Source organism: Mauremys mutica, chromosome 20 (genome assembly GCF_020497125.1).
Source record: "Mauremys mutica isolate MM-2020 ecotype Southern chromosome 20, ASM2049712v1, whole genome shotgun sequence".
Classification (NCBI taxonomy): Eukaryota; Metazoa; Chordata; order Testudines; family Geoemydidae; genus Mauremys; species Mauremys mutica.
In genome coordinates, this window is record NC_059091.1 from 20,552,006 (window position 1) to 20,667,036 (window position 115,031).

Below are 115,031 nucleotides of genomic sequence, written 5' to 3' on the forward strand. Positions count from 1 at the left end.
AAAGAAATCATTCCCCCAGTAGAAACTGTGAAAAATCGTGTGCCACCGCTGCAACAGTCAGCTCAGCCTGCAAATCACCAGTTTCCATGTGTACCTTAGCTAAAGGTGCAAGGACTTTGTAACCTCCCACCAATTCTGCCATTTTTCCTGGTAACAAATCCTTCTCCTAGATCCCTCCTGACCACAGAAATCTCTGCACCAGTGTCCCTTAAACCTTGGAGCACTTTGCCAGTAAGCTTAACAGCATGCATATGCTCACTGCTTGGTTGTGCAGAAGCAACCTTTACAAATCCTGTGTGGTAAGAGGCAGTAGCTTCATGTGTTACCTGGTGCTTGTTGCCATTCAGCCAAGGACATTTATTCCGCAAGTGCTCAGTGGACTTACAATGATAGCACCTTCTGGGCTCCTCTGCTTGAACAGGAGACTTGGGACAAGTAAGAGGGGATTGGGGAGATGACCACCCAGCCTCTTTTTTTCCCAGGGGTAAAATGGTGATTCTGCTTTCCACCAACCCTGTACCCCTCTGCCGGTGGTTTATGTTTAATTGCAGCTTGTGACTGCTCGTAAGAGTCTGCAAACCCACCTAATTCACCCCCCTGAATCCACCCATTTGTCCCACAAATACTGTTTTACATCATCACTGCACATATTCAGGAATTGTTCCTGAGTAACCAAATCACACATTTCTTCCAAGCTTGTGATGCCTTTTCCCCTCACCCACTTGTCCAACAAACCCCCCCCCCTTTTATTTACATAGGCCACATTACTTAATCCAGATCCCTTCTTAAGACTCCTGAATTTCATCCTGTAGGTTTCAGGTGTAATCTGGAACTGCTTCAAAAGCAGTTCCTTACATTTACCATAGTTTGAAGCATCATCAATAGGCATTTCATTGAATATGTCCAGAGCAATCCCAGTCAATTTTGCAACCAAAGTGATCATCTTTTGATCTTCAGAAATCTCATGGAGAGTGCACAGACTCACAAAGGGGATGAAATATTTGGCAATATCACTGGATGTGTAACTTGTTTGTACTTGTGAGTTAAAATGGACCTCTGAGGGGTTGTCTTTGTCTGGCCTAGGGGGCAGTGATAAGTCCCGCCACTGACTGAGCCGGTCTATTGTCAGGGAGCACATATGTACTAGAAGAACTGTAGATATCTGATGCAGGGAGCTAGAAACTGTGTTTCATTTGGCAATAAACCTGGCCGGGTGCCCTCATACCTTTTCGGAGTCTGGGTCATTGGGGTTTCTCTCGGGGTCTGCTGTGCCAGCAATCTGTGCAGAGCCGGGGCAGCACACAGCAGGAACACACGCACGCAGCTGACTGTTATCAACATTGGACAGAGCAGAAAACCACACCGGTGACGTCTGATGACATTAATTAAATTTGTTCAGTGCCTAACGCAGCACCAGTCAGGCCAGTTAAAAAACCTGCTGGAACGTGGAGATTAACTCTTGGCTATCAGGGGTTAAACAGTACTGCCAAACGGGGAGCACCAGTAGTGGCTGCTTACCCAGAACTGTTGGAGGCAGTAACCCCTGACATGAAGTGGCTCTCAGTACTAGACGTGGCAAATGGCTTTTGGAGTTTACCTTTAAACCCAGAATCTCAATACAGATCATCCTTTGTATTCCAGGGTGTGCAATATTGCTGGAGTGTTTTGCCTATGGGGTACTGTGAGGCACCCACAACATTTCACACTGCAGTGAGAAATATGCTAGAGAAGGAGGGACTGTTACAAACGGGAGGGATAGTCCAGTATGTAGATGACATTTTAATAGTCAGTGAAACAGAACAGGAACATGAAGTGTTAATGCAGCAGTTACTCAGTTAACACAGACTCAGTGCCCTCCCCCGTCCCCGAGCCCCTGCCCTGAGGCGCCCCCCACCACGGTAGCCCCTGCCCGGAGGGGCCCCCCCGCGGAAGCTTCCCACCCTCCGCTCTGAGGCACACCCCCGCCCCCGCCCCAGCTCACTCCTGCTTTGCTTCCACCCTGAGCACACCGTCGCTGCTTCACTTCTCCCGCCTCCCAGGCTTGCGGCGCCAATCAGCTTAGGTGCCGCAAGCCTTGGAGACAGGAGAAGTGAAGCAGCCACAACATGCTCGGGGAGGAGGCAGGGCAGGGGTGAGCTGGGGCGGGGAGTTCCCCTGCGTGCCACCCCCCCCCTTACTTGCTGCAGCCGGCCCTCCCCGCGCCCCCCTACCCCAGCTCCCTCCGCCTGAATGCCGGCGGCAACCAGGGTGGCCGAAGATCCGGCCGCCGTGGTCGCTGCTGAAGAAAATGCCGCCCCCCCCCAAATCCTAGCGCCCTAGGCGACCCCCTAGGTCGCCTAAATGGTAGCACCGGACCTGAGTTAACCCCTCTAAATCCCAGATTAAATAGAAAGAAGTGCAATATCTTGGAATTTGACTCAGTACATGGGGAAGGTCTGTGGATAAGGAAAGGGTGAAGTGTATTGTTAACCTCCCTATGCCAGTTGATACCAAAACTTTGCAATCTTTTTTGGGGCTCACTAACTTCTGCAGGGAATTTATGGTTGGGTACGCAGAGAAGGCAGGTCCCCTGTATGAGGTACTTAAAAGACCACAGTGGACCTGGACAGAGGAGGCAAATAATACACGGGAAAGCTTGAAAGAAGGGTTAATGGAGGCACCTACCTTTGCTGCCCCTAACGACAAATTCCCCTTTGTATTGTACCCCAGTGTGAAGAATCTCTGTATTGTTAGTCTGCTTACACAGGATACTGGTGCTGGGGAGAGACCTGTTGCTTATTACAGCAGTGCATTAACAGGTGCAGAAAGCAAACTGGGAATTTGTGAGCAAACTGCACTACACTACAGAAAGCTCAGGCAATTATTCAATCATAGAATCATAGAATTCAAGATCAGAAGGGACCATTATGATCAACTAGTCTGACCTCCTGCAAGATGCAGGCCACCTAAGCCGATCCCCCCACTCCTTTAGCAAGCGACCCCTTCCCCATGCTTCGGAGGAAGGCGAAAAACCTCCAGGGCCACAGCCAATCTACCCTGGAGGAAAATTCCTTCCCAACCCCAAATATGGCGGTCAGCTGAACCCCGAGCATGCGGGCAAGACTCTCCAGCCATACCCTCTGGAAAAAGGTTAAGAATATCATATCATTGACCCATTGTACTATTTACCAGTGTGGCACTTAATTAACCTATTGACTAAGCCCGGTATCCTATCATACCATCTCCTCCATAAACTTATCTAGCTTAATCTTAAAGTCATGGAGGTCCTTCGCCCCCACTGTTTCCCTCGGTAGGCTGTTCCAGTATTGCACGCCCCTGATAGTTATAAACCTTCGTCTAATTTCAAGCCTAAATTTCCTGACTGACAATTTATATCCGTTTGTCCTCGTGTCCACATTAGCACTGAGCTGAAATAATTCCTCTCCTTCCCTGGTATTTATCCCTCTGATATATTTAAAGAGTGCAATCATATCTCCTCTTATCCTTCTTTTGGTTAGGGAAAACAAACCGAGCTCCTCAAGTCTCCTTTCATACGACAGGCCTTCCATTCCTCGGATCATTCTAGTGGCCCTTCTTTGTACCCGTTCCAGTTTGAATTCATCCTTCTTAAACATTGGAGACCAAAACTGCACACAATACTCCAGATGAGGTCTCACCAACGCCTTATATAACGGGACTAGCACCTCCTTATCCCTACTAGAAATACCTCGCCTAATGCATCCCAAGACCGCATTAGCTTTTTTAACGGCCACATCACATTGCCTGCTCATAGTCATCCTACGATCAACCAGGACTCCTAGGTCCTTCTCCTCCTCCGTTACTTGCAACTGGTGCGTTCCGAGCTTATAACTAAAATTCTTGTTAGTCATCCCTAAATGCATAACCTTACACTTCTCACTATTGAATTTCATCCTGTTACTAATACTCCAGTTTACAAGGTCAACTCCAGTTTACAAGGTCAACTCCAGTTTACAAGGTCAAGGTTATTAGAGCAAGCAATGTGATTGCAAATAGTCACCATCCACTGGGAAAATTACTCAGTCAGGAAAATCTGTCTAAGGATATGTGAGAGTAGGTAAAGCCATTCAGTGGGTCTTTGCTCTCATGTCCGAGAATGTTCAATTAGTCCCACTGAAAGAACTTGAAATCTCTGTATGGGGATGGACTATAAGCAGTCGAGAACATGTTTGTGAACCCCAACGGGAATCCAAAGCGCACCCTGTCTTTAAAGCAACCCCAATTGAACAGGTGATTGTAGAAACCATTTGTTTGCGGGTGGTAGTTCATTTTACACTGCCTTGAAGAGCTCTGTTTAACTGGAAACCTGCAAATAGTTAACTTCTTCCAGTACAAATTGATCAAAAGAGGAACACAGTCTGCAGAAGTGTCAGCGGTATTGGAAGTTTTACCTAGAATGAAGAACAAGCTGTGACGAAGTGGGAGGTTTTCTTGGTTTTCTTGTGTTTTCCAGTGGGTTGCATGCAGAGGGAGGGGGACTCAGTGTCCCCGGGTGTACTGGTTTAACAAGGTGAGGGGAGAGGGAGTTTGTTGTTACAGAGGACCAGAGAGGGAACTTGGGACCCTGGCCAATGGCCTGGAGGATGGAGACCCCAGCGATCGGTGACCTTGTGACCCAGAGACCCAGCTCAGGAGTCACAGCTTGTTCAGGGGGGAGGGATAGCTCAGTGGTTTGAGCATTGGCCTGCTAAACCCAGGGTTGTGAGTTCAATCCTTGAGGGGCCCATTTGGGGAACTGGGGTAAAAATCTGGGGATTGGTCCTGCTTTGAGCAGGGGGTTGGACTAGATGACCTCCTGAGGTCCTTTCCAACCCTAATATTCTATGATCCTATGAGGACAATGGGCTGTGAAGAGAGGACCCCAGTGACCTGACCGGCCAGAGGAGGGCTGAGAGGAGACCCAGGCCGTCCTGTTTACCGGGAAAGAAGACAACGGACAGAGGCAGGACTTGGGGCTGGGGATATCAGAGGCCCCGCTGGGAAGCAGGGGGGTTCTGGGCTGGAAAGGGGAGCAGGCAGAGCCCACCTGGATGCAGGGAGACGGGGATGTGCTGGGCTGAGGGAGGCGAGGCCCCGAGAGTTTCCTGTGCTGTGTTCAACTCTCAATAAATGCTCCTGTTTTACGCTGGCTGAGAGTCTCTCCAGTCTAGAGAACAGGGTTGCATCAACCTGTTTGGGGGTGAGGAGGCCCGGGGGGTCCAGAGTGCGTAGACTCCCTGAGGGGGCCCACGGCGAGAAACAGGTGTGCTAAGGCTCAGGGAGGTGCAGCTCCAGGAGGTGGAGGGGCCTGACCCCAAGAGAGAGTGGACCCCTGGGAAAAGGGCTGTCGCACTGAAAGGGGCACACCGCACGGGGCCACGAGTGGGCACGATCTGTGAGTCCATGACACAAGCAAACGGAGCTAATAATAGGAACTGATTCAGATTACGTTTAAAAGGGAACCACCGTCTACCTACCATGGTGGAATAGTGTAGATTTTACAGGAACTGACAGATCCGAAATTAAACACCAGACCTTATGGCAGCAAATTGAGAAATTGGCAAGGCAGTATCAGAGGCTCCAGATGGTTAAAATAAAAGCCAATAAGAGGACAGGTCCATTGTAAAAAGGAAATGAACAAGCAGATACGTTGACTAAGGAAGCAACACTCACTGGAACACGGTGGGAGCCCACGCCCGTGGCAGTAACCACCCAGGCACAAGCAAAACAAAAACAAGTGAAGAGACCAGCCAGAAAGAGCTACAGCTTTCACAGGACCTGCAGGTAAAAGATGATTTAATACAGCAGTGGATAGTAGAATGACCCTCACAGTGGCAGGGTGTCCCATTGAGAAAGAAGGGAGACCTAATACTGGTTAAACCAGAAAATGAACGGGTTCTGGTAATCCCTCGGCAGATGCAGGACCTCCTTTTAGGATAGATATAGGGTTCAATTTTGGGATGCCACCCAAAACAGGAAGAGGCATTAGAAAAACTTTAAAAACTGGGATGGTGGCCTGGAATGAAAGAGGATTTAAACCTGCATATTCATAGCTGTTTAATGTGTGCTAAGCGAGACCCTGCTAGAAGTAAAAGATATGGAGAGTTAATGCAGCAACTGTTAAAAGGCCCCCTCCAACGTTTACAGCTTGATTTTGTGGGACTCCTAGAGGAAACAGATTTTTGTTTGTAATTGTGGATAGTTTTAGCAAATGGGTAGAAGCATTCCCTACTAAAAAGGAAAATAGTGCTGCAGTTGCAAAAATGTTAATAACGGCGGGGCCTGCCACACAGCATGTATTCTGACAATGGTCCTGCTTTTATGAGACAGGACATGGACTGGTATTCCCCTTCCATTACACGTCCCCTACCACCTGCAATCTGGGGGACAGGTGGAAAGGATGAATAAATCTCTTAAAATTGAACTGTCTAAAGAGTGTAATGAGGTGGGAACAAATTTGGACATGGTACTGACATGGGTTCTGATAAGGATCAGGAGCCGTGCAAATCGCATGACAGGATTTAGTCCCTATGAAATACTCTTTGGGAGACCTGAGCCTGGCTGGGAAAACGTGCTGTAGCCCCCAGATCGTGAAACAATTACTACCACATTGAACAACAGCTTTAAATATCGGTTGGGCACAGTTCAAGGAGCAGCTGCAGCACAGCAAAAAATGAACCAGGCATTTGATGGAAGCAGTGATATCAAACAATGGCAAATTGGAAGCCATGTTATGGTTAAAATTGAACAAGCTCCAAAGAAAAATTTCCCAAAGGAGAGTGGTTAGGTCCTTGGCCAATTTTGGATAAATTAGGGTCCTCTCTGTACTTGGTTGAAATAGAGGAACAGCCTCGGTGGAAACATGCCATGCAATTAAAGGAATACAAGGGTTTGTCATAACTAGAAAGGGAAGGGTAATAACCCTCCTATATACAATACCCAAACCCTTTTACCTGTAGGGTTAAGAAGCTCAGGTAACCTGGCTGACACCTGACCCAAAGGACCAATAAGGGGACAAGATACTTTCAAGTCTGGGGGTGGGGAAGGCTTTCGTTTGTGCTCTTTGTTTTGGAGTTGTTCGCTCTTGGGACTAAGAGAGACCAGATATCAATCCAGGCTCTCCAAATCTTTCTGAACCAGTCTCCCATAATTCAAACTTGTAAGTAACAGCCAGGCAAGGAGTGTTAGTTTTATCTTTGTTTTCTCAACTTGTAAATGTACCTTTTGCTAGAGGGTTTACCTCTGTTTGCTGTAACTTTCAACCTAAGGCTAGAGGGGGTTCCTCTGGGCTCTTTGAATCTGATTACCCTGTAAAGTTATTTTCCATCCTGATTTTACAGAGATGATTTTTACCTTTTTCTTTTAATAAAATTCTTCGTTTAAGAGCCTAATTGATTTTTCATTGTTTTAAGATCCAAGGGTTTGGGTCTGTGTTCACCAGGACTAATTGGTGAGGGGATATTCTCAAGCCTTCCCAGGGAAAAGGGTGTAGGGGCTTGGGGAGAATTATTCTCAAGCCTACCTAGGAAAGGGGGGTTAGGGACTTGGGAGATATTTGGGGAAAGACAGAGTTCCAAGTGGCTCTCCATAAATATTTGGTTAAAATGCTTGGTGGTGGCAGCATATTTTAACCTAAGCTGGTAAAAAGAAGCTTAGGGGGTCTTTCATGCAGGTCCCCACATCTGTACCCTAAAGTTCAGAGTGTGGAGGGAACCTTAACAGGGTTAAACTGCATATTACATGTTCTGTGCTTTTTTACAGAAAATCATACAGGATAAGTGGTTATGGTAAGCACAATGGAATCCTTCCAAATGAATAATGGAAGCTTTATGAGCTTTAATCTCCGAGCTCCATCAGCGCCCCGATTGTTAATATATATTGCTTGGAATCAATTAAAACGATTTGAGGTGTCCAGACCTTACCCCATTAGACAATTGAGTGCAAAGGGACAAATTACTTGGGGTATTGGTAATGTGATCACCATGTGGTGGAATGATAAATACACTTCCGTGTGGAAGCAGGACCAAGTAGGGAAACAGCCTTTGTGGATGTTGGGATAAGGAATTTAATGGGTTAATACCACACCTATTGTTCCCTTGGGAACAAGATTCCTGTTCCTGAACCCCCTAAGTGACCAAATGATTCTGGTGTTATTGTACTGGGATTATATTCCCCTGGAGCAGGCCCGCAAAAACCATAAATGGCTGGAATGAAGTTAAACCATTTAGGTCCTATGATATTAACAGTTTGACATTACCGCTGCTACTAAGGGTACGTCTACAGTACAAAATTAATTTGAACTTATTCGATTCGAATTTTCGGAAGCTATTTTATACATTTGGTGTTGTGTCCCCCACTAAAGCACTTGAATTCGGCGGAGTGCATCCACAGTACCAAGGCTAGCATCAAATGTCAGAGCGGTGCACTACAGAAGACAACCATTTACTGCCTTTTATTGGCCATCTTGAACCAACCAGCTTTCGTGCCCTTTTTCCAGGATTACCCGTACAGGCGCCATAGCAAGCATGGAGCCCGCTCAGATCTCCTTTGCAGTTTTGACCATTGTAAATACTTCACGCATTATCCAGCAGTATGTGCAGTACCTGCAAAACTAGGTGAGGAATCGATGACTGTGTGATTACTATACTGAGGACATGGACACAGACGTTCCTAGAAGCACGGCATGTGGCGATTGGGAGATCATGATGGCATTGGGCCAGGTTCATGCCGCGGAATGCTGATTCTGGGCCCAAGAAACAAGCACAGTGTTGGGACCACATAGTGTTGTAGGTCTGGGATGATTCCCAGTGGCTCCAAAACTTTCGTATGCGTAGGGCCACTTTCACGGAACTTTGTGACTTGCTTTCCCCTGCCCTGAAGCGCAAAGACACCAGAATGAGAGCAGCCCTCGCAGTTGAGAAGCGAGTGGCCCTAGCTCTATGGAAACTTGCAACGCCTGACAGCTACTGGTCAGTCGGGACTCAGTTTGAGTGGGCAAATCTAATGTAGGGGTTGCTGTGCTGCAAGTAGCCAACACAATCATTGACCAGCTGCAATCAAGGGTAGTGACTTTGGGAAATGTGCAGACCACTGTGGATGGCTTTAATGTGCTGGGGTTCCCTAACTGCGGCGGGGTGACAGACGGAACGCATATTCCTATCTTGGACCCGGCACACTGGGGCGGCCAGTACGTAAACCGCAAGGGGTACTTTTCCATCGTGCTGCAAGCACTGGTGGATCACAAGGGACGTTTCACCGACATCAACGTGGGATGGCCGGGAAAGGTGCATGATGCTCGCATCTTCAGGAACTCTGGTCTGTTTGAACAGCTGCAGGAAGGCACTTACTTCCCAGACCAGAAAATTACTGGAGATTCCATACTCCAAAGAATCAAAAGAACGTTCTTCAATGGATAGGAGGACAACAGGACAGTGCGCTGCCAGAGCCAAGACACAAGGTATAACTGGACATGCTTCGGAAGTCGACAGACTTTTGTGTCCATTCGTGATTGTTCATATCACTGCATTGCCGGATATCTCAGAGATAGTAGATAATGTCTGGACACTTGCAAGCATGCTGAAGAGGAAGAATGTCCAAGCCATCTTCAAATAAACCTTTCCTGTTCCAAGAGTAGAGGAAGAGAGAATGCAGAAGTTTATGGAAATGAACTGCTGGCTAGGTAAGTGATGCAGGATTTTGGTTTTGTAGAACAATGGTCAACCTTCTGTGGGGAGCGAGGTCTGTATTGTTTGAATGGCCTCCACCTCAGTAGAAAGGGGACCAGTCTCCTTGGGGAGAGACTGGCTAGAGTTGGTTTTAGATGGGGTATATTTGGCCTGCTGGGGGCCTCATAGTCCTCCTGCAACCCAGTGCCCTCCAGCCCCAAGAAACAGCGGGCTGAGAAGAGAAGAACAGTGAAGGTGAGTCCTCCAAGCTTGCCTAGATAGGAGTCTCTGCATCAGCCATTTTGGAAAGAACAGAGACCTGGTCCTCCAAGTGCTAGAAGGGGAACAACAGCCAGTCAGGGACCAGCTGGTCCAGATAAATGAAGTTCCTGGCCTTCGCAATTCAGTTCCAGGCTGAGACCAAAGGAGTGCAAAAGGGGGCTCCTCTCTGGCCAAAAGAGCCTGACAATCAAACAGTGACAGAGGATGTGGAAAAAGCTACCGGTAATGTATTCAATGCTTTTTTTGCCTCTGTCTTCATGAACAAGGTCAGCTCCCAGACTGCTGCACTGGGCAGCACAGTATGGGAAGGAGGTGACCAGCCCTCTGTGGAGAAAGAAGTGGTCCAGGACTATTTAGAAAAACTGGACAAGCACAAGTCCATGGGGCCGGATGCGCTGCATCCGAAAGTGCTAAAGGAGTTGGCGGATGTGATTGCCGAGCCATTGGCCATTATCTTTGAAAACTCATGGCGATCGGGGGAGATTTCAGATGACTGGAAAAAGGCTAATGTAGTGCCATCTTTAAAAAAGGGAAGAAGGAGGATCCAGGGAACTACAGGCCAGTCAGCCTCACCTCAGTCCCTGGAAAAATCATGGAGCAGGTCCTCAAGGAATCAATTCTGAAGCACTTCGAGGACAGGAAAGTGATCAGGAACAATCAGCATGGATTCACCATGGGCAAGTCATGCCTGACTAACCTAATTGCCTTCTGTGAGGAGATAGCTGGCTCTGTGCATGAGGGCAAAGCAGTGGATGTGTTATTCCTTGACTTTAGCAAAGCTTTTGATATGTTCTCCCACAGTATTCTTGCCAGCAAGTTACAGAAGTATGGGCTGGATGAATGGACTATAAGGTGGATAGAAAGCTGGCTAGATCATCGGGCTCAATGGGTAGTGATCAATGGCTCCATGTCTAGTTGGCAGCCGCTTTCAAGCAGAGTGCCCCAAGGGTTGTTCCTGGGGCCGGTTTTGTTCAATATCTTCATTAATGATTTGGAGGATGGTGTGGACTGCACTCTCAGCAATTTTGCAGATGACACTAAACTGGGAGGAGTGGTAGATATCCTGGAGGGTAGGGATAGGATACAGAGGGACCTAGTCAAATGAGAGGATTGGGCCAAAAGAAACCTGATGAGGTTCAAAAAGGACAAGTGCAGGAAAGGACCTAGAGGTTACAGTGGACGAGAAGCTGGATATGAATCAACAATGTATCCTTGTTGCCAAGAAGGCTAACAGCATTTTGGGCTGTATAAGTAGGGGCATTGCCAGCAGATTGAGGGACATGATCATTCTCCTCTATTTGACATTGGTGAGGCCTCATCTGGAGCACTGTGTCCAGTTTTGGGTCCCACACTACAAGAAGGATGTGGAAAAATTGGAAAGAATCCAGCGGAGGGCAACAAAAATGATTAGGGGTCTGGAGCACATGATTTATGAGGAGAGGCTTAGGGAACTGGGATTGTTTAGTCTGCAGAAGAGAAAAATATGGGGGGATTTGATAGCTGCTTTCAACTACCTGAAAGGGGGTTCCAAAGAGGATGGATCTAGACTGTTCTCAGTGGTACCTGATGACAGAACAAGGAGCAATTGTCTCAAGTTGCAGTGGGGGAGATTTAGGTTGGATATCAGGAAAACCTTTTTCAGTAGGAGGGTGGTGAAGCACTGGAATGGTTACCTAGGGAGGTGGTGGAATCTCCTTCCTTAGAGGTTTTTAAGTTCAGGCTTGACAAAGCCCTGGCTAGGATGATTTAGTTGGGAATTGGTCCTGCTTTGAGCAGGGGGTTGGACTAGATGACCTCCTGAGGTCCCTTCCAAGCCTGATATTCTATGATTCTGTGATTCTTTGATCTTGAATGTTTGTGGATTAATGTCCTAACAGATATGCACAAGCTTGAGTATTAGTTGGTGTCTGTACAGATCATCAGATAACAGTAGGAATAGGGTGACCATCTTCTCATGTCCCTATCTGTAATGAGCAGGGGAAAATGCTGCGTGATCATGGGGGACTTCAGTTTGAGTGACACATACAGTAAGTCTCATGCTGCCGTTAGTAAAACATCATTTCTAAACATCATAGATAGAGCTCCCTGTCCATGACTTTCCACAACCTCCATGAATTCTGCAGTGGCCAGTGTGGCTGACCGCAGGGCCGTCCAAGCAGCTGGCTCCAGGGTCAGCTGTTCAGGTGGCCCCGGGAACAGCCAAACTGGCCGCTGCTGGGTGGCCCCGCAGCCAACATTTGGGCAGCCCCGCAGACAGCTGCACCAGCCACTTATAGAGTGGCCTTGAGGCCAGCTGAACTGGCCACTGATTGAGTGACCCCAGGCAGCTGGCCTCGGGGACCTGAGCAGCGGCCAGTGCGGCTAGCCTGGGGTGCGGCTGGCCCCTGGAACCAACTGAACAGTGGTCCTAGGGGCTGCCGGAGCCACCGCTGCTTGGTGGGCCTCAGCAGTGCACCTGGGATGGCCCCCCACAGTTGGTGCCTCTGGGCCTGTCCCCACCCAGCAGCTGTCCTGGGGGCGGCCAGCACTGCCACGTCGCAGCAGACCCCCAGCAGCTAGTGCTGCTGACAATGCCCCACACCCAAAGAGCAGTTTCCCCTGGGGTGCCACACCCACCACTGCCCCCCACCCCAAGATTTAGTCAGGGATATAAGACCAAGAACCAAACTCTGCCCTCAGAGATACACAAGCAACTCCACTGCCTTCAATGGGAGCTGAGTGTGTGCGTGTAATGGCAGAACAGCCCCCTAAAGATGGTGATAGGTGATTTGGGAGCCTCACCAGTGCCAAATAAAAGGGAACAATCACTTCTTTCGATCTACTGGAAATGCTCTTACTAATACAGCCCAATATGCCATTGGCCTTTTTGGCAACTAGGGCACACTGCTGACTCATATCCAGCTTCTCTTCCACTGAAATCCCCAGGTCCTTTTCTGCAGAACTGCTGCTTAGCCAGTTGGTCCCCAGCCTGTAGGAGTGCATGGGATTCTTTCATCCTAAGTGCAGGACTCTGCACTTATCCTTGTTGAACCTCATCAGATTTCTTTTGGCCCAATCCTCCAATTTGTCTAGGTCACTCTGGACCCTATCCCTACCCTCCAGCGTATCTACAACTCCCCCCAGCTTAGTGTCATCTGTGAACTTGCTGAGCAGGGCCGGCTCCAGGCACCAGCATTCCAAGCTGGTGCTTGGGCCGGCAATCTGTAAGGGGTGGCAGTCCCTGTTGTTTTGCCCCCAAGCAGCGCGCCGAATTGCCGCCGCGGACGGTGGGGGCAGTCCGTGTGCCGTTAGGGCAGCAGGTGCATTTCCGCAGTGGCGGCAATTCGGCAGCAGCTTCTATGTTTAGCTGTCCGCGGCGGCTTCAGCTAAACATAGAAGCTGCCGCCAAATTGCCGCTGCCGCGGAAACGCGCCTGCCGCCCTAAGGGCACACGGACTGCCCCTGCCGTCCGCGGCGGCAATTCGGCGCGCTGCTTGGAGCGGCGAAAACTGTAGAGCTGGCCCTGTTGCTGAGGGTGAAATCCATCCCATCATCCAGATCATTAATAAAGATGTTGAACAAAAACGGCCCCACGACCGACCCCTGGGGTAACCTGCTTGATACCGGCTGCCAACTAGACATTAAGCCGTTGATCAATACCCATTCAGCCCAACAATCTAGCCAGCTTTCTATCCACTTTATTGTCCATTCATCCAATCCATACTTTTTTAACTTGCTGGCAAGAATACTGTGGGAGACCGTTCAAAAGCTTTGCTAAAATCAAGATATATCACGTCCACTGCTTTCCCCATATCCACAGAGCCAGTTCTCTCATCACAGAAGGCAAACAGGTTAGTCAGGAATGACTTGCCCTTAGTGAATCCATGTTGACGGTTCCTGATTACCTTCCTCTCCTCCAAGTGCTTCACAATGGTTTCCTTGAGGACCTGCTCCATGATTTTTCCAGGGACTGAGGTGAGACTGACCGGTCTCTAGTTCCCTTGTATCTACTTCTTCCCTTTTTTAAAGATTGGCACTGTATACTCTCTGGTTTCTTTCAGCTGTACAAGCGGTGCTTAGACAGTGAACACTTCCCCTAAACTCTTAACCAGCTGGTGTGGATGAGCCCCTGGCAGGGAAACAGCTGGTCTAGTGAGCTTCAGTGCCCCTCAGTCGCTGGCACATGTTCCCAAATCCCTGAGAAGTCAAGAGAGTGTCCAGGTTGGTGTAGAATGTCCCCTTAGTTTTTCAAGAGTTCATTTGCCCTCGTGGGATCAAGATGCTGGTGCCACAAGCTTCCAGTTGGAAAAGTGAGTGTGACTCCAGTTATTGGTGAGAAACTGACCTTTTTCTGGCCATGAAGCCTTCTGCTAATCCCATCTGCCATCCTGTCTAGTGTGTCCAGGAATAGTACAGGACCCCATCAGGTAAGGTGCTGGCAGAGGCTGCTCTAGGTACATGCAATGTAGGCAGGTGAATAAGGTGGCAGACTTCTGGGCAGCTGCCTACAGTGGCAAATTTAGCCTGGCCGCCCCCCAGTTATGCAAGACCACAACACCACTCACTGGAATTTGGCAAGGCCGCCCTTTCCTTCATGATAGAGAAGTGACGGGGCCAAATCTGCCACCCTAGGCCTCTGAGGAGGGCGATGGTACACCGAAGTTTTGCCTAGGGCGGCAGATTGTCTTGAGCAGCCTCTGGGAGAGAAGTGCTGATTTCAACATGCTCTGATAAAAGTCAATGGGAGTTGAGCAATCTCAGAGCCAGGAAGTGGTAACGACCAGCAACTGGAACCACAGAGATTCTATGATTCTGCACTTATCTGGAGAGGAAATGGGTGGGCCATGGTCCCTGACCTGGAAATTCTGAGAATGGTAAGTGTGACCACAGGCGTCCGTTCCCTTGGAAAGGCACAAAGACAGCTCCTATCAATATAAACTGCACCAACGGCAAGAAGCAGAACATAGACATCCGCAGCCATGCACCCGGACAGCTCCTACCACAAATGGGACAACTCTGATCAGGTGGAACTGACAGTGCAGGGAGCGAGTACAGTACCTGGGAGAGGCGGTAAAGGTGAGCTGGTCTGAGGAAGGGTGGGCTTGTGATTAAGGAGCTGCCCTGGGAGTCAGGAGGCCTATGTCCGATTCCTGGCTTCACTAATTTAAGGTTAGCTAGTGGCCACACGCAAGAGGGTTTCTCATTCTCTCCTAATTAGTGTCTTGGTTAAGTCTGGATATTCCCATCATCCTCATAAACTCCTTTCTTATCATGGGACAAACTCATACCTGGCTCACTCCAGTGTCTTCAGTGTTGCTATTCCAGGGAGGAAACTGGTCCTGTGACCTGCCCATATCTTCCTGCTAGAGCCTGAGAGGATTCTCATGCTCCCTTGAAGGCAGGAGCTTCTCAATCTGGGCGTCACACTCCCCTGCCCTTCCCATACTGCCAAAAGGGAGAGGAATTCCCAACATGGAAAATGGAACATAGCGAAGGCTGAGAACTACCTCAAGGTCCTATGGTGAATCCCTCCCTTCCCCTTGTTCAGTCATCGTCTCTTGTAGGGAACCATGTTCAGTCCCGGGAGTTTCTCCCCAAAGGGAGTGTTAGGAGGGGTTGATCCTGCATTGAGAGATCTAACCAGTGTTGGTCCCCACAGCTCTTTGCCTCTCCAACTTTGCCCAAGGAAAGGCCAATGTGATCCTGTACGTCCTGCTGGCGATTTGCATTGCAGTGGCCACCGCTCTCATCGTGGTAAACCTTGGGAAATGTAAGTCTCCTGTTTGTTTCTACCTTGGCCTCAGATCTCATCTGCCAGGATCGAGGCTGCTCTGACTAGTTTTGGTGGATTTTAGCAGTAGGGCACAAAATTGGGCTGAGAATGGAGGCTCAGCTGTGATGTTAATTATGGAGCAGTTGCCAGAGCTACGTAACTTTCACTCACCTCTGAGTTAAGGTGACCGGATTTTCGAAGGGGTGGGATTTGTCCTTAGCATAACTATCACTAGCTTTCCATGGAACCTGTGCTTGTAAATCTCAGAAAAATCCCACCCAAAATCAATAATAGGACCATGTTTCTGGTGACATTTTTAAGGTTTTGAAATAGTCATATAAAAATGTTCTTTTTTCAACGGTGTGCTGGAGCCCGTGCAAAGGGGTGACTGCGGATCCTGCTAGCAGAGAGGGAATGTCTGGAAGTGAGACCAATTCAACCGGGCATGGCACAATGCGCTGCCACAATTGCCTCTTCCACATTAACACACGGAGAGCTAGGGCCCGACAAATGCATTCCTTTCCTTTCTAACTTTGCAACCAGCTAACCACACACAAATCGAGACAGGCTCCTTGTGGCAGCAGGAAGCTTTCTGCTCTGCACAGCACTCAGAGCCCTGCATTGCTCTGGGGAGGCTGAGCCTTTCCACTCTCAGCTTTGCTATGCCCCTTTGAGTTTTCCAGCCACATTCCTCACCTGTGTGTAGCAGTAGCAGCTGCACCGCACATCTTGGGGCCACTGACAGCTCAGTGTAACATAGAGCAGCCCCAACACAGCGCTACATTCTACCAAGGACCAAGCTGATGTCCAGAATAATGAATCCCTGTGTTGAGCACAGTGCGCCTGTAGCGAAGGATCACAGCTAGCATGAAGGACTGGACATCAGAAGTCTTGGGTAGTACCTGTGAGGAAACTGCATTTACAGCAGCACGGATGTCTCCAAAGATATGGGTTTCCCCTGCTGATAAATTTTGCTCCGCTATAAAAAGTCTCATGTCTACAGTGTCCAAGGGTCTTGCTGAAGCCCAGGCGGATAGAGATACTATAAGAAAAGATGCCAAGAGAAATCTGTCACATCACCAGGACTATCTAGGTGAGAGGATAAAGGAAATGTTTCTATTCCTTGTCAGACTTCAAGGATCTTTTTTGGTCCTTACATCTCAAGGGAGGGGAGAGTTGGGCCCACGGGGTCAGTTGCAGGGCTGGTGGAAGTTGATATAGCTCCTTGGACTTCAGTGGAGCTGAGCAGACATACATCAGCTGGGGATCTGATCAAAGCCAGACAGGGCTCCAGATTATTGTGGGGTGTGCGACAACCATGGGAGGTGGAAGCAGCTCTTAGAAGTTGTTGGATAACATTGTCCTACTCCTAGGATCACTGATTAGCCAATGAAATTTTGTTTTGATGAGGTCACTTTTCTACCAGTGTCTCATTGGCTGAGAGTGTTATCCTGCTGGGGAAGCCATAGGCATGAGTGGAATTGGTCTGTATCAGGAGTAGGCATAAGCCTGGGGCCCCCATAAAGACAATTACTGCTTGGGTGAGTGGGAACTGAGACCCGTCTCCTCCACGACACTCCCCTGCCCGTCTGAAAAAAGGAAGCAGGAATATGGCTCAGGGGAGGCCCCAGTCTGCCCAGAAGAGTGTGGTAATGTGTCCCTAAACACCCAGCAAATGGAACTTCATTTGTCTGTGCCTCAGTTTCACTATCTGTGAAATGGGTATCATTCCTTGTCTATTTGTATTGTAACCATCTCTCGCTCAGTGTCTATGCAGTGCCAGAGCAAGGGTATCCAATCTCAGTTCGGGTTTGTGCAGCACCTGGCACAAAGGGGTCCTAAGCTCAGGTGGGGCTTGTAGGTAGCACGGTAATTTAAATCAGTAATAGCTATAAGTGAAACCCATTTACATCCTTGCAAACGACTGCGCTTGCTCCATAAATTTCACACACTCCTGGAGGAACGGTTCTTATCCAGCGCTCCTCAGTGGTCGAGCTTGTGGGTGGGGCAGCATGAGGTTCTGTGTTGTTATTTAAATTGGAAACTTCCCATTCTCTCATTTTCCTTTTAGAGTTGAAGATGTCCAAAGAATTCAACGTGTTTAACAGTCGACTTCTTAATGGTAGGTTCTGCTGATGTTTCTCAAGAGGTTGGGCATAAACAGTTCCCTTGTCACAAGATGTGCAATAAAATCCTGGGGGTTGCACATGGGTGGGGTCTCTCCCTTCGATGCGCCCATGTACAGCAGTTCTTTTCTACCCTCTGTTGTTTGCAGTGTCCAAGGAGCTGGCTGGGGTTAGGCTGGGGATCGAGGAGATCCAAGCTGATCACGTGAAAGACCAATCACATCTCCAGGACGCCATAGGTGAGAAACATCCTTTTCCTTCCAATGCCTGATCACTGCTGCTTCCTTGTAGAGGGACTCCTGGGTCTGATCTTTCCCTGTGAAGGGCAAACTGAAATGGAAGGAGAGAAGGAGGATGACAAAGGGGAAGTGTGATGACGGAGCAGGGAGCCCTACCTGGATAATCCCATTTTAGTTTGGGATCAGCGGCATCCTGCTCCCATGGGCCTCCCCAGGTTTTATCCTGAGCCCAGTTCATGCTGCAGCAGAACTTTGGAACTCAGACCCTGATCCAGCAAAGGCACTTATGCATGTGTAACCCATTGGTGGGCATGTGTGACAGGCCCCCTTCTGTGCTGATCTAGGAGACGGTTCGGCAGCTTTATCTGAAGCTGAAGTAGTTCCTGCTTTTAGCCCTGGAGGACCCCAGTTCAGTCCCCAAGTTGTTACCCACAATAGCAGCTGTCAAACAACTCCACGCTTGTGATTACTGTGTGGTGTAACACATCTCAGAGCAGTGGTTCGCGACCTGTGGTGCGTAGACCCATGGGGGTCCGCAGACTATGACCAAGATTTTCAAAGGGATCCTCACCTCCATTCTAAAGTTCAGGGGTCCGAAAATGAAAACAGGTTGAAAATCGCTGGCTTTGTGTTTAAGGGCTTTGCTGCATTGTGGTCTCAGTACCCTGTAGATACGTGGGAGTGGTGGTGGCGCTGGAGGGGTGCTCTGGTTCGCTCAGTGCTGCTGAGAGCTCACGGCTCCCATGGCCTGCAGAAGGAATTTGGCAGTGCTCATCCCATGTGGTATCAGGCCCATCCAGTGCAAACATGAGCCGGGTTCTGATCTTAGTTATGCTGGTGTCAGGGCTGTGACTAGGGATTTAGACTTCCATAGAAGAGGCTCATGATGCAGAAGTGGAGCATCGGATACCTTATTGTGAGCCTACTGAGGTAAAAATTCCCTCACTGAATCCAACAGTTGGCTTGAAGGAAAATCAATCAGCCCAGGAGAGCAGAGGTGCTTAGATAATACAATGGTGGACTCCGGTATCAGAGCATAGTTAGGTCGAAGGCTGTGAAAGGGGACAGAGAGTGTGTTTGCAGATGGATGGACACATTTCCAGCTGCTGTAAAGGAAGGTCTGAGCCAGGCCAGAAATATCAACCTGTTGATTCCAGTGGCATTTTTCTACCCCCTGCCTGACCTGACAGAGATAAGGAACCTAACGCACAGTATGTCGAAGGAGCGGGCTGAAGTGAGAAGGGACCATGACAGACTTCAGGAGGTCTTGAGCAGGATGCAGGACGAGTTACGGAACATCACAGGTAAGGGGACACCAGACAGGGCTTGAAACCAGTGACAGAATTAACCACAAATGCCCAGAGTCAGTGAAAGCCAACAGAGAACAGGGCATTCAACTTTCAGGTTCCCAATAGGCCTGTGGCCTGGGCACCTCCCCCTGCACTGAAACTGACCACATCTTCCCAGCTAGGAGTCCCCAATGGCTGTAGAGCCAGCACAGATGTCTCCCATGCCACAATCCTGCCCGACCATGATTCTATCATCGGTCCCATGCCTTGAGCACCAGAGGTGGTGTAGAACCAGCCAGAGACTCAGGGAGCCATAAGCCATTCCCTTATACCTGCCCTACACGCAATGGAAATGGACACAGCAGATAATTTGGCTAAATACATAATGAAGCCTAACATGGGATGGATACAATACTGTATGGCAGAAGCCACCAGATGGTGCTGTTGTACATCAGCTTGCAAGTTCTCTTTCCAAGCATGTCAGCAGTATTCAGCCTTTGAAGACATGCTGTGTTGTGAAGACATGCTGTGTTGTTGGTTTCCGGCTGTGATATTTTTTGGGGGAAGCTGGTGCAACTAGCAAGGGAGTTTGCTCTATTCCTGACACTCTCTAACTAGGGTCAGATCTTGGGGTAGAATTGTACCCAGTAAACTGGGCATCAGTGTCTGGGCTGAGATCTGAGATTGGTCTGCATTTTGTTTATGGGCACCTCTTTTCCAGGTAGAGTGACCAGATGTCCTGATTTTATTGGTACAGTCTCGATATCTGGGGCTTTGTCTTATATAGGTGCCTATAACCCCACACCCCATGTCCCAATTTTTCACATTTCCTGTCTGGTCACCCTATTTCCAGGACAAGTGCACCCAGCAGAAATCAACAAGTTATATTAATGAGAAACCGATCAACCAGGCCCTGCCATCTGCTACCACATATCAGAGGGGTGACAATGCCTTATAACTTATAAAACATCCCCACAGAGGATGAACGAGCACCCAGTGGAAGGAAAAAAAATCCAATTTCAGAGAATACACAAATTCAGTGCAAATTATTTACTTGAAGCCAGTGAGAATGTCAGAAGTAAATAAGAAGTATGGGGACATGGCTAAGTTTCTACACTTCGTTTAGACTGCATTTTGACTCTCTGATGCAGGCTTGTCCCATAATTTTCCTTCTCACAGAAGTCATCTGCACAAAATGTCCACGTGGCTGGCAGCATTTTGAGAAAAAATGCTACTTCTTTTCAACATCGATTAAATCCTGGTCGGATGCTAAGCAGTTCTGTACCAATGAAAGCTCTCACCTGGTTATTGTTAACACCAAACAGGAACAGGTAAGCCATCCACTCAGATTCCTATTGTGGAACATGCAGAATGGAAGGAAATAAGCACAAGGGACTAGATTCTGTTCTGCTACACCAGGGTGAATCTGGAGTTACTCTAAATTTACCCAAGCGTAACTGAGATCACAGTCTAGCCCAAGTTTTCCAGGAATTTAGCAATATCTTTGGATGTAGCTTTCTGTTCAAGAAGAATTGAGGGAACCTAGTGTCATTTGAAAATTGTCGAGTTAGCTTTGTGAATAGAAATCTCCATGTCGGATGTGGATGATTCTATATGAATCAAAATTCATGTATGGGGGGTATGTTGTAATCTCCTGTGAATACAAATCATAGAGTCCCATAGGGACCTAAAAATACTATTTGATTGCTACCGACCTGGGCAGGAATTCAGCTGCTGACCCAGAGGTACAATGCTTTTCAGAGCAGCTCACTACTACACTAGGGAAGGCTTTTTGATATCTTAGGGAAGACCCCACTCCATATTCCTCATCAGGACTTTGCAGAAGGAATCCTGCCCTGATGGAGAATCCACCTTAAGTTTTAAATTGAGCCCGGTGCCTGCTGGGAAAAGAACTTTAGGAGACTAGTGGGTGCTGGGAGGATGCCCATGTAGTGCAGAGGTGGGCAAGGTACTGGTGTGAATCTGGAGTCACCAGAACCAAAATCTGTCTCATGATCAGTACAGACCATAGCATGTGTATTTTGCTATCCCGTCCTTGGGCCGGGATTTAAGGCACCCCCAGTAACAAGGTTGCAGAATGGGACTCAACAGGGACTACAAGATGGTTCCTTGGTCCCTCTTCACAGAGGAGACCTATGGCCATGGGATTGACAAGCCCCAAAAACCGGCCTTCAGCAGCTGTAGGAGGCTAGAAAATTATGTCCAGTCCTCAGGGAACAGCAGGGTAATATTCAGCCTTATTACTGTCACGTATCGGTATTGTGGTAGCACGCAGAAGTACCAATCAGAGCCCTGTTATCTAGGTGATGTGCACATCATCACAAAAAGACAATCCCGGCCCCAAACAGTGTTCATCTCCCAATCTGAAGGGGAGATTTGCAGGGCAAAGGGCAGAGATGAGGCATTTGAAGTACAGCTGGTCAGAAAATGAGCTTTTTTTTCTGTGGAAAATTTCATTTATTTGGGTTAAAAATTATATACTGCAAATTTTCAACTGAAATCTGAAACATTTCAATTTGGAAATGCTGCTGTAAAGCCTCCTGGGAGCTGTAGTTTGCAATCTTCAGGCCCCCATTCTTTAGAGGTCGGGCAACCCAGTCAGTCTACATCTCCCATGATGCACAACGGTCACTCCTCTTGAAGAGAGGAAGTGATGCATCATGGGAGTGCCTGGTGCATCGTGGGAAATGTAGGGTGGCAGCCCTAACGTAAAAGGTTGGAAAAAGTGGGGAAGGGATGAGAATCTACAGCCACAGACTCTGCTGGCCACAAACACAGTCCCTCTGAAGCCCCCTCACCTTCTGCTTGGGATCATGATTGTCTTCTTCACCTATTTTCCCACATAGATGTTTTTGTCAAACCAAATCATGGAGCCTGACGTGTACTGGCTGGGCCTCAGCGACTCAGTGAAGGAAGGGGAGTGGCGCTGGGTGGATGGCAGCCCCCTGTCTGTCAGGCAAGTCCCTCTTTGTTCAGCCTCTTTGGAGAGAGATCTGTCCATTAAAATCAGCTGTTTCTGCTTTATCTCCTGTCCCTTTAAAGAGCCAGATGGAGCATTAATACCAATGCAATTGATACTAGAGGGGTCTCTGGTCCCCTTTAGTAGCTAAACCCGGTAAAGAAGGTTATGAGTCTGCTACTGCCTCCATGCTGATGTCATCCAGGGTCAGCACAGAGCAGGACAGAACCTGGGATGTTCCCGGGGAGCAAAAAGCTGCTTTACCATGGGGCATTGTGAGTGTCATGCTAAGGAAAGGAGCTGGGGAGAACAGCAACATGGCCCAGTGGACAGGGCCATGGACAAGGAGGCAGCACTCCTGGGTTCTAGTCCCAGCCCCATGAGTGTGCTCTGCTGGCAGACTGTGAGGCACGTCTCTTCCTGCCCTATGCCTCAGTTTCCTCACCTGTAAAATGCACTGGAAACTGATGTCGTCCAAGTTGAGAACAGCTCTGGCTTGAGCAGTGGCTGGGCCAGCTTCCCCCTATTCAGTGGCTAGCACCAACCTGCCATGGCCCTGACCTCCAGGCACTACCTCACGGAGTGAGTAGGCAGATCAGTCCTAGGAGCTGGCTCATTTCACACCACCTGCATGGAGGAGGTTTTCGAACAAGAGACACTGTACGCATATGGACTCTGTTCTGTTGCTAAGACCCACAGCCACACTGGGAATTGGACGGGAGATGATTTTCAGCAGGGGCAGCTTGTGTAAGCCAGAAGCAAGTGGAGCATTTGCAGGGGTGCTGGGATACACAGCATCCACCAGCGGGAGTTGCTCTAGGAGCAGAGCCATCTAAATCATGTTTCTGCAGTGCAGGCACAGTCAAGCATTGGTCTCTTTGTGCCCTGACTGCCCTCTCTGCTGTGATGAGCAACCACCCATCCTCTGCCTTCTTCCATCCATCCATCTTCCTCTTACCCACCGACTGCACCACCTGGCCTGCCAACCCCTGCTGTTTGGATGGTGACATTTAAAGGCAGCTAGAGGTGTGTGAAGCAGCTGGCGTCCACCAGGGTCCTTTCATCCAAAGTTATTGGTTCCCCACCTCCCTTTTAGTACTTCCATACCCACTTCTAATTCCATGTGGCTTCGGTTTCCTTCTCAGGTTCTGGGCATCTGGGGAACCGAACAATGTTGGGCATCAAGGGGAGGACTGTGGTAGCCTGCGCTTCGACGGGAAGTGGAATGATGCCACCTGCTCTTTGACTGAGCACTGGATCTGCGAACGGCAATGCTAGCTGAGTCCCTGAATCCACAGCAGGGAGGGCAGGTGTCACACAGACTGCCCCACGTGGGACTTCTCCGGAGCTTTTATCTCTCTAAATCGATGATTCTCAGACTACTGCTCGTGAGCTGCAAGAGACTCTTTAATGTCTCTCCTGCAGCTATTTGCAGCACATGCTATTAAAACACTGAGATTTAATTATTAACCAATCTGGATGCTTTTACTATGTTATTAACCCATTAAGTTATCAGCCTGAACTAAGCTACTAACTTATTTGCCGTGAGAAAAATATGTGTAGATATAAAACTACATATTTCCTGTCACACCGTTTAAATATGAATAGTACTATAGTAAATGAAACAATGAATTCACCCTACTGTGGCTCTTTTGCATGATGGTGATGGCTAATTTGGCTCCTGAGCCGCTGAGGTCCGTGTATCACTGCCCTACATGTTGGGCGGCTATTGCAGCAAGTGGAGCTATGGGACAGGAGCATGGAAAGCAGAGGTGGAGAAGCTGACTGGCATTGGACCGTCTAATCCATTTCCCTCCCATACTGGGGCCCAGGGCAGGGTTGTTCCCCTCAGGGCTCTAGCATTAAATGTGGCTCCCGCCCTTCTCCCCAAGAAGAAGCAATTCCCGGCCTGGTAGATCTCATTGCCAGGCTGTTCTTCCTCACACTGGGCCAGAGTCTGATCTCAGGTGAACTGCTGTAAATGCAGAGGCTGTACTGGCTTCAGGGGAGTTACTCCGAACTGACATCGAGGTGAGCGAGATCAGCATCGGGGCCATTCACCCTCAAACATCCTTTTCTTAATTCCATCCCATTGCTCCTGGCTCTGCCCCCGTGTGTCTCCGCTGAGCGGAAGGATGATCTGATGTGTAAGGCACAGGACCGGGACCTGGGTCCAGTTCCAGCTCTGCCACTGACTCCTTCACCTGTCTGGGCCTCAGTTTCCTTCTCTTTAAAATGGTGATGATAACCCTTCCTGTGTCTCTCTTGTCTATTGATCCTGTGAGCTCTGTGGGGCAGGGACTGTCCCATTGTGTGTCAGCGCCGCACCCAGCACAATGGGGCTGTGATTTCTTCTGGGGCCGATAGCTGCTCCTATAAGTGCTCCCAAATCACCTATTTGCATCTTTAGGAGGCTGTTGTGCCAATAGACGCACACACTCAGCTCCCATTGAAGGCAGTGGAATTGCTTGTCTGTCTCCGAGGGCAGAGTTTGGTTTTTTGTCTTATGCCCCTGACTAAATCTTGGTGGGGGGGGTGGGCACTGGTGGGTGGGACATCCCAGGAGGCTTCTGCTCCTCGGGTTGGGGGCTGCTGAGGAGGAGCTGCTCCGGCCTCCCCGGGGACTGCTGCTGTGAGGGGGCGGGGCCAGCGGTACCAGCTGCAGGGGCAGCATGAGACTTCTCGCATGTGTCGCTCAAACTGAAGTCCCCCATGATCACACAGCGTTTTTTTTCTATTCATTACAGATAAGTGCATAAGGAAATGGTTATCCTGTTCCCTACTCTTATCTGATGGTCTTTAGCAGACACCAACTAATACCCCAGCTTGTGCTTTATCTGAACAGCTAAGGTCAGAAGCTCCTTTTCTCTGGGCCAGCAGGTCCCTGACTAGCTGTTGCTCACCATTCTAGACCATGGAGGACTTGGTCTTTGTGGTTTCCAAAATGGCTGCTCCAGAGACTCCTATCTAGACAAGCTTGGATGACTCACCTTCGCTGCTCCTCTCCTCTCAGCCCCCTATTTCTTGGGGCTGGGGGCAGTAGGTTGCAGAAGGACTACGGGGCCACCAGCAGGCCAAATATACTCTGCTTCAGACCAACTTTAGCCAGTCTGTGCCCAAGAAGAGTGGTCCCCCTTCCCCTGAGCTGGAGGCCATCCACACTCTACAGCCCCCTCTCCCCACAGAAGGTGGACCATTGTTCTACAAAACCAAAACCCTCCATCACTTACCTAGCCAGCAGTTCACTTCCATAATCTGCATTCTGTCTTCCTTTACTCGTAGGACAGGAAGGATTTTTTCCAAAGGTGGCTTGGACATTCTTTTTCTTCAGCACACTTCTAAGTGCCCAGAAGTCATCTGCTATCTGTGAGATACCCCAAGGGGTGGTGACAGTAATGCCAATATGAACCATCACCTTGAATGTGACTTCTGAAGCCTGTCCAATCTTGGAGTGATATCTTATGTCTTGGCTCTGGGAGGGCCGGGGACAGTTCTGTTGTCCTCCTATCCCTTGCAGAATGTTCTTTCGATTCTTTGGAGGATTGACTCTCCAGCAATGATAATCTGTCTTCCTTGGACAGTTGGAGAACTCTGTTCAGCCAGTCTTGATTTTCTTACAGGTTGGGCCAAGCTACGGTGGATACTCACACGTTCCTGGGATACCAGACATCACGACACTTCTCAGAATGGCATGTGCCCACCCATGCCTGCATTACATAGCCCTTGCCACTGTTACTTAGTCTGCATGGTGTCTCCAAGGCCACACTGCATGGGGGATGCCATTTTTGAGTGCGTCCTGCTCCCACTGGCCCGTCCTTGAATGTAGCAGGTGTACAAAGTCATACTGGCGGGGCAGAGAAGTGCATTCTCCAAAATGGGATCTCCCATTTGATAGGGGGAAAAAAAACACCCCCCCAGGTTTTACCAGTACCGGATGGGAGACAAACCAGGAAATAAGAGGACCATCTGGTGTGAAACCAGGCAAGAGGCCTCCATATGCCAAACTGCCATTCAAAAATGTTCTGTATATCTCCATTCTCTTGTGAGGTACCTTCCAAAGTTTCCACATTCACGACCTGGCACATCATGCATCCATCTTGTATTCACAAAACAGTGCGCATACTCATGTGGCCATATAAAGTCAATTTTTGCCCAGTGAACTCCCCTTTCTCTGGTGTTTCCTGGTGGCTGTTCTGTCTGGATTGTGGTGAGCAGTGGGGCATTGTTCATGAGGTGTCAAAGGAGGAAATAAGGCAAATGAACCACACATTCCCAGTGGCTACACACATTTCTTTGACTTTCAGTTTGCCAGGAGCCGGTGGAGTGATGCTGGCATTGTGTATGGGGGTGGCATTCATCAAAGGGGGCCAACAAAGTCTTTGTTCTCTTAACACTATATTGGATCCAGATCTTCCTTATTTGAGTGGCTGCTTGGAGAGAAGTGTAAACTCCCCAGTGCCTGCCTGAATAAGAGCCCTCAGAGCTATTCTGAGTAAATGTCATGACGGCCGAAGGGGGTTAGGTTCATGAACACAAGTTACCAGTGTTGTAATACAATTATTCCCTTCCCCATATGTTCTAATAGCCAGTGGTCCTCAGCTGCTATAAGTCCGTGGAGCTCCATGAAAATATATGGAGTTACACTGCTTTATACCAGCTAATTTTCTGGCCCTTCAGCCTCAAGATATATAAACATGTAAGTATCCCTCCCCTCCTCCGGCACTGACCTCAGCTGTGCAGAACACCTCCTGCAGGGCACAGCGGAACACTCCACCTAAACAAAGACATCTGTGGGGCGCGTGACCCAGGCTGGGAGTTGGTTGACGAAGTCACTGTAGATGAGCCCCTGACTAAGGGCTTCTCGATATGGGAAAGTGTTACCACTTATGCCAATAGAGTGATACAGGTCTTGTTATCCCCATCTAATCCAACATGTGAACAAATTTATTCTGTTTAGCCTAAATCTCTTCCAAAGTGACATGAAATAAACTGAATAAAGACCATTCTTATGCTGGACAAAGAATCCACATGAGGGGTTAACCTAGGATAAGAAAGTCAATTTAAATTCACAATTTAGTTCATACCAGCATACAATTTAGTTCATACTCAGCATAACGTAGAAAAAGTCTGAGATTGCCCAAAAGGGGGCCAGATCCCCAGCTGTGAAAATTGCCATCACTCCACTGGGGTCAATACCCCCATTTACACCAGCTAAGGATCTGGCCCTATGTAATAAGCTTCCACACACTGAAGAATGGAACTGTGCCCAGAACTAGCTCTGGGACTAGGAAGAGGGAAATTAATTAGATTGAGGAAGCTCATCAGAAATGACCCTAATGTTTAAATTGAGGAAACTCTGTGCAGAGGCTGCTGGAACCAAACCATGGAGCCCCACAGGAGGCAAAGCCCAAACACCCAGGCACAGTGAGGCTCCCTGCTTATCCCCGGCTGAGCTTCATATCCCCTGGTCGCCACAGCCCCCGCGGCGTCCATGCTCCTGGTTTTGTTTGCCCTTGTACAATCATCCATGCCCATCACCCTGCCCATGTCCCCAGCCTTGTCTGCCCTTCTCCAATAACGCCACCTTCCTTCTATGTCCCAGCCTAATCTCCTCCTCATACAGTTATCTGCAACCCCCACCCCACCCATGGCCTCGGTCTTATCTGCCCCTTGTACAATTTCCCCATAACTCCTGCTTGGCCCATGTCCCAGCTTTGTCTGTGGCTGGTACAGCCACTGCTGTGCCCCCATCCAGGCAGGCGCCTATGCATGGTACGACCTCCCACAGCCAATCCCACAGGCTCCAACCCTGTGCACACTTCAGTCCCTCTCTGCCGGGCTGTCTCTAGTGAATCTGCTGATCGGCATTTGGCTGTTCCCCTTCCCTGGCTCCTGCCTGTCTCTCTGTCCACCCTTAGCCTGTAAGTTCCTCAGGGCAAGGGCCGTCCCTTCTTGAGTCTCTGGAAAGTATCCAACACATTGCAGGGATTGCCACAAACATGTCTCCAAAATTTACACAGCAGAGAACTAGCCAGGGGAACCCACTGCCGCTGGATGTCAGTGAGGCCGAGGGTGAAGGGCTTGATTCTGATTTCCAAACAGGGCCCTTTGCACGGATATAAAGGGACCTTCGTGTAACTAAGAATCAGGCCCTATGCATTTTAAGCATAAAAAGAGCCAGTTACATGAGACAGGATAAAAAAATAAATATAAGGGCTCTACCCCTTTGCCCTTCTGCTTCATGGCACAAATCAATCACTAATTGGCTGGAGTCAGAAATGTCCCCATGCTTCAGAATTGTCCACCTTAATTCTATTTGATTTGAATTAATGGCTAATCCCAAAGGGACATGGCCCCTGCAAAGTGAGCGCCACCCAGGTCACTCTCTGGCAAGATACTTGGAGTGGTCTGACTGCAAACTCCTTTTATGTCCATCACTGGCAATCATAAGTTTTTTGGCTCCCACATGGTAGCTGGTGTTTAGCAGCATTTCTTTTTACACATGCATTAGAATTTGTTGGTCTTTAAATCTTATAATACTTCCCTACCAGGAAAGCTGCTGATCCCAAACCGGGGCTGATGGAGGTGATTGCTAAGTTCAGATTCTAATATCCTCATTTCTCATCTTGTCCTGCCGTTTTATATGAAACAGCTGACGGAGACAACGACAACATCAGGAGAAACGACAGCATCAGTCCGGTGTCCTTCAGCCTTCTGCACCACACACATTTCACTTCCAGATGACAGGGTCGGTATAACTGTGGTTCTATATGTCCACAGCTTCATAGAAAGCCTGATGTCATGATGGACCCACAGAGACTCCTGAAGGACCTGAAATGTGGCAGCTACTGCTGCTATATGAGCTATGGGCACCCAAACCTTTGAAGCATCTTCCAGGACTGTCTATGATGCTGCCCAAATATTTAACAGTCTGCACAGGTGAACATTGAGCTCTTTCTATTTGGAGCTGGAGGCTGTTAATGCTAATGGCCAGGGACTTCATTTTATCTGGGTTAATAGCCAGACCAATGCATGCGGCTTCTCACCTGACCAGCTCACCTTCAGCTGCATCGATTCACGGAACTGGGCCAACAGGACAATGTCATTGGCATATTCAGGATCTCAAAGCAGAAGGGTGTTCAGCTCAACGCCACTGATAGCCGCCTCCTCAAAGGTATCCAATAGCCAATCAGTGCTCGTGTAGATTTGTCCACCTAGGGGCTCCTTACACCTTCCACTGAAGCGGTGATAGTGGTGCAAGTCAGTGAGGTCTAATATACATAACGTACCCTGGTCTTCATCAGCAGATCTCAAAATGCTTCATATAGGAGGTCAATGTCATTATATCCATTGTATTGATGGGGACACAAATGCACAGAGGGTTACCCTGCAACAGAACTGGGACAGGAACCCAGATCTTCTGACTCCCAGCCCAACCCTGCTGCCACCAGACCCCACTGTCTTGCCTCCAACGTAACCTTCAAGGTGCTTTAAAAAAAATACAGTTAGCCTCAGAATTGTTACTTGCCAAAAAATCTCATCACTAGGGCCTTACCAAATTCAGGGTCTGTTTTGATCAATTTCACAGTCAAAGGATTTCAAAAAGTGTAAATTTCACTGTTTCCGTTATTTAAATCTGAAATTTCAAGGTGTTGAAATTGTGGGGTCCTGACCCAAAAGAGGGTGGTGGGGGATTGAAAGGCTATTGTACGGGGGTCGTGATATTGCTGCTATTACTTCTGCACTGCTGCTGGCGGCGGCCCTGCCTGCGGAGCTGGGTGGCCGGAGAGTGTCGGCTGCTGGTTGGGAGCCCAACTCTGAAGGCAGCGTTGCCACCAGGAGCAGTGCAGAAGCAAGGGTGACATGGTATGGGTGGGGTCATATCTTTTTGGGGGGGGCAGGGATGGCCTCATGGGTGGATGACCACCCGGGATACTGTGGTCTGGGGAGTGCCATGGTCAACCCCCCCCCCCCCCAACACACACACACACACAACCAGTTCAAGGCCTCTATAACCCCTTTAACCTAAGTGCTCTGCCTGGATCCAGGGAGGGCCAGGGCTTAGGCCAGCGCTGCTGAGGGCTCACGCCCCCCTACAAGAACCTCCCCTGACTGGAGGAAGTGCTGGTTGTGGCAGTGCAGAAGTAAGGGTGGCAATCCTGCCACCCCTCTGCAATAGCCAGATGTCATGGTCTGTGACATGTTTTCATGGCCGTGAATTTGGTAGGGCCGTACTCATGACCATCCTTGGGATCGTGTAATTACTGACCTAGTGGATTTTGTGCTGGCGTGAGCGAGAGCATGTAGAGTTATCAGCAAAATGCTGAGCTCCTGTCTCCATGGAGTCACTACAAGACAACACCTGCTCTTGGATTCTGCTGTTATTGCACATCCTTCCCCCAAGGGCTTCTCCTTTCAGAATTATAAGTGGAAGGGAGGGAGGGATTCTGGCTACTTCCCTCCACATGGCTAGCCTGCCTGCCAAACTGCCCCTCAGCAGAGTACATAAGCATTGGTTCAACCCGTGGGACAGTCTGGCTTCTTCCACCTGGACAAGTGGTGCTTAGAGAGTGAACACTGCCCCTAAACTCTTAACTAGCTGGTGTGGACGAGCCCCCGGCAGGGTTACAGATGGTTTAGCAAGCTGCAATGCCCGACAGTCGCTGGCACATGTTCCCACAAACCCTGAGAAATCTATGGGAGATTATTGGATCCAGCAGACCCTGGGGTGTCCAGGTTGGTGTAGAATGTCCCCTTAGTTCTTCAGCTGTTCATTTGCCGTTGTGGGCTCAAGATGCCCATGCCACAAGCTTCCAGTTGGAAGAGTTACTGTGACTCCAGATATTGGTGAGAAACTGACATTTTTCTGGCCATGAAGCCTTCTGCTAAACCAACTGGCCATCCTATCTAGTGTGTCTGGGAATAGTACAGGACCCCATCAGGTGAGATGCTCGCAGAGGCTGCTCTAGGTACATGCAATGTAGGCAGTTGTCTATGGTGGCAGACTTTTGAGCAGCTGCCTACAGTGGCAAATTTAGCCTGGCTGCCCCCCAGTCATGCAAGACCACACCACCACTCAGTGGAATCTGGCACTGCCGCTCTTTCCTTCACGATGTAGGAGTGACTGGGCCAAATCTGCCACCCTAGGCCTCTGAGAAGGGGCATGGAACACTGAAGTTTTCCTAGGGTGGTTCTACCCATGGGACAGTCTGGCTGTCTCGAGCAGCCTCTGGGAGAGAAGTGCTGATTTCAACATGCTCTGATAAAATTCAGTGGGAGCTGAGCAATCTCAGAGCCTGGAAGTCTAAGGACCAAAAACTGGAACCACAGAGACTCTATGATTTGGCAATGGTCTGGAGAGGAAATGATTGGGTCACGGTCCCTGACCTGGCAATTGTGAGAATGGGAAATGTGACCACGGGCGTCCGTTGCCCCGGAAAATCATGCTAACGGCTCATATCCATATAAACTGCACCGACGGCAAGAAGCAGAACAGAGATATCCACAGCCATGAACCCGGACAGCTCCTACCACAAATGGGACAACTCTGAGCAGGTGGAACTGACAGTCCAGGGAGCGAGCAGTGCACCTGGGAGAGGTGGTAAAGGTGAGCTGGCCTGAGGAAGGGTGGGCTTGTGATTAAGGAGCTGCCCTGGGAGTCAGGAGGCCTATGTCCGATTCCTGGCTTTGCTAATTTGAAGTTGGTCGGTACCAACAATCAGGACTGTTTCTCGCTCTCTCCCAAGTAGTGTCTTGGTTAACTCTGGATATTCCAATCATCCACATAAACTCCTTTCTTATCAACTATAAACTCATCCCTGGGTCACTCCAGTGTCTTCAGTGTTGCTATTCGAAGGATGAAACTGGTCCTGTGGGTAGGGTGACCAGACTGCAAGTGTGAAAAATCGGGATGGGGTTGGGGATAATAGGAGCCTATATAAGAGAGAGACACAAAAATTGGGTCTGTCCCTATAAAATCAGGACATCTGGTCACCCTACCTGTGAGCCTGCCCATATCTTCCCGTTAGAGCCTGAGAGGATTCTCATGCTCCCTTGAAGGCAGGGGCTTCTCAATCTGGGGGTCACACTCACCTTCTCTCCCCATACTGCCAAAAGGGAGAGGGATTCCCAACATGGAAAATGGAACACAGATAAGGCTGAGAACTACCTCAAGGTATTTACCCTACTGTGAATCCCTCCCCTCCCTTTGTCCAGTCATCATCTCTTGTAGGGAACCATGTTCAGTCCCGGGAGTTTCTCCCCAAAGGGAGTGTTAGGAGGGGTTGATCCTGCACTGAGAGATCTAACCAGTGTTGGTCCCCACAGCTCTTTGCCTCTCCAACTTTGCCCAAGGGAAGGCCAATGTGATCCTGTACGTCCTGCTGGCGATTTGCATTGCAGTGGCCACCGCTCTCATCGTGGTGAACCTTGGGAAATGTAAGTCTCCTGTTCGTTTCTACCTCGGCCTCAGATCTCACCGGCCAAGAATGAGGCTGCTTTGACTAGTTTTTGGTGGATTTTTGCAGTGGGGCACAAAATTGGGTTGAGAATGGAGGCTCAGCTGTGATGTTAATTATGGAGCAGTTGCCAGAGCTACGTAACTTTCACTCACCTCTGAGTTAAGGTGACCGGATTTTCAAAGGGGTGGGATTTGTCCTTAGCATAACTCCCACTAGCTTTCCATGGAACCTGTGCTCCTAAATCTCAGAAAAATCCCACCCAAAATCAATAACTGGGCCATGTTTCTGGTGACATTTTCAAGGTTGTTAAAATATTCATACAACATTTTTCTTTTTTCAACTGTCTGCTGGGACCAGTGCAAAGGACTGGCTGCGGCTCCTGCTAAGCGGAGAGGGAATGTAGGGAGTGAGAACAATGCAATGTGGGCATGGCACAGTGCACTGCCACAATTACCTCTTCCACATTAACACAAGGAGAGCTTGGGCCCGACAAATGCATTCCTTTCCTTTTTAACTTTGCAACCAGCTAACCACACACAAACCGAGACAGGCTCCTCGTGGAAGTAGGAAACTTTCTGCTCTGCACAGCAGTCAGAGCCCTGCACTGCTCTGCAAAGGCTGAGCCTTTCCACTCTCGGCTTTGCTAGGCCCCTATGAGCTGTCCAGCCACATTCCGCACCTGTGTGTAGCAGTGGCAGCTGAACTGCACATCTTGGGGCCACTGGCAGCTCAGTGTAACATAGAGCAGCCCCAATACGGCTCTACATTGTACTGAGGACCGAGCTGATATCCAGAATAATGAATCCCTGTGTTGAGCACCTGTAGCGGAGGACCACAGCTAGCATAAGGGAATGGACATCAGCAGTCTTGGGTGGTAACTGGGAGGAAAGTGCACTTTACAGCAGCACTAATGTCCCCACAGATATGGGTTTCCCCTGCTCACACATTTTAATCTGCTATCAAAAGTCTCATGTTTACAGTGTCCCAGGGTCTTGCCGAAGCCCAGCTGGATCGAGATACGATTAGAAGAGATGCCAAGAGAAATCTCTCAGATCATCAGGATTATCTAGGTGAGAGGATAAATCAAATGTTTCTATTCCTCGTTGGACTTGGTGAATCCTTTTTGTTCTCTACGTCTCAAGGGTGAGGAGAGTCTGACCCAAGGGGTCAGTTGCAAGGCTGGTGGAAGTTGATGTAGCTCGTTCAAATTCAGCGGAGCTGAGCAGACATACATGTGCTGGGGATCTGACCACAGCTCAGACAAGTCTGTAGATTATTGTTGGGAATGGGACAACCAGACGAGGTGGAAGCAGCTCTTAGAAGTTGTTGGATAACATTGTTCTCCTCCTAGGATCACTGATTGTCCAATGAGATTTTGTTCTGATGAAGTCACGTTTCTACCAGTGTCTCATTGGCTAAGATATTTATGCCTTGGCGTAGATGCAATTGGTCTGTCCCAGGAGTAGGCATGTGCCTGGGGCTCCCATAAACAACCAGTGATTGGATGAATGGAAACAGAGACCTGTGTCCTCCAGGACAGACCCCAGCTCAAATAAAGTATGGAAGCAGTAATCTGGATGGGGGAGAAGTGTGGTGGTGAGTCTCGACTCATCCGGCAGGTGGTCCATGCCAACCCACCTAACCTTGGGACCATTGTGCAGGGGCAGTGCCTGATGCCCCTGGATTGCCTCAATGCAGTCCTGGGTCTGACCTGTTCTTTCCACCACAATCCCCCTCAGGGGGTCACTGACTGGATCTCTCTGAATAAACATTGTTGTTAATTTCCCAATTTACCTCTGGGACCCTCAACACTGTAACGAGCCTGCACCCACCTGGACTGCATGGGTATCACTGTGCAGGACATCATGGGCACTGAGAACATCACAGTAACAGTGGGTTAGTACTCAGACCCTGCTGCTCCAAATGGGGTCTGAGCCCCAGCTGATAGGTGTTGGCTGGTGTTGTGGCTAAGGCATGGGCTAGACCTCAGGAGATCTGGCTTCAATTCCCAGTTTTGCTGCTGACTTGAAAGAGTCACTTCATTTGTCTGTGCCTCAGTTTCATTATCTGTGAAATGGGTAACATTTCTTGTCTATTTGTATTGTAAGATCTTCAGCACAGAGACAAGTGTGTGTCTCTCATTTTGTCACTGTGCAGTGCCCAGAGCAACAGGGTCTCGATATCAGTTGGGGTCTGTGCAGCACCTGGAACAAGAAGGTCTCAATCTCATCTGGGGCTTCTAGGCAATAATATTGAATAGTAATAAGTGAAACCTATTTACAACCTTACCACTTGCTGCCTGTAACGTGGGGACAATCACCTCTTGAGTGACTCCTGCTGCTGCATCTGGTACTGAAGGACTTCCTCCTGCTCCTGGCGCCCCCTGTAGGTTGTCACCTTCAGTGGCTCTGCCCTCTGGCCAAGTCACACAGTCAAAAATGGATGAACACCTTCTGAAGTAGGAAAGAGTTCAACAGCTGTCACCCCTCACTAGATGCTTCACTCCCATCTCTGGGCCCTTTGAATCCTGCTCTTCGGAACAAGCCTTGTCCCCTTCCTGGGGCTTAGTCCACTTTGCTAGTGCAGGTGGGAACAACAGGCCTGCCCACTGCTCTAGGTCCCAACCCATGAACCCTATAAACAGCAACTCCGTATGGCCTCCTTTAATTGTTTGTTGCTACATTCGCTGGGCCTTTTCCCACCTGGTCTCTCTGTCTCCGTCCGTTGACTTAGTTCTAGAGCTGTGAGCTCCTAGGTTTCGCAAATGCAGCGTGTTGAGCAACTTTGGCCAGAGGACAGTCCTGTTCCTCACCACTCTGGCTCCAGCCAGGGACTGACCTACAGTCTGCCCCTGCACATCTTTTTATCTGAGCCTGCTGGGCTCTGATTGGCTGCTTCTGTGCAGCCTTTCTAGCCAGGCCTGCAGGACCCACCTTCGCTGCTCCTTTTTGGGTTGTGATATAGTAGGACATCAGGGCCTCAAGCAGGAGGCCACAAAGTGCCAGGTACACCCTGTCAACCTGCCATTGCTGCATAATTTTCACACACCTCTGGATGAATGACCATGATCCAGGGCTCCCCATGGGCAGGCATATGGGAGAGGCAGCATGAGGGCCTGTGTTGTTGTTGTTTAAAATTGAAACTCCCCATTCTTTCATCTTCCTTTTAGAGTTGAAGATGTCAAAAGAATTCAGTACATTTACCAAACAACTGGTTAAAGGTATGTTCTGCTGGTGTTTCTCAAGAGATCGTGGCATAACCGAAGAGTATCGCCAACCCTGATGTTCAAAAATCATGAGTCAGGCCCATGAGATTGGCTTAAAAATCATGAGCTTTTTAAAAATATGAAAAATGTTGGGCACATGTTATTCATCTCCTGGTTTCTGAGATGTTAGGGTCTTGGTCAGATCTCATTTTAAAGCTTTTCTCCGCAACCATGAGGGCCAGAGACTTACCTTTTCTAAATGAAAGCTGAGATTCTTTCCTAGTGACCTGCATCTAGGAACTGCCGCTTGAAGAAACTGATCAAATATTGTGTGAACTGTCAAAAAATCATGGGAGTTGGCAACATTGCATGGCCCCGTGCATTGAGGTGGGCATAGGTGCCGCCTCCATGGGTGCTCTGGGGCTGGAGTCCCCGGTCTTACATTTTTCTTGTTGACCAGCCATGATCTAAACCACAGTCTTTGAATTCTATCATGAGGCCTTTTTTTTTGGACTAATTCCGTCTTTCTGTCTCCCTTTTGCACCTTTTCCCATCAATATTTGTTATTACTGTGATATTTGATGAACTGTCAATCACTTTTCACAGCTGAGCTCACAAGGAGGGTAAATTTGTAGACCCAGTTATCGCAATGGGTCTTGAGTGGTGTCTGGGAGGAAAATGCACATTACAGCAGCACTGATGTCCCCAAAGATATGGGTTTTCCCCTTCTCATAAATTTTACTCTGTTATCAAGAGGTCTCATGTCTACAGTATCCCAGGGTCTTGCTGAAGCCCAGCTGGGTCGAGATACGGCCGGAAGAGATTCCAAGAGAAATCTGTCAGCTCTCCAGGACTATCTGGGTGAGTCGATAAAGGAAACATTTCTCTCCCTTTGATCTGGCACATCTTTTGGGGTCAGACTCTTGGTGGGTGGAAATCACTTCAGTGGAGTGGAACCAACTTACATTAACTGGGGATGTGACCCACAGCTCATATAGGACCGTAGAGTGGGGGGTGGGAGTGGGACAACCACAGGAGGTATAAGCAGCTCTTAGAGCTGGTCTACACTGAAAGCTAACAATCTGCACAGCTACATCTCTAAGGGGTGTGATTTTTGACACCGCTGACAGATGTAGCTATGCTGACCTAACCCGTGCTGTAGACAGTTCTAGGTTGACGGAAGAATTCTTCCATCGACCTAGCTACTGGCTCTTGGGAGAGTGGATTAACTACAGTTACAGGAGAACCCCTCCTGTCGTAGCAAATGTCTACACAGCAGCACAGCTGCTGTCGCATTTTAGGTGTAGACATACCCTTGGAAGTTGTTGCATCACAACTGCTCTGATCTTAGGATCACTGAATGTCCAATGAGATTTTGTTCTAATGAGGTCATGCTTCCAACTTGCATCTCATTGGCTGAGAGTATTACACCTGGGGAAGCCATGAGCATGAGTGGAATTGGTCTGTACCAGGAGTAGGCACGTGCCTGGGGCCCCCATAAAGACAATTACTGCTTGGGTGAGTGGGAACTGAGACTCATCTCCTCCAGGACACTCCCCTGACCATCTGAAGAAAGGAAGCAGGAATATGGCTAGGGAGAGGCCCCAGCCCATCCAGAAAAGTGTGGTTGTGAGTCCCCAAACAGCCAACAAATGACTCCTGCCAACCCACCTACGCTTAGGATCATTGCACAGGGGCAGGGCTAATGGGAGCCATCATGCTGGGGTATGGATGATGCCCCTGGATTGTGTTAATGCAGTCCTGGGTCTGACCATTTTTTTACACTACAGTTCCCCTGTGTGGGTCATTAACTGGATCTCTCTTAATAGACACTGGTGTAATTTGCTAATTTGCCCTGGGACTCTAAATGCTGTAATGATCTTGCACCCACCTGGACTGCATGGGTGTCTCTGTGCAGCACGTCCTGGGCACTGAGAACATCACAATAACAGGGGGTTAGTACTGAGATCCTGCTGCACCAAAAGGGGCTCTGAGCCCCAGCTGAGTAGAGGTTGGCTGCTGTTGTGGCTAAGGCATGGGCTGGAACTCACAAGATCTGGCTTCAGTTCCCAGTTTTGCTGCTGACTCCCTGTGTGACCTTGAAAGAGTCACTTCATTTCTCTGTGCCTCAGTTTCACTATCTGTGAAATGGGTAATGTTCCTTGTCTATTTGTATTGTAACTGTCTCTCGCTCTGTGTCTAGACAGTGCCCAGAGCAGCGATACCCAATCTCAGTTCCCATTTGTGCAGCACCTGGCACAAAGGGGCCATAATCTCAGTTGGGGACTCTAGGAAGCACTGTAATAGAAATCAGTAATAGCTATAAGTTAAACCCATTTACATCCTTGCCAACGATTGCCCTTGCTCCATAAATTTCACACACTCCTGGATGAATGGTCCTTATCCAGCACTCCTCAGGGGTGGAACATGTGGGTGGGGCAGCATGAGGTCCTGTGTTGTTATTTAAAGTGGAAATTCCCCATTCTCTCATCTTTCTTTTAGAATTGAAGATGTCCAAAGAATTCAACGTGTTTAGCAGTAGACTTCTTAATGGTATGTTCTGCTGATGTTTCTCAAGAGGTTGGGCATAAACAGTTCCCTTGTGCTGCCAACCCCAGCATTCAAAAATCATGAGTCAAGCCCATGAGAGTGGCTTAAAACTCATAAGAACAGCCTTACTGGGTCAGACCAAAGGTCCATTCATCCCAGTATCCTGTCTATCGACAGTGGCCAATGCCAGGTGCCCCAGAGGGAGTGAACCTAATAGGTTATGATCAAGTGATCTCTTTCCTGCCATCCATCTCCACTCTCTGACAAACAGAGGCTAGGGACACCATTCCTTACCCATCCTGGCTAATAGCCATTAATGGACTTAACCTCCATGAATTTGTCTAGTTCTCTTTTAAACCCTGTTATCGTCCTAGCCTTCACAACCTCCTCAGGCAAGGAGTTCCACAGGTAAACTATGCACTGTGTGAAGAAGAACTTCCTTTTATTTGTTTAAAACCTGCTGCCCATTAATTTCATTTGGTGGCCTCTAGTTCTTATATTACTGGAACAAGTAAATAACTTTTCCTTATTTACTTTCTCCACACCACTCAAGAGTTTATAGACCTCTGTCATATCCCCCCTTACTCTCCTCTTTTCCAAGCTGACAAGTCCTAGCCTCTTTAATCTCTCCTTACATGGGACCTGTTCCAAACCCCTAATCATTTTAGTTGTCCTTTTCTGAACTTTTTCTAATGCCAGTATATCTTTTTTGAGATGAAGAGACCACATCTGTATGCAGTATTCAAGATGTGGGTGTACCAGGGATTTTTATAAGGGCAATAAGATATTCTCCATCTTATTCTTGATCCCTTTTTTAATGATTCCTAACATCCTGTTTGCTTTTTTGACTGCCACTGCACACTGTGTGGATGTCTTCAGAGAACTATTCAGGATGATTCCAAGATCTCTTTCCTGATTAGGTAATAATTGGAGATATACCAGTCTCCTAGAACTGGAAGGGACCTTGAAAGGTTTACAGAAACCATTAGTTGTAGCTAAATTAGCCCTCATCATATTGTATGTATAGTTGGTGTTATTTTTCCAATGTGTATTACTTTACATTTATCCACATTAAATTTCATTTGCCATTTTCTTGCCCAATCACTTAGTTTTGTGAGATCTTTTTGAAGTTCTTCACAGTCTGCTTTGGTCTTAACTATCTTGAGCAGTTTAGTATCATCTGCAAACTTTGCCACCTCACTGTTTACCCCTTTCTCCAGATCATTTATGAATAAATTGAATAGGATTGGTCCTAGGACTGACCCTTGGGGAACACCACTAGTTACCCCTCTCCATTCTGAAAATTTACCATTTATTCCTATCCTTTGTTCCCTGTCTTTTAACCAGTTCTCAGTCCATGAAAGGACCTTCCATTTTATCCCATGACAACTTAAGTTATGTAAGAGCTGTTGGTGAGGGATCGTGTCAAAGGCTTTCTGGAAATCTAAGTACACTATTTCCACTGGATCCCCCTTGTCCACATGTTTGTTGACCCCTTCAAAGAACTCTAATAGATTAGTAAGACACGATTTCCCTTTACAGAAACCATGTTGACTACTGCTCAACAGTTTATGTTTTTCTATGTGTCTGACAATTTTATTCTTTACTATTGTTTCAACGAATTTGCCCGGTACTGACATTAGACTTGCTGGTGTGTAATTGCCAGGATCACCTCTAGAGCCCTTTCTCAATATTAGTGTTAAATTAGCATCTTCCAGTCATTGGGTACAGAAGCTGATTTAAAGGATAGGTTACAAACCATAGTTAATAGTTCCGCAATTTCACATTTGAGTTCTTTCAGAACTCTTGGGTGAATGCCGTCTGGTCCCGTTGACTTGTTACTGTTACGTTTATCAATTAATTCCAAAACCTCCTCTAGTGACACTTCAATCTGTGACAATTCCTCAGATTTGTCACCTACAAGGGACAGCTCAGGTTTGGGAATCTCCCTAACATCCTCAGCCGTGAAGACTGAAGCAAAGAATTCATTTCATTTTTCCGCAATGGCTTTATCGTCTTTAAGCGCTCCGTTTGTATCTCGATCATCCAGGGGCCCCACTGGTTGTTTAGCAGGCTTCCTGCTTCTGATGTACTTAAAAAACATTTTGTTATTACCTTTTGAGTTTTTGGCTAGCCGTTCTTCAAACTCTTTTTTGGCTTTTCTTATTACATATTTACATGTAATTTGGCAGATTTTTAAAAATGTAATAAATGTTGGGCTTGATTTATTTGTGTTCTTATTTCTGAGCCTTTAGGGTCATGCTTGGGTCACATTATTAAACTGTTCTCTGCCACCATGAGGCGTAGACATTAATATTTTTAATGAAAGCTGAGACTCTCTCCTAACTGCATAAATCCAGGAGCTGAGGCTTGAAGAAACATATCAAATGTCACAAGATGTGCAATAAAATCGTGGGGGTTGCACATGGGTGGGGTCTCTCCCTTTGACGCGCCCATGTACAGCAGTTCTTTTCTGCCCTCTGTTGTTTGCAGTGTCCAAGGAGCTGGCTGGGGTTAGGCTGGGGATTGAAGAGATCCAAGCTGATCACGTAAAAGACCCGTCGTATCTCCAGGACGCCATAGGTGAGAAACATCCTTTTCCTTCCCATGCCTGATCACTGCTGCGTCCTTGTAGAGGGACTCCTGGGTCTGATCTTTCCCTGTGGAGGGCAAACTGAAATGGAAGGAGAGAAGGAGGATGAGAAAGGGGAAGTATGAGGATGGAGCAGGTAACCCTATATGGATAATCGCATTTTAGTTTGGGATCAGCTGCATCCTGCTCCCATGGGCCTCCCCAGGTTTTATCCTGAGCCCAGTTCATGCTGCAGGAGAACATTGGATCTCAGACCCGGATCCAGCAAAGGCACTTATGCATGTGTAACCCATTGGTGAGCACGTGTGACAGGTAACCCCTCTGTGCTGATCTAGGAATAGCTTTATCTCAAGTTGTAGTAGTTCTTGCTTTTAGCCCTGGAGGACTCCAGTTCAATCCCCACATTGTTACCCACGATAGCAGCTGTCAAACAACTCTACACTCCTGATTATTGTGTGGGATGACACACGTGCTCAGAGCAGTGGTTTTTGACCTGTGGTCCATAGACCCAGGGGTGTCTGCAGACGATATCTAAAATTTCCAAAGGGGTCTGCACCTCCATTCTAAAGTTCAGGAGTCCGCAAATGAATACAGCTTTGTATATAGGTGCATTGCTGAATTGTGGTCTCAGTAACCAGTAGATATACAGGAGTGGGGGCCGGGTGTAGGAGGTGGTTGGGTGGGGGCTCTGGTCCACTCAGCACTTCTGAGAGCTCATAGCTTCCATGGCCTGCAGAAGGAATTTGGGAATGCTCAGCCTTTCTGGTATCAGGCCCATCCAATGCAAACATAAGCTGGATTCTGATCTTGGTTCTGCTGGTGTCAGTGCCGTGACTGTGGAATTAGACCTCCATAGAAGAGCTCCATGATGCAGAAGTGGAGTGTGGGCTACGTGATTGTGAGCCTATTGAAGTAAAAATTCCCTCAGTTGGCTTGAAGGAAAATCAACGAGCCCAGGATAGCAGAGATGCTTAGATAATATAATAGTGGACTCCGGTATCAGAGCATAGATAGGTCGAAGGTTGTGAATGGGGACAGATAGTGTGTTTGCGGATAGATGGACACATAGAAATTTCCAGCTGCAGTTAAAGAAGGTCTGAGCCAGCCCAGAAATATCAACCTGTTGATTCCGGTGGCATTTTTCTACCCCCTGCCTGCCCTGACAGAGATAAGGAACCTAACGCACAGTATGTCGAAGGAGCTGGCTGAGGTGAGAATGGACCATGACAGACTCCAGGAGGTCTTGAGCAGGGTGCAGGACGAGTTTCAGAAGTTCAAAGGTAAAGAGGCGCTGGGCAGGGCTGTGAGGCCTGTGACAGCATTAACCTCAAATGCCCAGAGTCAGTGAAAGTCAACAGGGAACAGCACATTCGACTGCCATGATCCCAATAGGCCTATGGCCTGTGCAGCTTCCCCTGCACTGAAACTGACCACATCTCCTCAGCTGCAAGTCCCCAGTGTCTGTAGAGCCAGCACAGATGTCTCCGATGCCACCCTATAGCCCCTAATTCTCTCACTGGTTCTATGCCTTGGGAACCAGATTTGATGTAGACCAGCGAGAGACTCGGGTAGCCATAACTCACTCCATGATACCTGCCCTCCACTCAGTGGAAACAGACACAGCTGATAATCTTGGCCCTCCTTGGCTAAATACATAATGAAGCCTAACATGGGATGGATACAATACTGTATGGCAGAAGCCACCACATGGTGCTGCAGTACATGGACTTGCAAGTTCTCTTTCCAAGCATGTCAGCAGTATTGAAGACATGCTGTGTCGTTCTCTGCAGACTGTGAAATTTTTTGAGGGGGGAGCTGTTGCAACTAGCAAGGGAGTTTGCTCCCTGCCTGACACACTCCAACTAGAGTCAGTTCTTGGGGTAGAGTTGTACCCAGGAAACTGGGGCATCAGCGTCTGGGCTGAGATCACAGACTGGCCTGCTTTTTGTTTATGGGCACCTCTTTTCAAGGACTAGTGCACAGAGCGAAAATCAACAAGTTATACTAGGAAAATATTAAATCACTGATTTATTTTTTCAATGGGAAACCGACCTACCAAACCCTGCCATCTGCTACCACATGTCAGAGAGGTGACACTGCCATGTAACTTATACAACCACCTCACATAGGATGAATATCAAAGTATGAATATTTGCAACAAACTATTTGGCAAGCTTTTCAGCAGGGTGCGGGGAAATTTCTTTGTGAAATTCATTAATAAATCCAAACACTGAATAAATGCTAGAATTTCTTTAACTTGTCATGACTTAGACTGCATTTTCACTCTCTAATGCAGACCTGTCCCATAATTTGACTTCTGACAGAATTCACCTGCATGAAATGTCCATCTGGCTGGCAGAGTTTTAAGAAAAGTTGCTACTTCTTTTCAACATCGGCTAAATCCTGGCCAGATGCTAAGCAGTTCTGTACCGATCAAAGGTCTGGCCTGGTTATCGTTAACAACGCAGAGGAACAGGTAAGCCATCCACTCAGATTCCAATTGTGGATCATGCAGAATGGAAGGAAATAAGCACAAGGGTCCAGACTCTGTTCTGCTACACCAGGGTGAATCTGAAGTTACTCTAGATTTACCCCAGCGTACTAAGATCACAGTCTGGCCCAAGTTCTCTGGGAATTTAGCAATATTTTTGGATGTAGCTTGCTGCTCAAGGGATATCGAGGGGACTTGGATACTTACATTAATTTGAAAAATGTTGTGTGAGCGTTGTGAACAGAAATCCCAATGTCAGATACAGATGGTTCGATGGGAATCAAAATTAATGTGGGTGGGTGGGTGGGTGGGTGGGGGAGCAGTTCTAATCCCTTGTGAATCCAAATCACAGAGTCCCATGAGAATGTAAAAATAGCATTTGATTGCTAGTGACCTGGGCAGGATTTTAGTTGCTGACCCAGAGGTAAAATGCTTTTCACAGCAGCTCACTTCTACACTAGGGAAGGCCTTTTGATATCCTGTGGAAGACCCCACTCCAGATTCCTCACTGGGACTTTGTAGAAGGAATCCTGCCGTGAGGGAGGATCACTTTAAGTTTTAAATTGAGCCTGGTACCTGCTGGGAACAGGACTTTGGAAGACTAGTTGGTGCTTAGAGGATGACCATGTAGTGCAGAGGTGGGCAAGGTACAGCTGTGAATCCGGAGTCACCAGAACCAAAATCTGACTCCCAAGCAGTACAGCTCATAGCGTGTGTATTTCACTATCCCATCTTCAGGCCTGGATTTAAGACTCCCCCAATAACCATGCTGCAGAATGGGACTTAACAGGAATTGTAAGATGGTTCCTTGGTCCTCCCCGCATGGAGAAGACCTATGGCCATGGATTTCACAGGCCCCAGAGGCAGACCCTCAGCAGCTGTAGAAGGACTGAAAATTACCTGCACCAAACAGCATACAGGCCAGTGTTCACCTCCTATTCTGAAGGGGAGATTTGCAGGACAAAGGGCAGGGATGAGGCATTTGAAGTACAGCTGGTCAGAAAATGAACATTTTTTTTCCTGTAGAAAATTTCATTTTGGAGGGCAAAGATTTATATATATTTCTATTTTTTGGCTGAAAATCGAAACATTTCAACTTGGAAATGCTGCTGCACTGCTTCATGGGAGCTGTAGTTTGGATCCCTCGGGCCCCCATTCTTTAGAGGTCAGGCTACTTAGTCAGTCTACATCTCCCATGATGCACAATGGTCACTCCTCTTGAAGAGAAAAAGTGATGCATCATGGGAGTGCCTGGTGCATTGTGGGAAATGTAGGGTGGCCAGCCCTGATGTAAAGGTTTGGAAAACAGGGGGAGGGGTGAGAATCTACAGCTACAGACTCTGCTGGCCACAAACACAAGCCCCATGAAACCCCCTCACCTCCCGCCTCACCTTCTGCTTGGGATCATGATTCTCTTCTTAACCTGTTTTCCCACATAGACGTTTTTGTCAAACCACATCAGTGAGCCCAACGTGTACTGGCTGGGCCTCAGCGACTCAGCGAAGGAAGGGGAGTGGCGCTGGCTGGATGGCAGCCCCCTGTCTGTCAGGCAAGTCCCTCTTTGTTCAGCCTCTTTGGAGAGAGAAGTGTCCCTTACAATCAGCTGTTTCTGCTTTATCGCCTGTCCTGATAAAGAGCCAGATGGAGCACTGATACCAATGCAATTGATACTAGAGGGGTCTCTGGTCCCCTTTATTGGCTAAAGCATGTAAAGGTTATGAGTCTGCTACTGCCTCCATGCTAATGTCATCCAGGGTCAGCACAGAGCAGGGACTGGACCTGGGATGTTCCTGGGGAGCAGAAAGCTGCTTTACCATGGGGCATTCTGAGTGTCCTGCTAAGGAAAGGTGCTGGGGAGAACAGCAACATGGCCATGGGGACAGGGCCATGGAGAAGGAGGCAGCACTGCTGGGTTCTAATCCCAGCCCCATGAGTGTTCTCTGCTGGCAGACTGTGGGGCACGTCTCTTCCTGACCTATGCCTCAGTTTCCTCACCTGTAAAATGCACTGGAAACTGATGTCGTCCAAGCTGAGAACAGCTCTGGCTTGAGCAGTGACTGGGCCAGCTTCCCCCATTCAGTGGCTAGCACCAACCTGCCATGGCCCTGACCTCCAGGCACCACCTCAAGCATTGAGTAGGCAGATCAGTCCATGCCCACCTTGACTTTCTCTGCTAAAACTATCAGACCGGTCATGGCCCATTGGCCTTGGTGACGTGGAGGCCAGTCCCCTAGGAGCTGGCTCATTTCACTCGACCTGCATGGAGGAGGTTTTCGAACCAGAGACACTGTACGCATGTGGACTCTGTTCTGTTGCTATGACTCCCGCCACACTGGGGATTGGATGGGAGATGATTGTCACCAGGGCAGCCTGTGTAAGCCAGGAACAAGTGGAGCATTTGCAGGGGTGCTGGGATACACGGCATCCACCGGTGGGAGTTGCTTTAGGAGCAGAGCCATCTAAATCATGTTTCTGCAGTGCAGGCACAGTCAAGCATCGGTCTCTTTGTGCCCTGACTCCCCTCTGTGCTGTCATGAGCAGCCACCCATCCTCTGCCTTCTTCCATCCATCCATCTTCCTCTTACCCACGGACTGCACCACCTGGCCTGCCAACCCCTGCTGTTTGGATGGTGACATTTAAAGGCAGCTAGAGGTGTATGAAGCAGCTGGCGTCCACCAGGGTCCTTCCATCCAAAGTTATTGGTTCCCCAACCCCCTTGTAGAACTTCCATACCCACCTCTAATTCCATGGGGCTTCGGTTTGCATTTCAGGTTCTGGGGGCCCGGGGAACCCAACAATGTTGGGCAGCAAGGAGAGGACTGTGGCAGCCTCCGCTTTGACGGGAAGTGGAACGATGCCACCTGCTCCATGACTGAGCACTGGATCTGCGAACAGCAGTGCTAGCTGAGTCCCTGCATCAACAGTAGGGAGGGCAGGTGTCACACAGCCTGCCCCACGTGGGACAGCTTAGGAGCTATCATCTCTCTAAAGCAATGATTCTCAGACTGCCACTCGCAAGGTGCAAGAAGCTTTTCAATGTGTCTGTCATAACTATAAAGGGAAGGGAACAGCCCTCCTGTGTACAATACTATAAAATCCCTCCTGGCCAGAGACACCAAAATCCTTTTACCTGTAAAGGGTTAAGAAGCTCAGGCAACCTGGCTGACACCTGACCCAAAAGGACCAATAAGGGGACAAGATACTTTCAAATCTTGGTGGAGGGAAGGCTTTTGTTTGTGTGCTCTTTGTTTTGGGGTTGTTCGCTCTTGGGTCTAAGAGGGACCAGACATCAATCCATGTTCTCCAAATCTTTCTGAACCAGTTTCTCATATTTCGAACTTGTAAGTAACATAAAGGCAAGGCGGGTTAGTTTTATCTTTGTTTTCTCAACTTGTAAATGTTCCTTTTGGCTAAGAGGATTTACCTCTGTTTGCTGTAACTTTGAACCTAAGGCTAGAGGGGGTTCCTCTGGGCTCTTTCAATCTGATTACCCTGTAAAGTTATTTTCCATCCTAATTTTACAGAGATGATTTTTACCTTTCTCTTTCTTTAATTAAAAGCCTTCTTTTTAAGAACCTGATTGATTTTTCCTTGTTTTAAGATCCAAGGGGATTGAATCTGGACTCACCAGGAATTGTGGGGGAAAGGAGGGGGGATGTTCTCCTTGTGTTAAGATCCAAGGGGTTGGATCAGTGTTCACCAGGAACTTGGTGAAGAAGTCTCTCAAGACTACCCAGGGAAGGGAGTTAGTACTTGGGAGTGGTGGCAGCAAAACCAGATCTAAGCTGGTAATTCAGCTTAGGGGTTCACATACAGGTCCTCATATCTGTACTCTAAAGTCCAGAGTGGGGAAGGAACTTTGACATGGTGAGCAGCGGTGAGGGATATTTTTAGGAACCAAAAGCCAGTAAGTTTTTTTTTCTCCTGTGTAGCTGCTTAGAAAGCAGAGCTGGGAAGGTAAATGCATGGTTTTTTTTAACAAGGGTCTTTGTTAAGAGAAGGTTTCAAACAGTGAGCAAGCAGTTAGCAAAAGGAATTTACAAGCTGAATTGTTTGTTTTTTTTCTTTCTACCTCTCAGGTATAGCTAGTTTAAAGACTGAATGCTGTGAAAGTCTCTGTTAACTAGGCAGCCCTGAGCTGAGTGCATCCCTTTTTCAGTGAACTGCAGAGGGGGTGTGACCCAACACAAGAAAGAAGGAAAATGACGACCAGTGAAACAGCTAGCAAACTAGAGCTGGCCAGAATAGAAGCAGAAGAAAATAAAAAGAAACATGACAGGCTGCTCGAATTAAAAAAACTTGAGAATAAAGCTGCTGAAAGAGCTATGGAGGAGAGGGAAAGAGAGAGGAAGCATGAACTGGAGTTAGCAAGGGCTAGGCAGGATATATCAGCCAACCCTAGCAACCCCTCTCCCGGTACCGCTTTCCATCCCAGGAAATTCCCCACCTACAAGGCAGGCGATGATACTGAGGCCTTCTTAGAAAATTTCGAAAGGGCCTGCCTTGGGTAGAGCATCTCTACAAACCAGTACATGATAGAGCTGAGGCCACAGCTCAGTGGACCCTTAGCAGAGGTGGCAGCTGAAATGCCTAAAGAAAACATGAACAGTTATGAACATTTTAAAAACAAGGCCAGAATCAGAATGGGGCTAACACCCGAGCATTCCCATCGGCGGTTCAGAGCCCTAAGGTGGAAAACAGACGTGTCATTTACCCGACATGCCTACCACATTGGGAAAAATTGGGATGCCTGGATATCAGGAGCGAGTGTTAAATCTCTGGAAGCTCTGTCCTTCCTAATGCAAATGGAGCAGTTCTTAGAGGGTGTTCCTGAGGAAACAGAAAGGTACATCCTAGATGGGAAGCCCAAAACTGTAACCGAGGCAGAGGAGATTGGAGGCAAATGGGTGGAAGTGGCAGAAAAGAAAAAAAATAGTAGCAGTTGGAGCGAATATCAGAGGGGGCAAACCGAAACTAAACCCTATCACCGGGGGCAACCCAAGGCCCCACCTACAACCCAAGGAAAGCCCCAGACACCTTATTGCCCCACCTCACCAGTCTCCAGCAACCCACCTCGGCCCCGTGACCAGTCAGCTGGGCGATGTTTTAAATGTAATGAGCTGGGGCATGTGAAGGCCAACTGCCCCAAGAACCCCAACCAACTGCAGTTCATTACACTGGAGTCACACCCAAGGTCCTCAGGCCCAGATTCCTCCCAGGTACCCTCAGAGCGAAGGGAAACTGTGAGTGTGGGCGGGAAGAAGGTTACAGCGTGGAGGGACACTGGAGCACAGGTGTCAGCTATCCACCAATCCTTAGTGGACCCCAAATTCACCAACCCAGAGGGCCAAGTGACGATTCACCCATTCATGTCAAAATCTTTAAACTTGCCTACAGATGAGTTGCCTGTCCAGTACAAGGGCTGGTCAGGAACGTTGACTTTTGCAGTCTTATGATAATTATCCCATCCCCATGCTGCTGGGGGAAGATTTGGCCAACCATGTGAAGCTAACCAAGAGGGTGGGAATGGTCACCCACAGCCAGGCTAAGCAAACCTTCACACCTAGCTCCATTCCTGCACCTTCTACAAGGGCCCAATCTGTGTTACCAGAGAGCCAGACTGAGGTGGTGGAACCGGACCCCATGCCAATGTCTGTGACAGCAGCAGTGGATCTAGTCACAGAGACCCAGACAGAGCCAGTCCCAGAACCGGAACTGGTGGAGTAACCAGCACCAGAACCATTGCCAGCACTGAATCCAGCACTTGCAATGCCATCTACAACTCCAACGCCAGAGGGCACCAGCGAGCCTGCACTAGCAGCAGCAGATAAACCTATGCAAAAGGCTCAGCAGGAGCCTGAAATACAACATAGTGCACCAGCAGAGAGTGGGTCACAGTCAATGGAAACAACCCCATCATCTGCCCTGCTTCCACAGAGACCAAGCCCAAGTCCACAGTCTAAGGAGGAACTGATGTCTCCAGCATCAAAGGAACAGTTCCAGGCTGAGCAGGAAGCAGATGACAGCCTTCAGGGAGCTTGGATGGCAGCACGGAGCAACCCACCGACTCTCAGCTCTTCTAACCGATCCCAGTTTGTTGTAGAACAAGGACTTTTATATAAGGAAACTCTTTCAGGTGGACACCAGGAAGACGGGCATCCTCAAAGACAGTTGGTAGTTCCAACTAAGTACCGGGTAAAGCTTTTGAGCTTAGCCCACCATGCTGGCCATGCTGGGGTGAACAGGACCAAAGACCGTTTGGAGAAGTCATTCCACTGGGAGGGAATGGGTAAAGACATTTCTACCTACCGGTCTTGTGAGGTGTGCCAAAGAGTGGGAAAACCCCAAGACCAGCTCAAATCCCCTCTCCAGCCACTCCCCATAACTGAGGTTCCATTTCAGTGAGTAGCAGTGGAGATTCTGGGTCCTTTCCCGAAAAAGGCACCCAGAGGAAAGCAGTACATACTGACTTTCATGGATTTTGCCACCCAATGGCCAAAAGCAGTAGCTCTAAGCAACACCCGGGCTAAAAGTGCGTGTCAGGCACTAACAGACATTTTTGCCAGGGTAGGTTGGCCCTCCGACATCCTTACAGATTCGGGAACTAATTTCCTGGCAGGGACCATGAAAAGCCTTTGGGAAGCTCATGGGGTGAACCATTTGGTTGCTACCCCTTACCACCATCAAACAAATGGCCTGATGGAGAAGTTTAATGGAACTTTGGGGGCCATGATACGTAAATTCTTAAATGAGCACTCCAGTGATTGGGACCTAGTGTTGCAGCAGTTGCTTTTTTGCCTACAGGGCTGTAGCACATCCCAGTTTAGGGTTTTCACCATTTGAACCTGTGTATGGCCGCGAAGTTAAGGGGCCATTACAGTTGGTGAAGCAGCAATGGGAGGGGTTTACGCCTTCTCCAGGAACTAACATTCTAGACTTTGTAAGCAACCTACAAACATCCTCCAAAACTCTTTAGGCCTTGCTAAAGAAAACTTAAAAGATGCTCCAGAAGAGCAAAAAGCCTGGTATGATAAACATGCCAGAGAGCGTTCCTTCAAAGTAGGGGACCAAGTCATGGTCTTGAAGGTGCTCCAGGCCCATAGACTGAAGCGTCATGGGAAGGGCTATTCACGGTCCAGGAGCGCCTGGGAGCTGTTAACTATCTCATAGCATCACCCACCTCAAACCTAAAGCCTTAGGTGCACCATGTTAATTCTCTAAAGCCCTTTTATTCCAGAGAATTAAAGATTTGTCAGTTTACAGCCCAGGGAAGAGATGATGCTGAGTGGCCTGAAGGTGTCTACTATGAAGGAAAAACTAACAGTGGTGTGGAAGAGGTGAACTTCTCCATGACCCTTGGATGTATGCAGCGCCAGCAGATCAAGGGGCTGTGCACCAGCTTTGCGCTGATGTTCTCAGCCACCCCAGAATGGACCGAACGGGCGTACCACTCCATTGACACAGGTAATTCTCGCCCAATTAGAGGCCAACCCTACCGGGTGTCTCCTCAAGCCAAAACTGCTATAGAATGGGAGATCCAGGACATGCTACAAATGGGTGTAATCCACCCACCTAACAGTGCATGGGCATCTCCAGTGGTTCTAGTTCCCAAGCCAGATGGGGAGGTACACTTTTGTGTGGACTACCATAAGCTAAATGCTGTAACTCACCCAGACAACTATCCAGTGTCATGCACAGATGAGCTATTGCAGAAATTGGGACATGCCTAGTTCATCTCTACCTTAGACTTAACCAAGGGGTACTGGCAAGTACCACTGGATGAATCCACCAAGAAAAGGTCAGCCTCGATCACCCATGTAGGGCTGTATGAATTTAATGTGCTCCCTTTTGGGCTGCAAAATTCACCTGCCACCTTCCAAAGACTTGTAGATCATCTCCTAGCAGGATTGGGAGGATCTGCAGTGGCCTACCTTGATGATGTGGCCATATTTTCTCATTCATGGGCAAAACACCTGGAGCATCTGCAAAAAGTCTTCGAGCACATGAGGGAGGCAGGACTAACTGTTAAGGCTAAAAAGTATCAAATAGGCCTAAACAGAGTGACTTGGACACCAGGTGGGTCAAGGAACTATCAACCCCCTACAGGCCAAAGTGGAGGCTATCCAAAAGTGGCCTGTCCCAAAGTCAAAGAAACAGGTCCAATCCTTCTTAGGTTTGGCCGGATATTACAGGCGATTTGTACAGCACTACAACCAAATCGCCGCCCCACTGACAGATCTAACCAAAAAGAAACAGCCAAATGCAATTCAGTGGACTGAAGAGTGTGAGAAGGCCTTTAACCAGCTTAAAGAAACACTCATGTCTGACCCTGTGCTAAGGGCCCCAGGCTTTGACAAACTGTTCCTAGTAACCACAGATGCGTCCGAGCGTGGTGTGGGAGCAGTTTTAATGCAGGAAGGACTGGATCAAGAATTCCATCCTGTCCTGTTTCTCAGCAAAAAACTGTCTGAGAGGGAAAGCCACTGGTCAATCAGCAAAAAGGAATGTTATGCCATTGTGTATGTGCTGGAAAAGCTATGCTCATATGTTTGGGGACAGCGTTTCCACCTGCAAACCGACCATGCTGCGCTGAAGTGGCTTCATACTGTCAAGGACAATAACAAAAAACATCTTTGTGGAGTTTAGCTCTCCAAGATTTTTATTTTGAATTACAACACATTTCAGGAGCTTCTAAAAAAGTGGCTGATGCACTCTCCTGTGAAAATTTCCCAGAATCAACTGGATAAAATCATCCTTGAAATGTGGAAAATATTGTTAGTTTTGTATATAATTAGTAGTATATCCAGAGGTGCATGTGTCTTATTAATTCTGTTTTCTCCTAGAGCTCCAGGAAATCACAGCCAGTGTGGAGCGGGCTGTCCAGCCATATCTGAACTAAGCATCTAATATTGCAGAAATAGTAAGTAATAGCAAAGAAATGTGTTAGATTATCTTTTGTTGTAGCTTGTGAATTTTCCCTGTGCTAAGAGGAAGGTTTATTCCTGTTTTGTTTGTTTGTTTGTTTGTTTTTTGTAACTTTAAAGTTTTGCCTAGAGGGGAAATCCTCTGTGGTTTTGAATCTTTTGTTATTCTGTAAAGTATTTACCATCCTGACTTTACAGAGGTGATTCTTTTACCTTTTCTTTAATTAAAATTCTTCTTTTAAGAACCTGATTGATTTTTCGTTGTTCTTAAGATCCAAGAGTTTGGGTCTGTGTTCCCCTGTACCAATTGGCGAGGATATTATTCTCAAGCCTTCCCCAGGAAAGGGGGTGTAGGGTTTGGGAGAATATTTAGGGGGACTAGGACTCCAAGTGGTCCTTTCCCTGATTCTTTGTCTAAATCACGTGGTGGTGACAGCATACTGTTCAAGAACAAGGTGGAATTTGTGCCTTGGGAAAGTTTTTAACCTAAACTGGTAAAAATAAGCTTAGGGGGTCTTTCATGTGGGTCCCCACATCTGTACCCCAGAGTTCAGAGTGGGGAAGGAACCCTGATAGGAGGGATTCACCGTAGGGTAAATACCTTGAGGTAGTTTTTAGTCTTCCCTGTGTTCCATTTTCCATGTTGGGAATCCCTCTCCTTTTTTCGCAATATGGGAAGGGCAGGGTGAGTGTAACCTCCAGATTGAGAAGCTCCTGCCTTAAAGGGAGCATGAGGATCCTCTCAGGCTCTAGTGGGAAGAGATGGGCAGGCTCACAGGACCAATTTCGTCTGTGGAATAGTAACTCTGAAGGCACTGGAGTGACCCAGGGATGAGTTTTCCCCATGATAACAAAGGAATTTATGTGGATGATGGGAATATCCAGACTTAACCAAGACACTACTTGGGAGAGAGAAAGAAAAAGTCCTGATTGTTGGCACCGACCAACTTCAAATTAGCAAAGCCAGGAATTGGACACAGGCCTCCTGACTCCCAGGGCAGCTCCTTAATCACAAGCCCACCCTTCCTCAGGACAGCTCACATTCATCGCCTGTCCCAGGTGTGGTGCTTGCTTCCTGCAATGTCAGTTCCACTTGCTCTGAGTCGGTAGGAACTGTCTGGCTGCATGGATGCAGACGTCTCTGTTCTGTTTCTTGCCATCAGTGCAGTTTATAATGATAGGAGCCATCATCATGCCTTTCCAGGGGAATGGATACCTGTGGTCACACTTACCATTCTCACAATTGCCAGGTCAGGGATGTGGCCCACCCATTTCCTGTCCAGGTCAGTGCAGAATCATAGAGTCTCTGTGGTTCCAGTTGCTGGTCATTACCTCTTCCAGGCTCTGAGATTGCTCAACTCCCATTGACTTTTATCAGAGCATGTTGAAATCAGCACTTCCCTCCCAGAGGCTGCTCAAGACAATTTTCCACCCTAGGAAAACTTCGGTGTTCCATCCCCCACCTCAGAGGCCTAGGGTGGCAGATTTGGCCCAATCACTCCTATATTGTGAAGGAAGGAGCGGCGGTGCCAGATTCCACTGAGTGGTGGTGTGGTCTTGCATGACTGGGGGCAGCCAAGCTAAATTTGCCACTGTAGGCAGCTGCTCAGAGTCTGCCACCATAAATAGCTGCCTGCATTGCCTGTACATAGCCTCTGCCAACACCTCACCTGATGGGGTCCTGTGCTATTCCTGGACACACTAGACAGGCTGGCAGGTGGGTTTAGCAGAAGGCTTCATGGCCAGAAAAATATCAGTTTCTCACCAATAACTGGAGTCACACTTACTTTTCCAACTGGAAGCTTGTGGCATGGGCATCTTCATCCCACAAGGGCAAATGAACATTCGAAGAACTAAGGGGACTTTCTACATCAACCTGGACACCCCAGGTCTTCTGGATCCAATAATCTCACATAGACTTCTCAGGGTTTGTGGGAACATGTGCCAGTGGCTGCCGGGCATTGGAGCTCACTACACCAGCTATAACCCTGCTGGGGCTTGTCCACACCAGCTAAATAAGAGTTTAGGGCCAGTGTTCACTCTATAAGCACCGCTTGTAGAGCTGAAAGAAACCAGAGAGTATACAGTGCCAATCTTTAAAAAAGGGAAGAAGTAGATACAAGGGAACTAGAGACCAGTCAGTCGCACCTCAGTCCCTGGAAAAATCATGGAGCAGGTCCTCAAGGAAACTATTTTGAAGCACTTGGAGGACAGGAAAGTGATCAGGAACAGTCAACATGGATTCACCAAGGACAAGGCATGCCTGACCAACCTGGTTGTCTAAAATGATGAGAGAACTGTCTCTGTGGATATGGGGAAAGCAGTGAACGTGATATATCCTCCTTTTAGCAAAGCTTTTGATGCGGTCTCTAACAATATTCTTGCCAGCAAGTTAAAAAAGTATGGGTTTGATAAATGGACTATAAGGTGGATAGAAAGCTGGCTAGATTGTTGGACTCAACCGGTAGTGATCAAAGGCTCAATGTCTAGTTGGCAGCTGGTATCTAGCGGAGTACCCCAGGAGTCGGTCCTGGGGCCAGTTTTGTTCAACATCTTAATTAATGATCTGGATGAAGGGATGAATTGCACCCTCAGCAAGTTCGCAGATGACATTAAGATGGAGGGAGATGTAGATACACTGGAGGGTAGGCATAGGATCCAGAATGATCTAGACAAATTGGAGGATTGGGCCAAAAGAAATCTGATGAGGTTCAAAAAGGACAAGTGCAGAGTCCTGCACTTAGGATGAAAGAATCCCATGTATTGGTACAGGCTGGGGACCTACTGGCTAAGCAGCAGTTCTGCAGAAAAGGACCTGGAGATTATAGTGGACAAGAAGCTGGATATGAGTCAGCAGTGTGCCCTAGTTGCCAAGAAGGCCAAAGGCATATTGGGCTGCATTAGTAGGAGTGTAAGCAGAGTCAGGATGAGCCCCACCCTGACATCTGGTGGTAAATTATGGGGAGTGCGGAAAGTGTTGCATTGGTATTTTGGTTATTTGCATGGGCACTCCCACCCCACTTAGCATACCGCAAAGCAGCATGGGATGGTTACTTTCACAGCTGTGGGAGCCCCCAATTTCGTTGTTATTGGGGCAGGAGGAATGAAATGTTGTCACCCTGATTGGGTAAATGGGGAACTACAAAATTGTCTTGTGATGGGGGGTTTCATTGTCAGCTGGATAGCGCTTGCTAGATGGGGCACATGGGTTCCAAAACCCATTGAGAGGAGAGAGGCTGGGGGCCAGTATCTGTACTTGGTGGTGCAGGCTCCTTGTGTGAGCCAGAAGCACCAGTTCCACCTGTGCCTCTCTCCACTGTGGAATGTCAGAGTTAACTTTTGATTCCCTTAAGAATCTAGATGCAGGTTACTGAGCTGAATTCACTGGGGCTCCCCTACTATGAGCTGAAATCACTGAAGAGCTGGACTTGCTGAGCTGGACTTGCTGAGCTGAGAGCACTGTGCTAATGAGTGGAGCTGAAATCACTGAAGAGCTGGCCTTGCTGAGCTGAGAGCACTGTGCTGATGAGTGGGGGAGCCTGAAGCAATACTGGCAGAGCAGAGTGGAGCAGTTTGTGCAGCCACTGGGTGAGTGGAGCTGAGCAGCTCGTGAGGACGGCTGGAGCGGATCGCAGGACAGCTGGTGGACCAGAGCAGCTGGCAGAGTGGAGCAGCCCACAGAGTAAGCGGAGCTGAGCTGTTTGCGGGGACGACTAAGGGAAGCAGAACCCCACGAAGAGGCAGGGCAGCTGGCCCCGAACCACGTAAGGTGCCCCTTTTTACCTAGGCTGCGGAGGGGGACCTCTGCAAAGAGACTCTTGAACTCTGGGCTGCCTGACCCGGGACAGAGACTTTTGAATTGTGGGACTTTTGGGACTGTGGGTGATTTAGGGGGGTTGCTGGACTCAAGGGCCCAGAGAGAAGGACACGGCCCAAGTTGCTGGGGTGGGTCTTTGCTCATGGTTTGACCTATGAACTCCAGTTGAGGTATTTTCCAAATTTCATGCTTGTTGTTGTTTATCTTATGTAATTAAACCTTTTCTGCTACACCAAGAGTCTGTGCTTGCGAGAGGGGAAGTATTGCCTCCTTGAGGTGCCCAGGGGTGTGTGTAAGATTTTCCCAGGTCACTGGGTGGGGGCTCGAGCTGGTCTGCATTACGTTGTGGGGAAGGGACCCCTAGGTATTGAACCTGGCCCTTGCTGCTATCGTTTCAGCCTGGCAGAGGGGTTACAGGAGCATGGCCAGCAGATCGATGGAAGATGCCCATCTATTTGGCACTGGTGAGGCCACATCTGGAGTATTGCATCCAGTTTTGGGCCCCTGACTACAGAAAGCATGTGGACAAATTGGAGAGAGTCTAGTGGAGGGCAACAAAAATGATCAGGGGACTGGGGCACATGACTTACAAGGAGAGGCTGAGGAACTGGGATTGTTTAGTCTGCAGAAGAGAAGAGTGAGGGGGGATTTGATAGCAGCCTTCCACTACCTGAAAGAGGGTTCCAAAGAGGATGGAGCTAGGTTGTTCTCAGTGCTGGCAGATGACAGAACAAGGAGCAATGGTCTCAAGTTGCAATGTGGGAGGTCTAGGCTGGATATGAGGAAACACTATTTCACGAGGACGGTGGTGAAGCACTGGAACGTGTTACCTAGGAAAGTGGTGGAATTTCCTTTCTTAGAGGTTTTTAAAGCCCGGCTTGACAAAATCCTGGCTGGGATGATTTAGTTGGTGTTGGTCCTGCTTTGAGCAGGGGTTGGACTAGATGGCCTCCTGAGGTCTCTTCCTACCCTAATCTTCTATGATTCTATCACTCTATGACTGTGCCGCAGGTGGAACCAGTGTTAATGTACTCTGCTGAGGGGCAGTTTGAGTGGGCAGACAGGCAGGCTAGCCATGCGGGGGGAGTAGCCAGAATCCCTCCCTTCCACTAGTAATTCTGAAAGGAGAAGCCTTTGGGGGAAGGATGTGCAGTAGTAGCAGAATCCTAGAGCAGGCGTTGCCTCATAGTGACTCCATGGAAACAGCAGCTCGGCATTTTGCTGATAACTCTACATGCTCTCGCTCACACCAGCAAAAATCCACTAGGTCAGCGATTACACGATCCCAAGGATGATCATGAGTACGGCCCTACCAAATTCACGCCCATGAAAAACATGTCACAGATCATGACATCTGGCTATTGCAGAGGGGTGGCAGGATCGCCACCCTTACTTCTGCACTGCTGCCACCAGCAACTTCCTCCAGCCAGGGGAGGTTCCTGTAGGTGGGAGCGAGCCCTCAGCTGGGGTTCCCTAAGCCCTGCCCCTCCCTAGCTCCAGGCCGAGCGCTTGGGTTAAAGGGGGTTAAAGAGGGCTTGGCCTGGCTGTGTGTGTGTGTGGGGGGGGGTGACCATGGCACTCCCTTGATCACAGCATCCTGCGTGGTCACCCCCCTCCATAAGGCTCTCCAAAATTTATGACTCCACCCATACCATGTCACCCTCACTTCTGCACTGCTACTGGTGGCCAGCAGCCAACACTCTCCAGCCACCCAGCTCCGCAGGCAGTGCCGCCGCCAGCAGCAGTGCAGAAGCAATGGTGGCTATATCACAGCCCCCATACAATAGCCTTGCAATCCCCCACAGTCCTCTTTTGGGTCAGGACCCCACAGTTTCAACACCATGAAATTTCACATTTAAATATCTGAAACCATGAAACTTGCACTTTTTAAAATCCTCTGACCATGAAATTGACCAGAACAGACCGTGAACTTGGTAAGGCCTAGTCATGAGATTTTTGGCAAGTAACAATTTTGAGGCCAATTGTATTTTTTTTTAAATCCCCCTGAAGTTTATGTTAGAGGCATGGCAGTGGGGTTGGACTGGGGGTCAGGAAATCTGGGTTCAAGTCCTGGCTCTGATGCAGGGTAACCATTTGTGTCCCCATCAATACAATGGATATAATGACATTGACCTCCTATATGAAGCATTTTGAGATCTGCTGATGAAGACCAGGGTACGTTATGTATATTAGACCTCACTGACCTGAACCACTATCACCACTTCACAGAAAGGTGTAAGGAGCCCCTAGGTGGACAAGTCTATACCAGCACCGATTCGCTGATGCATACATTTGAGGAGGCGGCTATCAGTGGCGTTGTGTTCAACATCCTTCTGCTTTGAGATCCTGAATATGCCAATGACATTGTCCTCTTGGCCCAGTTCCGTGAATCGATGCAGCTGAAGGTGAGCTGGTCAGGTGAGAAGCCGCATGCATTGGTCTGGCTATTAACCCAGATAAAATGAAGTCCCTGGCCATTAGCATGTAACAGACTCCAGCTCCAAATTACAACCAGCTCAATGTTCAAGTGTCCAGACTGTTAAATATTTGGGCAGCATCATAGACCGTCCTGGAAGATGCTTGAAAGATGCAGGTGCCCGTAGCTCGTATAACAGAAGCAGCTGCCGCGTTTCAGATCCTTCAGGCTTCTCTGTGGGACTATCATGACATCAGGCTTTCTATGAAGCTGTGGACATATAGAACCACAGTTATACCTACCCTGTCATCTGGAAGTGAAATGTGTGTGGTGCAGAAGGCTGAAGGACACCGGACTGATGCTGTTGTTTCTCCTGATGTTGTCGTTGTCTCCGTCAGCTGTTTCATATCAAGCGGCAGGACAAGATGAGAAATGAGGATATTAGAATCTGAACTTAGCAATCGCCTCCATCAGCCCCGGTTTGGGATCAGCAGCTTTCCTGGTAGGGAAGTATTATAAGATTTAAAGACCAACAAATTCCAATGCATGTGTAAAAAGAAATGCTGCTAAACACCAGCTACCATGTGGGAGCCAAAAAGCTTATGATTGCCAGTGATGGACATAAAAGGAGTTTGCAGTCAGACCACTCCAAGTATCTTGCCAGAGAGTGACCTGGGTGGCGCTCACTTTGCAGGGGCCATGTCCCTTTGGGATTAGCCATTAATTCAAATCAAATAGAATTCAGGTGGACAATTCTGAAGCATGGGGACATTTCTGACTCCAGCCAATTAGTGATTGATTTGTGCCATGAAGCAGAAGGGCACAGGGGTAGAGCCCTTATATTTATTTTTTTATCCTGTCTAATGTAACTGGCTCTTTTTATGCTTAAAATGCATAGGGCCTGATTCTTAGTTACAGAAAGGTCCCTTTATATCAGTGCAAAGGGCCCTGTTTGGAAATCAGAATCAAGCCCTTCACCCTCAGCCTCACTGACATCCAGCGGCAGTGGGTTCCCCTGGCTAATTCTCTGCTGTGTACATTTTGGAGACATGTTTGTGGCAGTGCCTGCAATGTGTTGGATACTTTCCAGAGACTCAAGAAGGGACGGCCCTTGCCCTGAGGAACTTACAGGCTAAGGGTGGACAGAGAGACAGGCAGGAGCCAGGGAAGGGGAACAGCCAAATGCCGATCAGCAGATTCACTAGAGACAGCCCGGCAGAGAGGGACTGAAGTGTGCACAGGGTTGGAGCCTGTGGGATTGGCTGTGGGAGGCTGTACCATGCATAGGCGCCTGCCTGGAGTGGGGCTTATGTCCATTTGGGAAGGGCTTTAGGCTAAACAGAAGAAGTTTGTCCATATGTGGGGTTAGATGGGGATAACAAGACCTGAATCGCTTACTGGCATAAGTGGTAACACTTTCCCATATAGACAAGCCTTTGTCAGTGGCTCATCTACAGTTGCTTCTTCAACCAGCTCCCAGCTTGGGTCATGCTCCCCACGGATGTCTTGGTTGGGGTGGAGTGCTCTGCTGTGCCCTGCAGGGGGTGCTTTGCATGTCTGGGGTCAATGCTGGGCTGAGAGGTGGGATACATACACGTCTATATATCTTCAGGATGAAGGGCCAGAAATTTAGTTGGTATAAATCCATGTAACTCCTTATACTTTCATGGAATTCCACGGATTTATAGCAGTGGAGGACCAAGCCCCTGATTTTTACTGGCTATCGGAACATAAGTGTAGCAGGATGGTCCCCTGCTCCTGCCCTGAAGGGCATAAAACAGCCCAGGAGAGGGCTGGGGCTGGGGCAAGAAGCCTGGGCTGATTGGGGAAAGCAGGCTCAGCTGTGGCCATGCACCAATCAGGCCCAGCTGGCCCCTATAAGAGGCTGTGAGCCAGGAGCCCAAACAGACTCTCCTGCTGCCTGTAGAGGGAGAAGGGCCTGGCTGCAGGGAGCTAGAGACAAAGTACCTGAGTGGAGCAGGGCTGGGGACAGGCAGAGGAGCTAGGGAGCTCCAGCCTGGAAAGCACCAGGCTGCGGCCTAGCATTGGGCTAACAGGTACTGGGGGTTGCAGAGGGCAGCCCAGGGGTAGGCCAAGGCAGCAGGTCCAAACCCTCCTTGCCAGTGATGAGTGGCTGATACTGCAGCCTGCCCCAGGGCGTGGGGCTAGATGAAGACTGGCAGTAGCCTTATACTGAGGTGAGGTGGGAATAGTGGGTGGGGGCTCCCTGGAGAGGGGAGACCCTAAGACTGAGGGGGTTACTGCTAGGATTTTCCTGGCCAGCAAAGGGTCTGTCATAGCTGGTAGCTGTGAGCCCAGAGCTGAATCAGTGTCACCTTCCCTTTTGGGAGCAGCACACCAGGTAAAAGGGCACCAGGTCCTGGGAGGGACACAGGGGCCAGAGGACAGGCGGCCTGCAGAGGGCGCTCCAGAGCTGGAATGAGCTAATTCCCAGAAGTCACCAGCAGGAGGCGCTGCAGGGGTGAATCCACATGTTTATAATAAGGAAAAGGGAATAATTGTATTTCTACAATGATAACTTGTGATCATGAACCTAACCCCCTTGGACCTTCATGACAGAACAGCTCTGCCAGCTCTTACTAAGGCAAGGACTGGGGAGTTTACACTTGTCTCCAAGCAGTCACTCAAATGAGGAAGGTATGGATCCAATATAGTGTTGAGAGAACAATATAATGGCCCCTGTGATTAATGCCCACCCCATAAACAGTGCCAGAATCACTCCACCAGCTCCCAGCAAACTGAAAGTCAAAGAAATGTGTGTAGCCCCTGGGAACGTGTTGTTCAAGAGGTGTCAGAGGAGGAAATAAGGCAAATGAACAACACCCCACTGCTCACCACAATCCAGACACAACAGCCACCAGGAAACACCCGAGAAAAGGGAATTCACTGAGCAGAATTTGACTTTATATGGCCAAAGCCCATGAGTGTGTGCACTGTTTTCAGAATAGAAGATGGATGCATGATGCCTTGGGATATATATATGTATCAATATACATTGTTATTCATATAGCCATGTAATATCGGTCATTGAGGCCTGGCATAGGCGGCAGGTTTGCATAATTTTTGGTGGGGCCCAAAATGGTGGTGCCCCCCCGCTCCCGCCCTGTAAGCCGATATAAAATGAAGCTACAACGCGTCAGTGCCACAAGATTACAAGGGTCAATTAAAAGTGGAAAGTCAGAAGCAGCACTTGCCTACTTCAATATACAGTATTATATTTTGTTGCACCTGTTGTGATGAAGTGGGAATGTTCTTAATATTTTCTCTGAATACTGTGTGGGTGCCTCAGTTTCCCCTGCAAGATGCCAACTGAAGGTGCTGGGGACAAAGATCAGGTGGCCTCCCTGTCCGGAAGAGACACAGAGGCCAGAGGAGGGAGTGTCAGTTTGGAGCTGGCTGGGGAAATGGGGAGAGACCCAGAACTTGGTTCTGGGCTCCCCACCCCCCAAGATGGAGCTGACAGAGGGGTTCTGTTTTCTGTACCAACAAGCTCTGTTTAAACTGTGTTCCCGTCATCTAATAAACCTTCTGTTTTACTGTCTGGCTGAGAGTCACATCTGACTGCGGAGTTGGGGTGCAGGGACCTCTGGTTGCCCCAGGACCAGCCTGGGCAGACTCGCTGTGGAAAGTGCATGATGTGGAAGGGCATGCTGAATGCTCCGAGGTCAGACCCAGGAGGGTCCTGGGGGGAAGTTGGGTGGGGTCTCAGGAGGGGGCAGTTGGGGACAAGGAGAAGGGAGGCTTAGATAGGGGCTGAGGTCCCATGGGGAAGTTAGGGGCAGGGGTCTCGGGAGGGGGTAATCGGGGGACAAGGACCAGTGGTGCTTAGATAGGGGGTGGGGGTTCTGGGGGGCAGTTGGGGCAGGGGTCTGGGGAGGGCGCAATCAGCGGCCAGGGGCTGGGATTCAAAGGGCTCTGGGCTGCTGGCAGGCGCTGGGAGCCCAGAGCCCTTTAAACCCCCGCCGCGGCGGGGATTTAAAAGGCTCTGGGCTCCCCGCGGTTGCAGGCAGCCCAGAGCCCTCTGACTCCCAGCCGCAGCTGGGATTTAAAAGGCTCGGGGCGGCCCGCGGTTGCAGGCAGCCCAGAGCCCTCTGACTCCCAGCCGCGGCTGGGATTTAAAAGGCTCTGGGCTCCCCGCGGTTGCAGGCAGCCCAGAGCCCTCTGACTCCCAGCCGCGGCTGGGATTTAAAGGGCTCTGGGCTCCCCGCCGCAGTGGGCAGCCCAGAGCCCTCTGATTCCCGGCCGCGGCTGTTGCAGGCAGCCCAGAGCAGGGGAGAAACCTAGCTCCAAATATTGCTGGAGCAGAGCCCCTGACTGAAGCCCCAGGAGCCCATATAAGTTGGCGCCCATGAGGCCTGGTATGAAGGATGCATGCTTGACATGAATACTTATGTTGCAAGCTGGCAACCAAAGCAAGAACATAAAGTCAAGAAGTATTCAAACTATTTGTCCAAAAACAATCTTGTTATGTTCCAGGAAATATACAGAGAATCAGCAGAAAAGGGAACAACACCAGCTGGACGGATAGAAGAACTGGAGGAAATGGCACGCCTTATATCGTGGTGTCCCACCAAGGATTGTCTCTTTGGAATCTGAGTGGAATGCCTAGTAAGCAAAGACAAAAAAACGATGACATGGCGGAATGGACTATAAATGGTTGCCTATGATTTCTGCAAATCGCTCCACGCCCCCAAAGCTTATACAGGGTAAACTCATAAACATCTGGAGTGCAACGTAACACCCTGCTCCTGAACTTACTGCCAGAGACCTGGTCACTCTCCATGGTGGAGGCAGTACATGTAAAATCCCTGTTTGTTTCACACCCTTTCAGTACCTTTAAACCGTATGATGTCATTCATAGGTGTTCTGGCAAAGTTCTGGGCTCCTGATCCCTTGGTGCCTGAAAACGTGTTGGGGTGTAGCATTGCTAACAGAATGCAGATAGCAATATCTGTTAAAGTGTAGGTTACTTGGCATTTAGCCACCAATGCCATGAGGCAGTGTGCCTCAGTTTCCTCTTTTACACAGCAGTGTAGGCCTGTTATGCTTTTGCTGCTGTGCCAAGCCTGAACCCTGTTTACAGGTATTAGCTGAAAACCAACATGGTTGTGGGACCATCCCTAGCATGTACAAAAGTTTTTTTTTTCCACAAATCAGGTATCTCACACCATCTTCAAAGGGTTTGTTATTATCATCATCAACTCCTTTGTCTTGACCCGTAGATGAAGTATCAAGAGACACAAGACTAACAGCTAATTTATGACAGACAGACTTTGTTCACACAGTTTGGTTTGTTCAGTGTCTATTCCATTTTCCAATTGCTTTGTGTACCATGGTAGGTGTTCAGATACAGATACTCCTGCCTCTTTGGAGAAGGCTCTCAATTCAGGCATGTGTTTGAGGTTTCAGCAAGGAAAGGGTGCACTGCAACCATGCCTGGCCTCGGCCCCTCCCTCTGGAATCTCTTTGTGTTGGGCCCCACCCACTTGTGAAGCTTCCCAAATGCAAAGTTTTTCTTCCTCCTGCCTTGAAGAGATAGTTTTATCTCTTACGAGCATATCAGGAACAACATCTTTCAGTGGAGTGCTTTGAATTAGTAAGATCCCCTCAGACACCCCACTCTCTATTCCCAAAATGTCAGCTGGGTGGAATCTCCCCTCCAGGAGATCTGACCCCCAATCTTCCATTAAAACCTGATCCACAGGTGAGGGGTTTCAGATGGCATTTCAGATGCAGATCCTTCACTCTCCTCCTGGGGAAAAGCCTCCTTACAAAAAGTGGGCAAACCCTACTGTCCCCCCTCACTTTCCATCTGGACTTCCCTCTCTGGGCTGCCCCCTGAGGCAGACACCCCTGTGTCCTCCAAAAGGGAAGGTGACACTGATTCAGCTGTGGGCTCACAACTACCAGCTATGACAGACCCTTTGCTGGGCAGGAAAATCCCACACCCCGCCCTTCACTCAGGTTGGGCTTCCTTCCAGCTACAGAGTCCTTGGGGTCTGTTCCCACCACAACAGTCACCAGGACCACAACTTTCATCTCTGGGATGCATGTCTCTGTGCACCCCAGGGCAGGACCTGTCCCAGATGACCTGCAACTTTCTGACAGTCAGCAGCTGGGATGGCCTCCCTGTTAGAAGGTGGAACATTCACCTCCCCCAAGGAGATGATCACAGGACAGGACCTGCCTTGAGCCCCAGGCCTGCCGGAACTGGTTTCGACCAACCCTGCTTCCAAAACTGCATTCTCCACTGCTACAGAGGAATTAAAGAGACATTCTCCTATTCCCCCAGCAGTACATGTGACTTCAGCCTCCCTCCTGGGACTTTCAGCATAAGATTCCTTCTTGGTGCTAGCAAACCCTGGGACAGATTATGCCACATCAAAGAAATCATTCCCCCAGTAGAAACTGTGAAAAATCGTGTGCCACCGCTGCAATGGTCAGCTCAGCCTGCAAATCACCAGTTTCCATGTGTACCTTAGCTAAAGGTGCAAGGACTTTGTAACCTCCCACCAATTCTGCCATTTTTCCTGGTAACAAATCCTTCTCCTAGATCCCTCCTGACCACAGAAATCTCTGCACCAGTGTCCCTTAAACCTTGGAGCACTTTTCCAGTAAGCTTAACAGCATGCATATGCTCACTGCTTGGTTGTGCAGAAGCAACCTTTACAAATCCTGTGTGGTAAGAGGCAGTAGCTTCATGTGTTACCTGGTGCTTGTTGCCATTCAGCCAAGGACATTTATTCCGCAGGTGCTCAGTGGACTTACAATGATAGCACCTTCTGGGCTCCTCTGCTTGAACAGGAGACTTGGGACAAGTAACAGGGGATTGGGGAGATGACCACCCAGCCTCTTTTTTTCCCAGGGGTAAAATGGTGATTCTGCTTTCCACCAACCCTGTACCCCTCTGCCGGTGGTTTATGTTTAATTGCAGCTTGTGACTGCTCGTAAGAGTCTGCAAACCCACCTAATTCACCCCCCTGAATCCACCCATTTGTCCCACAAATACTGTTTTACATCATCACTGCACATATTCAGGAATTGTTCCTGAGTAACCAAATCACACATTTCTTCCAAGCTTGTGATGCCTTTTCCCCTCACCCACTTGTCCAACAAACCCCCCCCTTTTATTTACATAGGCCACATTACTTAATCCAGATCCCTTCTTAAGACTCCTGAATTTCATCCTGTAGGTTTCAGGTGTAATCTGGAACTGCTTCAAAAGCAGTTCCTTACATTTACCATAGTTTGAAGCATCATCAATAGGCATTTCATTGAATATGTCCAGAGCAATCCCAGTCAATTTTGCAACCAAAGTGATCATCTTTTGATCTTCAGAAATCTCATGGAGAGTGCACAGACTCACAAAGGGGATGAAATATTTGGCAATATCACTGGATGTGTAACTTGTTTGTACTTGTGAGTTAAAATGGACCTCTGAGGGGTTGTCTTTGTCTGGCCTAGGGGGCAGTGATAAGTCCCGCCACTGACTGAGCCGGTCTATTGTCAGGGAGCACATATGTACTAGAAGAACTGTAGATATCTGATGCAGGGAGCTAGAGACTGTGTTTCATTTGGCAATAAACCTGGCCGGGTGCCCTCATACCTTTTCGGAGTCTGGGTCATTGGGGTTTCTCTCGGGGTCTGCTGTGCCAGCAATCTGTGCAGAGCCGGGGCAGCACACAGCAGGAACACACGCACGCAGCTGACTGTTATCAACATTGGACAGAGCAGAAAACCACACCGGTGACGTCTGATGACATTAATTAAATTTGTTCAGTGCCTAACGCAGCACCAGTCAGGCCAGTTAAAAAACCTGCTGGAACGTGGAGATTAACTCTTGGCTATCAGGGGTTAAACAGAACTGCCAAACGGGGAGCACCAGTAGTGGCTGCTTACCCAGAACTGTTGGAGGCAGTAACCCCTGACATGAAGTGGCTCTCAGTACTAGACGTGGCAAATGGCTTTTGGAGTTTACCTTTAAACCCAGAATCTCAATACAGATCATCCTTTGTATTCCAGGGTGTGCAATATTGCTGGAGTGTTTTGCCTATGGGGTACTGTGAGGCACCCACAACATTTCACACTGCAGTGAGAAATATGCTAGAGAAGGAGGGACTGTTACAAACGGGAGGGATAGTCCAGTATGTAGATGACATTTTAATAGTCAGTGAAACAGAACAGGAACATGAAGTGTTAATGCAGCAGTTACTCAGTTAACACAGACTCAGTGCCCTCCCCCGTCCCCGAGCCCCCGCCCTGAGGCGCCCCCCACCACGGTAGCCCCTGCCCTGAGGCGCCCCCCCGCGGAAGCTTCCCACCCTCCGCTCTGAGGCACACCCCCGCCCCCGCCCCAGCTCACTCCTGCTTTGCTTCCACCCTGAGCACACCGTCGCTGCTTCACTTCTCCCGCCTCCCAGGCTTGCGGCGCCAATCAGCTTAGGTGCCGCAAGCCTTGGAGACAGGAGAAGTGAAGCAGCCACAACATGCTCGGGGAGGAGGCAGGGCAGGGGTGAGCTGGGGCGGGGAGTTCCCCTGCATGCCACCACCACCCCCCTTACTTGCTGCAGCCGGCCCTCCCCGCGCCCCCCTACCCCAGCTCCCTCTGCCTGAATGCCGGTGGCAACCAGGGTGGCCGAAGATCCGGCCGCCGTGGTCGCTGCCGAAGAAAATGCCGCCCCCCCCCCAAATCCTAGCGCCCTAGGCGACCCCCTAGGTCGCCTAAATGGTAGCACCGGACCTGAGTTAACCCCTCTAAATCCCAGATTAAATAGAAAGAAGTGCAATATCTTGGAATTTGACTCAGTACATGGGGAAGGTCTGTGGATAAGGACAGGGTGAAGTGTATTGTTAACCTCCCTATGCCAGTTGATACCAAAACTTTGCAATCTTTTTTGGGGCTCACTAACTTCTGCAGGGAATTTATGGTTGGGTACGCAGAGAAGGCAGGTCCCCTGTATGAGGTACTTAAAAGACCACAGTGGACCTGGACAGAGGAGGCAAATAATACATGGGAAAGCTTGAAAGAAGGGTTAATGGAGGCACCTACCTTTGCTGCCCCTAACGACAAATTCCCCTTTGTATTGTACCCCAGTGTGAAGAATCTCTGTATTGTTAGTGTGCTTACACAGGATACTGGTGCTGGGGAGAGACCTGTTGCTTATTACAGCAGTGCATTAACAGGTGCAGAAAGCAAACTGGGAATTTGTGAGCAAACTGCACTACACTACAGAAAGCTCAGGCAATTATTCAATCATAGAATCATAGAATTCAAGATCAGAAGGGACCATTATGATCATCTAGTCTGACCTCCTGCAAGATGCAGGCCACCTAAGCCGATCCCCCCACTCCTTTAGCAAGCGACCCCTGCCCCATGCTTTGGAGGAAGGCGAAAAACCTCCAGGGCCACAGCCAATCTACCCTGGAGGAAAATTCCTTCCCGACCCCAAATACGGCGGTCAGCTGAACCCCGAGCATGCGGGCAAGACTCTCCAGCCATACCCTCTGGAAAAAGGTTAAGAATATCATATCATTGACCCATTGTACTATTTACCAGTGTGGCACTTAATTAACCTATTGACTAAGCCCGGTATCCTATCATACCATCTCCTCCATAAACTTATCTAGCTTAATCTTAAAGTCATGGAGGTCCTTCGCCCCCACTGTTTCCCTCGCTAGGCTGTTCCAGTATTGCACTCCCCTGATAGTTAGAAACCTTCGTCTAATTTCAAGCCTAAATTTCCTGACTGACAATTTATATCCGTTTGTCCTCGTGTCCACATTAGCACTGAGCTGAAATAATTCCTCTCCTTCCCTGGTATTTATCCCTCTGATATATTTAAAGAGTGCAATCATATCTCCCCTTATCCTTCTTTTGGTTAGGGGAAACAAACTGAGCTCCTCAAGTCTCCTTTCATACGACAGGCCTTCCATTCCTCGGATCATTCTAGTGGCCCTTCTTTGTACCCGTTCCAGTTTGAATTCATCCTTCTTAAACATTGGAGACCAAAACTGCACACAATACTCCAGATGAGGTCTCACCAACACCTTATATAACGGGACTAGCACCTCCTTATCCCTACTAGAAATACCTCGCCTAATGCATCCCAAGACCGCATTAGCTTTTTTAACGGCCACATCACATTGCCTGCTCATAGTCATCCTACGATCAACCAGGACTCCTAGGTCCTTCTCCTCCTCCGTTACTTGCAACTGGTGCGTCCCTAGCTTATAACTAAAATTCTTGTTAGTCATCCCTAAATGCATAACCTTACACTTCTCACTATTGAATTTCATCCTGTTACTAATACTCCAGTTTACAAGGTCAACTCCAACTCCAGTTTACAAGGTCAAGGTTATTGGAGCAAGCAATGTGATTGCAAATAGTCACCATCCACTGGGAAAATTACTCAGTCAGGAAAATCTGTCTAAGGATATGTGAGAGTAGGTAAAGCCATTCAGTGGGTCTTTGCTCTCATGTCCGAGAATGTTCAATTAGTCCCACTGAAAGAACTTGAAATCTCTGTATGGGGATGGACTATAAGCAGTCGAGAACATGTTTGTGAACCCCAACGGGAATCCAAAGCACACCCTGTCTTTAAAGCAACCCCAATTGAACAGGTGATTGTAGAAACCATTTGTTTGCGGGTGGTAGTTCATTTTACACTGCCTTGAAGAGCTCTGTTTAACTGGAAACCTGCAAATAGTTAACTTCTTCCAGTACAAATTGATCAAAAGAGGAACACAGTCTGCAGAAGTGTCAGCGGTATTGGAAGTTTTACCTAGAATGAAGAACAAGCTGTGACGAAGTGGGAGGTTTTCTTGGTTTTCTTGTGTTTTCCAGTGGGTTGCATGCAGAGGGAGGGGGACTCAGTGTCCCCGGGTGTACTGGTTTAACAAGGTGAGGGGAGAGGGAGTTTGTTGTTACAGAGGACCAGAGAGGGAACTTGGGACCCTGGCCAATGGCCTGGAGGATGGAGACCCCAGCGATCGGTGACCTTGTGACCCAGAGACCCAGCTCAGGAGTCACAGCTGGTTCAGGGGGGAAGGATAGCTCAGTGGTTTGAGCATTGGCCTGCTAAACCCAGGGTTGTGAGTTCAATCCTTGAGGGGCCCATTTGGGGAACTGGGGTAAAAATCTGGGGATTGGTCCTGCTTTGAGCAGGGGGTTGGACTAGATGACCTCCTGAGGTCCTTTCCAACCCTAATATTCTATGATCCTATGAGGACAATGGGCTGTGAAGAGAGGACCCCAGTGACCTGACCGGCCAGAGGAGGGCTGAGAGGAGACCCAGGCCGTCCTGTTTACCGGGAAAGAAGACAATGGACAGAGGCAGGACTTGGGGCTGGGGATATCAGAGGCCCCGCTGGGAAGCAGGGGGGTTCTGGGCTGGAAAGGGGAGCAGGCAGAGCCCACCTGGATGCAGGGAGACGGGGATGTGCTGGGCTGAGGGAGGCGAGGCCCCGAGAGTTTCCTGTGCTGTGTTCAACTCTCAATAAATGCTCCTGTTTTACGCTGGCTGAGAGTCTCTCCAGTCTAGAGAACAGGGTTGCATCAACCTGTTTGGGGGTGAGGAGGCCCGGGGGGTCCAGAGCGCGTAGACTCCCTGAGGGGGCCCACGGCGAGAAACAGGTGTGCTAAGGCTCAGGGAGGTGCAGCTCTAGGAGGTGGAGGGGCCTGACCCCAAGAGAGAGTGGACCCCCGGGAAAAGGGCTGTCGCACTGAAAGGGGCACCCCCCACGGACCGCACGGGGCCACGAGTGGGCACGATCTGTGAGTCCATGACACAAGCAAACGGAGCTAATAATAGGAACTGATTCAGATTACGTTTAAAAGGGAACCACCGTCTACCTACCATGGTGGAATAGTGTAGATTTTACAGGAACTGACAGATCCGAAATTAAACACCAGACCTTATGGCAGCAAATTGAGAAATTGGCAAGGCAGTATCAGAGGCTCCAGATGGTTAAAATAAAAGCCAATAAGAGGACAGGTCCATTGTAAAAAGGAAATGAACAAGCAGATACGTTGACTAAGGAAGCAACACTCACTGGAACACGGTGGGAGCCCACGCCCGTGGCAGTAACCACCCACAAGCAAAGCAAAACAAAAACAAGTGAAGAGACCAGCCAGAAAGAGCTACAGCTTTCACAGGACCTGCAGGTAAAAGATGATTTAATACAGCAGTGGATAGTAGAATGACCCTCACAGTGGCAGGGTGTCCCATTGAGAAAGAAGGGAGACCTAATTATGGTTAAACCAGAAAATGAACGGGTTCTGGTAATCCCTCGGCAGATGCAGGACCTCCTTTTAGGATAGATATAGGGTTCAATTTTGGGATGCCACCCAAAACAGGAAGAGGCATTAGAAAAACTTTAAAAACTGGGATGGTGGCCTGGAATGAAAGAGGATTTAAACCTGCATATTCATAGCTGTTTAATGTGTGCTAAGCGAGACCCTGCTAGAAGTAAAAGATATGGAGAGTTAATGCAGCAACTGTTAAAAGGCCCCCTCCAACGTTTACAGCTTGATTTTGTGGGACTCCTAGAGGAAACAGATTTTTGTTTGTAATTGTGGATAGTTTTAGCAAATGGGTAGAAGCATTCCCTACTAAAAAGGAAAATAGTGCTGCAGTTGCAAAAATGTTAATAACGGCGGGGCCTGCCACACAGCATTTATTCTGACAATGGTCCTGCTTTTATGAGACAGGACATGGACTGGTATTCCCCTTCCTTTACCCGTCCCCTACCACCTGCAATCTGGGGGACAGGTGGAAAGGATGAATAAATCTCTTAAAATTGAACTGTCTAAAGAGTGTAATGAGGTGGGAACAAATTGGGACATGGTACTGACATGGGTTCTGATAAGGATCAGGAGCCGTGCAAATCGCATGACAGGATTTAGTCCCTATGAAATACTCTTTGGGAGACCTGAGCCTGGCTGGGAAAACATGCTGTAGCCCCCAGATCGTGAAACAATTACTACCACATTGAACAACAGCTTTAAATATTGGTTGGGCACAGTTCAAGGAGCAGCTGCAGCACAGCAAAAAATGAACCAGGCATTTGATGGAAGCAGTGATATCAAACAATGGCAAATTGGAAGCCATGTTATGGTTAAAATTGAACAAGCTCCAAAGAAAAATTTCCCAAAGGAGAGTGGTTAGGTCCTTGGCCAATTTTGATAAATTAGGGTCCTCTCTGTACTTGGTTGAAATAGAGGAACAGCCTTGGTGGAAACATGCCATGCAATTAAAGGAATACAAGGGTTTGTCATAACTAGAAAGGGAAGGGTAATAACCCTCCTATATACAATACCCAAACCCTTTTACCTGTAGGGTTAAGAAGCTCAGGTAACCTGGTTGACACCTGACCCAAAGGACCAATAAGGGGACAAGATACTTTCAAGTCTGGGGGTGGGGAAGGCTTTCGTTTGTGCTCTTTGTTTTGGAGTTGTTCGCTCTTGGGACTAAGAGAGACCAGATATCAATCCAGGCTCTCCAAATCTTTCTGAACCAGTCTCCCATATTTCACACTTGTAAGTAACAGCCAGGCAAGGAGTGTTAGTTTTATCTTTGTTTTCTCAACTTGTAAATGTACCTTTTGCTAAGAGGGTTTACCTCTGTTTGCTGTAACTTTCAACCTAAGGCTAGAGGGGGTTCCTCTGGGCTCTTTGAATCTGATTACCCTGTAAAGTTATTTTCCATCCTGATTTTACAGAGATGATTTTTACCTTTTTCTTTTAATAAAATTCTTCATTTAAGAACCTAATTGATTTTTCATTGTTTTAAGATCCAAGGGTTTGGGTCTGTGTTCACCAGGACTAATTGGTGAGGGGATATTCTCAAGCCTTCCCAGGGAAAAGGGTGTAGGGGCTTGGGGAGAATTATTCTCAAGCCTACCTAGGAAAGGGGGGTTAGGGACTTGGGAGATATTTGGGGAAAGACAGAGTTCCAAGTGGCTCTCCATAAATATTTGGTTAAAATGCTTGGTGGTGGCAGCATATTTTAACCTAAGCTGGTAAAAAGAAGCTTAGGGGGTCTTTCATGCAGGTCCCCACATCTGTACCCTAAAGTTCAGAGTGTGGAGGGAACCTTAACAGGGTTAAACTGCATATTACATGTTCTGTGCTTTTTTACAGAAAATCATACAGGATAAGTGGTTATGGTAAGCACAATGGAATCCTTCCAAATGAATAATGGAAGCTTTATGAGCTTTAATCTCCGAGCTCCATCAGCGCCCCGATTGTTAATATATATTGCTTGGAATCAATTAAAAAGATTTGAGGTGTCCAGACCTTACCCCATTAGACAATTGAGTGCAAAGGGACAAATTACTTGGGTATTGGTAATGTGATCACCATGTGGTGGAATGATAAATACACTTCCGTGTGGAAGCAGGACCAAGTAGGGAAACAGCCTTTGTGGATGTTGGGATAAGGAATTTAATGGGTTAATACCACACCTATTGTTCCCTTGGGAACAAGATTCCTGTTCCTGAACCCCCTAAGTGACCAAATGATTCTGGTGTTATTGTACTGGGATTATATTCCCCTGGAGCAGGCCCGCAAAAACCATAAATGGCTGGAATGAAGTTAAACCATTTAGGTCCTATGATATTAACAGTTTGACATTACCGCTGCTACTAAGGGTACGTCTACAGTACAAAATTAATTTGAACTTATTCGATTCGAATTTTCGGAAGCTATTTTATACATTTGGTGTTGTGTCCCCCCACTAAAGCACTTGAATTCGGCGGAGTGCATCCACAGTACCAAGGCTAGCATCAAATGTCAGAGCGGTGCACTACAGAAGACAACCATTTACTGCCTTTTATTGGCCATCTTGAACCAACCAGCTTTCGTGCCCTTTTTCCAGGATTACCCGTACAGGCGCCATAGCAAGCATGGAGCCCGCTCAGATCTCCTTTGCAGTTTTGACCATTGTAAATACTTCACGCATTATCCAGCAGTATGTGCAGTACCTGCAAAACTAGGTGAGGAATCGATGACTGTGTGATTACTATACTGAGGACATGGACACAGACGTTCCTAGAAGCACGGCATGTGGCGATTGGGAGATCATGATGGCATTGGGCCAGGTTCATGCCGCGGAATGCTGATTCTGGGCCCAAGAAACAAGCACAGTGTTGGGACCACATAGTGTTGTAGGTCTGGGATGATTCCCAGTGGCTCCAAAACTTTCGTATGCGTAGGGCCACTTTCACGGAACTTTGTGACTTGCTTTCCCCTGCCCTGAAGCGCAAAGACACCAGAATGAGAGCAGCCCTCACAGTTGAGAAGCGAGTGGCCCTAGCTCTATGGAAACTTGCAACGCCTGACAGCTACTGGTCAGTCGGGACTCAGTTTGAGTGGGCAAATCTAATGTAGGGGTTGCTGTGCTGCAAGTAGCCAACACAATCATTGACCAGCTGCAATCAAGGGTAGTGACTTTGGGAAATGTGCAGACCACTGTGGATGGCTTTAATGTGCTGGGGTTCCCTAACTGCGGCAGGGTGACAGACGGAACGCATATTCCTATCTTGGACCCGGCACACTGGGGCGGCCAGTACGTAAACCGCAAGGGGTACTTTTCCATGGTGCTGCAAGCACTGGTGGATCACAAGGGACGTTTCACCGACATCAACGTGGGATGGCCGGGAAAGGTGCATGATGCTCGCATCTTCAGGAACTCTGGTCTGTTTGAACAGCTGCAGGAAGGCACTTACTTCCCAGACCAGAAAATTACTGGAGATTCCATACTCCAAAGAATCAAAAGAACGTTCTGCAATGGATAGGAGGACAACAGGACAGTGCGCTGCCAGAGCCAAGACACAAGGTATAACTGGACATGCTTCGGAAGTCGACAGACTTTTGTGTCCATTCGTGATTGTTCATATCACTGCGTTGCCGGATATCTCAGAGATAGTAGATAATGTCTGGACACTTGCAAGCATGCTGAAGAGGAAGAATGTCCAAGCCATCTTCAAATAAACCTTTCCTGTTCCAAGAGTAGAGGAAGAGAGAATGCAGAAGTTTATGGAAATGAACTGCTGGCTAGGTAAGTGATGCAGGATTTTGGTTTTGTAGAACAATGGTCAACCTTCTGTGGGGAGCGAGGTCTGTATTGTTTGAATGGCCTCCACCTCAGTAGAAAGGGGACCAGTCTCCTTGGGGAGAGACTGGCTAGAGTTGGTTTTAGATGGGGTATATTTGGCCTGCTGGGGGCCTCATAGTCCTCCTGCAACCCAGTGCCCTCCAGCCCCAAGAAACAGCGGGCTGAGAAGAGAAGAACAGTGAAGGTGAGTCCTCCAAGCTTGCCTAGATAGGAGTCTCTGCATCAGCCATTTTGGAAAGAACAGAGACCTGGTCCTCCAAGTGCTAGAAGGGGAACAACAGCCAGTCAGGGACCAGCTGGTCCAGATAAATGAAGTTCCTGGCCTTCGCAATTCAGTTCCAGGCTGAGACCAAAGGAGTGCAAAAGGGGGCTCCTCTCTGGCCAAAAGAGCCTGACAATCAAACAGTGACAGAGGATGTGGAAAAAGCTACCGGTAATGTATTCAATGCTTTTTTTTGCCTCTGTCTTCATGAACAAGGTCAGCTCCCAGACTGCTGCACTGGGCAGCACAGTATGGGAAGGAGGTGACCAGCCCTCTGTGGAGAAAGAAGTGGTCCAGGACTATTTAGAAAAACTGGACAAGCACAAGTCCATGGGGCCGGATGCGCTGCATCCGAAAGTGCTAAAGGAGTTGGCGGATGTGATTGCCGAGCCATTGGCCATTATTTTTGAAAACTCATGGCGATCGGGGGAGATTTCAGATGACTGGAAAAAGGCTAATGTAGTGCCATCTTTAAAAAAGGGAAGAAGGAGGATCCAGGGAACTACAGGCCAGTCAGCCTCACCTCAGTCCCTGGAAAAATCATGGAGCAGGTCCTCAAGGAATCAATTCTGAAGCACTTCGAGGACAGGAAAGTGATCAGGAACAATCAGCATGGATTCACCATGGGCAAGTCATGCCTGACTAACCTAATTGCCTTCTGTGAGGAGATAACCGGCTCTGTGCATGAGGGCAAAGCAGTGGATGTGTTATTCCTTGACTTTAGCAAAGCTTTTGATATGTTCTCCCACAGTATTCTTGCCAGCAAGTTACAGAAGTATGGGCTGGATGAATGGACTATAAGGTGGATAGAAAGCTGGCTAGATCATCGGGCTCAATGGGTAGTGATCAATGGCTCCATGTCTAGTTGGCAGCCGCTTTCAAGCAGAGTGCCCCAAGGGTTGTTCCTGGGGCCGGTTTTGTTCAATACCTTCATTAATGATCTGGAGGATGGTGTGGACTGCACTCTCAGCAATTTTGCAGATGACACTAAACTGGGAGGAGTGGTAGATATCCTGGAGGGTAGGGATAGGATACAGAGGGACCTAGTCAAATGAGAGGATTGGGCCAAAAGAAACCTGATGAGGTTCAAAAAGGACAAGTGCAGGAAAGGACCTAGAGGTTACAGTGGATGAGAAACTGGATATGAATCAACAATGTGTCCTTGTTGCCAAGAAGGCTAACAGCATTTTGGGCTGTATAAGTAGGGGCATTGCCAGCAGATTGAGGGACATGATCATTCTCCTCTATTTGACATTGGTGAGGCCTCATCTGGAGCACTGTGTCCAGTTTTGGGTCCCACACTACAAGAAGGATGTGGAAAAATTGGAAAGAATCCAGCGGAGGGCAACAAAAATGATTAGGGGTCTGGAGCACATGATTTATGAGGAGAGGCTGAGGGAACTGGGATTGTTCAGTCTGCAGAAGAGAAAAATATGGGGGGATTTGATAGCTGCTTTCAACTACCTGAAAGGGGGTTCCAAAGAGGATGGATCTAGACTGTTCTCAGTGGTACCTGATGACAGAACAAGGAGCAATTGTCTCAAGTTGCAGTGGGGGAGATTTAGGTTGGATATCAGGAAAACCTTTTTCAGTAGGAGGGTGGTGAAGCACTGGAATGGTTACCTAGGGAGGTGGTGGAATCTCCTTCCTTAGAGGTTTTTAAGTTCAGGCTTGACAAAGCCCTGATTAGGATGATTTTGTTGGGAATTGGTCCTGCTTTGAGCAGGGGGTTGGACTAGATGACCTCCTGAGGTCCCTTCCAACCCTGATATTCTATGATTCTGTGATTCTTTGATCTTGAATGTTTGTGGATTAATGTCCTAACAGATATGCACAAGCTTGAGTATTAGTTGGTGTCTGTACAGATCATCAGATAACAGTAGGAATAGGGTGACCATCTTCTCATGTCCCTATCTGTAATGAGCAGGGGAAAATGCTGCATGATCATGGGGGACTTCAGTTTGAGTGACACATACAGTAAGTCTCATGCTGCCGTTAGTAAAACATCCTTGGTATTTCTAAACATCATAGATAGGGCTCCCTGTCCATGACTTTCCACAACCTCCATGAATTCTGCAGTGGCCAGTGTGGCTGATCGCAGGGCCGTCCAAGCAGCTGGCTCCAGGGTCAGCTGTTCAGGTGGCCCCGGGAACAGCCAAACTGGCCGCTGCTGGGTGGCCCCGCAGCCAACATTTGGGCAGCCCCGCAGACAGCTGCACAAGCCACTTATGGAGTGGCCTTGAGGCCAGCTGAACTGGCCACTGATTGAGTGACCCCAGGCAGCTGGCCTCGGGGACCTGAGCAGCGGCCAGTGTGGCTAGCCTGGGGTGCGGCTGGCCCCTGGAACCAACTGAACAGTGGTCCTAGGGGCTGCCGGAGCCACCGCTGCTTGGTGGGCCTCAGCAGTGCTCCTGGGATGGCCCCCCACAGTTGGTGCCTCTGGGCCTGTCCCCACCCAGCAGCTGTCCTGGGGGCGGCCAGCACTGCCACGTCGCAGCAGACCCCCAGCAGCTAGTGCTGCTGACAATGCCCCACACCCAAAGAGCAGTTTCCCCCGGGGTGCCACACCCACCACTGCCCCCCACCCCAAGATTTAGTCAGGGATATAAGACCAAGAACCAAACTCTGCCCTCAGAGACACACAAGCAACTCCACTGCCTTCAATGGGAGCTGAGTGTGTGCGTGTAATGGCAGAACAGCCCCCTAAAGATGGTGATAGGTGATTTGGGAGCCTCACCAGTGCCAAATAAAAGGGAACAATCACTTCTTTCGATCTACTGGAAATGCTCTTACTAATACAGCCCAATATGCCATTGGCCTTTTTGGCAACTAGGGCACACTGCTGACTCATATCCAGCTTCTCTTCCACTGAAATCCCCAGGTCCTTTTCTGCAGAACTGCTGCTTAGCCAGTTGGTCCCCAGCCTGTAGGAGTGCATGGGATTCTTTCATCCTAAGTGCAGGACTCTGCACTTATCCTTGTTGAACCGCATCAGATTTCTTTTGGCCCAATCCTCCAATTTGTCTAGGTCACTCTGGACCCTATCCCTGCCCTCCAGCGTATCTACAACTCCCCCCAGCTTAGTGTCATCTGTGAACTTGCTGAGCAGGGCCAGCTCCAGGCACCAGCATTCCAAGCTGGTGCTTGGGCCGGCAATCTGTAAGGGGTGGCAGTCCCTGTTGTTTTGCCCCCAAGCAGCGCACTGAATTGCCGCCGCAGATGGCAGGGGCAGTCCGTGTGCCGTTAGGGCAGCAGGTGCATTTCCGCAGTGGCGGCAATTCGGCAGCAGCTTCTATGTTTAGCTGTCCGCGGCGGCTTCAGCTAAACATAGAAGCTGCCGCCAAATTGCCGCTGCCGCGGAAACGCGCCTGCCGCCCTAAGGGCACACGGACTGCCCCTGCCGTCCGCGGCGGCAATTCGGCGCGCTGCTTGGAGCGGCGAAAACTGTAGAGCTGGCCCTGTTGCTGAGGGTGAAATCCATCCCATCATCCAGATCATTAATAAAGATGTTGAACAAAAACGGCCCCACGACCGACCCCTGGGGTAACCTGCTTGATACCGGCTGCCAACTAGACATTAAGCCGTTGATCAATACCCATTCAGCCCAACAATCTAGCCAGCTTTCTATCCACTTTATTGTCCATTCATCCAATCCATACTTTTTTAACTTGCTGGCAAGAATACTGTGGGAGACCGTTCAAAAGCTTTGCTAAAATCAAGATATATCACGTCCACTGCTTTCCCCATATCCACAGAGCCAGTTCTCTCATCACAGAAGGCAAACAGGTTAGTCAGGAATGACTTGCCCTTAGTGAATCCATGTTGACGGTTCCTGATTACCTTCCTCTCCTCCAAGTGCTTCACAATGGTTTCCTTGAGGACCTGCTCCATGATTTTTCCAGGGACTGAGGTGAGACTGACCGGTCTCTAGTTCCCTTGTATCTACTTCTTCCCTTTTTTAAAGATTGGCACTGTATACTCTCTGGTTTCTTTCAGCTGTACAAGCGGTGCTTAGACAGTGAACACTTCCCCTAAACTCTTAACCAGCTGGTGTGGATGAGCCCCTGGCAGGGAAACAGCTGGTCTAGTGAGCTTCAGTGCCCCTCAGTCGCTGGCACATGTTCCCAAATCCCTGAGAAGTCAAGAGAGTGTCCAGGTTGGTGTAGAATGTCCCCTTAGTTTTTCAAGAGTTCATTTGCCCTCGTGGGATCAAGATGCTGGTGCCACAAGCTTCCAGTTGGAAAAGTGAGTGTGACTCCAGTTATTGGTGAGAAACTGACCTTTTTCTGGCCATGAAGCCTTCTGCTAATCCCATCTGCCATCCTGTCTAGTGTGTCCAGGAATAGTACAGGACCCCATCAGGTAAGGTGCTGGCAGAGGCTGCTCTAGGTACATGCAATGTAGGCAGGTGAATAAGGTGGCAGACTTCTGGGCAGCTGCCTACAGTGGCAAATTTAGCCTGGCCGCCCCCCAGTTATGCAAGACCACAACACCACTCACTGGAATTTGGCAAGGCCGCCCTTTCCTTCATGATAGAGAAGTGACGGGGCCAAATCTGCCACCCTAGGCCTCTGAGGAGGGCGATGGTACACCGAAGTTTTGCCTAGGGCGGCAGATTGTCTTGAGCAGCCTCTGGGAGAGAAGTGCTGATTTCAACATGCTCTGATAAAAGTCAATGGGAGTTGAGCAATCTCAGAGCCAGGAAGTGGTAACGACCAGCAACTGGAACCACAGAGATTCTATGATTCTGCACTTATCTGGAGAGGAAATGGGTGGGCCATGGTCCCTGACCTGGAAATTCTGAGAATGGTAAGTGTGACCACAGGCGTCCGTTCCCTTGGAAAGGCACAAAGACAGCTCCTATCAATATAAACTGCACCAACGGCAAGAAGCAGAACATAGACATCCGCAGCCATGCACCCGGACAGCTCCTACCACAAATGGGACAACTCTGATCAGGTGGAACTGACAGTGCAGGGAGCGAGTACAGTACCTGGGAGAGGCGGTAAAGGTGAGCTGGTCTGAGGAAGGGTGGGCTTGTGATTAAGGAGCTGCCCTGGGAGTCAGGAGGCCTATGTCCGATTCCTGGCTTCACTAATTTAAGGTTAGCTAGTGGCCACACGCAAGAGGGTTTCTCATTCTCTCCTAATTAGTGTCTTGGTTAAGTCTGGATATTCCCATCATCCTCATAAACTCCTTTCTTATCATGGGACAAACTCATACCTGGCTCACTCCAGTGTCTTCAGTGTTGCTATTCCAGGGAGGAAACTGGTCCTGTGACCTGCCCATATCTTCCTGCTAGAGCCTGAGAGGATTCTCATGCTCCCTTGAAGGCAGGAGCTTCTCAATCTGGGCGTCACACTCCCCTGCCCTTCCCATACTGCCAAAAGGGAGAGGAATTCCCAACATGGAAAATGGAACATAGCGAAGGCTGAGAACTACCTCAAGGTCCTATGGTGAATCCCTCCCTTCCCCTTGTTCAGTCATCGTCTCTTGTAGGGAACCATGTTCAGTCCCGGGAGTTTCTCCCCAAAGGGAGTGTTAGGAGGGGTTGATCCTGCATTGAGAGATCTAACCAGTGTTGGTCCCCACAGCTCTTTGCCTCTCCAACTTTGCCCAAGGAAAGGCCAATGTGATCCTGTACGTCCTGCTGGCGATTTGCATTGCAGTGGCCACCGCTCTCATCGTGGTGAACCTTGGGAAATGTAAGTCTCCTGTTTGTTTCTACCTTGGCCTCAGATCTCATCTGCCAGGATCGAGGCTGCTCTGACTAGTTTTGGTGGATTTTAGCAGTAGGGCACAAAATTGGGCTGAGAATTGAGGCTCAGCTGTGATGTTAATTGTGGAGCAGTTGCCAGAGCTACGTAACTTTCACTCACCTCTGAGTTAAGGTGACCGGATTTTCGAAGGGGTGGGATTTGTCCTTAGCATAACTATCACTAGCTTTCCATGGAACCTGTGCTTGTAAATCTCAGAAAAATCCCACCCAAAATCAATAATAGGACCATGTTTCTGGTGACATTTTTAAGGTTTTGAAATAGTCATATAAAAATGTTCTTTTTTCAACGGTGTGCTGGAGCCCGTGCAAAGGGGTGACTGCGGATCCTGCTAGCAGAGAGGGAATGTCCGGAAGTGAGACCAATTCAACCAGGCATTGCACAATGCGCTGCCACAATTACCTCTTCCACATTAACACACGGAGAGCTAGGGCCCGACAAATGCATTCCTTTCCTTTCTAATTTTGCAACCAGCTAACCACACACAAATCGAGACAGGCTCCTTGTGGCAGCAGGAAGCTTTCTGCTCTGCACAGCACTCAGAGCTCTGCATTGCTCTGGGGAGGGTGAGCCTTTTCACTCTCAGCTTTGCTATGCCCCTTTGAGTTTTCCAGCCACATTCCTCACCTGTGTGTAGCAGTAGCAGCTTCACGGCACATCTTGGGGCCACTGACAGCTCAGTGTAACATAGAGCAGCCCCAACACAGCTCTACATTGTACCAAGGACCGAGCTGATGTCCAGAATAATGAATCCCTGTGTTGAGCACAGTGCGCCTGTAGCGGAGGATCACAACTAGCATGAAGGACTTGACATCAGAAGTCTTGGTTAGTACCTGTAAGGAAACTGTATTTACAGCAGCACGGATGTCTGCAAAGATATGGGTTTCCCCTGCTGATAAATTTTGCTCCGCTATCAAAAATCTCATGTCTACAGTGTCCAAGGGTCTTGCCGAAGCCCAGGTGGATAGAGACACTATAAGAAGAGATGCCAAGAGAAATCTGTCATATCAGCAGGACTATCTAGGTGAGAGGATAAAGGAAATGTTTCTATTCCTTCTCAGACCTCGCAGATCTTTTTTAGTCCTTACAGATCAAGGGAGGGCAGAGTTGGGCCCACGGGGTCAGTTGCAGAGCTGGTGGAAGTTGATGTAGCTCCTTGGACTTCAGTGGAGCTGAGCAGACATACATCAGCTGGGGATCTGATCACAGCTCAGACAGGGCTCCAAATTATTGTGGGGTGTGGGACAACCACGGGAGGTGGAAGCAGCTCTTAGAAGTTGTTGGATAACATTGTCCTGCTCCTAATATCACTGATTAGCCAATGAAATTTTGTTTTGATGAGGTCACTTTTCTACCATTGTCTCATTGGCTGAGAGTGTTATCCTGCTGGGGAAGCCATAGGCATGAGTAGAATTGGTCTGTAGCAGGAGTAGGCACATGCCTGGGGACCCCATAAAGACAATTACTGCTAGGGTGAGTGGGAACTGAGACTCGTCTCCTCCAGGACACTCCCCTGCCCGTCTGAAAAAAGGAAGCAGGAATATGGCTCGGGGGAGGCCCCAGTCTGCCCAGAAGAGTGTGGTAATGTGTCCCCAAACACCCAGCAAATGGACCTTCATTTCTCCATCCCTCAGTTTCACTATCTTTGAAATGGGTATCATTTCTTGTCTATTTGTATTGTAACCATCTCTCGCTCAGTGTCTATGCAGTGCCAGAGCAAGGGTACCCAATCTCAGTTCGGGTTTGTGCAGCACCTGGCACAAAGGGGCCCTAAGCTCAGGTGGGGCTTGTAGGTAGCATGGTAATTTAAATGAGTAATAGCTATAAGTGAAACTCATTTACATCCTTGCAAATGACTGCGCTTGCTCCATAAATTTCACACACTCCTGTAGGAACGGTCCTTATCCAGCGCTCCTCAGTGGTCGAGCTTGTGGGTGGGGCAGCATGAGATTCTGTGTTGTTATTTAAATTGGAAACTTCCCATTCTCTCATTTTCCTTTTAGAGTTGAAGATGTCCAAAGAATTCAACGTGTTTAACAGTCAACTTCTTAATGGTAGGTTCTGCTGATGTTTCTCAAGAGGTTGGGCATAAACAGTTCCCTTGTCACAAGACGTGCAATAAAATCCTGGGGGTTGCACATGGGTGGGATCTCTCCCTTCGATGCGCCCATGTACAGCAGTTCTTTTCTACCCTCTGTTGTTTGCAGTGTCCAAGGAGCTGGCTGGGGTTAGGCTGGGGATCGAGGAGATCCAAGCTGATCACGTGAAAGACCAATCACATCTCCAGGACGCCATAGGTGAGAAACATCCTTTTCCTTCCAATGCCTGATCACTGCTGCTTCCTTGTAGAGGGACTCCTGGGTCTGATCTTTCCCTGTGAAGGGCAAACTGAAAAGGAAGGAGAGAAGGAGGATGACAAAGGGGAAGTATGATGACGGAGCAGGGAGCCCTACATGGATAATCCCATTTTAGTTTGGGTTCAGCTGCATCCTGCTCCCATGGGCCTCCCCAGGTTTTATCCTGAGCCCAGTTCATGCTGCAGCAGAACTTTGGAACTCAGACCCTGATCCAGCAAAGGCACTTATGCATGTGTAACCCATTGGTGGGCATGTGTGACAGGCCCCCTTCTGTGCTGATCTAGGAGACGGTTCGGCAGCTTTATCTGAAGCTGAAGTAGTTCCTGCTTTTAGCCCTGGAGAACCACAGTTCAGTCCCCAAGTTGTTACCCACAATAGCAGCTGTCAAACAACTCCATGCTCGTGATTACTGTGTGGTGTAACACATCTCAGAGCAGTGGTTTGCGACCTGTGGTCCGTAGACCCATGGGGGTCCGCAGACTATGCCCAAGATTTTCAAAGGGATCCTCGCCTCCATTCTAAAATTCAGGGGTCCGAAAATGAAAACAGGTTGAAAATCGCTGGCTTTGTGTTCAAGGGCTTTGCTGCATTGTGATCTCAGTACACTGTAGATACGTGGGAGTGGTGGTGGCGGTGGTGGGGTGCTCTGGTTCGCTCAGCGCTGCTGAGAGCTCACGGCTCCCATGGCCTGCAGAAGGAATTTGGCAGTGCTTATCCCATGTGGTATCAGGCCCATCCAGTGCAAACATGAGCCGGGTTCTGATCTTATTTATGCTGGTGTCAGGGCTGTGACTAGGGATTTAGACTTCCATAGAAGAGGCCCATGATGCAGAAGTGGAGTGTGGGCTACCTTATTGTGAGCCTACTGAGGAAAAAATTCCCTCACTGAATCCAACAGTTGGCTTGAAGGAAAATCAATCATAGAATCATAGAATCATAGAATTCAAGATCAGAAGGGATCATTATGATCATCTAGTCTGACCTTCTGCAAGATGCGGGCCACATAAGCCGATCCACCCACTCCTGAACTAATTCACTCCCTTGACTCTGCTGTTGAATGCTCCAAATCATGATTTAAAGACTTCAAGTAGCAGATAATCCACCAGCAAGCGACCCCTGCCCCATGCTGCGGAGGAAGGCGAAAAACCTCCAGGGCCACTGCCAATCTACCCTGGAGGAAAATTCCTTCCCGACCCCAAATATGGCGATCAGCTGAACCCCGAGCATGTGGGCAAGACTCTCCAGCCAGACCCTCTGGAAAATGCTAACAATATCCCAACATTGACCCTTTGTACTAATTACCAGTGTGGCACGTTATTGACCTATTAACTAAGCCCGTTATCCTATCACACCATCTCCTCCATAAACTTATGTAGCTTAATCTTAAAGTCATGGAGGTCCTTCGCCCCCACTGTTTCCTTCGGTAGGCTGTTCCAGAATTGCACTCCTCTGATGGTTAGAAACCTTCGTCTAATTTCAAGCCTAAATTTCCTGACTGACAATTTATATCCGTTTGTCCTCGTGTCCACATTAGCACTGAGCTGAAATAATTCCTCTCCTTCCCTGGTATTTATCCCTCTGATATATTTAAAGAGTGCAATCATATCTCCTCCTATCCTTCTTTTGGTTAAGGAAAACAAACCAAGCTCCTCAAGTCTCCTTTCATATGACAGGCTTTCCATTCCTCGGATCATTCTAGTGGCCCTTCTTCGTACCCGTTCCAGTTTGAATTCATCCTTCTTAAACATGGGAGACCAAAACTGCACACAATATTCCAAATGAGGTCTCACCAACGCCTTATATAACGGGACTAGCACCTCCTTATCTCTACTAGAAATACCTCGCCTAATGCATCCCAAGACCGCATTAGCTTTTTAACGGCCACATCACATTGCCTACTCATAGTCATCCTACGATCAACCAGGACTCCTAGGTCCTTCTCCTCCTCCGTTACTTCCAACTGGTGCGTCCCCAGCTTATAACTAAAATTCTTGTTAGTCATCGCTAAATGCATAACCTTACACTTCTCATTATTGAATTTCATCCTGTTACTAATACTCCAGTTTACAAGGTCATCCAAATCTCCCTGGAGGATATCCCGATCCTTTTCCGAATTGGCAATACCTCCCAACTTGGTGTCATCCGCAAACTTTATCAGCCCACTCCTTCTTTTGGTTCCAAGGTCAGCGATAAATAGATTAAATAAAATCGGACCCAAACCGAACCTTGAGGAACTCCACTGGTAACCCCCCTCCAACCCGACAGATCACCCTTCAATACGACCCTCTGCAGTCTCCCCTTTAACCAGCTCCTTATCCACCTCTGGATTTTCATTTCGATCCCCATCTTTTCCAATTTAACCAGTAATTCCTCATGCGGTACCGTATCAAACGCCTTACTGAAATCAAGATATATTAGATCCACCGCATTTCCCTTGTCTAAAAAATCTGTTACTTTCTCAAAGAAGGAGATCAGGTTGGTTTGGCACGACCTACCTTTCGTAAAACCATGCTGTAATTTGTCCCAGTTGCCATCGGCCTCAAGGTCCGTAACCACTCTCTACTTTAAAATTTTTTCCATGACTTTGCATACTACAGATGTTAAACTAACAGGCCTGTAGTTACCCGGGTCACTTTTTTTCCCCTTCTTGAATATAGGAACTATATTAGCTAATCTCCAGTCAAACGGTACAACCCCCGAGTTTAGAGATTTATTAAAAATTATCGCTAACGGGCTTGCAATTTCACTCGCCAATTCCCTTAATATTCTAGGATGACGATTATCCGGGCCCCCTGATTTACTTCCGTTAAGCTGTTCAAGTTTGGCTTCTACCTCAGATACCGTAATGTCTACCCCCATATCTTCATTCCCCTCAGTCCCTCTACCACTATTCCTGAGCCCTTCATTAGCCTCATTAAAGACCGAGGCAAAATATTCATTTAGATATTGTGCCATGCCAAGATTATCCCTAATCTCCACTCCGTTTAAAGTTTTAAGCGGTCCCACTTCTTCCTTCTTGGTTTCCTTCCTATTTATATGGCTAAAAAACTTTTTGCTATTGGTTTTAATCCCCTTCGCTAGGTCCATCTCCACCTGGCTCTTTGCCTTTATCACTGCTTCCCTACACCCTCTGATCTCAATAAGGTAGGTTTCTTTGCTGATCCCTCCCATTTTCCAGTCCTTGTACGCTTTCTGTTTTTTCTTAATCACCCCTCTGAGACGCTTGCTCATCCAGCTTGGTCTAAAACTGCTACCTACTAACTGTTTTCCCTTTCTCGGGATACAGGCCTCTGACAGCTCCTGCAACTTCAACCTGAAGTAACCCCAGGCGTCTTCTGCCTTTAGATCCCTAAATATGTTAGTCCAATCCACTTCCCTAACTAGTCGCCTTAATTTAGTAAAGTTAGCCCTTTTGAAATCGTAAACCTTAGTCTCAGATGCAATTTTGTTTATCCTTCCATTTATTTTGAAACCAATTAGCTCATGATCACTCGAGCCAACGTTGTCCCCTACAACTATTTCCTCAACAAGGTCCTCGTTACTCACCAAAATCAGATCTAAAATGGCATTCCCCCTCGTCGGTTCAGCAACTACTTGATGAAGGAATTCATCAGCTATCACGTCTAGGAAAAGCTGAGCCCTATTATTATTACTAGCATTTGTTTCCCAATCTATATCCGGGAAGTTAAAGTCTCCCATGATCATACAGTTCCTATTAGTATTTACCTCCTTAAAAACATTAAAGAGCTCTCTATCCATATCCAGGCTAGATCCCGGCGGTCTATAGCACACCCCAATCACTATCCCAGGGGATGCTCTAGTAGTTTTCTTCCCCAATGTCACCATTGCCCAAACAGACTCCGTATTATCCATTGCATTGCTAGTTATTTTGTTACATTTCACCTCATTATTGACATACAATGCTACTCCCCCACCTTTACCTTTGTTTCGGTCTTTCCTAAACAGCACATACCCTTCCATACCTGTACTCCAGTCATGGCTACCGTTCCACCATGTTTCGGTTATTCCTACGATATCCGGTTTCAATTCTCGGACCAGGAGCTCCAGTTCCTCCATTTTGTTACCTAAGCTTCTCGCATTGGTGAACAAACATCCTAATTTTTGCTGTTTGGCTCCTCTCACCCTTTTCACCCAACTTGGTAGGGACACAGTACTACCAGTATGACCTGTCGGTCTAGTATCCGTCCCCACCCCTTCCTTATACCTAACCCTCCCCCTCTGGCTATATCTGTTGTTATCCTGTTGTTCTCACTCTCAATGTATAAATTTGGTGTGGAGAGTACCTGTACCTCTCCCAACCGTCTCCCCCCAATGTCTAGTTTAAAGCTCTTTTAATCAGATGAGCCAGCCTCCCTCCTAGAATTCTACTTCCTTCCCTACTTAGGTGGAGCCCATCCCGTGAGAACAGTTCTCTGTCCCCGAAAGCCTCCCAGTGCCCATACATCCCAAAGCCCTCCTTGTAACACCACTCTCTCAGCCAACTATTTATCGTCACGATCTTGTCACCCCTTTGGCGCCCTTCCCTAGGGACAGGTAGAATCCCACTGAAGATCACCTGAGCCTCAATTTCCTTGAGCGTCTTACCCAACCTGGCATAGTCTCCCTTGATCCTCTCTAGCGAGAATCTAGCCGTGTCATTCGTTCCTACATGAAGGATGATCAACGGGTTCTTACCTGCTCCTCTTAGGATCCTTTTCAACCTCAGGTCCACATCCCGTATTTTAGCGCCCGGTAGACAGCACACCCTTCTGTTCTCCGGATCGGCCCTGGTCACAGGCCTGCCCAACCTTCTCAGTATGGAATCCCCAATCAGATAGACCTGCCTTTGCCTGGGGACAGTGCGGTCCTCTAACCTATCCTCCGTCCCCCCTGGTTGCAAGCTCCTTCCATTCCTATCATCCCTTGTGGTTCCCCTTAAGCCATCCTGCATCCTCCCTGGGCCCAAACTTGGAGCTGCCTCCATCGACCCCTCCCCTCTTTCTATCGGACTAGCCGCTCTTCTCTTTTTCCTTGCCCTCCCACCGTCAGCTACCACCTGCTGTACCACTTCCTCATTCTCCAAACCTTCAAACCTGTTCCTTAGCTCTATTTCTCCCTCACTGGCTCTCCGTTTCCCCTTCCTGCTTCTCACGGTCACATGCTTCCACTGCCTATATTCCTCATCTGGCAGTCCCCCCTCACTGGCTTTAGTCCCTGCTTCCCCCTGTACTCCTGGGCATTCCCCTTCAGCCACTGCTTGCCATTGCTCCATCAGCTGCTCGAACCCCCTTCTATGCTCTACCAGGATTTCTACCTGCAGCTCTAGACCCTGGATCTTTTCCTCCAGCAGCTCTATTAGGCGGCACTTCATGCATACATAGTACTGTTCTGGGTCCCCCGCTAGGACCATGTACATACCGCAGCTGCAGCCCAGGAGAGCAGAGGTACTTAGATAATACAATGGTGGACTCCGGTATCAGAGCATAGTTAGGTCGAAGGCTGTGAAAGGGGACAGAGAGTATGTTTGCATATGGATGGACACATTTCCAGCTGCTGTAAAGGAAGGTCTGAACCAGCCCAGAAATATCAACCTGTTGATTCCGGTGGCATTTTTCTACCCCCTGCCTGCCCTGACAGAGATAAAGAACCTAACGCACAGTATGTCGAAGGAGCTGGCTGAGGTGAGAAGGGACCATGACAGACTCCAGGAGGTCTTGAGCAGGATGCAGGACGAGTTACGGAACATCACAGGTAAGGGGACACCAGACAGGGCTTGAAACCAGTGACGGAATTAACCACAAATGCCCAGTCAGTGAAAGCCAACAGAGAACAGGGCATTCAACTTTCAGGTTCCCAATAGGCCTGTGGCCTGGGCAGCTCCCCCTGCACTGAAACTGACCACATCTTCCCAGCTAGGAGTCCCCAATGGCTGTAGAGCCAGCACAGATGTCTCCTGCCATCTGTGTCTCCAGCACAATCCTGCCCGACCATGATTCTATCATCGGTGAGCCTACTGAGATAAAAATTCCCTCTCTGAATCCAACAGTTAGCTTGAAGGAAAATCAATCAGCCCAGGAGAGCAGAGGTGCTTAGATAATACAATGGTGGACTCCGGTATCAGAGCATAGTTAGGTCGAAGGCTGTGAAAGGGGACAGAGAGTGTGTTTGCAGATGGATGGACACATTTCCAGCTGCTGTAAAGGAAGGTCTGAACCAGCCCAGAAATATCAACCTGTTGATTCCGGTGGCATTTTTCTACCCCCTGCCTGACCTGACAGAGATAAAGAACCTAACACACAGTATGTCGAAGGAGCGGGCTGAGGTGATAAGGGACCATGACAGACTCCAGGAGGTCTTGAGCAGGATGCAGGACGAGTTACGGAACATCACAGGTAAGGGGACACCAGACAGGGCTTGAAACCAGTGACAGAATTAACCACAAATGCCCAGAGTCAGTGAAAGCCAACAGAGAACAGGGCATTCAATTTTCAGGTTCCCAATAGGCCTGTGGCCTGGGCAGCTCCCCCTGCACTGAAACTGACCACATCTTCCCAGCTAGGAGTCCCCAATGGCTGTAGAGCCAGCACAGATGTCTCCTGCCATCTGTGTCTCCAGCACAATCCTGCCCGATCATGATTCCATCATTGGTGAGCCTACTGAGATAAAAATTCCCTCACTGAATCCAACAGTTAGCTTGAAGGAAAATCAATCAGCCCAGGAGAGCAGAGGTGCTTAGATAATACAATGGTGGACTCCGGTATCAGATCATAGTTAGGTCGAAAGCTGTGAAAGGGGACAGAGAGTGTGTTTGCAGATGGATGGACACATTTCCAGCTGCTGTAAAGGAAGATCTGAACCAGCCCAGAAATATCAACCTGTTGATTCCGGTGGCATTTTTCTACCCCCTGCCTGCCCTGACAGAGATAAAGAACCTAACGCACAGTATGTCGAAGGAGCTGGCTGAGGTGAGAAGGGACCATGACAGACTCCAGGAGGTCTTGAGCAGGATGCAGGACGAGTTACGGAACATCACAGGTAAGGGGACACCAGACAGGGCTTGAAACCAGTGACAGAATTAACCACAAATGCCCAGAGTCAGTGAAAGCCAACAGAGAACAGGGCATTCAACTTTCAGGTTCCCAATAGGCCTGTGGCCTGGGCAGCTCCCCCTGCACTGAAACTGACCACATCTTCCCAGGTAGGAGTCCCCAGTGGCTGTAGAGCCAGCACAGATGTCTCCTTCCATCTGTGTCTCCAGCACAATCCTGCCCGACCATGATTCTATCATCGGTCCCATGCCTTGGGCACCAGAGGTGGTGTAGAACCAGCCAGGGACTCAGGGAGCCATAAGATGACTCATAATTTGGCTAAATACATAATGTAGCCTAACAGGCAATGGATACAATACTGTATGGCAGAAGCCGCCAGATGGTGCTGTTGTACATCGGCTTGCAAGTTCTCTTTCCAAGCATGTCAGCAGTATTCAGCCTTTGAAGACATGCTGTGTTGTGAAGCCATACTGTGTTGTTGGTTTCAAGCTGTGATATTTTTGGGGGGAAGCTGGTGCAACTAGCAAGGGAGTTTGCTCTATTCCTGACACTCTCTAACTAGGGTCAGTCCTTGGGGTAGAGTTGTAGCCAGTAAACTGGGCATCAGTGTCTGGGCTGAGATCCGAGATTGGCCTGCATTTTGTTTATGGGCACCTCTTTTCCAGGTAGAGTGACCAGATGTCCTGATTTTATACTGACAGTCCCGATATTTGGGGCTTTGTCTTATATAGGTGCCTATAACCCCCCACCCCATGTCCCAGGTTTTCACATTTGCTGTCTGGTTACCCTATTTCCAGGACAAGTGCACCCAGCAGAAATCAACAAGTTATATTAGGAAAATATTCACTCAGTGATTCAATTTTCAATGGGAAACCGATCAACCAGGCCCTGCCATCTGCTACCACATATCAGAGGGGTGACAATGCCTTATAACTTATAAAACCACCCCACAGAGGATGAATGAGCACCTGGTGGAAGAAAAAAGAATTTAATTTCAGGGAATACACAAATTCAGTGCAAATTATTTACTTGAAGCCAGTGAGAATGTCAGAAGTAAATAAGAAGTATGGGGACATGGCTAAGTTTCTACACTTCGTTTAGTCTGCATTTTGACTCTCTGATGCAGGCTTGTCCCATAATTTTACTTCTCACAGAAGTCATCTGCACAAAATGTCCACCTGGCTGGCAGCATTTTGAGAAAAAATGCTACTTCTTTTCAACATCAACTAAGTCCTGGTCGGATGCTAAGCAGTTCTGTACCAATGAAGGCTCTCACCTGGTTATTGTTAACACCAAACAGGAACAGGTAAGCCATCCACTCAGATTCCTATTGTGGAACATGCAGAATGGAAGGAAATAAGAACAAGGGGCCAGATTCTGTTCTGCTACACCAGGGTGAATCTGGAGTTACTCTAGATTTACCCCAGCGTAACTGAGATCACAGTCTAGCCCAAGTTTTCCAGGAATTTAGCAATATCTTTGGATGTAGCTTTCTGTTCAAGAAGAATTGAGGGAACCTAGTGTCATTTGAAAATTGTCGAGTTAGCTTTGTGAAAAGAAATCTCCGTGTCAGATGTGGATGATTCTGTATGAATCAAAATTCATGTATGGGGGGTATGTTGTAATCTCCTGTGAATACAAATCATAGAGTCCCATAGGGACCTAAAAATACTATTTGATTGCTACCGACCTGGGCAGGAATTCAGCTGCTGACCCAGAGATACAATGCTTTTCAGAGCAGCTCACTACTACACTAGGGAAGGCTTTTTCATATCTTAGGGAAGACCCCACTCCATATTCCTCATCAGGACTTTGCAGAAGGAATCCTGCCCTGATGGAGAATCCACCTTAAGTTTTAAATTGAGCCAGGTGCCTGCTGGGAAAAGAACCTTTAGGAGACTAGTTGGTGCTGGGAGGATGCCCATGTAGTGCAGAGGTGGGCAAGGTACTGGTGTGAATCTGGAGTCACCAGAACCAAAATGTGTCTCATGATCAGTACAGACCATAGCATGTGTATTTTGCTATCCCGTCCTTGGGCCGGGATTTAAGGCACCCCCAGTAACAAGGTTGCAGAATGGGACTCAACAGGGACTACAAGATGGTTCCTTGGTCCCTCTTCACAGAGGAGACCTATGGCCATGGGATTGACAAGCCCCAAAAGCCGGCCTTCAGCAGCTGTAGGAGGCTAGAAAATTATGTCCAGTCCTCAGGGAACAGCAGGGTAATATTCAGCCTTATTACTGTCACGTATCGGTATTGTGGTAGCACGTAGAAGTACCAATCAGAGCCCTGTTTTATCTAGGTGATGTGCACATCATCACAAAAAAACAGTCCCGGCCCCAAACAGTGTTCGTCTCCCATTCTGAAGGGCAGATTTGTAGGGCAAAGGGCAGAGATGAGGCATTTGAAGTACAGCTGGTCAGAAAATGAGCTTTTTTTTTCCTGTGGAAAATTTCATTTATTTGGGCTAAATATTATATACTGCAAATTTTCAACTGAAATCTGAAACATTTCTATTTGGAAATGCTGCTGTAAAGCCTCATGGGAGCTGTAGTTTGGATGCTTCAGGCCCCCATTCTTTAGAGGTCGGGCAACCCGGTCAGTCTACATCTCCCATGATGCACAACGGTCACTCCTCTTGAAGAGAGGAAGCGATGCATCATGGGAGTGCCTGGTGCATCATGGGAAATGTAGGGTGGCAGCCCTAATGTAAAAGGTTGGAAAAAGTGGGGAAGGGATGAGAATCTACAGCCACAGACTCTGCTGGCCACAAACACAGTCCCCCTGAAGTCCCCTCACCTTCTGCTTGGGATCATGATTGTCTTCTTCACCTATTTTCCCACATAGATGTTTTTGTCAAACCAAATCATGGAGCCCGACGTGTACTGGCTGGGCCTCAGCGACTCAGAGGAGGAAGGGGAGTGGCGCTGGGTGGATGGCAGCCCCCTGTCTGTCAGGCAAGTCCCTCTTTGTTCAGCCTCTTTTGAGAGAGATCTGTCCCTTACAATCAGCTGTTTCTGCTTTATCTCCTGTCCCTTTAAAGAGCCAGATGGAGCATTAATACCAATGTAATTGATACTAGAGGGGTCTCTGGTCCCCTTTAGTAGCTAAACCCGGTAAAGAAGGGTATGAGTCTACTACTGCCTCCATGCTGATGTCATCCAGGGTCAGCACAGAGCAGGACAGAACCTGGGATGTTCCCGGGGAGCAAAAAGCTGCTTTACCATGGGGCATTCTGAGTGTCATGCTAAGGAAAGGAGCTGGGGAGAACAGCAACATGGCCCAGTGGACAGGGCCATGGACAAGGAGGCAGCACTCCTGGGTTCTAGTCCCAGCCCCATGAGTGTGCTCTGCTGGCTGACTGTGAGGCACGTCTCTTCCTGCTCTATGCCTCAGTTTCCTCCCCTGTAAAATGCACTGGAAACGGATGTCGTCCAAGCTGAGAACAGCTCTGGCTTGAGCAATGGCTGGGCCAGCTTCCCCCTATTCAGTGGCTAGCACCAACCTGCCATGGCCCTGACCTCCAGGCAGCACCTCACGGAGTGAGTAGGCAGATCAGTCCTAGGAGCTGGCTCATTTCACACCACCTGCATGGAGGAGGTTTTCGAACCAGAGACACTGTATGCATATGGACTCTGTTCTGTTGCTAAGACCCACAGCCACACTGGGAATTGGACGGGAGATGATTTTCAGCAGGGGCAGCCTGTGTAAGCCAGGAACAAGTGGAGCATTTGCAGGGGTGCTGGGATACATGGCATCCACCAGTGGGAGTTGCTCTAGGAGCAGAGCCATCTAAATCATGTTTCTGCAGTGCAGGCGCAGTCAAGCATCGGTCTCTTTGTGCCCCGACTGCCCTCTGTGCTACGATGGGCAGCCACCCATCCTCTGCCTTCTTCCATCCATCCATCTTCCTCTTATCCACCGACTGCACCACCTGGCCTGCCAACCCCTGCTGTTTGGATGGTGACATTTAAAAGCAGCTAGAGCTGTATGAAGCAGCTGGCATCCACCAGGGTCCTTCCATCCAAAGTTATTGGTTCCCCACCTCCCTTGTAGAACTTCCATACCCACCTCTAATTCCATGTGGCTTCGGTTTCCTTCTCAGGTTCTGGGCATCTGGGGAACCCAACAATGTTGGGCAGCAAGGGGAGGACTGTGGCAGCTTCCGCTTCGACGGGAAGTGGAATGATGCCCACTGCTCCATGACTGAGCACTGGATCTGCGAACGGCAGTGCTAGCTGAGTCCCTGCATCCACAGCGGGGAGGGCAGGTGTCACACAGACTGCCCCACATGGGACTGCTCCGGAGCGTTCATCTCTCTAAATCAGTGATTCTCAGACTACCACTTGTGGCTCTTTAATGACTCTCCTGCAGCTATTTGCAGCACATGCTATTAAAACACTGTGATTTAATTATTAACCATCCTAAATTATTAACCAATCTGGATGGTTTCACTATGTTATTAACCCATTAAGTTATCAGCCTGAACTAAGCTACTAACTTATTTGCTGTGAGAATAATAGGTATAAATAAACTAAATATTTCCCATCATAATGTTTAAATATGAATAGTACTATAGTAAATGAAACAATGAATTCACCCTACTGTGGCTCTTTTGCTTAACGGTGATGGCTAATTTGGCTCCTGAGCCGCTGAGGTCCGTGTATCACTGCTCTACATGCTGGGCGGCTATTGCAGCAAGTGGAGCTCTGGGACAGGAGCATGGAAAGCAGAGGTGGAGAAGCTGACTGGCACTGGACCATCTAATCCATTTCCCTCCCATACTGGGGCCCAGGGCAGAGTTGTTCCCTTCAGGGCTCTAGCATTAAATGTGGCTCCTGCCCTTCCCCCAAGAAGAAGCAATTCCCAGCCTGGTAGATCTCATTGCCAGGCTGTTCTTCCTCACACTGGGCCAGAATCTGATCTCAGGTGAACTGCTGTGAATGCAGAGGCTGAACTGGCTTCAGGGGAGTCACCCTGAACTGACATCAGTGTGAGTGAGATCAGAAATGGGGCCATTCACCCTCAAACGTCCTTTTCTTAATTCCATCCCATTGCTCCTGGCTCTGCCCCCGGGTGTCTTCGCTGAGAGGAAGGATGATCTGATGTGTAAGGCACAGGACTGGCACCTGGGTTCAGTTCCAGCTCTGCCACTGACTCCTTCACCTGTCTGGGCCTCAGTTTCCTTCTCTTTAGAATGGATATAATAACCCTTCCTGTGTCTCTCTTGTCTATTGATCCTGTGAGCTCTGTGGGGCAGGGACTGTTACATTGTGTGTCAGCGCCGCACCCAGCACAATGGGGCTGTGATCTGTTCCGGGGCCGATAGCTGCTCCTATAAGTGCTCCCAGATCACCTATTTGCATCTTTAGGAGGCTGTTCTGCCGATAGACGCAGGCACTCGGTTCCCATTGAAGGCAATGGAGTTGCTTGTGTCTAGAAGTGCAGAGTTTGGTTCTTTATCTTATACCCCTGACTAAATCTTGAGGGGAGGGGCAGTGGTGGGTGGGGCACCCTAGGGGCTGCTGCTCCTCGGGTGGGGGGCCAGGGCCATCTGCACCTTTGCTGGAGGCGTCTGAGCAGCGGCTGCTTTGGCCGCCCCCAGGACTGCTGCTGGGGGGCAGGAGGGTGGCAGGCCAGCGGCACCAGCTTCCGGGGAAGCATGAGACTTCTCACATGTCGCTCAAACTGAATTCCCCCATGATCATGCAGCATTTTTCCCTACTCATTACAGATAGGTGCATGAGTAGACGGTCATCCTGTTCCCTCCTGTTATCTGATGGTCTGTAGCAGACACCAACTACTACCCGAGCTTGTGCTTTATCTGTTAGGACATTGATCCTCAAGCATTCAAGATCATTTTCTTTCAAGTTATCAGTAACTTGGAAACAGGTAATGGAATTTTTGACATAGAGTGCAACTCCCCCCTCTGCTTTTGCCCACTTTATCCTTCCTAAGGAGGTTAGAACCATTGATTTTAACATTCCAATCATGGGAATCATCCCACAAGGTTTCAGTAATACCAACTAGATCCAATTTATGCTAATAAATGAGAAATTCCAATCCTGCATTTGTTACCTAGGCTCCTAGCATTGGTATAAAAGCAATTCAAGAATTCCTTCCCTTCATGTCCTTTGGTTCCAAGATTAATTGTGTTCTCAACCTCTTAATACTGTGCTGTGTTCATATCTTCCCTCTTTTTACCCTCCCCTTTTGTTTTTGGTTTAGCCCTTTAATGGGGCACTAACTTCTTGAGCATCTCTGACCGATGGGAGGTGGTACCTCTGTCCTTTTTCTTGCTTTTGGTGCCCTCTGCAGGCTGCTGACTGACCTTGGCTGATCTTCAGTGGCTTGGCCTTCCAGCCAAGTCAGGAAGTCCAAATGATCCCCTTCCAGGGTATTAAAGAGTCCAACAAATAGCCAGTCTCTTTGCCCTTGCTAGGGTCTTCAGCCAAGCTCTGGGCCTTTTAAATTCAGCCCTTCCTTTTGGCTCCCAAATAAGGCCAATCCCATTATTGGGGTTTATGTTGCTTTACCTGTGGCCAGTAGGGGAACCTGGGCCCACCGACTACTCTGGGTTCCAACGCAGAGACCCTATTGTGGAAGCAGGGAAAGAAAGAGAGAGTTTAAGTGCATCCATTTAAGTGTCAGAGACAGAACAACTGTTGAGATAAGTCTTAGCCTAATATCGTGAGACCTGTAGAAGCAGGGCTCACATCAGAAATGAGTGGAAAACAGCAGAATAGTCAGCGTGACCTCGCCTTGAGATAACGATGTTTTGAGAAGAGAAAGTGAGAAAATACTGGAATAGATAGCAAATAGTCTAAATAAAATGGAGATGATTTTAATTAATGCACGTCACAAAGAGGTATAAATGCTTGTGTGATTTTGCTGGTACTTTGGAGAAACTGAGGCAGAGATGTTCTCTGCCAGCTGTATTCTTCCCATGCAATTGCTTGAATAAAGCTGTCTCTGATTTTGTTGCTTCCAACCTCAGAGTGGAGTTTTGTTTTTCCACACTATGCACCGCAGCCACACACTACTCACTTCAATTCTTCATTGCTATTGTCCCTAGACCTCTTCCTACTAGGCCCTATTATCTCCAGCCCTGTCTCAGGGCCAGCGTCCTCAGGTTCTACTCTCTCTGCAATCCCAACTATGTAAGGTTCGCTAACCAAAAACTCTGCTTGATTGTCAGGCTCCTTTGGCCAGATAGGAGCGCCCTTCTGCACCGCTCTAGTCTCAGCCTGGAACTAAACTGCTAAGAGCAGGAGCTCCTTTTATCTGGGTCAGCTGGTACCTGACTGGCTGTTGCTCACCCTTCTAGTCCTTGGAGGACCAGGTCTCTGTGGTTTCCAAAATGGCTGCTCCAGATCTCCTATCTAGGGAAGCTTGGAGGACTCACCTTCTCTGCTCTTCTTCTCTGAGCCCGCTGTTTCTTGAGTCTGGATGGGAGTAGGTTGCAGGAGGGCTGTGGGGCCCCCAGTAGGTCAAATATACCCCATCTCAAACCAACTCTAGACAACCCCAAGAAGAGTGGTCCCCCTTCTACTCAGGTGGAGGCTATCCACACTAAACACACCTGTCTCCTCAGAGAAGGTGGACCATTTTTTCTATAAAACCACAACCCTCCATCACATACTTAGCCAACAATTCAATTCCATAGTCTTCTGTGTTCTGTCTTCCTTGACTCATGGGACAGGAAGGATTTTTTCGAACATGGCTTGGACATTCTTCTTCTTCAGCACTCTTCCAAGTGCCCAGAAGTCATCTACTGTCTGTGAGATATCCCGCAGTGCAGTGACATTAATGCCGATAGGAACCATCACCAATGGTTGCCTGGGGAATTCCAAAGCCTGTCCAATTTTAGAGTGATACCTTGTGTCTTGGTTCTGGGAGGGCAGCGCACTATCCTTTTGTCCTCTTATCTCTTGTAGAACGTTCTTTCAATTCTTTGGAGTATTGAATCTCCAGCAATGGTCATCTGTCTTCCTTGGACAGTTGGAGAACTCTGTGCAACAAAGCTTCATTTTCTTACAGGTTGGGCCAAGCTACGGTGTCTACTAACACGTTCCTGGAATACCACACTTCCCTGCACTTTTGGGAATGGCATGTGCCCACCCCTGCCTGCATTACCTCACCCCTGCCAGCGTGACTTCATCCGCATGGTACGTGCAAGATCACACTGCATAGGAGATGCCTTTTTTGAGAGAGTCCTGCTCCCACTGGCCTGATCTTGAGTGTAGCAGGTGTACAAAGTCATACTGGTGAGGCAGAGAAGAGCAGTCTTCAAAATGGGATCTCCTGTTTGATACGGGAAAAAAAAAACAACCAGTTTTTACCACTTCTGGATGAGAGACAAACCAGCCAAAAAGAGGAGCATCTGGTGTGAAACCAGAGAAGTGGCCTCCATATGCCAAACTGCCGTTCAAAAATGTTCTGTATATCTCCATTCTCTTGGGCCTGCTGGATCATTCATGTTGAAGGGGGTTAGGTTCATGATTACAAATTATCAGTGTTGTAATACAATATTCTCTTCGCCATATGTTCTGATAGCCAGGAAAAATCAGGGGCTTGGTCCTTAGCTGGTTTAAGTCCGTGGAGCTCCATGAAAGTATATGGAGTTACACTGCTTTAAACCAGCTCCGTTTCTGGCCCTTCATCCTCAAGATATATAGACGTGTATGTATCCCTCCCTTCCCTCCCTTCCCCCAGCACTGACCCCAGACGTGCAAAGCACCCCCTGCAGGACACAGTGAAACTCTCCACCCAAACAAAGACATCTGTGGGGAGTATGAACGAGGCTCGGAGTTGGTTGAAGAAGAAACTGTAGATGAGCCACTGACTAACGGCTTGTCTGTATGGGAAAGTGTTACCAAATTATGCCAATAAGTCTGTATGCCGATACAGGTCTTGTTATCCCCATCTAATCCCATATATGGACAAACTTGTTCTGTTTAGCCTAAACCCCTTCCAAAGTGACATAAAATAAACTGAATAAAGGTCACTCTTATGCTGGACAAAAAGAATCCACAGGAGGGTGTGTTTAACCTCGGATAACAGAGTCAATTTAAATTCACAGTTTAGTTCATACCAGTACAGTGTAGAAAAGGCCTAAGAATGACCACAAGGGGGCCAGATCTCCCACTGATATAAAACAGCATCTTTCCATTGGAGTCAATGGGACCGGATCCCCAGCTGGTGAAAATCAGCATCACTCCACTGAGGTCAATATACCCATTTATGCCAGCTAAGGATCTGGCCTTATATAATAAGCTTCCACACACTGAAGAATGGAACTGTGCCCAGAAGTAGCTCTGGGACTAGGAAGAGGGAAATTAACTAGATTGAGGAAGCTCATCAGAAATGACCCTAATGTTTAAATTGAGGAAACTCTGCAGAGGTTGCTGGAACCAAACCATGGAGCCCCACAGGCGGCAAAGCCCAGGCACAGTGAGGCTCCCTGCTTATCTCTGGCTGAGCTTCATAACCCCTGGTCACCACAGCCCCTGCGCCGTCCATGATTCAGGTTTTGTTTGCCCTTGTACAGTCATCCGTGCCCCTCACCCCGCCCACATCCCCGGCCTTGTCTGCCCTTGTCCAATAACTCCGCCTGTTGATCTATGTCCCAACCTAATCTCCCCTTTGTACAGTCATTTGCACCCACAAACCCACCCATGTCCTCAGTCTTATCTGCCATGACTCCTGCTTGGCCCATGTCCCAGCTTTGTCTGCAGCTGGTACAGCCACGGCTGTGCCCCCTCCAGGCAGGCGCCTATGCATGGTACAGCCTCCCACAGCCAATCCCACAGGCTCCAACCCTGTGCACACTTCAGTCCCTCTCTGCCGGGCTGTCTCTAGTGAATCTGCTGATCGGCATTTGGCTGTTCCCCTTCCCTGGCTCCTGCCTGTCTCTCTGTCCACCCTTAGCCTGTAAGTTCCTCAGGGCAAGGGCCGTCCCTTCTTGCATCTCTGGAAAGCACCTGGCACATGTCACCAAAACTTACACAGCACAGATTTAGTCAGGGGAACTCTGCCACTGGATGTCAGTGAGGCTGAGGGTCAAGGGCCTAATTATGATTTCCAAATCACTCTGAAGCGGTGATAGTGGCCACTGTCTGAGATGGGATACCAGGCGTGGGTAGTGGGGGAACCAAGGGCTGAGAGGATAGCCCCCAGGCTGGCCCACTACTTCTTACCAAGGGCCAGCCCCTCCTGCCCCTCCCGCCCCTCTTTCCCCCCGGAAGCCGAGAGGTCCCCCTCATGTCTGCCAGCTCTCCCCACCCCCACCCCCGGGCCACCCAAGCACCTTCAGCCCCAGTTCCCCAGCCCCAAAGCACTGGGCGGACAGGGGTGAGCACCCCTCAGCCCCGGAGTGCTGTGCAGCTTGACCCAGGGCCGGCTCCAGGCACCAGCTGAGCAAGCTGGTGCTTGGGGCAGCAGATTCTAGGGGGCGGCATTCCGTCCCATCCTAGGGCGGCACGGCCGCTTTTTGTTTTTGTTTGTTTGCTGCTCTGGCTGCCCTGTAAGGGGCAGAGGAGGGCAGCGCCCTGCAGCAAACTCGGCAGAGCAGCCCACGTCCTTCCCTCCCCGCCGACCGGAGCAGCGCAGAGCCCTACTGGCAGGCGGCGCGGCGATCGGGGCCGCGGGGTGCGCTCCCCGTTGAAGCACTGGCCACCCCCTTCTCTCTCCCCCCCCCGTTCCTCCCCCTCCCCCCCACTAGACCGGGCGCGCACTCTGCAGCACAGGGAGTCCCCTGGCTCCAGCCACCCTGTGGGTTTTTTTGTTCCCCCACCCCCGCTTTGCCGCTTTAGCTGCACCGTGTTTTCTTTTCTTTTTTTTCTTTTCCCCTGCTTTCCCGCTCTGGCGCCACCCCTCCCTTTTTTTTTTTTTGCTTGGAGCGGCAAAACAGCCAGAGCCGGCCCTCGCTTGACCCTTAGCACCATGAGTCCCGGAGCTCCGGACACTGTGGACCCAGCCCCAGCACCCCCAGCGCCTCCTCCCAGCACAGGGCGGGCAGCGCCAACACCTCAAGCAGTGGAGTGCTGGTCACTATGGCCCCAATGCCCAGGGGCCCCCCAGCTCTGGGCGGCCCTAGCCACCCCAAGTCCCAGCCGCCCTAGCCCCAGCTCCAGCCCTGGCAAGCTTCCTAGAAGAGGAGCAGCCTGCCTGGGCTGGGGCCAAGGGGGAAGAGGAAAGCAGGAGGGGGCTTCAGGGTGCAGCGTGGGTGGGGCCAGGAGGGGCTCTTTGGAGAGGCATAGCCTTCCCAGGCCTACGATACACACCGCCAATCATACCAGGCTAGATGGGCTCCCTGCTCTTGATCCAGTCTGGTGATGCCTATGTGCCAATAGATCAATTGCAAGACCATGAATTGCACTAGGAATACAGAAGAAAGATGGTTATGGTGGTTAGGGCCCAGTGCAGGAAACATGGTCAACTCCCTGCTCTACCCGTGAGCACCTGTGTGACCCACCCCGCTGGGTCTCAGCTCCCCACCTGTAAAGCGGGGCTGAAAGCTCTTCCTTAATGCACATAGAGGTCAGAAGCCTAAACAGGTTCAAGTCAGTGAGGCCTAATATATGTAATGCACCCTGCTCTTCATCAGCAGATCTCACAATGCTTTATAAAGGAGATCAATGTCTGTAGCAGGGTGGTCCCCTGCTCCTGCCCTGAAGGGCGTAAAACAGCCCAGGAGAGGGCTGGGGCTGGGGCAACAAGCCTGGGCTGATTGGGGGAAGCAGGCTCCGCTGTGGCCATGCCCCAATCAGGCCCAGCTGGCCCCTATAAGAGGCTGTGAGCCAGAAGCCCAAACAGACTCTTCCTCTGCCTGTAGAGGGAGAAGGGCCTGGCTGCAGGGAGCTAGACACAGGGTACCTGAGTGGAGCAGGGCTGGGGAAAGGCAGAGGAGCTGGGGAGCTCCTGTCTGGAAAGCCCCAGGCTGTGGCCTAGCAGAAGGCCAAGGGGTACTGGGGGTTGCAGAGGGAAGCCCAGGGGTAGGCCAAGGCAGCAGGTCCAAAACCTCCTTGCCAGTGATGAGTGGCTGATACCGCAGTCTGCCCCAGAATATGGGGGCTAGGCAATGACTGGCAGTGGCCTTATACTGAGGTGAGGTGGGAATAGTGGGTGGGGGTTCCCCAGGGAGGGGAGACCCTGAGACTGAAGGATTACTGCCAGGGGGCAGCACCCCAGATAAAGGGGCACTGGGTCCAGGGAGGGACACGGGGGCCAGAGGACAGGCGGATCGCTGGCCTGCAGAGGGTGCTCCAGAGCTGGAACAAGCTAATTCCCAGGAGTCACCAGCAGGAGGCGCCACAGGGGTGAGTCTGCTCGTCTACAATGTCGTTATATCCATTTTATCGATGGGGACACCAGTGAACAGTCACCATGCAATGGAGCCAGGTCTCCTGACCCCAGTCCAACCCTGCTGCCACCAGACCCCACAGTCTTCCCTCCAGCATAACCTTCAGGGTGATTTTTAAAAAAATGCAATTGGCCTCAGAATTGTTACTTTCCAAGCATCTCGTGACTAGGGCCTTACCAAATGTATGGTGTGTTTTGGTCAATTTCATGGTCAGAGGATTTTTAAAAGCATAAATGTCATGGTTTCAGATATTTAAATCTGAAATTTCACGCTGATGAAACCATGGGGGTCCTGACGCAAAAGTGGATTTTAGAGTATTTCAAGATCATGATCTTGCCATCATTACTTCTGTGCTGCTGCTGGCGGCGGCACTGCCTTCAGAGCTGGGTGGCTGGAGAGCGGTGGCTGCTGACTGGGAGCCCAAATCTGAAGGCAGCATTGCCACCAGCAGCAGTGAAGAAGTGAGGGTGGCATGGTATGGGTGGGGTCATTCCTTTTGTGTGGGGCAGAGCTGCCTTTATGGGGGTGAAACTGCCCAGGGTGCTGTAGTCGGTGGGGGGGGGGCATGGTCATCCTCCCTCCCACCCACATCCACATCCTCACAGCCAGCCCAAGGCATCTTAGGCCATGGTGGGTTTTTTCATATGGTGGTTCACCCTCCATATTGGTCCCTCTCCTACTCACCCTTTTCTTGCCCTTGTCCTGAAATCTGCCTAGTAACAGGGCCAGTGGTGAGAAACTTAAGGTGGGAAGGGTCACCTGACCCCAGGTAGGCTGCCTAGCGACACTAGGGTATAGAAGGGTGCTGAGCCCTACACATGGTGTTTAAAGAAGTGTTTATCCAAGGGCTTTCACCTACATTAAAGGCGACTTTAGGAGCAGTCAATCTAAGGACAATAACTATTGGAGAACTAGAAGACAAGTTTTTGAGCTGCTGAGAGGCATTCCCAGGCCACTGGCAGAGGAAAAAGATAGCTGCTGTGAAGGAAAACAACAAGCCTGGTAGACACAAAGGAAGAAGTGGCAGTAATTACACGCAGAAGCTATCAGTAATTTTTATGGTTTTGATATCAACTGTTGCCACACATGGGCACACCCCCCACAAAGTGATGATGAGTAGAACCATGAAAATACCCGAACAATGGTGGCTGGGGAAGGGGTTTACCACCTGATAACTACCAACCTAGAGTGTTACTGGACCATTTTATGAATATGCTACTAAAGACCATCAGTACGATCCGAAGGCAATTGGCGATTCAGTTAAAGAGCAATGCCAGGTATGTGGACAAAAGGCTAGGTGATGTGCTCAGACCTAAAGAGTGGGACATAAGTAACAAAGTTGTATATCGGTTTTATTCAGACAAAACCTATGTCTTAAGTCTTAACTGGGTGGGTCCAGTAACGATAAGAATGAATGTGTCTACCTCCTCTGAATCTTACATTGTCAGTTTAAAATGTTATAACAACACTAAAAATAATGTAGAAGCAGCAAAGAATCCTGTGGCACCTTATAGACTAACAGATGTTTTTGCAGCATGAGCTTTCGTGGGTGATGCAGGTCATCCGAAGAAGTGGGTATTCACCCACGAAAGCTCATGCTGCAAAAACATCTGTTAGTCTATAAGGTGCCACAGGATTCTTTGCTGCTTCTACAGAACCAGACTAACACGGCTACCCCTCTGATACTAAAAATAATGGTAAGACTCACTCCAATGTAAATAATTTCTGTGAAAAAGGAAATGTAACTTTCCATGAGAGTTGTTATGGCAAACGAAATACAAATGTTCAGCTGAACGATACAGGTATACGGAGTATGACAAGTCTATATGGAGTTCAGGAGGTAACTGAGGTAGTGGTTGTACCCGAGCCATACATAGTCATGTGGGACCTGTAGTAGTAAAACGGGATATTGAATGGTTAATGCAGTGGTCCCCAACCTTTCTGTGGCACATTCATGTTTTCAGAAGAGTGTGGCAGGCGCCAACAATTTTTCAAGGCTTATTTTGTATTTGTACATTAAATAATATGAAAAACATCATTTAATATTCTTCCTACTCTGGGTTGAAATAATACGTACTTTGTCTCTTATTTGAACCACTCAATTTGGAGCAAAATGTTAAAAAAATAATAAATTGCAAAGCACAAGAAAACAGCAGTATCAGTGCAGGAAGAATACTCACATACAGGGCTGGCTCCAGGCACCAGTGGAGCAAGCAGGTGCCTGTGTCAGCACATGTTACGTGGCAGCATTTGGTCCATTCTGCAGAGGCAGAGCATTTTTGTTGTTGGTTTTTTGGCAGCAGTTCTGGGCAGTACAGCAAGAAGCCTGAGAGAAGCTGCGCAGCCTGCAACCCCAGAGTACTCTGTCCCCAGCAGGCGGGGGGGGCTGGCATCTCTCCCCTGCTGGGCACTAGGTGGGCCCCACACCTGCCGCGGACAGAGCGCACTGGCGCCCGCAGCCCTGGAGTTCTCTGTCCCTGGCAGGCACTGGGCCACAGCTTCTCTCCGGCTAAGCTGTGGCCCCGCGCCTGCCGGGGACAGAGAGCACCGGTGCGCACAGCCTTCTGCTAATCCCAGCTGCCAGCCTGTCTAGTGTGTCCAGGAATAATACAGGACACCATCCGTCAGGTGAGGTGCTGGCAGAGGCTGCTTTAGGTACATGCAATATAGGCAGCTGTCTACGGTGGCACATTTCTGAACAGCTGCCGGCAGTGGCAAAGTTAGCCTGACCGCCATCCAGTCACATAAGACCACAATGCCACTCACTGGAATTTGGCACTGCTGCCCTTTCCTTCATGATGCAGGAGTGACTGGGCCAAATCTGCCACCTTATCCCTCTGAGGAGGACGATTGAAAAAACGGTTACTCACCTTTCATAACTATTGTTCTTCGAGATGTGTTGCTCATATCCATTCCAAGTAGGGCGTGCACACGCCGCATCCACAGTCATCGGAATGTTTTTCCCCTAGCAGCACCTCTTGGAGTGGTGCCTTCATGGCACTCAATATATGACCCTGCCAACCCGGCACCTCCTCAGTTCCTTCTTGCCAGTTACTCCGACAAAGGGGAAGGCAGGCGGTTTGGAATGGATATAAGCAACACATCTGGCAGAACAACAGTTACAAAAGGTGAGTAACCGTTTTTTCTTCTTCAAGTGATTGCTCATATTGATTCCAATTAGGTGAGTCCCAAGCCTTCCCTAGGTGGTGGAGTCGGAATTAAGGAAACGCTGATTGTAGCACTGCTCTACCGAAAGCTGCGTCATCTCTGGCATGCCGGATGATGGCATAGTGAGAGGTGAAGGTATGCACCGAGGACCAAGTTGCTTCCCTGCAGATTTCTTGGATTGGGACCTGGGCCAAGAATGTAACTGACAAGGCCTGGACCCTCCTGGGGTGTGCTGTAAGAGTTGGGGCCAGTACTTTGGCCAGCTCGTAGCATATGCGGATGCATGACATGATCCAGGAGGATATTCTTTGAGATGAGACCGGGATCCCTTTCATCTGGTCTGCCACAGTTATGAACAACTGGCTCGACTTTCTCAATGGCTTAGTGTGCTCGATGTAGAAAGCAGGTGCTCATCAAACATCGAGGGGGTGTAGCCTCTGCTCCTGGTTACTGGCATGAGGCTTAGGGTAAAAGATGGGTAGGAAAATGTCCTGATCCTTGGGGAGAAAGGCCAGGTGAGGCCTGAGTTGCATATTACTCTTGTGGAAAACTGTGTAAGGTGGGTCAGAGGTGAGGTCCTTTAGCTCAGACACCCTCTTAGCTTTCCTGGTTGTCATTACATCTGCGAACTTCCAAGACAGATACAGGAGGGACAAGTTGCCAGTGGTTTGAATGGGGGCCCCAGGAGCCTGGAGAGAACCATGTTAAGGTTGCACACAGGGGCAGGCTGCCGGATCTGGAGATGTAGGTGGTCCAGACCTTTGAGGAAGTGACCAACCATAGGGTTGGCGAAAATGGATCCACCCTGGGTGGAAGGCCAAGATAGCAGTGAGGTGTACCCTTATGGAGGATGCTGCTAGGCCTTGCAGTTTCAGGTGTAGGAAGCACTCCAATATGAGAGGTACAGGTGCCTGGAGAGGGGGTGTACAACGTTGGTCACACCAACATGAGAATCTTTTCCACTTTGCCAGATAGGTGGCTCTAGTGGAGGGCTTCTGCTCCCAAGGAGAATATCCCTTACTTGTTCTGAGCACAGAAATTCCATGGGGTTGCACCTGCTGTCGATGGAGGAAAGCAGCCACGACTGATATGCACTTGGTGAACACTTGGGGGGGCTGTTGAGAGGCCGAATGGAAGGACAGTGAATTGGTAATGCTTGTGGTTGACCACAAAGCGTAGGAAGCACCTGTGCACTGGATGAATCGCTTTGGAAGTACACAACCTTCATGTCAAGGGCGGCGTACGAGCCTCCCAGATCCAGGGAGGGGATAATAGTTCCCCAGGAGACCATGCGGAACTTTAACTTTACCATGAATTTGTTGAGTCCGTGTAGATCTAGAATGGGTCTGAAACCCCCCCTTGACCTTGGGGATTAGGAAGTATCGGGAGCAGAATCCCTTGCCCCTTAGCTCCTGAGGAACCTCCTCCACCGCTCCCATGGCGAGTAGCTCCTGCACTTCCTGGATAAGGAGCTACTCGTGAGAGACGTCCCTGAAGAGGGACGGGGAAGGGAGTGGGAGGGAGGGTAGGAGAAGAACTGGAGAGAGTATCCCACCTTCCACCATGCAGAAGACCCAGCGATCCGAAGTTATTTGGGACCAAGCACGGTAGAAGTGGTTTTGCCAGAATTAGGTCTCCCTCCTTTCTCAATGAGACACCCTGCCACTGTGAGGGGCATTCCACTATCCACTGCTGTATTAAGTCATCTTTTGCTTGCAGGTCCTGTGAAAGCTGCAACTCTTTCTGGTTGTTCTCTTCACTTTCTTGTTTTTGTTTTGCCTGTGCCTGGGTGTTTACAGCCACAGGGATGGGCTCCCACATTGTTGCTGCTTCCTTAGACAATGTATCTACTTGTTCATTTCCCTTTTTCAACAGACCTGTCCCCTTAGTGGCTTTTATTTTAACCATCTGGATCCTCTTTTACTGTCCTGCCAATTTCTCTATTTGCTGCCATAAGGTCTTGTGTTTAATTTTGGATCCGTCAGTTCCTGTAAAAACTACACTATTCCACCACGGTAGGTAGATAGTGATTCCCTTGTAAACGTAATCTGAATCAGTTCCTGTTATTAGTTCTGTTTGCTTGTTCTTCATTCTAGCTAAAACTTCCAAGACCGCTGACACTTCTGCAGACCGTGTTCCTGCTTTGATCAATTTATACTCAAAGAAGTTAACTCTTTGCAGGTTTCCAGTTAAGCAAATCCCTACAAAGCCAGTGACTCACATTCCTTCAGTGTAAAATGAGCTACCATCCACAAACCAAATGATTTTTCCAATCAACTGTTCAATTGGGGTTGCTTTAAAGACAGGGTGCGCTTTGGATTCCCGTTGGGGTTCACAAACATGTTCTCGACTGCTTATAGTCCATCCCCATACACATATTTCAGTTTCTTTCAATGGGACTTGTCAGGGTTCCCTCCCCACTCTGAACTTTAGGGTACAGATGTGGAGACCCTCATTAAAGACCCCCTAAGCTTATTTCTACCAGTTTAGGTTAAAAACTCCCCAATGCACAATTTCTCTTTTATACCTTGGATTAAGTAACGCTGCCACCACCAAGTGATTTAAACAAACATTTAGGGAGGGCCACTTGGAGCCCTACCTTCCCCAGATATCCCCCCAAGCCCCTACACTCCTTTTTCTGGGCAGGCTTGAGAATAATCCCCCAAGCCCCTACAATCCCTTTCCTGGGGAGGCTTGAGAATAATATCCTCACAAATTGGTACAGGTGAACACAGACCCAAACCCTTGGATCTTAAAATAATGAAAAGTCAATCAGGTTCTTTAAAAGAAGAATTTTAATTAAAGAAAAGGTAAAAGAATCATCTCTGTAAAATCAGGATGGTAAGTACTTTGCAGAATAACAAAAGACCCAAGAACATAGAGGATCTCCCCTCTAGGCAAAACCTTAAAGTTACAAATTCAGGGATAATCCTCCCTCTAGACAAGGAAAATCACAAGCCAAAATAAAAGTAAGTTAACACATTCCCTTATTTACTTATTACTTACTAATTCTAATTGAGTTAATTCAATCCAGATACCAAAACAGTCAGTCATTTTAGCCACCTTCATCACTGCCTTTTCTTCCTCCTTTTGAGACTCCTTGCCAATCATATATGCTTGTAGCTGCGCCCGCAGTTTCTTTCTCTCCTTTAAGGTCTAAGTTCTCCTGTTTCAGAGCTCCAGGTGATACCCATTCACTCTCTCTATTTACTCCTCTATCTCTGTTCATTCTACAACCTCTTCAACCACGGACACAGGGAGAATATCCAGGACCTTCTGTTTTCCACTGTCCTAACTGTGTTGCAGCTCTCTGACAGGATTTCCTTCCTGCTGTTTAACCACAGTCTCCACTTTTTCAGTCCATTCATTCCAAGGTTCATCTCTGCCTCCATGCTCACACCAAGCATTCATCCATTCTATCACCCCAGAAGGCAGCACCTCCAAAACAAGGTGCTTTAAATCCTCGAGATTAGTATCCCCCGCTGTTAACCTAGCACAGGTTTGTAGTCTGTCAGCCAACCTGGCCGGAGCCTCTCCTGGCATTCTTGTAATTCCTTTAAGTGCCGCTAATCCACTGGATAACTTAAAATGCTTTTGAGCCACACGTTTAACCATTTGCGTAACATCATCATCAAAACCAAGGGTCTGACAATTCAGTGATCCGAACAGGGTTTGTACTAGAATTGGTTCCTGTAACATGTCAATTCTCACCGCTTTTAACAACTGTGAGCATTTATGTAGCCAGGCCATATACTTATTAAAATTCTCAGAAGGCGGGGGGCCGAAAGCTCCAGCTAACGCAGTTAGTTCATTAATTTTTAAAGCATCCAGCCTGGTTGTTAGGCCGCTCGCTCAAGGTGGGTGAGGTGGGAGATTGAGCAGATGACAACGGTTAATTATTTGGGTAGCATCATAGACAGTCCTGGAAGGTGCTCGAAAGATGTGGGTGCCCGTAGCTCATATAGCAGCAGCTACTGCCATATTTCCGGTCCTTCAGGAACCTCTGTGGGGCCATCATGACATCAAACTTGCCAGGAACTTGTGGACCTATAGAATCTCAGTTATACCAACCCTGTCCTATAGAAGTGAAATGTGTGTGGTGAGGAAGGCTGAAGGACACCGGATTGATGTAAATTCTCATTGTTTCCGTCAGCTGTTTCATATCTAGTGGCAGGACAGGATCAGAAATGAGGATATTAGAAGCCAACCTCAGCAACTGTCTCCATAAGCACTGGTTTGGGTTCAGCAGCTTTCTTGGTTGATCGAAAGACCAACGAATTCCAGAGCATGTGTATCAAGAAATGCTACAAAAAAGCCAGCAATTAAGTGGGTGCCAAAAGCTTACGATTGCCAATGATGGACATAAAAGGAGTGTGCAGTCAGACCAGCTAAGTATCTTGCCAGAGATCGATCGACCAGGGTGGGGCTCACTTTGCAAGGGGCCATGTCCCTTTCGGATTTGCCATGAATTGGAATCTAATTGAATTAAGGTGGACAATTCTGGAATATGGGGACATTTCTGACTCCAGGCAATTAGTGATTGGTTTGTGCCATGAAGCAGAAGGGGGCAGAGTCCTTATGTTCATGTTTTTTATCTTGTCTAATGTAACTAGTTCTTTTTATGCTTAAAATACATAGGGCCTGATGCTTAGTTACACCAAGGTCCCTTTATATCAGTGCAAAGGGGCCTGTTTGAAAATTGAATCAGGCCCTTCACCCTCTGACTCACTGACATCCAGCAGCATTGAGTTCCCCTGGCTAATTCTCTGCTGTGTACATTTTGGTGACATGTTTGTGGCAGTGCCTGCAATGTGTCGGGTGCTTTCCAGAAACACAAGAAGGGACAGTCTTTGCTCTGAGGAACTCACAGTCTAAGGATGGACAGACAGGGAGGGGCCAGGGAAGGGGAACAGCCAAATGCCGATCAGCAGATTCACTAGAGACAGCCCAGCAGAGAGGGACTGAAGTGTGCACAGGGTTGGAGCCTGTGGGATTGGCTGTGGGAGGCTGTACCATGCATAGGCGCCTGCCTGGAGGGGGGCACAGCAGTGGCTGTAACAGTTGCAGACAAAGCTGAGACATGGGCTGAGCAAGATGCCTGGGGCAATTGTACAAGGGGCAGATAAGACTGAGGACATGGGTGGGGTGGGGGTTGCAGATGACTGTATGAGGAGGAGATTAGGCTGGGACATAGAAGGAGGGTGGTGTTATTGGACAAGGGCAGACAAGGCCGGGGACGTGTGCAGGGTGAACAAGGGCAAACAAAACCAGGAGCATGGACGCCGCAGGGGCTGTGGTGACGGGGGGTTATGAAGCTCAGCCGATGATAAGCAGGGAGCCTCACTGTGCCTGGGTGTCTGGGCTTTGCCTCCTGTGGGGCTCCATGGTTTGGTTCCAGCAGCCTCTGCACAGAGTTTCCTCAATTTAAACATTAGGGTCATTTCTGATGAGCTTCCTCAATCTAGTTAATTTCCCTGTTCCTAGTCCCAGAGCTACTTCTGGGCACAGTTCCATTCTTCAGTGTGTGGAAGCTTATTACATAGGGCCAGATCCTTAGCTGGCATAAATGGGTGTATTGACCCCAAAGGAGTGACACTGATTTTCACCAGCTGGGGATCTCTCCCCATTCACTCCAATGGAACAGTGCTGTTTTACACTAGTGGGAGATCTGCCCCCCCCCCTCTTTGGTCACTCTTAGGCCTTTTCTACATTATACTGGTATGAACTAAACTGTGAATTTAAATTAACTTTGTTATCCGAGGTTAAAGCCTCATGTTGATTCTCTTAGTCTAGCAGAAGAGTGACCTTTATTCAGTTTATTTTATGTCACTTTGAAAGGAGTTTAGGCTAAACAGAATAAATTTGTCCACATGTGGGATTAGATGGTGATAACAAGACCTGTATCACTGTATTGGCCTAAGTGGTAACACTTTCCCATATAGACAAGCCCTTAGTCGGTGCCTCATCTACAGTTGCTTCTTCAACTGACTCCCAGCCTGGGTCATGCTCCCCACAGATGTCTTTGTTTGGGCTGAGTGCTCTGCTGTGCCCTGCAGGGGGTGCTTTGCATGTCTGGGTCAGTGCTGGGCGAGGGCAGGGATACATACACGTCTATATATCTTGAGGCTGAAGGGCCAGAAACGTAGCTGGTATAAAGCAGTGTAACTCCATATACTTCCATGGAGCAACATGGACTTATAGTAGCAGAGGACCAAGCCCATGATTTTTCCTGCCTATCACTCAGAACATAAAGGGAAGGGAATAATTGTATTTCTACATTGATATCCTGTAATCATGAACCTAATCCCCATGGACCTTCATGACATCTGCTCAGAACAGCTCTGCTGGCTTTTATTCAGGCAGGGACTGGGGATTTTACACTTGTCTCCAAGCAGGCACTCAAATGAGGAAGGTCTGGATCCAATATAGTGTTAAGAGAAGAAAGACTTTTTTGGCAGGACAATATAATGGCCCCTCTGATTAATGCCTCCCTCATAAACAATGCCAGCATCACTCCACTTGCTCCCGGCAGACTGAAAGTCTGGGAATGTGGTGGTGTGTTGTTCAGTAGGAAATAAGGCAAATGAACAACACCCCAATGCTCACCACAATCCAGACAGAACAGTCACCCGGAGCCACCTGAGAAAGGGGAATTCACTGAGCAGAAATCGACTTCATGTGGCCAAAGCCCACTAATAAAGAAAGCAGAATGGGAGTGGGAGCCTGAAAAGCTTTCTGTAATTGAAAACAAGCCTTAGTGCAAGCTCCTGCTGTGTGGGCCATTGAAGGATTTGCTCTGACTACTGGCACAGCCCCTATTATAATACAAACTCCTCACTCTCCCCTGAAGTATATTTTATCAGGGAAACTGCAGGGGAAAGGAGTATCAAATACCAGAGTGGTCCAATGGACCTTGATGCTAACTAGCAGAGATGTTATTTAAGAGAATCATAGAATGTCAGGGTTGGAAGAGACCTCAGGAGGTCATCTAGTCCAACCCCCTGCTCAAAGCAGGACCAATTCCCAACTAAATCATCCCAGCCAGGGCTTTGTAAAGCCAGGCCTTAAAAACCTCTAAGGATAGAGATTTCACCACCTCCCTAGGTAACCCATTCCAGTGCTCACCACCCTCCTAGTGAAATAGTGTTTCCTAATATCCAACCTAGACCTCCCACACTGCAACTTGAGACCATTGCTTCTTGTTCTGTCATCTATGTAGAGAGGGTTCATTGGGGTTCGTCCCTCTCCAGGGCAGTGGGGAACCATGCCGCCTCCTTACAATCTGCCACGCACAGGCTAGTTCCATGCTCTTTGGAACTCCCCTTCTGGTAGTTGAAGGCTGCTATCAAATCCCCACTCACTCTTCTCTTCTGCAGACTAAATAACCAAAGTTTCCTCAGCCTCTCCTTGTAAGTCATGTGCCCCAGCCCCCTAATCATTTTCCTTGTCCTCCACTGGACTATCTCCCATTTGTCCACATCCCTTCTGTAGTGGGGGGAGGGGGACCAAAACTGGATGCAAACAAGCAATGATGCTACCATATGCTCTTCTGGCAGACAGAGAGGAGCATGAACGCCCACTTCCAGAAACTGAACCGAAGTTAGTTGAAGAAACACTCCCAGTAGATGAAGTGTTAAGCCTCAGAGCAAAAGAGGTTTGGTTTACAGATGGTAGTTCATACCATGAGAACTGTAAGAAATATAGGGTATATGCATGTGATGGGTTGTATCACAGAAACCCCTGGGGGCTGCCAACTGATGTGCCATGACTACTTCTGCCCCTGCTTTCCTGCCCTGGCAGCTTCGGACTCCAGTGCCCTGCCTGGTTTGAGCCAGACCCGCTAGCCTGCTGCAAACCCAGACCCAGGTCTGAACCACGTCCCCTAACAGCTTTAGTCTTAATTGAAAGCAGCTAACAAAAGTGTTCCTGTCTCTAACACTCAGATACCCAACTCTCAATGGGGTCCAAACCCAAATAAATCTGCTTTACCCTGTTTAAAGCTTATACAGGGAAAACTCATAAATCGTTCACCCTCTATAATACTGATAGAGAGATATACATAGCTGTTTGCCCCTCCCCCTCCGATATTAATACATACTGAGTTAATTAATAAGTAAAAAGTGATTTTATTAAATACAAAAAGTAGGATTTAAGTGGTTCCAGGTAGTAACAGACAGAACAAAGTGAATTACCAAGCAAAATAAAATAGAACATGCAAGTCTATGTCTAATTCAGTAAGAAAACTGAATACAGATAAAACCTCACCCTCAGAGGTGTTCCAGTAAGCTTCCTTTTACAGACTAGTCTCCTTCTAGTCTGGGTTCAGCAATCACTCAAACTCTGTGTAGTTACTATCCTTTGTTCCAGTTTCTCTCAGGTATCCTTGGGGGTAGAGAGGCAGCTAAAGACAAAATGGAGGTGTCTCCCACGGGCTTAAATAGACTTTCTCTTGTGGGTGCAGACCCCCTCCTCTCTCCTATGAAAAGTCCAGCTCCAAGATGAGTTTTGGAGTCACCTGGGCAAGTCACATATCCATGCATGACTCAGTTTTTACAGACAGCAGCCATTGCCCACATGTTAGCTTGAATGTCTCCAGGAAGACTTCTTATGTGGATTGGAGCCTTCCAAGATCCATTGTTGATTAAGTGTTTCTTGACTGAGCACTTAATTTGCATATTCCTTTCTCAAGAAGCTGACCAAATGCCTTACCAAGGTTATTTAAAATCAAACAAGTATACAGCCATGTAGCAGGGTGGATCCTTGCTCCTGGTCTGAAGGGATTTAAAAGTGGCCTGGCAGAGCTTGCGAGCTGCTGCTCTCAAAGCTGGGCTGATTGGGGAAGTAGCCGCAGCTGGGCCACACCCCAATCAGGCCACAGCTGGCCCCTATAAAAGGCTGTGAGCCAGGAGCCCAGACAGTCTGTCTCTGTTTCTAGAGGGAGATGGGCCTGGCTGCACGGATCTAGACAAGGTACCTAGGGTGAAGCAGGGCCGGGGAAAGGCAGAGGAGCTGGGGAACTCCAGTCTGGAAAGCCCCAGGCTGCGGCCTAGCATTGGGCTAAAAGGTACTGCGGGTTGCAGAGGGCAGCCCAGGGGTAGGCAATGACAGCAGGTCCAAACCCCCTTTGCCTA

General features: G+C 48.7%; 2 protein-coding genes across 3 annotated transcripts; both read left to right on the forward strand.

Moving 5' to 3' along the window:
* The first annotated feature begins 13,791 nt into the window (after positions 1-13,791).
* Positions 13,792-95,835, forward strand: LOC123353447 (low affinity immunoglobulin epsilon Fc receptor-like). Of its 2 annotated transcripts, XM_044994540.1 has the most exons (12): positions 13,792-14,999; positions 15,583-15,693; positions 16,700-16,789; positions 17,768-17,818; positions 17,972-18,061; positions 19,252-19,365; positions 88,957-89,070; positions 89,598-89,711; positions 90,241-90,354; positions 91,523-91,674; positions 93,216-93,325; positions 94,474-95,835. In XM_044994540.1, exons 1-12 carry the CDS (start codon positions 14,903-14,905, stop codon positions 94,604-94,606), a joined length of 1,290 nt encoding a protein of 429 aa, XP_044850475.1. In that variant the 5' UTR covers positions 13,792-14,902; the 3' UTR covers positions 94,607-95,835. The 2 variants fall into 2 exon arrangements, with proteins under 2 accessions (XP_044850475.1, XP_044850476.1); XM_044994541.1 differs by lacking the exons at positions 13,792-14,999; positions 15,583-15,693; positions 16,700-16,789; ... (1 more) ...; positions 17,972-18,061; positions 19,252-19,365 and adding exons at positions 78,989-80,196; positions 80,780-80,890; positions 81,897-81,986; positions 82,966-83,016; positions 83,170-83,259.
* LOC123353470 (low affinity immunoglobulin epsilon Fc receptor-like) lies at positions 31,804-46,796 on the forward strand. Its single transcript, XM_044994573.1, has 11 exons — positions 31,804-31,937; positions 32,657-32,767; positions 33,771-33,860; positions 35,960-36,010; positions 36,767-36,856; positions 38,498-38,548; positions 41,039-41,128; positions 42,305-42,418; positions 43,463-43,614; positions 45,069-45,178; positions 46,402-46,796. Exons 1-11 carry the CDS (start codon positions 31,841-31,843, stop codon positions 46,532-46,534), a joined length of 1,089 nt encoding a protein of 362 aa, XP_044850508.1. The 5' UTR covers positions 31,804-31,840; the 3' UTR covers positions 46,535-46,796.
* Positions 95,836-115,031: the final 19,196 nt, after the last annotated feature.

Bases quoted from the DNA above. Each gene is read 5' to 3' on its own strand.
- LOC123353470 (XM_044994573.1), top strand. From the start codon at position 31,841: ATGAACCCGGACAGCTCCTACCACAAATGGGACAACTCTGAGCAGGTG. The intron at 43,615-45,068 runs GTAAGCCATCCA...TTTCCCACATAG, and splicing joins TTAACAACGCAGAGGAACAG to ACGTTTTTGTCAAACCACAT. The intron at 45,179-46,401 runs GCAAGTCCCTCT...TTTGCATTTCAG, and splicing joins GGCAGCCCCCTGTCTGTCAG to GTTCTGGGGGCCCGGGGAAC.
- LOC123353447 (XM_044994540.1), top strand. From the start codon at position 14,903: ATGCACCCGGACAGCTCCTACCACAAATGGGACAACTCTGATCAGGTG. The intron at 19,366-88,956 runs GTAAGGGGACAC...CTGCCCTGACAG, and splicing joins CGAGTTACGGAACATCACAG to AGATAAAGAACCTAACGCAC. The intron at 89,712-90,240 runs GTAAGGGGACAC...CTGCCCTGACAG, and splicing joins CGAGTTACGGAACATCACAG to AGATAAAGAACCTAACGCAC.